The sequence below is a fragment of the Bufo bufo genome, chromosome 6 (assembly GCF_905171765.1).
Source record: "Bufo bufo chromosome 6, aBufBuf1.1, whole genome shotgun sequence".
Classification (NCBI taxonomy): Eukaryota; Metazoa; Chordata; class Amphibia; order Anura; family Bufonidae; genus Bufo; species Bufo bufo.
In genome coordinates this window covers 56,552,647-56,684,816 of record NC_053394.1, presented here as the reverse complement: position 1 = coordinate 56,684,816, position 132,170 = coordinate 56,552,647, and the positions used below count along the sequence as shown (strand labels likewise).

Sequence of the window (132,170 nt, the reverse complement as noted above, 5' to 3'; positions counted from 1 at the left end):
ACTCAGCTGACCACTTGGGATTCTTTGTTTCAGTGATCAGGGAAGGGTGTGGGGTATAGGTAGTGGGGAAAATCTCAGAATCTTGAGCCCTCCATTCAAAAGCTCTGACATGTCACTATCACACTTTGAAAGTTTTATGAAATGATAGGTAGACTTTAATGCAGTAACATATCCATTACAGGCAGATTGTGTTTACAAATGTCAAACTATAGATTTTCGAGGTTTAGATATTTATGGCCTATAGGTCATCAATCAGTGGGAGTGTAACTCATGGGACCATGTATTAGGTGACATGGTGCTATCAAGAGCCTGTGGCTGTTTCTGGTTCTGCAGCTCAGCCCATTCAGCATCTTAATAGCTACTTAAAAAGATTCCCAGTGATCACAACTATCGATATTAGAACCTGGAAACTCATTTTAAGGTCCATCAACTTGAAATGCGTTAGCATAATTAGTCAGTGGTTTTTAAACAACTGCATTTAATAACGGATCTAGTGATATGTACGTTCAGAGTGCTGGATTTTTGTTACCTATTCCAAGCAACCAATTTGTTCTCAGCTCTAAGCTTGACTGGCATTGTACTAACTTCAGGACATGAGAGAAGCAGCTTGGAAGCAGTCAAACCATTCTTCATCTCAACCTGTATCAACAACCTATTGAGACTTCCCTCCTTATCCCAGCTCTGCTCCATGACAATTTCCATTCTTCCTTCCAAATCCATCCCCCTTCTAATTCTTTTTTTCATTATGCGTGTATATTTTTCTGAGAATCCCCATACTTAGGGATATTGCAGTGGGATAACAAGTAATCCTGGAGCCCTATGCTTGGAATGGATCTCCGCCCTTGATTACTTTGGTCTCCATTCTGTCCTGTGTCTTTTCCATTGTTCCTTGGACTCTCAGCAATCTCCATTAATTTTCCTATTCTTGCCTCCTATCACTGACTTCACTGGGGCGATGGACCCCTTGGTTGCTGTGTCCCATACCACCTGGCAGGGGTGCACCAACAATGAGGCCAGGTGAGGCGATCGCCTCAGGCAGCACCAGGTAGGGGCAAGAGGGGGGCAGCGGAAGGACCATGGGCAATGAGCGCTTTCATTGTGGCAAAGGGGTTAGGTTAAGAAATTGGCATGGGGGGCGCCGTTTCAGTTTTCACCTCAGGCAGCAGAAAGGCTAGATGCACCCCTGCCAGCTGAAATATCTCATTTTGCATTAAACTTACCATAATATATGTCTCCCTGTCTCTTTTTATATAGATTATGCAAGGAATCTTCAAAATTACTGTACAGTACATTACTATATTCAGTTTAATAGAATTTTAGCTTCTATTAAATATTAAACATCCTAAAATTACCCAGAAAAAAAATAATCAGAAAGCCTTTTTCTGTTTTTACAGAAGTTGTGTTCAGTCATTAATGTAACATTTTCTGCACTTGTTCTGGCTGAATTCAGTACCAGGAGAGCAGCAGCTTCAAAGGGATCGGGAAGACATCCAGTGACAGGTACAATTTTTAGATGGAAGTGAATTATTTATTTTAAAGACTCGACACATTTTAAAGGAGATACAGATTGAGGTGTAACTATGCTACCAGAGCGTTTGAATTTGGAATGATCATACAGATAACGGAGCACTTTTGTGTCAATTCTTTTCCCAATTGATAATCCAAAGTGTGCTTTCACTTTTTTATCTGCCCATACTGAATGTGTTGTTTGCACCACATTGTGATGTAACAACCTCATTGGTACGATTTTTAGGAATTTTCTTGCTGTTTCGTCTCCTATTTGATTGCTTGGGGCAGTCATTATGCAGTAATCTCACAGATGATCGATTACTGTGGGTGAGCTGACCTCTCTGCTGCAGCTTTGCATCATTTGAAAAAGGAGCTCCTGATTGGCTTTTATTTTCTTTAAATATTTTTGACTTCTGCATTGAGTTGCTGGTTATAGCATACATTCTGTGCGTTTGAATACAATATCCTTGTTTAAAGAGGACCTTTCACTAGATTAAAAAATCTAAACTAACTATTCAGACATGTAGAGCGGCGCACAGGGATCCCCCTGCACTTACTATTATCCCTGGGCGCCGCTCCGTTCGCCCGGTATAGGCTCCGGTATCTTCACATGTTAGGCTCCACCCAGTGGAACCTGCCGGCGTCTCCTTCTCCCATGCTGTAGCGCTGGCCAATCGCAGCGCTCAGCTCATAGCCTGAGAGTTTTTTTTTCCTCTCAGGCTATGAGCTGAGCGCAGCGATTGGCCAGCGCTACAGCATGGGAGAAAGAGACGCCGGCAGGTTCCACTGGGTGGAGCCTAACATGTGAAGATACCGGAGGCTATACCGGTATCTTCACACTAACTATACTTAATTTTTTAATCTAGTGAAAGGTCCTCTTTAAGCTGTTATCTTGTTTCATGCCCAGTTTGCATTTTGTCAAGTGTGTTTTTGTAGTTATTTTAGTCCACCCTTTGTTTCTGAGTCTTGTCGTTTGTGTTTAGTTTTCTCCAGGTTTGAATCTGTCTTGTCTTGGTTCCAGTTCAGCTATGCTCTGTTTGGTTTTCTTGTCTGTGGGTCCTAGTGCCTCCTGTGCCTCCTCCGGGTAAATATTGTGGATTAGGGTTTTCCATGGGGTTATCTTTAGAGGGCAGTGAGGGTAAGTGATGTTTGGATTGAGTGTCAGTGTAAAGGGATAGTTCTACAGAAAAATGTATTGAAATCTAGAGCCAGGGAATGTTATTGTCTGTATGTTCAATCATCTGTTTATCATATTCTCATCTTCATCCATCTGTTCATCATCTGACTACTATCATCATTAGAGATGAGCGAATCAAAGTTGACAAAGTGGAATTCGATCCGAATTTCAGGAAAAATTTGATTTGCACCGATTCCGAATTTCCTCACGCTTCGTGGTAAAATGGCTGCTGCAAGTGTTAGGACATGGAGCAAGGAACTCTGGGAATGATGGATCACCCACAATGCCATGCATGCAGCCAATCAGCAGCCAGCCAGCCCTGTGATGCCACAGCCCTATAAATAGCCTCAGCCATCTTGGATTCGGCCATTTTCCAGTGTACTTAGTGAGGGGAGAGACGTCAGCAGGCGCTAGGGACAGTGGTAGAAAAGACTTTAAAACTTTTATTTTGCTATTTCACAGTATTGTCACGAGTTAGAGATCCAGCGACAGACCTCTGCGTCGTCAAGCAATAAACAAACGGAAATCAGGTACAGACACACAAGAGTTTATTGCACAAACAAAAGGCCAGGGAAGGCAGCACGGACAAAACATGAACTCTATGTACCGTCAGCACAGTGGGAGAAAACCCCCACCGCGCCACTGTCTAGTAATACTCCAGAGGGGCATGACTAAGCAACTCCTGGTATTCACTAGGGCCCCAGATGGTAGAGTTAGGCTTTGCAGCAGGAAGTTGCCAGGGTCCACTTCAGAGCGTGAACTAGACAGTGACAGCAGGAACGACCGGACAACAGGTACCATAAGGTACCGGCGGTACATAGGCAAACATATAAACACAAGGCAACTAATAACACAAGCAGGAGTACATCGCAAGGAACCAGGAGTGGCAATGAGCAGAGAAGGACTTGCTCCACCAGTAGTAAACTACATGGCCTTGCCCATGGCACTCTGCAACAAAGAAAGCTGCAGCAAGGGCTTGCTGAACAGAATAACCCCTAACGCAGAGACAGAACCCTCCATACGGAGGAACGAATATGAAATAGGGGAAGACAGGTACAAAACAAGATAGACAGGACAAATCAGGGCAGAGGAATAAAGACATAATAATACACACAGGGAAAATCAAACATAACTGGCAACCCTGATAACAGAAACACAGGAGAAAGGACGACAATGAGCAAGAAGGCGAACTCACAGAACATCGACAGACACGGATCCCATGGGTCAGCAGCATGGGAGACAAAGTACAAACCAAGAGAAGGACAAGACAACACATACTACAGTCGTGGCCAAAAGTTTTGAGAATTACATAAATATTAGTTTTCACAAAGTTTGCTGCTAAACTGCTTTTAGATCTTTGTTTCAGTTGTTTCTGTGATGTAGTGAAATATAATTACACGCACTTCATACGTTTCAAAGGCTTTTATCGACAATTACATGACATTTATGCAAAGAGTCAGTATTTGCCGTGTGTTGGCCCTTCTCTGCAATTCGACTGGGCATGCTCTCAATCAACTTCTGGGCCAATTCCTGACTGATAGCAACCCATTCTTTCATAATCACTTCTTGGAGTTTGTCAGAATTAGTGGGTTTTTGTTTGTCCACCCGCCTCTTGAGGATTGACCACAAGTTCTCAATGGGATTAAGATCTGGGGAGTTTCCAGGACATGGACCCAAAATGTCAACGTTTTGGTCCCCGAGCCACTTAGTTATCACTTTTGCCTTATGGCACGGTGCTCCATCGTGCTGGAAAATGCATTATTCTTCACCAAACTGTTGTTGGATTGTTGGAAGAAGTTGCTGTTGGAGGGTGTTTTGGTACCATTCTTTATTCATGGCTGTGTTTTTGGGCAAAATTGTGAGTGAGCCCACTCCCTTGGATGAGAAGCAACCCCACACATGAATGGTCTCAGGATGCTTTACTGTTGGCATGACACAGGACTGATGGTAGCTTTGGCGAAACCAGCCTCGCCACTGGGTTTTGGAGGGGCCTGGCTACCAGCCTCTTGCCCCAGGATTATGGGCCCTCTCATCAGCCAGGCTTCCTTTGTTCACAAAGGACTTGTACTAACTTGAACCCCTGGTCTAATTCGTGCCATTTTGGGATGTTAAATGACTATGTGTATTGAAAAGGGTGGGACATTGTATACGTTGAGTAGTGAGGTCTGTTCCATTGTCTCCTTTTAACATGTCAAGTCTGCCATTTTAACCCAATAAGCCTGACATAATGATCTCCAGCCTTGTGCTCGTCAACATTCTCACCTGAGTTAACAAGACGATTACTGAAATGATCTCAGCAGGTCCTTTAATGACAGCAATGAAATGCAGTGGAAAGTTTTTTTGGGATTAAGTTAATTTTCATGGCAAAGAAGGACTATGCAATTCATCTGATCACTCTTCATAACATTCTGGAGTATATGCAAATTGCTATTATAAAAACTTAAGCAGCAACTTTTCCAATTTCCAATATTTATTTAATTCTCAAAACTTTTGGCCACGACGAAGGGAAACTCAGCCAAATATACAGATTCCGTCAGTGCAGCAGAGAGGCCACACCCATGGAGCAGACAGAGAGGATTAACTCCTAATAGGCACACAGGGGAGTTAACCCATAAAGAACCACAAACAACACACAGGAACAGAACTGCAGCGAGAGCAAAGACAGAAGGTCACAGCCAGAGGTAATGGCTGTGACAAGTATTAAAGCAGAAGGGGAGGTTACAGCCTGGGTAATAGGAACAATACTATTACACCTTGCGGATCCAAATTGCCATTATACAGCTCTGTAATTCCAGCAAACCGTTCTTGTTATTGGGGTGCAAGTGCTGTTTGATACAGCCATTAACAGGGTTTATTACAAGGAAATATTTCTACAGTATGTCTTATTTGCCCTTGTGCAGTGCAGTTATAAAAAAGGGCTTATTATCCGTGTGGTGAATTGAGAAAATTACAGTCCTTTTTGGAGTGTATTAGTGGCAAAAAAATATACATTATTTGTCATTTGGCGGTGCAGTTATATGTTCTAAAGCCCTTTTTGGCATGTATTAGTTGCAAAAAAATATACATTATTTGCCGTTCAGCGATGCAGTTATATGTTCTAAAGCCTTTTGTGGCTTGTATAAGTTGAAAAAAAAAAGGGCCTATTTGCCATTCAGCGGTGCAGTTATATGTTCTAAAGCCCTTTTTGGCGTGTATTAGTGGCACAAAAAAAAAGGATTTGCTGTTGTGTGGTGAAGTGAGAAAATGTCAGCCCTTTTTGTCATGTATTAGTGGCAAAAAATATATATTTGCCGTTCAGTGGTGCAGTTATGTTCTAAAGCACTTTTTGGCGTGTATTAGAGGCAAAAAATATATATATTATTTGCCGTTCAGCGGTGCAGTTATATGTTCTAAAGCCCTTTTTGGTGTGTATTAGTGGCAAAAAATATATATTTGCCGTTCAGTAGTACAGTTATATGTTCTAAAGCCCTTTTTGGCATGTATTAGTGACAAAAATATATATATTTGCCATTGAGTGGTGCAGTTATATGTTCTAAAGAACTTTTTGGCATGTATAGGTGGGAAAAAATATATATTATTTTCTGTTAAGCGGTGCAGTTATATGTTCTAAAGCCCTTTTTGGCGTGTCTTTGTGGCACAAAAATATATATTATTTGCTGTTCAGCAGTGCAGTTATATGTTCCAAAGCTCTTTTTGGCATGTATTAGTGGGAAAAAAATATATTATTTGCCGTTCAGCAGTGCAGTTATATGTTCTAAAGCCCTTTTTGGTGTGTATTGGTGGCACAAAAAAAAAGGATTTGCCGTTTTGTAGTGAAATGAGAAAATTACAGCCCTTTTTGGCATGTATTAGTGGCAAAAAAATATTCGGTATATTATTTGCCGTTCAGCGGTGCAGTTTTATGTTCTAAAGCCCATTTTGGCGTGTATTAGTGGCACAAAAAAAGTATTTACCGTTGTGTGGTGAAGTGAGAAAATTACAACCCTTTTTGGCATGTATTAATGGCAAAAAATATATATATTTGCCATTCAGTGGTGCAGATATATGTTCTAAAGATTTTTCTGGCGTGTATTAGTGGCAAAAAATATATATTATTTGCCTTCAGCGGTGCAGTTATATGTTCTAAAGCCTTTTGTGGCATGTATAAGTGGAAAGAAATAAGGGCCTATTTGCCGTTCAGCGGTGCAGTTCTTTGTTCTAAAGCCCTTTTTGGTGTGTATTAGTGGAAAAAAGTAAGGGCCTATTTGCCGTTCAGCAGTGCAGTTATATTTTCTAAAGCCTTCTTTGGCGTTTATTAGAGAGAGAAAAAAAAGGGCCTATTAGCTGTTGTGAAGTGAGAAAATTACAGACTTTTTTGGGGTGTTTTAATTTCCTTTATATTTATTTATTTAATCTAACAGTATGCCAGACAGAAAAGTGCCAGGCCCTGCACAGGGGAGTGGCAGAGGCCTAAATTTTTCTGGCGCAGGCATAGGTGGCAGCAGAGTAAGGGGGCGTGGCAGCAGGAGTTGCAGCGAGAGGCCTGACCTTCTTTGCCATCAACCAAGCGGTTCTTGAATGGTTTATTTGGTCATCCACTTTGTTCCAAGTGACATCAGACACCCCCAGCCAAGAGTCGGTGGGTTCGTCAGACACAACCCTTAGTTGGCATGGCCCGGGAGCAGGCTCTGTGCCCTCACCTGTCCTCAACCTGCCTCTGTCTTTTTCTGTTCCCTCAGCCAGACAAGTATTATATGCTGTGGCCTCAGCTCCACTATACAGTGAGGACGAGCTACTAGAGGACAGTCAGAAGCTACTGGCCAGCCAAGATGTGGAGGAGACATCCGCTGCTTCCTCCAGTAGGCGGGCAAGTAGTGATGAGGAGAGTGGAGTGGGAGATGGTGTTGCAAGCGGTCAGGCTCCTGACCCAGAGACTGTTGAGGAGGACATCAGTGACAAGCAGACAGTACTCGATGATGATGATGTAGCTGATCGCACCTGGGAGCCGGGTGAATTAGGGGCTTCATCATCATCGGGAGAAGAAGGTGGCAGCTTAACCGTGAGGCAGCGGCGGAGCCAGCAAGTCGCTAGCTCGGCCGGGAGTCAGCAGGGTGGCAGCAGTGGGAGGTTGGGAGCCAAACCTGCCCGGGGCAGACCACCTGCCTTGCAGGAGCCTACCTGCCCAGAAAGTAGTGGTGCAGGGGTTCACGGAAGCAGCGGCGGTAGCAGTCAGTCAGTGCGGAATGTTGGGGCTAAAATCACCTACTCGGCGGTGAACGTGGTCATATGTAGAATCTTTGAGCAGAAGGTGAAGCATGGCCAGGGTGCCAATGATGGCACCACGGCCCTGCGTCAACATATACAGCGTCAACATAAAGTGGCCTGGGAGAACCGTGGCTCCGATGTAGTGGTCCAGACTGCTGCAGCAACCGCTGCATCACCCAGCGGCACACCCCCGTTTCAGGCAGTCAAGGCTCCACCACCTCAGCCGAATGGAGCTGTTTGTCCTTCTCATCATCTGCTGGTCCTGATGCTCCTGCTCCTCCTACTACTCCTCGTCAGTCATTCCGTCAGCAATCGATCACTGAAGCGATTGCCAAGAGACAACAGTATGCGTGCACTCATCTAATGGTGCAGAAGCTGAATGTGCTCCTGGCCAAGTTGCTGGTGCTGCAGTCCCTCCCTTTCCAAGTAATGGACTCTGCACCTTTCAGAGAACTGATGGCTTGGGCTGAGCCGAGGTGGAGAATCCCAAGCCGTAATTTATTTGCTAAAAAGGCAGTACCAGCCCTGCTGACGTATGTATAAAAGAAGGTGGGCCAGTCCTGGAGCCTGTCGGTGTCTGCATGGCAGCACCGACGTGTGGAGCTGTAACTACGGTCAGGGACAGTACATTTCCTTTACGGCCCACTGGGTGAATGTGGTTCCTGCACAGCCACACCAGCAACTTGGGCAGGTGACGCCGCTTCTGCCTCCACGTTTTAACGCCGTTGGTCCTGCGACAATGTCTGCCTCTGTCTCCTCATCCTCCACAGTGTCCTCAGCCTCCACTGCTGGGACAATTCACAGTGCCCCTCCAGCATACCACATGTGCAGGGTACGGCGGTGTCACGCTGTTCTGCACCTCGTTTGCCTGGGCGAACGGAGTCACACAGGGGAGGAAGTGCTCCGTGTCCTTCACCAAGAAATCGAATACTGGCTTTCTCCGCGACAACACAAAATCGGAACCATGGTGACCGACAACGGGAAGAATGTAGTGTTGGCACTGCGTTAAGGAGGGCTGAGCCATGCGCCCTGCATGGCACACGTGTTCAATCTGGTTGTCAAGCGGTTCCTGAAGTCTTTCACCCATCTGCAAGACATCCTAAAAATGGACAGGAAACTTTGCATGCACTTCAGCCACTCGTACACCGCAAAGCACACCCTCATTGAGCTGCAGTGGTAGAAAGGCATCCCCCAACATAGGCTGATATGCAACGTTTCCACCCGTTAGAATTCCACCCTCCATATATGTTGGACCGACTATACGAACAGAGAAAGGCCATAAATGATTTCTTGAAGATCCAAGTGGACAGGAGTACTCCCCTGTGTAACTTCGATGTCAGCCAGTGGTAGCTCAGGCCCTTTGAGAAGGCCACGTTATTTGTCAGTCGCCAGGACTACGGGATGAACAGCGTCATTCCACTGCTTCATGTCCTGGAACAGATGCTGGTAAATCTGTCTGGTCAGGGGACTGGAGACATGGCCTAGATCTCATGGCCACATGAGCCCTGTGGGGGCTGAACTGGAGGAGGAGGAGGACATTGGCGCACAAGCAATATGTAGCGAAATGAGTGGTTTGTATACACAGGTGACATGAAAGGAGGAGCAGGAGCAGCCAGAGGAGCTACAGGGAGATGAGGAAGACATGGCAGAGGACCCAGACACACCATGGCAGTATGTAGTGGAGATGGAGGCAGGGAGTCCCTCTGAGTCACTTGTGCAAATGGCCTGATGCATGCTCACTTGCTTGCATAGTGACAGCCAAATTGTGAGGATTCAGCAGAGGGATGACTTCTGGCTCTCCACCTTATTGGACCTTCACTACTGGTCCAAAATGGGGGGCCTTTTTTACACCCGCTGAAAGGGAGGACAAACTGAACTACTATAGAGACATCCTATGTAGTCAGTTGGCCGCAGCCTATCTGCGCCATCGTCCATCCTCCCGCAGGTCTGACTGGGGGAGCCCTCTGCGCTTACATTCCTCTGCCACGGCTGCTGTGGCAGGGTGGGGGGGGGGGGGGTAGGAGCTGTTCCAGCAACATCAGCAGCAACTTCAGTCTAGAGTCGCTGATGAACCGCTTTCTTCACCCGCCTAGTGAAGAAACTACTCAGCAGCGGCAGCTAGACCTGAAGCAGGACCTGAACCAGCAGGTGGTGGCATACTTGGACAGCACCCTGCCACCCCACATTGAAGATCCGCTGGACTACTGGGCAGCCAAACTGTATTTGTGGCCGCAACTGGCAGAGTTTGCCCTAGAAAAGCTGTCCTGCCCGGCCAGTATTGTGCCATCAGAGCGGGTGTTTAGTGCGGCGGGGGCCATAGTTACCCCAAGAAGAACTCACCTGTTCACCCAAAATGTGGAGAGACTGACCTCTGTCAAGATGAATCAGGCGTGGATCAGCTAGGATTTCCACCCACCAATGCCTGATGCATCAGACTAGATCAACCATGGTGCCACACCAACATTTTGACAAAAGAGACCGGTTTCTTCTGGCTACCTGCCTCAGCTATTATTCTGATGCTGCAACGCGCCTGTTGCCACACATCTGATGTCAAGTGCTGCTTCTTTCACCCACCATCTTCAGCTGTTACTGGTATTGCTACCCACCTCCCCAAAATGTCAACGGGTCACTTTGTGGTCTCCTGATGCTGCTGCCACCTCACCACTCAGGTCTCCTGATGCTTCTGCTGCCACCTCCACACTGTCATTGTGCCACTCTGTGGCCTCCTCCTGATGCTGCTGCCACCTCCACACTCTGTCATTGTGCCACTCTGTGGCCTCCTCCTAATGCTGCTGCCACCTCCACACTCTGTCATTGTCCCACTCTGTGGCCTCCTGATGCTGCTGCCACCTCCACACTGTCATTGTGCCACTCTGTGGCCTCCTCCTGATGCTGCTGCTGCCGCCACCTCGAGTGAAGGCGGATGCTCAACAGACAGGATCAATTTTTTTGGGGTTATTGTTCTGACGGATCAGAGGAAGGGCAAAATAATCAGTGACGTCAACACAAACTTACTGCTGACACCCTCTCCACTCTGTCGGGGGGCTCTACTTGTATAAGCGTTTAATAGAACAGGTTCTGTAGACATCTATGCGGAATCAGCTGATGACAGTGTAAAAGGAGTGCTCTTCTTCTTGGTGCCAACAGTGACCTGTAAGGCTGAGTTCATACTTGAGTTATTTGGTCAGTTTTGGCCCCGTGACTGCCCAAATAAGTGAAGTGTGCAGTGATTCTAAGAGCGACACCTGTCATCTGCATGTCATAATAAATCACAGTATTATTTCACTACCAGAGCAGACTCTCTATGCGTGTTACTGCAAGGCACAGTTTTCTACACCACTATGAAGGCTATCTGCAGACAGGAAATAGCTGTTTTTTAATGCGATTTGCCATGAATAAATTTGGATCGAACCAAATTTTTTCGGAAAATTCGGCGAACCAGCCAAATCGAATTTTGGAGAAATTCGCTCATCTCTAATTATCATCTGGTAGTTCCACCATCTTACTATCATCACCCACGGGTTCTATTCATTCATTGGTGAGTTCCTATTTCCTTGCTTTCTTGCTACCACTAGTGCTGTGATGCATACTTCTTATTATTAAGAAGCCCTATTGTAAGTCCTGGGTAGTATCTGAGTAGTTGGAGACACTGTTAGCATCAGGGAAAGGCAGCAGAAATTTATGTGTGGTGACCCAGTGGTCGTCTTGTGAAGTGCAGCCAGTCAATTGTTTTGCTAGCATGTTGTGATACTGTATTGAATTAATTGGAGTGCTTAACTGAATTAAAGCAAAAGTAAGCATGGACCCATCTGTATCTGTGTCACGTTGTGAAGTTTGGGATTTTATCACTAGATGGCAGTAACATCTTAACTCTCGGGTCATTTGTTGTTGACAAATACAGTTTAGTACTACTTACCCTGCTCCCCAAATGGATGAAAAAGAGATCAGATCTTTAAAGGGCATCTATCAGCAGATTTTGTAACACCCCGCTAGGAGGGCATTACTACTCTTTTCACCCCACCACTATCTTTAATGGTGCATCCTGTATCATCATGTGTATTTATTCCAGATCCTGCATAACGTGTATTTCAATTCTATTCTAATGTTATGTTAAAGTGTAATGTGTCTGGTTTACCACTAGATGGCGGCACCTATGGCAGAGCTAGTTTACATAGAGTCAAACTTGGCTTTCCATTCTAGCCCTCTCTAGAGAGGGAGGAGTGTTAGTTAGTGAAGGGAAGTCTAACCTTCCCCTTCTTGGGGAGAGGTCGTGTCTAGAGGGCCCCCTCTATGTGGTAAGCAGCAGGCCCTCTTCCCTGTTTGGATGGGTCTTGCTAAAGACAGCCAGAGTACCTTCAACTCTGCTGGAACCAGAGGAAAGATATAAAGAGCCTTAGAAGCCAGAAAGAAGTTGCCCTGTGCCTTGCTATAGAGTCAGACAAAGAGAGAAGTTGCAGCAGAAAGCCAAAGAAAAAGTTCCTATTTAATCCAGCCAGCATAGCAGAGCTAAGAGAGTACAGATGTAGCAGGGACAAATGTGTTTGCCTGCCAAAACCTGATGGTAACCAAGATAAAGTTTGGAAGATTGTTCCTTGATGAAAGTTTATTGAAGTAAAGCTGTATTCAACGTTAATACAAGTCTAGACTCAGCTTATTCCATCCTCATTCTCATCACCTACCCATCTTAATTGCACTGCTGCGGACAACAACGGGGTTCCGGGATATCCAGGTAGGAGCACCGTGACAAGTGCAAAACTGCACCTAAAGAGACACTATAGGCAACCCTTACACCACTCTGGCATTCCTACACCTGGCTCCTATCATTACCACCTACTTAGGGGGACTTGTCCTTCGTTGCTGAAATGCAACTGGTGTCACAACAAACTTTTAAACCTCTATAACATCTTAAAAGGACCCCCTGGCCGACTTCGCACTCGTGGTGCTCTACAATTTGTACCTGTAAAACTAGGCTGTTGAATGTGCGCTTGGCAGCTGAAGGCATCTGTGTTGGTCCCATGTTCATATGTGCCCGCATTGCTGAGAAAAATTATTGTTTTAATATATGCAAATGAGCCTCTGGGAGCAACGGGGGCGTTGTCATTACACCTAGAGGCTCAGCTCTCTCTGCAACTGCTGCACCCTCTGAACTTTGACAGGGCCAGACAGTGAAAACTTCATTACATCTGACCTGTCAATCAAAGTGGAGAGGTTGCAGCAGTTGCAGAGAGAGCAGAGCCTCTAGGTGTAATGGTAACGCCCCCGTTGCTCCTAGAGGCTCATTTACATATAATAAAACATCATTTTTCTCAGAACATAGGACCAACATAGATGCTTTCAGCTGCCAAGCGCACATGCAACAGGTCAGCCAGGCAAAAGGACATGCTGGACTGGTATATGTCCGTATATCTTCTTTTCAGCTGTATGGAATAGCATTGTCTGATTCGATATTCCACACAGAGGCATCAAGTAAAAATGTAAACTGCACAGTATACTTTTTTTGTCCATAATGAGGCCTACATTATATGTACTGAATATTCCAGGGAATCCTCCTGTGCATAAACTACCTCCATGGTAATTAATGTGAATTAACCCTAGAAGTGTTAGGTGGGCATAATATGAGTATATGGAAGTATAATTCAGGCAGCATTATTATAGCATTATTCCCCATTTCCTTCCTTTGAAAACAGTCCCCTACAGTTAATGTGATGCGATATATATTGTGACTGAACCTTTATTTTAGTGTAATCATACATTTTCAGGATGAAACGCATTTCCACAGTCACATGGTTTCTATATATGAACGGTGCATTGACGAGTAATTCGTATAATCCTCTTGGTGGAAGCCGTGTGGAAGAGAACTCAGGTCTTTATAATAATCAGCACATACTGAATAATATAAATATACTGTATATATATATAGAGAGTCTACATAGGATAAATTTTGTTCTCTGATGTTGGAAGCTGTGCAAATGAGTTGCAGCTGCTCTGCTGTTCTTCAGTCTTTCGGTCCGAGGTTATGTGCGCTGCTATGGCTTGCATCTCCCCACCGTGGTTAGAACGGTTTAACACTACCCGCTCTGAAGTTGGGTTATTCGACTCCTTTGTTTCTAGGTCATTGCAGTGGAACATCTGAAGCAGACACCTCCTGAACTGAAGAAAATGGCAAATTAAATTGGTCAGTATATAACACCCATTGCAAACCACATGTTTTAGCTTTAGGTGTAGTGGATGGAACTGGTTATTGCAGCGCTGCTCCCATTTGCTTCAATGGATGTAGCTTTGCAGTAACCAGTTATGTCCAACACACCATGGACGGAGCTGGGCAGTTTGGCGACTGTTTTAGCAACGAAACTACTCCCCAAAAGTAAGTGGGGCGCTGGACCCTTGCCGATTTGATTTTGGTGGTCCATCCTAGGGATAGGCCATCAATATAAAAAATACTGTACAACCCCTTCAGCACCATTTTCACACCACAGTTTCTGTATCATTTTTGGAAAAAACTGGGTCATTAAAACACCATTCCACATACGGATAGTTATAATCACAAAGGGCACAAATGAAATATCCCAGCACGGACCCAATCTTACAAAAAGCTATAGTGGGGCAGGTCACTGGTTCTCCTTTATGAACGCTGCAGATCTACAGACCGAGATGAGCGATGTGAAGGCTACTTTCGCACAAACAGGAAAAATGGCCGTCACGTTGCCATCCTCAGGACCAGCTGGAGTCAATGGGGCTATTCACATGGTTGAAATTTCTGCAACAAAATCTGCCACTTGTGAAGGCAGCCTGAAGACAATGTTGCATGAAAGGGAACCTGACATCAGGAGAATGCTGCCGGATCCATCAGCAGCATTAAGAGTTAAAAAGGAGCTATTAACAGGGAGAAGAGTCCGAGCAGAAGAAAAGTTTGCTTCTTTTAGGCATCACACTGTTTCTGGAGAAGAGCAGACATCGTTTGCTAATCCTAGTCAACCCTTTTAAGAGAGTTTTGGGGTTCACTCATGTTTTTGCTGGCGGGTTTCTGGACTTTTCCATTTTTTTGTGACACTTTTTTGCACTTTTTTTTTATTTTTTTAGCAAAAACACCAATTCCAGATGGCTTGTGCAGTACCCCAGAGCAAAGGGTATCTGCAAATGGTTTGTTATGTTATATACTGTCATGTATTATCACAGTGATGCCCACTCTGCAGCCCTCCAGCTGTTTTAAAACTACAACTCCCACCATGCCCTGCTGTAGGCTGATAGCTGTAGGCTGTCCAGGCATGCTGGGAGTTGTAGTTTTGCAACAGCTGGAGGGCCGCAGGTTGGGCCTTCCTGTATTATCATGTTATGTATTCTATCCAGCATAACTATGTATGGATGGCACAGCCGGGGTTTATAATCCTGGCTCAGCCCTTGTAGGAGGTTAGGTGTGGACTGACTCCACCATTAGCTCTAGGCAGTCTAGACGGGAAGGGAGAGGAAGCAGGGTCTTGTGCTCCCTCATCTTAGGCCCAAAAAGCTACAGACACTCACCAATCTCTGCATGATCTACAGAAGGAGAGAAGGAGTAAGACAAAGGGGAGAACTAGATAACCTAGAGTTTGCATGGCTAAGCATAAGAGTCAGTAAGATAACCTGCTACTAAAAGCTGTTAAGACTTTACTGCAGTGAGGGACACTGTTAAGACACCCTTCACACCTGGACACCTGACCAGTCATAAAATCCTATATCCCTCAGTGGAAATTACAGCCACCATTGCAAGAGTATGATTGCCCTCTATCAATTCTGCAGGAAGACACAGATGGAGAGGGAAGAGGGCCATAACTCCCATCCTTGCCTAAATCTATGCATCATTATCTGGGAAGAATTGCACTGTGTACAGTTGGAACAGTGTTTTGCTATTGTTTTTAGTTAGATCATGTGATATACATTGTTTCTAAGCACTGTATGTTTAAAATTTTTCTAAAATTGCTTATTTGTCCCCTGACAACTGACCCTTGTGTAAGCAGAAATAATTAAAGGGGTATTCCCACTGGACTTATTAAAGGGGTTATCCCATCTTAGACAATGGGGGCATATCGCTAGGATATGACCCCATTGTCTAATAGGTGCGGGTCCCCCCTCTGGGACCCGCACCTACATGGAGAACGGAGCCGGGGAGAGTTGTGGCTGGAGGACCCCGGGTTTCCCTGGGTCCATCCACCACCAGGCGCAGCTCCCCGCCTCTCCCATTGAAGTGAATAAAGGAAAAAAGACAAAAGGAGACAGGAGGCCGCGCCTCGTGTGTGTGGCTGTATTACAGTCTGAATGCACTTCATACAAGATGCGCTTACCATGTGATGTTGTGTGGAGCCACGACAACTTTATAAAGCTTGTGCCGGTATTCTCCCGTCCAGCATGCGGGTTCCTGCCAAGGTTCCTTTTCTCTGCCCCAGTTGTGGCAAGAAAGGTAAAATATTAAAGATAAAATGGAAATTTTTCTGAACCTTTTTCCGGCGCTGAACACAGGAGGCGTAGATGCTTCTTTTTTAGAAAGAAAGTTGTTTTTTTATTTTTGTCAACGCGTTTCAAGGGCGTACAGCCCTCTTCATCAGGACAATAAAAAGTATATGCTGAGAGATAACAGAACATCGTCTTTTAAACAGTATTTTGGCGCGCAGGCCAGTGGTTTTTGGGGGGGTGGGGAGCTAGTAACTATGACGCTACCCCTGATGTCAGGTCGACACACCCCCTATCTATTTGGCTGTCACCGGGAATACAGCGCTGCTTGTTGTGGGATGACTAATTGTTATATATCTAATTTGTCTATTAGCAGGGCTTTATTTGTATGTACTGGGTATCTTTGTGTTTCAGAGAGAATTGTTGTGGCTGTCCTATTTTTGGATTATTATCTCTTTCTTGTGTATTTTTCTACTGCTGCCAGCACGGTAAAGCAGTGGGGTTGGGTCAGGCTTTGGTATCACTGAAGGATGCTGCAGATAGTACGCTGTGATCTGCTGGCCGCGTTCTAGATATCGATCTTCTTGTTATTTGTGTACAGGTCAGTTACTGGCAGGGGGCGGGGGGCATCACAGGTCACAGTGCCACAAACCTTTGTGATGGTTTGTAGAAGCTACTGTTTGATTAGAGCAGCGGTTGCGGTGGTTAAATTTGGGTAGGGATTTTATTATTCTGCTCTGTAGTACAGTGTCGGCCCGTATACTTTTTCTTTTGATAGGTCCTGGCGCTGGGGGTCCCACACCATTTGTCTGGCAATGAACCCCTCTACTATTCCCCTAATTTGCAAGGGTCCGGTGATGACTGGCAGCCAGGGGAAGCGCAGCGCTGGGTATAGACGTGACGATGTCGCAGCAGCACTAGAGGACATAATATCGGAGGGATCCACGGGGGGGGGGGGGGGGGGGGGGTGGCGCGACTCTATCACCACCATTTCGGCTTGGGACCGGCAGGTAATTGGCCTGTGGTCTGAAGGCGGTGTGGTTTTGTTTTGTTTTTGCCTTATTTTGTTGCTGCTGGGCAGGAGGGCTTTACACTGTCAGTGTATACCGATGTGGCGACGGCTTTTGTAACAGCATGATTATATGTTTTGATATTAGGAGGATGGCAACTAATGTGTTACAGCATGTTTGTATATTTATGTTGAGAGAGATACCATGTTGGACCTGTTTTGATCGTGAGAATTAAAAGGTGAAGGGATCAGAGAAGAATACTGATAGTAAATATGTATATATATTATTACTAATAGAAAATGATGATTAATAATGGAGAAAAATAGTAAAAATCTGTAAAAATAATGTAAGAAATAATACATGGGGATAAAAATGTATATAGATAAAATATATGTGTAAAATGAACTGGTTTAAAAATGACAATGGATACTAATGGTAAATAGTGGTAGAATAAAAGTTTTTTTTATTTATATATCCATTTGTTCATGTTTATTCTTATATTTGGAGAGAAGTGTTGATATTAGTGAGTGTTTAAAAATACTCATCTGGAAGATTATATGTATATTGGAAGATGGTCAGATCTATATACATATGCATATATACATATAGAAAACAGGGACAGGGGGGGGGGGCACAGGCAGATCCATATATATATATATTTTTATACACATTTGTTGTGATGGACAGGGGTGGTGTGTATAATTTTATTGAAGGCAATTAGGTATAATTTTAAGCCAGAAAAAGGTTCAGAAAAATTTCCATTTTACCATTGAAGTGAATGGGAGCGCACCGCGCATGCACGGCCACCGCCCCCATTCATTTCTATGGGGCCGACGGAAATAGCCGAGCCAGCGCTCGCCTATTTTCGACGGCTCCATAGAAATGAATGGAGGATGGCTGCGCATGCGCAGTGCGCCCTCCTCAACTTTCTCCGCTCCGTTCTCCTTGTAGGTGCGGGTCCCAGAGGTGGGACCTGCACCTATCAGACAATGTGGGAATATCCTAGCGATATGCCCCCATTGTCTAAGATGGTATAACCTCTGTAATGTGGAGATTATAAGATAAGGGCCTCATGCATAATGAACACACAGAGCCTGCGTAGAGCTCAACATGTACTACAGACCCATAGGCTCTCCACATATAGCATTGCTCAGGTATTCAGTGTCTTCCTCTATGGGTGCCATATAAGGATTCCCTAATTCTTGAAGGTTGCGTGGAACTGTAGGTCTGCACACAGATACTTCCAAGGTTTTCCGGTAGGTAAAAGTTATACCCTATCCAAAGGATCGGTGGGGTCCTACCACTGTGACCCCCACCAATCCCAAGAAAAGGGGCCCAGTAACCCCTGCTTCTCCCCTGAAATTACCGCTGTGGCCAGTCACATGTGTTCAGCCGCTCCATTCATTTCTATGGGGGTTCCAGTATTTCTGGAACTCCCATAGAAGTAAATAGAGCAGCCGCGTGCATGTGCAACCAGCCACTCGGTGATTTCAGGGGAGCAGCGGGGTGCCTCTGTTCTCATGATAGGTATGGGTCCCAGCGGTAGGACCCGCACCGATCTGATAGTTAACTTTTACCTACCAGAATACCTGTTTAAGTAGCATAATCAAGTCAAACCTTTTTCTGAGGCATTTGAAAATCTTGAGTGTTATATAAACTTGAAATGGAAAGAGAACATATAAACTGTACCTGTTTGTTCATAAATACGTAAATTATGGGATTATACATGGAAGCCGTTTTTGCAAAGAATGCTGGGATTGCTGAGAGACGTGGATCCAACTTTATGGTGGGATGTGCCGTGACCAGGATAGAAAAAGCAGCATATGGTGTCCAGCAAATGAGAAAAGCCAGGATCATTATGACAACCATCCGAGTGACTTCCTTCTCTGGTTTCCTGCAAGATCCCAGCCTGTTCTGAGTGTCTGAAACCTGTGGAAAGAGGACATGACTAATAAGCACATTTTTTGCCAAGTAACCTATGTTTTTGGGTTGTAGGGAGAAACAGGATTACCTGGAGGAATCACAAGGAGAAGATACTAAACTCCATGCAGATGTTGTCCTCGCTAGACACCAGTACTAACCAATGGCAGCTAATGCTGTATATAAGATGGGCGACGGCATCCAAATATAGATGCAATCTGGGTTACTCATCTAAAGAGAGGTACTTTTATTCCAATTTCTGAGATGAAAGTACCTGAGCTAATACTTTGTGGTGTCCTTTAGTAATATGCAGCTTGCACATAAGACTCCTAATGCAATAAATTGCTGGTCATCTTTTCAATTCTCCATCAAGCATCCACTGTAATGCAGAGCTTCCACATGTCCTGACAAAGCGTTCATGTACAATGGGACCAGTGCGATTTACTGAGTTAGATCTAAGAGAAAACCAGTTAGATATTGATCCTACAGATTGTTGGCATCCTGCACCCAGGAGCTCCTATGAAACTGACCAGCACCTGCCAGGAACGTGGTGTAAGCACAAAGCTGTCATATTCAAGAATAGCAGACACATACATAAAATGAATGTGAAAATGTGGAGCAGCGGATTAAATAGATTTCATGGGGCCCTTAGTAAACTCAGGACTTGTGCAGTGACCCAGAGGACCACAGCAAAGAGTTAATTCACTTCTAAAAAAGGTTTAATATCTACCATTAAGGATTAATGTATTTTATTGGGAGGGGCCCGGCACTAAACTCCTTTTTCTCTTTCTGATGTACAATCGCTACATTTTCATGCAGCCACCACTAGGGGTAGCACAGTTCAAAGAGATTATTACAGCTTCTGTTGCAGACAATGGTAACTACAGTATATAAACTCCTATGCACTGAGCTCCCTCTAGTGGTAGCTGCAGGCAGACCGTTTTTTGTAATATGTGAAGTGAAGCAGTAGATTTATCAATGTCTTTATGCAAGTTGTCTGGTCTAAATACATTGAGAAATATGGTGGTCTGGATGAGCGCCATATTTTCAAAGCACCAAGATCCACATTTCCTGACATAGAGGTTGGATAAAGTGGGTGAGGCCAAGAGCAACTTTTTTTATTGCAATTTTTAACCTGAGATGAGTCCTGTACATGAGATGAGTCAGGGACAGAACTCATCTCAGGTTAATTTGCATATGTATAAATTCGTTTTTTATACACAATGAAAGCACACAGAGCTATGGGGACTGGGTATTGCGGATGTGCTGGCGGCCATCTAGCAACCCATGTCCTCAGCTCTATACACAAAATCCAGGTGACAGGTTCCCTTTAATGAAAAAGATTGTAGATGCATCAGAAATCTGGGGCATTGCACTTTGCAGTCTGCATTGCGTGGGAGTATTTGACACGTGTGCTGGTAAACTGGGTGGTCCAGTGAGGCCCCTACTAAGCTTTGCTATGGGACCCTGTCAGATCGTTTTCGCCCCTGGCTACTTCCTTCAAGAGCAAAAGGGAGTCCAAAATCCTTGGTGCAAACAAAAGAGACAACAAAATACCCCCTTTATGATCAATTACCCACATTATACATGTAATACATCACACATTTTTATACAGGGCAGTTAAGGGTGTGACAGTGAGCACAATGGGGGCTAAAAAAGTGATACCTTACTGATCCCACAACACTCCTGTTCCAATGCTGCCAAGGGTCACGCTGGGCTTTACTTTTTGGTCCTATCTCGACACACAGGAAATGGCAGGTCACAGCTATGGTCAGTGATTTCCTCTGACCCGGAAGTAAAAATCACAAGGACCCTGGCAGCATCTCCCCCCCCCCCCCATAGGAGCCTGCTGCCACCATTTGTTTTTCAGTTGGACAATCCCTTTAAGGGTTTTTGTTATGTGTATGATGTGAAAGTAGAGGTGTTAACAAATTCAATATCTCTTCTGATTAACTAGTGGTTGTCAAGTGCATGGTGTGAATGAGTTAATGGGTTTGTTAACGCTGAACAATCCCTTAAAAACATGAAAACCTGATCTCCATGCCATTACTTAGTTAGGACACAACACTGATCCCATTTGCCTTCTTTATTCTTATTTCATGTAGACCTGTCCACAGCAAGAGATCATAAGATCATCTTAATCATGTTCTGATGCTGCGGCCATGCCAACAATAAGCATATAGACTGATTGGAAAAACATACCCAGACAATTACTTTGTAACATGATCAAAAGTCTAGTTGACTTTGAAAAGTGGTGCTTGATGCCTGGCTGCGTTCCTGAAGTCTGAAGTAACTGTATATGCTTTCCGCACACTGAGGACCTCAAGGTGGGGCCAGGTGACTAGAAAACATCTAGCTATGTAATAAAGAGCTTAGCTTCATTGAAGACAATATCAGGATAAGATGTGTCTTTCTACCACTACTTCTCTTTGTATAATATAGGTGTATGTTGGGAACCAGCCGATGGGGAGCTTGCTCATTTGTACATGGCTATGGTGACTGTTACTTACTTGACTCTGTATGTTATCATTTTTGGATGTATATATGAGATGAGCGAACCAGTTCGGACCAAACCGAGGACCATTTTAGTGCATATGTCAGTGAGAAAAAAGCACTAGGTAGGAAGAAGAAGGGTTCTCACATGACCCTGAGATAAAGTGGCGGGGGGAGGGCTTGCCCTGATTGGCTCCCAGGCTGACAGACAACTAGGATGAGTCAATCACTGCTGCAGAAGGCAGGGAGGTGCCTTAGCAGAACAAGCAGAACGCCATTCTGTCCTGGGCTGTGAATGAGAGTGGTTGAGTTTGACAGTGTCTGCCAGGAAAACGATCTTAGGGAGAGAGAAGACAGGAGCTGTGGCTGGCTGTGCCTGCTATCAGAAGTACAGGTGCTGCAGTGCAGACCTCAAAAGCAGCTACCTGCAAGCAAATACTCTGCCCCCCTCCCCAATTTCTCACAGAAATTCTTTTTTTGTGGGGTTCTATTTAATTAAGCAGCATATACAGTATACGTGATTACTTCAGCAACACCCAGGGTGTAGCAGCAATCTACCTGTGTGTATTAACATGTAATTGAGCGTCAAGTCTCAATCATCCATTTCCATATACACAGTTTCCACACAGTTGTAATATATTTTTTTTTAGGGGGTTCAGCTTAATTAAGCAGCATATATACATGATTATTGCAGCAATACCCAAGGTATAGCAGTAATCTACCGCTGTGTTTTTAATGTGAAATTGAACATCAAGCCTCATTCATCTGTTTCCATATATTCAGTTTCCACACGGTTGCAATTTAAATATTTTTTGGGGGGGCATGGTTCAGTTTAATTAAGCAGCTTATATGCGTGATTACTGCAGCAACAACCAAGATGTAGCAGCAATCTACCTGTGTGTATTAACGTGAAATTGAGTGTCAAGCCTCAATCGTCCGTCTTCGTATACACAGTTTCCACACAGTTGCAATTTTTTTAAAAAAAAATTTGGGGGGGAGGGGTTGAATTTAATAAAGCAGCATACGCATTTACTACACCAATACACAGGGTGGTGCACAACATTATCTGAGAGGCACAAAAATGTCTAGGCTACGGAAGGGTTCCAAAACAAAAGACCCAGAGCCAGAATGTGGGTAGTAACAACACCAACTATCCAACCAGAAGTAATAGTAGTAGTAGTAGGCGGTAGTTGTCCCTGCTGGCTTCAGAAAGGCGCAACATTTAAGTTGAGGAGAAAAAGGATGAGATTGTGGATTGGATGGCTCATTTCTCCTCTCAGTCACAGCAGGATAATGTGATGGTAACTTCAGAGTCCGACACCGTGCCGTGGAGCCAGGGGTCACAATGTTCCCCCTGCTCCTCCTCCCTGAACCCCCATAGAAGGCTTTCAGTGGCGTCTTCTCAGTCTTCACTGCCCCTTCCTAGTGGGGCACCTTCCTTTTTCCTAAAAAGTGGCAAGAAAACCCTACCACGCCCTATGGCAGAGAGTCAAGACAGCCTTCCTGTGCACAACTTGTGTGAGGACCCTCACAGTTTTGACTGCCCTGAGGAGGAGGTTGGGGAGGAGGCTGTTGATTCCAGGCATACCTGTGCTGATGGTGGTGGTAATAGTGGCACCGGTTGCCACTGCATTGATGGTGGGGGCAGTGACAATGGCAATCAGGGAAAATGCAGAACAGGGAAGGGGGGCCCAGGAGCTCATTATGATATCTCACAGTCTGATAAAAGTGGCAGGGTTGTTGAGGACAGGAACTGTAAGCCAGATTGGGGTGCTGAGGGGGAGGAAACATCAGTGGAGAAGGGCGGTGACAGCAGCAATAAAGAGCAAGGCAATGTACCTCCCAAAGAACAGCCAGGGCCATGTATGCTTCGGGATCTGGTGATGCCGCTGATGCTGTCGGTGGGTTAGTCGCAAAAAGTGCTAGAGCTAAGCTCAGCTTGTATGCCTGTAGCTCTGTGCAAGCAACTTTTCTCCACAAGATGGGTACATAAAACCACAGTGGTGTGCAAGATCTGCAGGATTAAAATAAGCTGTGGCCATTCAAACACAATTATAGGTACCAGAGGTCTAGTGCAGCACATGAGGCGGCATCACTGGATCCTTTGGGAAAATACAACTGGCAAGCATTCCCATTCAGAACAAGTCTGTCTGTCTTCTCCTGGTCCTCTTTGTGCCAGCCAACCAGCTTCCCCAAGCAGTAGGGTATCATTATCACCTTCTTCTTCTCCTGCTAAGACTCCTCCGTGTCCTCGGCTCCATCATGAGATATCTATAATGGAACTTTTGGTCATGAAAAAACTTTTCTCCACCAGCAATTAACTTGTCTACAAGCTGAACCCCCACCTGGCTACGTTGCTGGTGGTGCAGTCGCTGTAGTACTATTGTCAGGGAGCCTTGTACTCTCACGTGGCAGAGAATGTGGACTACTCCTTGCAGTTCTCGCTGTGCAGCACTTTTCACTCCACGGGGGTCACCTGGATCAGCTGTTATGGGCAGAGAAAGTACATGTCTTTCACGGCACCCTGGGTCAATGTTTTTTGCGGCAGTGGAGAGGCAGCACAACAGCAACATAAAACAAAGTTAGGGGACCACGCTGCTCTCCTGGAATTCTCAAACAGGGAGGATAAGTTGGATGCCGGATCCTTCCTCCAATTCTCCTTCCTTATGCAGCCAAACACTTCTACTATGTCTCAGTGCGGTGCCGCTCCATGGTTTTTCAATGTCCGATCAACCTATAATATCAGGGAGCAAAATAGTGAAGCACTGTAGGCATTTTCAGGCTAAAAGATATGCCCCTGAAGAAGGAGGGATGAAACCTAGGCCAGGCAGACTCTGGGAAACCGGAATTTTATATCTGATATGTCTTGTTTTAATCGACTCTTGTGAGTAGAAGGAATTAATCTTTTAGCCTGAAAGTGCCTATGGTGCTTCACTATTTTGCTTCTTTGTTCCTGACATAGTAGGTTGATCGAACGTGGAAAAACCATTTAGCAGCACCGCATTAGGGCATAGTAGCAGTGTTTGGCAGCATAAGGAAAGAGAATTGGAGGAAGGATCTGGCATCCGACTTATCCTCCCTGTTTGTGGATTCCAGGAGAGCAGCGCAGTCCACTAATTTTGTTTTACTTGCCTAGTGTGAATAAAAACCACTTCACGAAGGACAAGCAGCGCTCACAGTAAGAGATACAACCCCAGTATTTCTCTATATATTTTATAACCCCAGCAACATGGCCCGGTCCTTTTAACCCCCTCCCATGATATCATAGGACTGGCTCCCACAGCAGGCACTTACTGTATCTACCTCCACCACCTCCTTCTCCATGGACAGGGTCCCCTCTCCAACAGCAGCAGGGCACAGTGCCACTCTTCTTTCCAATCACATGTGTCAAGTTAAGTGTTGCCATGCCGTGTTGGAGCTGATTGGCCTGGGAGAGAGCAGCCACACTGACGCGCAATTGCTTAAGTACATCAAGCAAACACCCCGCTGGCTGTCATCTTCTCGACTCCAACTGGGCAAGATGATCTGTGACAATGGGCATAATATCCTGGCCACCCTAAACCTAGGGGAAATGACAAATACTTCCTGCATGGCTTGGCAGTACTGGCTTGCGCAAGGTGCTGGCAATGTCCAGGAGACTGTCCCTCTTCTTTAGCCATTCTCTCGTGAAGAGGAACGCTCTCCTGGACTTGCAGCATCGAAATGGTCTGCAGCTACACTGCTTAGTCTGCGATATTCCAACTTGCTGGAATTCAACATTGCACATGTTGATCGTCTGTACGAGAAGCGGAAAGCCGTGAACGATTTGGTCATGCACCAGACCGCCTTTCATGCTGCAGTTGTATCTCATCCCCCTCATATGTATTTTTGAAGAGAGGCTAGCGCTCATGCCCTCAAGTGTTCCTGTTGGGGACCCACAATAAGAAACTCCCATGGGTAGGAGGAGGAGGTGCTGCAACTTCAGTCAGCAGCAGCAACCATTTCAGTCTCCTCAACATGATGCAGCAGTTTTTCCGCATGCCATGCCATGCCAGGCAGAGGCCAGTCAGTGAGCTGACAGCCGACAGCTCCCGTCTCAATGCCCAGGTTCAGGCTCATCTAAACTATGACCAGTCTCTGTCACATACCCTGTTTCCTGACGCCATAGATTTGTGGGAAGGCAGACTGGAACAGTGGCCCGAACTGGCACAGCACCCTTTACATAGAAACATAGAATGTGTCGGCAGATTTGGCCATTTGGCCCATCTAGTCTGCCCAGTATACTGAATACTATGAATAGCCCCTGGCCCTATCTTATATGAAGGATGGCCTTATGCCTATCCCATACATGCTTAAACTCCTTCACTGTATTTGCAGCTACCACTTCTGCAGGAAGGCTATTCCATGCATCCACTACTCTCTCAGTAAAGTAATACTTCCTGATATTACTTTTAAACCTTTGCCCCTCTAATTTAAAACAATGTCCTCTTGTAGGAGTTTTTCTTCTTTTAAATATTCTCTCCTCTTTTACCTTGTTGATTCCCTTTATGTATTTAAAAGTTTCTATCATATCCCCTCTGTCTCGTCTTTCTTCCAAGCTATACATGTTAAGGTCCTTTAACCTTTTCTGGTAAGTTTTATCCTGCAATCCATGTACCAGTTTAGTAGCTCTTCTCTGAACTCTCTCCAAAGTATCAATACCCTTCTGGAGATATGGTCTCCAGTACTGCGCACAATACTCCAAATGAGGTCTCACTAGTGCTCTGTAGAGCCGCATGAGCACCTCCCTCTTTCTACTGGTAATTCCTCTTGCTATACACCCAAGCATTCTGCTAGCATTTCCTGCTGCTCTATGACATTGTCTGCCTACCTTTAAGTCTTCTGAAATAATGACCCCTAAATCCCTTTCCTCAGATACTGAGGTTAGGACTGTATCACTGATTTTATATTCTGCTCTTGGGTTTTTACACCCCAGGTGCATTATCTTGCAATTATCAACATCAAATTTTAGTTGCCAGATTTCTGACCATTCCTCTAGTTTTCCTAAATCCTTTTCCATTTGGTGTATCCCTCCAGGAACATCAACCCTGTTACAAATCTTTGTGTCATCAGCAAAAAGACACACCTTACCATCGAGGCCTTCTGTAATTTCGCTGATAAAGATATTAAACAATATGGGTCCCAGAACAGATCCCTGAGGTACCCCACTGGTAACAAGACCATGGTCTGAAAATATACTCCATTGACTACAACCCTCTGTTGTCTGTCCCTCAGCCACTGCCTAATCCATTCAACAATATGGGAGTCCATGCCCAAAGACTGCAATTTATTGATAAGCCTTCTGTGTGGAACAGTATCAAAAGCCTTACTAAAGTCTAGATAAGCGATGTCTACTGCACCTCCGCCATCTATTATTTTAGTCACCCAATTAAAAAAATCAATAAGATTAGTTTGACATGATCTCCCTGAAGTAAACCCATGCTGTTTTTCATCTTTCAATCCATGGGATTTTAGATGTTCCACAATCCTCTCCTTTCCATTAATTTCCCCACTATTGATGTCAGGCTTACTGGCCTATAGTTGCCCGATTCCTCCCTACTACCTTTCTTGTGAATGGGCACAACATTTGCTAATTTCCAATCTTTTGGGACGACTCCTGTTACCATTGATTGGTTAAATAAATCTGTTAATGGTTTTGCTAGTTCACCGCTAAACTCTTTTTATAGCTTTGGGTGTATCCCATCAGGCCCCTGTGACTTATTTGTATTAATTTAAGACAGCTGACTTAAAACCTCTTCCTCTGTAAAGACACATGCATGTAAAGACAGTGTCATCTCGGAGAGGGTTTTCAGCACCACGTGGGGGCATGGTGACACCCAAACAGACCAATTTGTCCTCTGCCAGTGTCCAAAACATCACTTTTGCCAAAATGAACCAAGCCTGGATTCAAGAGGATTTTCACACTCCTCCGGCTGATTTCAATGAATAGATCTCGCCTTGCTGGCAGTGCCCCATCTTGCCACTGTTGCTGTCTGTTTACCATCACATTCTGTATGGCTGCTGCTGCCACCTGCATCATGCCAATACTGTCTGTCTGTGTACCTTGACTTTCTGTATGCCTGCTGCTGCGGCCTGCATCATGCCACTAATGCCACTTGCCAACCATCATGTTCTGTACGGCTGAGGCCTGCATCATGCCACTGCTGCGACCTGCCAACCACCATCTTCTATTACGCTGCTGCTGCCTTACTGATAACATGTACCATACGGCTGTTGCTGCAGCCGCCAGTCCCTCGGGTGCTGCTGGTCCTCGCTGTTAATCCCCTACTGCCACCAACGCAAAGCATCTACCGCCACTATCCCTACTACTATTACTACTACTACTACCCATAGACAGCCACGTATGTTCTATGTGTAGAGCCCTGGAGCAGGGGTACATTAAAGTCTGGACATTTGCCCCTGTTTCTCCTGTGCAAAGTCATCAATGCCTTATTTTATTTCACTTTAAAGGGTTAACTTGAATTGACTTATGCTATTTAATACTGTGTAACTTCATTTTATATGTATGTTATGATATATATCCTGTTCATTTGCACTGTGTTTGCATGGCACTTTGGAAAGGGTTAATGAATACTGAGAGACTTTTGAGACTTTCTAGCTAATATGAAGCTGGTGATTTTCCACAGCTACTACAAGGTTTAAAGAAGAGCATGTTTTGGAGGGAAAGAGCCAGACTTGTTTACCACTAAAACCAGACAGACTGACCTTTTGAATGTCCGAGTTAGCTCTGTTATTATGTCTAAAAACCTGCTTTGTGTGGAAAAAATGGATGTGTCATTGCCATTGAGTATCATTGAAGCTCTAATGCAAGTCTATGACAGATGGGAGATTGTGCTGAGTTTCTTCACTCCAGCCTTCCCACTGGAAGGTTCTAGTTTAGCCAGAAACTGTATGTAAAGAGAAAAGCAAGGAATATACCAGTGCTGCCGTTATAGAGAGAGCCACACTATCTTTATCTAATGTGGGTCCTGTTGCTGCTGGGCTACGAAGGGGTTAATTGCCTACCCCCTTTAATGTGGCTTCAGATAAACACTATATAATTGTGAGCTTGCGCGGACTTCAAATGGCCTTTAGTTAAGTAATGTGTGATATGATGCCTCATAGAAAATAGGATAATCTTGTATCAGAGTCCTAGATAAGTCACTGTCAAACATAGGCAATGTGGAATATAGTATATATGTAATAGAGAGGGTACTTGCCACTCTTGCTGTACTGTCAGTCCTGTATAGGGGGAGCTTCCTTCCACCCTTCCTCCGGTGACCTAATGTGCTGGAGAGTCTTATGCTCCTTCCAGCTCACATGTGCGGCTCCGGCCGGTAGCTCGCACACGTGGGGGGAGCTGCACTGCTGTGTCCAAGGGAGCGAGAAACACTCTGTTAGCTACAGGTGCCTCCCAGGTACACGATTCCTCCGACACGTTTCGGAATAGATGAGGAAGGAATACGTATATTCCGAAACACGTCGGAGGAATTGTGTACCTGGGAGGCACCCGTAGCTAACAGAGTTTGACGTCACATGGAAGCTTATCGCTCCCTTGGACACAGAAGTGCAGCTCCCCCCAGGTGTGCGAGCTACCGGCCAGAGCCGCACATGTGAGCTGGAAGGACATTAGGTCACCGGAGGAAGGGCGGAAGGAAGCTCCCCCTATACAGGACTTACAGTACAGCAAGAGTGGCAAGTACATTCTCTATTACATATATACTATATTACACATTGCCTATGTTTGACAGTGACTTATCTAGGGCTCTGATACAAGATTATCCTATATTCTATGAGGCATCATATTACACATTACTTTACTAAAGGCCATTTGCAGTCAGCGCAAGCACACAATTATATACTGTATGTAAAGAGAGCCGTCAAAGCCCCTATTGTTCTGCAGTTAGGGATCAGTGCTTAGAAGAATAGACTCATGCAAGTCTGCATGGGTGACCAGAAGAAGACACTGAGATGGGGATGCTGAGCCACAGTTCATGGGTCACCAGCCCTATGACCAAGGAGCCAGCCAGACTACTGAGCCACAGACTGTGGGCCACCAGCCTTTGTCCAGGGTACCAGCCTTCTGAGAGAAGGAGGGACAGTTAGCTCAGGCCTTCCCTCAGCAATGAACCCTTTTTATGCCCGTGAGGAGACTGGAGAAGCCAGCCCTATGCCTCATTAGTGTTGAGCGCGAATATTCGAATTGCGAATTTTTTTCTCGAATATCGCAATTTCGAGATTTCGCGAATATTTAGAATATCGTTCTATATATTCGCGAAATAGAATATTCGTTTTTTTTTTTTTTTTTTTTATTATATTTTTTTCTTTCCCACTTCCCTAAAATTGTTCTTACCTGTCCTTTGGATTCCTGGCTTCCTGGCTGCTCCAGTCAGTGGCGTTTTCAACTTACTGCTATATTCCATATTAGCTAAATTACAATCTAATCTATATGTGTATTTTACGAAATTTCGCAATAGTCGCAATTGCGATGCGAGTAATATAACACGAAATATTCGCATGAAGATTTCAAATTAGCACTGCTATACTCCATATTCTAGCCTAATATGGAATATAGCTGTGCTAAGTTAGCACTGCTATATTCCATATTAGGCTAGAATATGGAGTATAGCAGTGCTAAGTTGAAATCTTCATGCGAATATTTCGTGTTATATATTATATAACACGAAATTTTCGCATGAAGATTTCAACTTAGCACTGCTATACTCCATATTCTAGCCTAATATGGAATATAGCAGTGCTAACTTAGCACAGCTATATTCCATATTAGGCTAGAATATGGAGTATAGCAGTGCTAAGTTGAAATCTTCATGCGAAAATTTCGTGTTGTATAAGTCGCATCGCAATTTCGACTTTTTCAAATCTTCTTAATATTGCTCTAACTTCGTCTTTTAGAAATTTCGTAATATTGCTCTAACTTCGTCTCTTAGAATATTACGAATATTCTAAAAGACGAAGTTAGAGCAATATTAAGAAATTTCGTAAAATACACATATAGATTGTAATTTAGCTAATATAGTGCTATAATCCCTTTTTTTTCCTGTAATTTTTTTTTGCCTCTTCTGAACCTAAGTTTTGTAAAATATGTACACTATTAAAAATTATTACTATAGCAGTATATTAGCTTAAATACAATCTATGTGTATTTTACGAAATTTCGTAATATTGCTCTAACTTCGTCTTTTAGAATATTACGAATATTCTAAAAGACGAAGTTAGAGCAATATTAAGAACATTTGCAAAAGTCGAAATTGCGATGCGAGTAATATAACACGAAATAGTCGCATGAAGATTTCAACTTAGCACAGCTATATTCCATATTCTAGCCTAATATGGAATATAGCAGTGCTAACTTAGCACAGCTATATTCCATATTAGGCTAGAATATGGAATATAGCTGTGCTAAGTTGAAATCTTCATGCGACTATTTCGTGTTATATTACTCGCATCGCAATTTCGACTTTTGCAAATGTTCTTAATATTGCTCTAACTTCGTCTTTTAGAATATTCGTAATATTCTAAGAGACGAAGTTAGAGCAATATTACGAAATTTCGTAAAATACACATATTAGCCTAGCCATAGTCATTAGCATAGGAACGTTGCCTTATACTATCAAGATAAATTTTCGCAATATGCGAAAAAATTTTTTTCGCGATAATTGGAATAATTGCGAATATTCGATTTCGACGAATATAACACGAATATTCGTGCGAATATTCGCGAAATATCGCGAAATCGAATATGGCACCTCCCGCTCATCACTATGCCTCATCTGTATTGTTTTACACCTGAATTCCTCCAGTAAAGAAGTACACTGGTTAACTGCAGACCCTCACTCTCTGGACTTAATTCCCATTGAACATGCTTATACTGCTCCTGCTGCTTGCAGTATTGCGCCCCCATGCCATTATATCTGTACCATACTCTCTCCACATCCCAATTAAAAGGGATAATTATTTTAGGCTTGTTCACAACAAGCCACTTTTTCTTAGTACAGGCAGGCATTTTAACTCTGTTAAGGCATAGTTTTGGACACTTGTTCCCCCATGCCACTTTTTTTTATTTATTTATTTATTTATCTATCCCTTGTGTGTTTAAACATCATCTGCCCCTGAGAAGGGACAATTTTTGGAAGCTTTGGCATATAAAAAAGCATAACACAGGTGCCGTTGCGGTGTATTTTAAACATGCTGTATGTTAACGCCTTCAAATGTGCGTTTACCCATAGCTATGTATGTCAGAGTTACTCAGACATCATTTACTATTGCTGTCATTGCGTTCCAGAGCTTTGGGGAAGGGGGATTCATGAAAAAAAAAATGAACGAAGACAAGACGTCCTAAACAATTTGGTGAACAGGACCTGAAACAAATCTCGACTGATTTGCATATATATACTGTATATATATGTGTGTATATATATATATATATATATATATATATATATATATATACACACACATACATAAAATCTTTTATCATACTGTAGTTTACTAAACTTTCATGCACCTAAGTTGTGTTGTGTTAAGTCTACTTTTTCCGAGAATTCCAGATAATACATTTGGTGGCCAGTGGTGGGATGGTGGGATTTGGGTATTAAATACAAAGAGTCGATTTAGTTTGATCCTGACCACTAAAGATGGCAACCCGGGGCATCCATAGACTCAGAAGTGGTGACAACCTAGGATGTTGCATGAGATCTCTACAAGTGGATATTGCTGTGAGTGGAGTTACAGAGAAGAGAATATATACTATATATATATTGTAAGAAGATGTGGATGATAGGTAAGTGTCACCGAGGTTCCTGGCCTCAGTGGAGTAAGAGCCGGTTTTTATGTGTCTGCAGCAGTTGCTGTTTGACACCTTAATAGTTAGTATGGCTATATAGTAGTCAAAGTGCTGGGTGTGTGACTACTCCCCATGGTCCAGACTGGGTTTTGCCAGGCCTAAAAACCAGCTAGCACTGCCAGGTGAGGGGGATTACCTCAGTCTGACAGTGGAGCTCAGGAGGTGTGTGTGCTGGGATCTGAGGCTTGTGCAGTGCTGGAGGGCTGATACCTGTCTGTAAGGGAAATGGGCCCCCTAAAAGCCTGCTATGGACTGCGGGAGGCAGAACTGCCAACAAGGTGATTTTTTGCTATGTGAACTTTCCATTGTGTGTGAACTAACACTAAGACTGCAAAGTGACGTTTTGTTTTCGCTTTATGTGTGAATAAACACGGAAGTTTGATTTAACCCCTTCAGCCTCGGGCCTGTTTTCACCTTCCTGCCCAGGCCATTTTTTGCAAATCTGACATGTGTCACTTTATGTGGTTATAACTTTAAAACACTTTTACTTATACAGGCCATTCTGAGATTGTTTTCTCGTCACATATTGTACTTCATGACAGTGGTAAAAATAAGTAAAAAAAAACATTTTTATTCACAAAAAAATACAAAATTTACCAAAAAAATTGGAAAATTAGCAAATTTCCAAATTTCAATTTCTCTACTTTTAGAATAGATAGTAATACCTTCAAAAATAGTAATTACTTTACATTACCCATATGTCTACTTCATGTTTGGATCATTTTGAAAATTATATTTTATTTTTTGGGGACGTTAGAAGGCTTAGAAGTATGGAAGCAAATCTTGAAATGTTTTGGAGAATTTCCAAAACCCAATTTTTAAAGGCCAGTTCAGGTCTGAAGTCACTTTGTGAGGCTTACATAATAGAAACCACCCAAAAATAACCCCATTTTAGAAACTACACCCCTAAAGGTATACAAAACTGATTTTACAAACTTTGTTAACCCTTTAGGTGTTCCACAAGAATTGATGGAAAATGGAGATGAAATTTCAGAATTGCGCTTTTTTGGCAAATTTTACATTTTAATAAATTTTTTCCAGTAGCAAAGCAAGAGTTAACAACCAAATAAAGCTCAATATTTATTACCCTGATTCTGCGGTTTACAGAAACACCCCACATGTGATCGTAAACTGCTGTATGGGCACACGGCAAGGAGCAGAAGGAAAGAAACGCCATATGGTTTTTGGAAGGCAAAAAAATGGATGTTTTGGCACCGTTTTTATTTTTTATTCTTACAGCGTTTACCTGAGGGATTAGGTCATGTGACTTTTTTTATAGAGCAGATCATTACGCACGTGGCAATACCTAATATGTCTCCTTTTTCTTATTTATTTAAGTTTTACACAATAATAGCATTTTTGAAACCGAAATAATGATATTTTAGTGTCTCATAGTCTGAGAGCCATAGCTTTTTTATTTTTTGACCGATTCTCTCAGGTAGGGTCTCATTTTTTGTGGGATGAGGTGATGGTCTGATTGGTACTATTTTGGAGGGCATACGCCTTTTTGATCACTTGATGTCGCAATTTTTGTGATGTAATGTGTCAAAAATTGCATTTTTTTTTTACACTTTTTTTTTTTACGGTGTTCACCTGAGTGGTTAGGTCATGTGATATTTTTATAGAGCTGTTTGTTACGGACGTGGCGATACCTAATATGTATACTTTTTTTATTTTTTTCACTTTAGCACAATAATAGCAGTTTTGAAGCAAAAAATAATCATATTTTAGTATCTCCATAGTCAGAGAGCCATAGCTTTTTTATTTTTTGACCGATTCTCTTAGGTAGGGTCTCATTTTTTGCGAGATGAGGTGACGGTCTGATTGGTACTATTTTGGGGGGCATATGCCTTTTTTATCACTTACTGTTGCAATTTTTGTGATGTAATGTGACAAAAATAGCATTTTTTTTACACCGTTTTTTTATTTTTTTTACGGTGTTCACCTGAGTGGTTAGGTCATGTAATATTTTTATAGAGCTGGTTGTTACGGACGTGGCGATACCTAATATGTATATTTTTTTTTAATGTATTTCACTTTAGCACAATAATAGCAGTTTTGAAACAAAAAAAAAATGATGTCTTAGTGTCTCCATGTTCTGAGAGCTATAGTTTTTTTTATTTTTTGGGCGATTGTATTAGGTAGGGGCAAATTTTTTGCGGGATGAGGTGACGGTTTTATTAATACCATTTTGGGGAGCATACCCCTTTTTAATCTCTTGGTGTTGCACTTTCTGTGATGTAAGGTGACAAAAATGGCTTTTTTTTACACCGTTTTTTTTTTTTTTTTTATGGTGTTTATCGGACAGGGTGGATCATGTGATCTATTTATAGAGCCGGTCATTATGGACGCGCCGATACCCAATATGTTTTTTATTATAAAATAAGGGGAAAGGGGCGTTTTTTTTTTTTCTTTTTTACTTTATTAATTTTATTACTTTATTAATTTTATTAAAAAACACTTTTTTTCTTTACTTTTTTTTCTTTATTTATGACATTCACTTTTGGGGGTCTGATCCCCTCTGCAATTCATTACAATACATCTGTATTGTAATGCATTGCCTGTTAGTGTATGACACTGAGTCATACACTAACAGGTTGCCTAGGAGACCCAGCCTGAGGCTGGATCTCCTCGGCTCCCTTAGAAGGCAGTTCCCGATGCCGTGCAAGGCATTGGGCAGCCTTTGCACGGCATCGGACTGCCACAGCACCGCGGGGACTCGATGTGATCGTTCACCTGACACAAACCTCTTCTATGTCGCGGTCAGCACGGACCGCGGCATAGAAGGGGTTAATTCGCCGGCATCTGCTTTTACAGCGATGCCGGCGGATACAGCAGGGGCCCGGCTACCACGAACTGCCGGGCCCCTGCAGTGATCGCGCGCGCACCGCTCCGGTGCCCGCGCGATCACTATGATGTACTATTACGTCAAATTGCGGGAACTTAGTGGTTCCCATGACGTAACAGTACGTCAAACGTCGGGAAGGTGTTAAGAACTGGTAATTTGCCTCTGTACTGCGTCTGCACACCCTGTCTACCAGAGCAAATCCCCACAAAATATATATATATATATATATATATATATATAAAAACCGGACAGCACTCCAAGTAAAAAACAAGTGGTTGTTCATTCACCCATGTGGTAAGGCAACGTTTTAGCTCATAGAAAGAGCCTTTTTCAAGCCTGAAAAAGGCTCTTTGTATGAGCTGAAACGTTGCCTTACCACATGGGTGAATAAACAACCACTTGTTTTTTTACTTGGAGTGCTGTCCGGTTTTCCTATCTACTTTATGGGGTAAGCAGCTACACCCTTGGACCTAGCACCCGCTAACAATTTTTGTCCAGTGCCGCCATCGTGTTCCATTATATACATATATATATGTAGAGATCATTGAAGCAGTTGAGTAGTCTGCAGGAATTGTGGTAGTGAAAGTCTGCAGATTGTAGATAACAGAGTTCATCCACAACTGATAAGGAAGAGTGCCTAGATGTTTAGGCATGAAAAAGCATCTGTGTATTAATGTTCAGAGAGGAACCAGTTAAGCTTGTAGTGCCCTACTGTAGTGGATTTATGACTTGTTCTTGAGAAATGTGCGGAAAATGGAAATATTTGAGGAAAGATAGAACATCTCTGCTTTATTTGGCTTTCTGTGGGTTCATAATAACGTGAAGCATAAATGCAATACAGACCGAGTTCTGGGAGGCAGTGAGATAGAATAGAGCAGGCATTGTAAGCGTTAAGTTAAAGGAGTAAGGAAAAATAAGGGTTAAGGAAAAGTGTATACATCCCGTTAACTGTGGGGCCCTTTAAGCGGGGGCTTTGACTGTTCTTTAATCACATAGGTAAGTTCCCCTTTTCTTCTCCGTGCTCCGTGTTACAAGGTTGAACTCAAAAACAACCCCTCCTTGGAGATTGTGCACTGCATCAGAAAGATTAAAGGGGGCGGGTTAAGCTGGATATCATCTATAGGGATGAATTCAAAGGTTGAAATGTATGTAGATATATAGTAAGAGTAGACGTAGGTGATTAATGTAAGTGGTAATCTTATCCCTTGTTTGCTATAAATAGCTTTTAGGGTCCATTCACACGACCATAATTCCGGGGCCGCATTCGCTCCGCAATTTTGCGGAACGGGTGCGGACCCATTCATTTCAATATTTTTGCCCGCGCAAAAATATAGAGCATCTCCTATTCTTGTCCGCAGTCGAGGACAACAATAGCCATTTTCTATATAGTGCTGGTCATGTGCGGTCCGCAAATTGCGGAACGCACACGGCCGGTATTCGTGTTTTGCAGATCAGCAATTTGCGGACCGCAAAACACTTATGGTCGTATGAATGCATCCTTATAGGGAAAAAAGATGACAGAAGTGTGAAGAAATAAGAATTTTCCCTTTCAGGCACAAGAAGTTGTTCTATTGTGTATCTCATTGGAAGCATGTGTGATATGTGATAAAAGTGTGCGAAAGTCCTTAAAAACTGAAAATAAATTTTTTCTAGGGAAAGTAAAGTGCGTGTGCATAAAGGAAAAAGTGAATGTGTTAAAACTGAGTTATTGAATGTCTGGAGAGAAACCTCAGATTATAATGTTTTATGTGTTTTTATTTAATGTTTATGAAGTTCCAGGAAAAAAAAAAAATTTGTTATGAGTTCACACTGAAGACCTTTAAGTGGGGCTAGGAGGGGCCAGGAGACTAGAAGACATCTAGCTATGCAACAAAGAGCTTAGCTCCATTGAAGACATCATCAGTGTAAAATGTGTCTTGCTATCATTATATCTCTTTGTATAATATGGGCGTTGGCCTGGTGCCATGTTGGAAACTGGCCAATGGGGAGCTCGCTCATTTGTTCATGGCTTTGGTGACTGTTACCAACTTTACTCTGAATGTTATATTTTGTATATATAACTTTTATAATAGTTTAGTAAACTTTTACGCACCTAAGTCGTGTTAAGGCTACTTTCACACTTGCGGCAGGACGGATCCGACAGGCTGTTCACCATGTCGGATCCGTCCTTCCGCTATTTCGCCGTGCCGCCGCTCCGTCCCCATTGACTATAATGGGGACGGGGGCGGAGCTCCGGCGGTGCACGGCGAAAGGCCGCCGGACTAAAAGTCCTGCATGTCCGACTTTTTAGTCTGGCGGCTTTCGCCGTGCTGCGCCGGAGCTCCGCCCCCCATCCCCATTATAGTCAATGGGGACGGAGCGGTGGTCCGGCGGCACGGCAAAATAGCAGGAGGACGGATCCGACATGGTGAACAGCCTGTCGGATCTGTCCTGCCGCAAGTGTGAAAGTAGCCTAAGTCAATTTTTTCACGAATCTCAGAATTCACGATCATACCGATCAGGCCAAGAGCGGTCCGTGGTAACCCGGCTGGGATTCCTGCTGACAGCAGGAGTGCACGGCGTCATTGGTTGCTATGACGCCGTGCACCTCATGCCGCCGCTGCTGTACAGTAATACCACGGGTTACCACGGCCGTTTGCATGAGGCCTAAATCTGAGAGGGCCTTGTGATAGTCTCTCACAACTCAGAATGTTTCCTGTAGCTTTGTTGCAGCCCCTGGGATCACAGAGCCCAATGATAATAATATTTTACGGTTTGCCTGCTTTCCATTGACGGGATCCAATCTTGTCTTTGGGGCAGGCTACAGTATATGTCTTGTAAGTGTGAATAAAGGCTTCTAGTAACTTCTCTATGACCACAATGACTTACCTTCCTCAACTTTCTCATCAACTTTCCGTAAGACACAAATATGAGCAGCAGAGGTAGAACGAAGCATGTGGTAAGGAATGTGATAATGTAGGTATGGTCTTCCGTTTCTCCTGAATACCTGTGTCAAAAAGGATAAAACATGAAGGATAAGCCATTGACTAATAGAAGACTTCTAAAGAAGAGCAAAATTAAAATGGCACACCTCCAGCCCATTGTTTGATTGTGCTTCCTGCTTCCTTTTCCTCCTATTTACAACACTGTCAATTTCAAGGCAGGCAAGATGAGGCTTGAAGGGGTTTTCAGAGATTTTTATATTGGATGGGATAGGCCATCAACATGCGATCGGTGGGGGTCCGACACCTCAGCTGTTTGAGGAGGCTGTGGCGCTCCTGTGCAAGGCCTAACATATATAGAAAATATACTGGCTCCATACAGATGTTACCCAGATGAGATCCAGGACCCCGGCGTGCACCATTAGTGTCAATATGGTTGGCGACAGTTTGTTTTCCATAATCGGTAACCACCATGGATACTTTTGCTTACAATGAAAACTACTATTAGACATTAATATTCTGCAAACATCACCGGTTAATTAAAAGTGTGTTCTTCGTGTAACTCATATGTTGCAGCACAGTGATGAGATAACGCCAGCGACAGCAGTCAGCCTGCAGTGAACAATTATAAGGCAATATATTGCACTCCGTATGTGATTAGAGATATTTTCATGTGGGATATATTATTTCAGCTGGCAAATAGCCGCCTGATTGTGTGCCCTTTAGGATTCTGAGGAACATCATGAAATTTAATGCTTGTGCTATTTATCGTTGGCAGGTCGGCAAACAAACAACTGGCAAGTTCCATTCCACTTGGATCTTTCTCTGCATCGCTCTTCTGTAGTGAAATCGTATTTGACTATACAGACAGTGTAGAATGCAAAAGTTTAGTTTTACGCAACTTTAGGAGAAGGAGCAATAAATAATATGTACAAAAAAAAAGGACATGCTGCTCTGCCTCTAGCAACAGGTCACTGCCACCTGCAAGATCTGCTCACTCGTCTGCTGCAGTTGTGACCATTTCCACTCTCGCATCGAGATTTTTTATTTTTATGGGATTCATTATATATGGGATGGATCTGATTTTCATAAATTTGTAATGTTTTCTAATTTGTCCTAAATGATCCCATTTATAATAGGTCTGTGAGGTTTTTACTCGTTTATCAGACCAGAATATTGCACCGAAGTATACTCTTTGGTAAGAAACATCATGCAGTGGTACCATGATGTCAGTGTGGACACAGCATTAATGGTCATTATGTGTAGCTTTTATTCCGTCCTATTAACCCTAACTATATCATTTTGTTGCAAATGGTCACTGCCTCCTGCAAGGTCAGCTCACTCAACCCCTGCTGCTATGACCATTTCCTTAAAGGGTTTTTTGGTGGTTTATAAACAGTTTTATCAGCTCACAGGTTATAAAATCATATAACTGACAGATTTTTTTGGTTTGCCCACTAAGTGCCTGTGTCACGTAATCACAAGTTACATGTATCTGAGCATCTCATGCACAGTATACACCTAATGTAAGAATACCGCACTGCTGCAGAACATCTTCAGACACACAAGGTAAGTATTGCACCCACCTAGTTACATCTATGCTGGCGTAATGTTCAAAAGCCACGTATCGGCAGATGTACTTTACACGTATAGATGAAAACCACATTGCAGTCACTCCAAATATAGTAATAGGGTGCGACATTTCATAAATTTGCTGCAGACACACAAAGCAAAACAAAAACAACTGCAAAGCAGGGCTCCAGACTAAAAAAAATATGTACCTGAAAAATTTAGTCGCCAAATTTAAAATACATAAAATTACAGTATAATAAAAAAAAACTACATGTCTTACCTAGGGTTGTCACGATACCAAAATTTTGACCTCGATTTCGATACCATAAAAAAGTATTGCGATACTCGATACCACGTGAAAAAAGAAAAGACCCAAAAAAGCCTGTGCATTCCACATTTTATGGAACGTCTGGACCATAATAGATTTTGTCCCGCCTAATTTTTGGTGGGACAAGGTGACAAAAAAATGGCAAATTGCACGTTTTTTTTTTTTTTCTGTTACGGCGTTCACCGCATAGGAGATATTTTTAAATATTTTAATAGTTCGCACTTTTTTGTGTGTGTCGATATGTAATATTTATTTATTGTTTATATATTTTATATGTAAAATTGGGAAAGACGCAGGCTGCTGGTGCCCGCCATATACCTAACCCGCCCTCTATGACTGCGCATTGCGATCCGCCGCAATTAACCCCTTAGGTGCCGCACCTGATGGGTTAATAGTGGCGGATCGCAGCGCGCAGTCATAGAGGCTGGGTGACGGGTATGGGATATGGCCGACACCCACAGACTGCATTTGTATTCACGCATAAACTATATTCATTGGTGGCACAGTGGCCACAGCCCCTCCCCTTCTCCTCCCTGCTATCAGTCCATTGGTGGCAGCGGCAGCAGCGGCACAGGGGGGAGGGACTGCCTCCGTCTCCCCTGTGCTTTTGAGAAGAACATGGCACGCGCTGACATAAGCCCGTGCCATGTCAGTTTAACTTGCGTGTGAAAGCGGCAGAGCAGCGCAGGGTCTAGGCGCAAATGGCGACAAGACTACAAAGTCTTGTCGCCATTTTGCAATTCTAAGTCGCATTGGCGACCATTTTGGTCGCCATCTGGAGCCCTGCAGGGGATAAATGTCCCCCATGTCTTTATTAAAATAAATATCTAGCATTGATAGAATAAAATACTGCAGCACACCTAGTTACTTTGCTTTTTATAATAAAAAAAAAAAAGAATCCCAATTTCTTTTTATAAAATTGAAGTCAATTACAGATAAACTGAAAACTGTGCAAAATATAAAACTCTACAAAATCCTCAAACTCTAGCAAATCCACATAATACGGGCTATTTCCATGAAGTTGCCATTGTGCAGCGCTGTGTAATTCCAAATATGACTATATCTGCCTCCCCTAATCTGTTCATTTTCTCTTTGGATTAAGCTGTTATATTCAGGACGGCATCACTCTTATACCATGCGCTTGCCATACACCTGAGAATCGGAGTGGTTTCATGAAGCGGCACTATAGCCCATTGCCCCGGAGACTTTCACCCCCAGCTTCGGAGCATGACCTCTTGTTCTAACACTTCTCTTCCTCTCATATAACCTTCCCTCCCAGATGCGCTGAATTCCTAGAGGATTCGTTTACTCTTGATCAACATTCATCTTACACATGGATTCAGCATCGCTTGGTAATAATATTCTACCCCTGCAACCGTCTCCTGACCTGGAAATATAAATATTTAGTATTGGCTCAACGGTATTCAGATTTCCATCTCTGAAATAGCAATTAGTTAGCTGACGCATTTCACACCTGTAGCAGTTAGAGAATGTCACTCATTTCAGACGGCTGACAATCTTATTATTTATTTATGTTACGCACTCATATAGCGCTACTATATTCCGCAGCGCTTTACAGACATTATCATCCAACTGTCCCCAGTGGGGCTCACAATCTAAGGCCCCTATCAGTATGTCTTCTGGACGTCCGAAAGGCACCATGGCTCTTGGGCCCTAATACAAAATTCCCCACTAACATGTGCCATTTATAGTAGTGGTCTCTTCATATTCAATAGACTTTTTGTGTTTCTTTTACGTCTCCAGGGCCTGGGTCCGACTGTAAACGCTGCACACTATAGAGTTATATTCAGGCTCGGACTGGCCCACAGGGGTACAGGTGAATCCCCCGGCGGGCCCCTAGTCCCCCATTCCCTGCTCCAGTGGTACATGGCACAGTAGACTGACTGTACTACATACAGCATCTCAACCAGCCTATGCGTCCTTTCAAAGAGTGATTATTTAACAAACTACCCAGTTTATTATGTTACTGTAGATCATTTGGCTGAGATGACCTCTAGATGTAGAGTTTCCACTTGCAGGGACCCCCATAATCAATCATCTTGTAGTGTCTAGCTGCTGTATAAGTAGGTAATATTTGCATGTATCTGTGCAGTGGGCCCCTGGAATAAATTTTACTGGTGGGCCCTAGGTATCCCAGCCAGACGCTGGTTGTATACAATAATTATGCACCTATAGGGTTGTGTTAGGAGCAGTATGGGCAGGAGACAGGTGGGCAATTCTGTAACATGGACTAGAGGACATTAACATATAGATCAGTGTTAACCACCCAGAATAATGCAATGTTTCGAGATCACTTAGGGAAGACATCATAGTTTTAGATTATACTGTCTGTGGCGCTGGAGGACGCTAGCCATGTAACACTACAATGATGTGTTTAATGCAATAACTGGGATGTGTATGTCTATACAGTGCCATATTTTGGAACGTTCCATCAGGGAGTATACCTCAGAGAATACCCCAGAGCTATTTCTCTGACCGAACATTCAAATGTGAGATGAACAGAGCCTTATATGTGCAGCGAGCCCCTGAGGAGCCAGTGCAGAGGATGGGAGTGGTAGTGGCCCTGATGAGTTGTTGTGTCATGGTATACTCCCTCAGGCCATTTCTGCCTGGGCAATGGTGCAGTGGCAAGGTAATTTGAAGAATCAGGCCTGAAGTAAAAATCTAAAAGTCTCTCTTTACTTGTAAAACATCCAGCAGTATTAAGTACAAGGTGCAGCTTTGAGGAAGTAAGGTGGCTGGTTGTATGGCAATTTAATGACACTTGCAGTCACTTGTGGATACAGGTGTCCACTGTGTGAGACAGACTTGAAGTTAGTATGGCCTGGTGGTTATTGTAGGAGATGGGTGTCGGACCTGTTTTCCCTCACCAGGAGCAGGGTCTGTAAAGCGATGGTTTCACTGATCACTCTGCTATCTAAGCGCACTGAGGCTTCTTGAAAGTAGTGTTCTTGATTCTAGCATCTCCTGGAGTGAAGGTATCACAGAAAAACAGATACGGTCCATTGGAGTAGGAGCTACGACATGTGCTTCCTACCTCCTTGCTGTCTGGACTGGAAATACCCCTCTTGGCAGAACTGGGCTGGTACTACTTCTTGTGGTTAGCCCTATTCCTGCCAACCATTGCCAAACTTTGCTGGAATGAATGGCATAACACATAAAACACAACATACTGTAATTTCAAGTCTGGGGTAGTGCATATGCATTACATACGTAGGTCAATCTGACCGCATGAATTGCCAAACAGGTACATACTGCACAATCATATACTGCATATTGGCTGTATATTTAATAGTTCTTTACATGATCTGCTGCAGCTTATTCTACATTTCCCTTGACTTGTATATAGGCCACCAAGAAAAGAAAGATCATTAAGGTGTAGGTCAGCTTCATCTTTATAAGATCTTCAAACCAATGTGCTAAGAGAACTGGAACCCTGGAAAACTATTATTGAGCACTATTAGTTCTATACTCCTGGAATGCAGTGGATATCTCCTCTTCTATGGCATCTGTTGAGTTCTGCCCCCTATTGTCCACTCTATGGGGTGGGAAGAATATACTAACATGCATGTTTCATGCCACTTAGGACTCACATAGCGGATCCTGAGGGCTAATGTCTACCAACTACATACGCCAAAACCTCTGCCTATCTTCACATTCAGCAAAGTTATATTCATAGGTGACTTCAGGTTCCCATTCACTCAGAGGCCTATAACACAGGTAGTTGCTGCAAAAACTGCTATAAAAACCGCAATGTACAATAATTTTTACCAAATGTAATCACTAGTGATGAACGAATCTAATTCCATCATGAATGAATGCGGCATCTGTGGGGTACAATGACGGGGGCGGCGCTATCGCAGCTCCCTGTCATTGCACTCACTACTTACAAAAAAATGTGTATCGTGACGAAGTAATTCGTCACGAAGCAAATTTTTTGTGAAATTTGGCGAATCAGTCGAATCGAACTTTTAAGAAATTCGCTCAACTCTAGTAATCATCCAGGACTTGGAAATTATTACAAAAGTATCTTTATTCCATATTGGTTAGAGGAGTTGTCTAACTTCAGCAAGTGGCATTTAGGCCTCATGCACACGACCGTTGTTGTGTTCCGTGTCCGTTGTTCCGTTTTCCGTGATTTTCTGCAGACCCATTGACTTTCAATGGGTCCGTTGAAAACTCGGATAATGCACCGTTTGTCATCCGCGTCCGTGATTCGTGTTTCCAGTCAGTCAAAAAAATATGACCTGTCCTATTTTTTTCACGGACAACGGTTCGCGGACCCATTCAAGTCAATGGGTCCGTGAAAAAACACGGAGGCACACAAGATTGTCATCCGCATCCGTTTTTTTCCTATCATTTGCAAGGCAAACTTGACTTAGATTTTTTTTTCACTTTTCATGTCTGGTGATCCTCCAAAAATCAAGGAAGACACACGGAAACAAAAACGGAAACGGATCACGAAACAACGGAACAGCTTTTTGCGGACCGCAAAAAAATACTGTCGTGTGCATGAGGCCTTATCATGTAGACAAAGTTAATACAAGGCACTTACGAATGTATTGTGGTTGTCCATATTGCCTTCTTTGCTTGCTGGATTCATTTTTCCATCACATTATACACGACTCGTATCCAGGGGTTACGACCACCCTGCAATCCACCACTGGTGGCCATGCTTACACACTACAGGAAAAAGTGTCAGCCTCTCCAGTGGACGGGACCATGAGAGTGTTGGAGATACAACAACTTACAGCTTAGTCTATTGCTGGATTGACTGCAGTTCACAGTTATAACACTAGATGTCACTGTTACTAATTCTCACTTGTAGTCTCTGTATTCATTTCTATGATGTGTTTTATTTCCTGTACATTGAGGTAAACTCACTGATTTCTTTTTCCTGTCTGTGCCAGTCACCATGTAAGGTGACCTTCTGTTATTGCACGCATGTTCCAATAAACCCAGTTTCTGTTACTTTACAACGTCTGATCTGTATTGACTCTGCTGCACCCAGCAATAATACTCTGCAACAGGGAGCTCACATAGGCATGCATGCGCAGCAGCTCCCATCCTGGCCACCTCGTATCTGTCCTGCAGTGGTGACCGCAACCCCAGGGAACCATCAATATAACATATAATAACATATAATGTAATGGAAACATTAAATCAAGCCAGCACAGGAGGTAATATGGACAATCACAATACATTAGTGCCTTGTATTAACTGTGCCTACATGATAAATGCAATTTGCTTACAACAAACCCCTTCAAAACAACTCCAGCGGCATTTTGCAAAGTCAGTGTGTTTCGATCACCAGCCTCTTAATCATGTTATGATTGAGATCAGGTGATCAAAACGTGTTGACCTTGCAAAATGCTGCTGGAGTTATTTTAACCAACATGGAATAAAGATACTATGGGGGAGAAAGATTTATCAATCCTCTTACACCCGAAAAGTGGAGTTAAAAAGTCACCAGTGTGACTTTTTAACTTCAACTTTTAAAAAAATTGTCCCCCTTTTTTGCCATCCTCACTACTTTTCTAAAAGTGGGCGTGGCCAGCTGCAGCAGCAAATTTATCTTAATTTACACCAATTTTCTGGCGTAAATGAATCCAGAAATCTACTGCAGCTTTGAGCTCTCGTAGATTTATGTCATAAATGTGGTTCATCCTCTGGCAGTGCAGAGTATATCAAGACAGAAGCAGAAAGCGCCAGTCTTGATAAATCTCCCCCCTATGGTTTTAATTTTCCAAGTGCTGGATGATTACATTTGGGATTATTTTTGTTGTTGTATAAGTGTCTGCGAATCGATCTGCTGCCTCTTCTTATGTTTGTGCAGGAAGAATTCAGGACCTGAGCGACCGAAAAGACTCCACTGACTGACTGAAGAGAGAATGGAGAAGCAGAAGCAGCCAGAGTATAAAGATGTGTGAGTGTATTTGTGTGAGTCACTGCTCCTTTTCTGTATATACCAGCACTGCACAGGACCACATGTCCTGTATAAAGATTAGCAAACTTGTGGAAGTTCGGGTTCAACGGGTTCGGCCAAACTTCAGGTCAAAGTTCAGGTTCGGGACCAAAACTTGACCCGAATTGTACTCCAAAACCGAACAGCATTGAAGTCAATGGGGACCCAAGCTTCACTTTATTATTTTCCATTATAACATGGTTATATTGGAAAATAATAGCATTCTTAAGACAGAATGCAAAACAATATGGCCATTTAGGGGTTAAAGAAAACAAAAAGCAACAAACCTCATCCATTTAATTGAGCTGCAGGAGCTAGTTCTATCTTCACTGAACAGGACCTGCCAAAGGACCAGCAATATGCGTGATGACGTCACCACGTGGGAGAGTGTGGTGACATCATGAAATCGCAGGGCTCTGGTTGGTTACCATGACAGCCTGTGCGTTTCTGAAGCTTCCCAGGCCTGCCATGATAAGCTTCCTGCTAAGCTGTGCACGAGGTGCATCTCAGCAGGGAAAGTGTCAAAATCCCGTTCACCCTAATAGAATCTCTATTAGGGCTTAGGCTGAGTTCACACTTCAGTTCTTTGGTCAGTTATTTACATCAGTTATTGTGAACCAAAACAATGTTTGGGTCAAAAGCACAGACAGGTGCAGATCTTTACATTATACTTCATCTCTGAGGAGGCTTCACTACTGGTTTTGGCTAATTTTATTTAAATTGTTTTGAATCAAATAGATGACAACGAAAAGGAGAATCTTTCCTCTTCAGGTATACCAAATGTCTCAGTACCAGAAAAAGTGCCAAACTGCGTTTGGAACCCATATGCAACAAAAAACAGCGACTTATCAGTGGACTCCTGTCTACAGTTATTTATGGCAAACTCGGCCAACGACAAAAATGAAGACCACTCCTCTTGATTCTCAGAAACAAAACATCTCAAATAAGTCTCCAGATTCTGGTTAGTGCACTCAGTCTGCCCGTTCGTCTGAGGATGAAAGGCCGAAGAGAAGGACAATTGCACCCCCAGACGAGTACAGAACACTTTCCAGAATCTGGAAACAAATTGAGTCCCTCTATCAGACACCACATCAGAGGGAATGCAATATAGTTTCACGATGTTATCGACAAACACTTGAGCAAGAGTTTTAGCATTAGGTAAACCTGATAATGGTATAAAGTGCACCATCTTGCTGAAGCGGTCAACCACCACAAGGATCACAGTCTTCCCAGATGAATTAGGCAAATCTGTGATAAAGTCCATGGACAAATGAGTCCAGGGTCGGGATGGAATAGACAAGGGAAGTAGAGATCCTGAAGGCCGAGTATGAGCCACCTTAGCACGTGCACAAGTCTCACAAGCTGCCACATAGCCCTCAACACATTTACGTAACCCTGGCCACCAGAATCTTTGAGAAATGAGATCCACAGTGGATCTGCTCCCAGGGTGTCCCGTAAGAACAGTATTGTGATATTCCTTAAACACCTTGAGTCGTAGTTCCGAAGGGACAAACAACTTCCCTGGAGGACAGGAATCAGGTGTCTCTACCTGGGCCTCCAACACCTCTGCCTCAAGTGCAGGATAAAGGGCGGATACAACCACCCCATCAGCCAATATTGGAACAGGATCCCCCGAATCACCCCCCCCCGGAAAAGCTACGCAACAAGGCATCCGCCTTGACGTTTTTAATCCCAGGACGATAAGTGACAATGAAATTAAATCTAGTAAAAAACAACGACCATCTGGCCTGCCTTGGGTTCAGACGTTTAGCCTACTGCAGGTAAGCCAGATTTTTGTGATCAGTAATTACCGTAATGGGATGAATCGCTCCTTCCAACCAATGACGCCACTCTTCAAAAGTCAATTTAATGGCCAACAACTCTCTATTAGGCTACTTTCACACTTGCGTTCAGAGCGGGTCCGTATGGTGTCTGCACAGACGGATCCGCTCCTATAATGCAGACGTTTGGATCCGTTCAGAACGGATCCGTCTGCATTATAGTTTAGAAAAAATTCTAAGTGTGAAAGTTGTTCAGACGGATCCGTCCAGACTTTACATTCAAAGTCAATGGGGGACGGATCCATTTGAAAATTGAGCCATATTGTGTCATCTTCAAACGGATCCGTCCCCATTGACTTACATTGTAAGTCTGGACGGATCCGTTTGCCTCCACACGGCCAGACGGACACCCGAACGCTGCAAGCAGCGTTCAGGTCTCCGCTTGCTGAGCGGAGCGGAGGCTGAACGCTGCCAGACTGATGCATTCTGAGCGGATCCGCGTCCACTCAGAATGCATTGGGGCAGTACGGATGCGTTTGGGGCCGCTTGTGAGAGCCTTCAAACGGAGCTCACAAGCGGAGCCCTGAACGCTAGTGTGAAAGTAGCCTTACCTACATCATAATTTCTTTCGGCAGAAGAGAGTTTTTTTAGAGAAAAAAGCACAAGGGCGCCATTTGCTAGGAGAAGAACCCTGCGACAAGACTGCTCCAACCCCTACCTCTGAAGCGTCAACTTCCACAATTATTGGTTGTGACACATTAGGTTGCACCAGAATAGGAGCAGAAGCAAAACATTCCTTTACTGCTGAAAAAGCATGCAAAGCTTCTTCAGACCAGACTGAGAAATCTGCCCCTTTCTTAGTCATATCAGTTAAAAGTTTAACAACAGTTGAGTAATTCAAGATAGATTTACTGTAGTAGTTGGCGTACCCCAAAAATCGCCTAAGTGCCTTCAGATCTTCGGATCAATCCCAGTCCAACACAGCACAGACTTTTTCCGGATCCATACGAAAACCCGAAGATGAGAGTTAGTACCCTAGGAATTGCACTTCAGGGACCGCAAATACACACTTCTCCATTTTGGCATACAATTTATTCTCTCTCAGGATCTGTAAGACCTGTCTCACGTGATCCTTTTGCATCTCCATATAAGGGGAATAAATTAAAATATCATCCAGATAAACCACCACAAACCTTCCCACCAAATGATGAAAAGATGTCATTGATGAAGTGTTGAAAAACTGCAGGAGCATTGGACAAACCAAAAGGCATGACTAGATTCTCAAAATGACCTTCAGGGGTATTAAAGGCCGTTTTCTATTCGTCCCCTTCCTTGACTCCTATCAGATTATATGCCCCCCTCAAATCCAATTTAGAGAACACCTTGCCACCGACAATCTGACTAAATAAATCTGGGATCAAAGGAAGGGGGCAGGGATCACGGATAGTGATGCGATTAAGCTCACAGAAGTCCAAACATGGCCTAAGAGTTCCATCCTTTTTTTTAACAAAGAACCCTGCCGCCATTGGTGACTTGGATGGTCTAATATAACCTTTAGCCAAACTCTCGGTGATATACTCTGGTTCAGAAAGATTATACAACCGAGACTTTGGTAATCTAGCTCCGTGAATAAGGTTAACGGGGCAATCATACTCCCGATGAGGAGGCAACTTCTGGTGTCCACCTTTAGAGAATACATCAGAAAAATCTGAAAGGAAAGGGGGTAACATTTTAGGAGTTACAACAGAAAGCGACGTGCTAAGACAGTTGTCAAGGCAGAAATCACTCCAATCGAGAATCAGTCTCGCTTTCCAATCAATAGTAGGGTTATGTTTGGTGAACCATGGTAACCCCAACACCAGAGGAGCAGGCAAACCCTCCATAACAAAACATGAAATGGATTCAGTATGAGAATCACCCACCTTTAGGCGAATGTCCTGCACCATTTGAGACAGACACTTTTGAGAGAGAGGGGCGGAATTAATCGCAAACACAGAAATATTTTTGTCTAATGTGCTTGTTGTCAAACCATGCATACGGACAAACAGGCCATCCACTAAATTAACCCCTGCCCCACTGTCAATAAATACTTCCATTTCCACACCTTGGCAGGCAGGAGAAATCGGGTACTACCGGTAAAAGACAAAAGTACATTCTCAACTTCCCTATCCACACTACCAAGAGTGAGAAGAGGACTAGACACATTAGGATTTTTTCCCCCCTTTTTTACCTTGATATTTAACAAAAGGACATACGTTAACAAAATGTCCTGCTTTACCACAGAAAAAGCAAAGCCAATTGCATTCTCTGAACCGAACAAAGTTGTCACTTCCCCCGAAAAACCTATCCGGGAGAGCAACCTTCGATTCAGGGCAGGCCTGGTTCCCTCTGCCGGAAACCGCCACCTGTTGTCTCTGAAACTATGCAACAGCCGTACGGAGGTCAGCCCCTGCATACGATCGACCAGTGCAGAAACAGTATCCATAACTGCACTGACAAAACAAAGCATAAAGGTTTTTTAAGCGGTTGATAATGTCACAGGTAACGGGGAGGCGAAAACACCAAATACACACAACAACGAAAGGACAACAATCTAGGCCTCTAAACCTAAGAAAGAGGAATGGTGACCTCCTAGTAATCCCTAGGCCTTTCCCTAACTCCTGCCAGTATGAGCAGATCCTGAAGGTGGAAATACTTATACGTCGGATACCTAAAGCCCTGCTCAAACTGACAAGCCCTAGAATAGGGAGCAGGAGACGAGACAGCTGCTTCCTCCCCAGATGGACGAACCTGCGTCTCCTTGAGGCCTAGGAAAATACACACTCCAGAGAAAGACAAACTGTGAAGGCAACAAGTACTTAGCTTTAGAGAAGTATGGAGAAGCAGGAGATCCAATGCAACCAAGTTCTAGCAACTCCTAGCAGAAAGTATCAACCGCATGGTTATCTGTGTGAGGCGGACCTAAATAGAGGCTCATCACTGATAACGAGCGGCACCTGAGGAGAGGTGAGATCCTGCCAAACAACATACGAGAGGAAAACAGAGAGACCTGTCAGATAGCCTCACGTGCAGCAAGTCTATCCGATCTTCTCACCTCTCTCACAGGAGGGACCGTGACACTTTCCCAATGCTACATTACATAAATGTCTGAACTATTAAAATATATATTTTAAGTTTTTTAGTCACCTTTTTCCGGCAGAAAATGAATAACAGAACAGTGAACATCAATAAAAGTTGTATGTACCACAAAAATGATATCAATAAAATCTACAGTTTGTCCCGCAAAAAACAAGCCCTCATACAGCTCTGTAGACTCAATATAAAAAAGTTATGGCTTTCAGAAAATGGTGATGCAAACAAAATTTAGATTTTAAAACAAATCAAAAAAACTATACAAGTTTGGTATCACCGTATTCATATTGAGCCACAGAATAAGGACATCATGTCATTTTTAGCACACAGTGCTGTGATGTCAAAACCCCCAAAAAATCTTTGCAGAATTTTTTTTCTATTTAACTCTCAAAATAATTCCCATTTTCCAATAACAGACGAGGTAAATTAAATAGTGTCCTTAAAAAATACAAGTTATCCCACCAAAAATACCCCCCATCCCCCATATGGCTATATGAATGGAAAATTTGAAAAGTTATGGCTATTGGAACATGAGGAAAAAATGAAGATGCAAAACCACTTAAGGGGTTAAGATAGAGAATCCAGCTGAGGAGTTTCTGCCTAAAGTCCAGTTTATATGTAGCAATTCTGACTATGATTAACTTGTTTCCGAGTTATCAGATTTATAATTGCACAATGTATATACTAAGAGGGTCATTTATTATTGGAAGTGCGCCACTTTTTGGCATACTTTTGTCGCAGATTTGGTCACAAATAGGATTTGCAGCGGAATCTGCGAATTGTCCCGCTCACGCCACTTTTCCCAGGTGGTGGAAAAAAGGGGGATATCGTGTGGGAGGGGAAGGGGACGGGCCAGCGATCCCATCTGATCCGTGCCTCTCTGTGATCTCTTTACTACGAAATCACAATGACAACTTTATCTCACTGTGATTTCGTAGTAGAGATCATGTTAATGCTCCGTGCTTCTGCAGTCTGCATCGGGTCTTGGCTGTCATTCATGGAGCGGATGTCACGCACGGCATCCGCTCGTGTGAAATAGCCCTAAGGACCAGGCCATTTTTTGCAAATCTGACCAGTGCTGATAACTTTAAAACACTTTGACTTATCCAGGCCTTTCTGAGATTGTTTTTTCGTCACATATTGTACTTCATGACACTGGTAAAATGAAGTAAAAAAAATTCATTTTTATTTATAAAAAAATACCAAATTTACCAAAATTTTTTAAAAAATTGCAAATTTCCAAGTTTCAATTTCTCTACTTCTATAATACATACATGTCTACTTCAAGTTTGGATCATTTTGGGAATGATATTTTATTTTTTGGGGATGTTACAAGGCTTAAAAGTTTAGAAGCAAATCTTGAAATTTTTCAGAAATTTTCAAAAACCCAATTTATAGGGACCAGTTCAGGTCTGAAGTCACTTTGCGAGGCTTACATAATAGAAACCACCCAAAAATTACCCCATTCTATAAACTTACACACCTCAAGGTATTCAAAACTGATTTTTACAAACTTTGTTAACCCTTTAGGTGTTCCACAAGAATTAATGGAAAATAGAGATACAATTTCAAAATTTCAAGATTTTCCATTTTAATAATTTTTTTCCAGTTACAAAGCAAGGGTTAACAGCCAAACCAAACTCAATATTTATGGCCCTGATTCTGTAGTTTACAGAAACACCCCATATGTGGTCATAAACCGCTGTACGGGCACACGGCAGGGCGCAGAAGGAAAGGAATGCCATACAGTTTTTGGAAGGCAGATTTTGCTGGACTGTTTTTTTTTACACCATGTCCCATTTGAAGCACCCCTGATGCATCCCTAGAGTAGAAACTCCATAAAAGTGACCCCATCTAAGAAACTACACCCCTCAAGGTATTCAAAACAGATTTTACAAACATTGTTAACTCTTTAGGTGTTCCATAAGAGTTATTGGCAAATGGAGATGAAATTTCAGAATTTCAATTTTTTGGCAAATTTTCAATTTTAATCCATTTATCCCAGTAACAAATCAAGGGTTAACAGCCAAACAAAACTCAATATTTATGGCCCTGATTCTGTAGTTTACAGAAACACCCCATATGTGGTTGTAAACTGCTGTACAGGCACACGAAGGAAAGGAATGCCATACGGTTTTTGGAAGGCAAATTTTGCTTGACTGTTTTTTTTGACACCATGTCCCATTTGAAGCCCCCCTGATGCACCCCTAGAGTAGAAACTCCAAAAAAGTTACCCCATTTTAGAAACTAAGGGATAGGGTGGCAGTATTGTTCGTACTAGTTTAGGGTACATATGATTTTTGGTTGCTCTATATTACACTTTTTGTGAGGCAGGTAAGGTAACAAGAAATAGCTGTTTTGGCACCGTTTTTATTTTTTGTTATTTACAACATTCATCTGACAGGTTAGATCATGTGATATTATTATAGACCAGGTTTTCACGGATGCGGTGATACCTAATATGTATACATTTTTTAAATTTATGTAAGTTTTACACAATGATTTCTTTTTTTAAACAAAAAAAATCATGTTTTAGTGTTTCCATAGTCTGAGAGCCATAATTTTTTCAGTTTTTGGGCGATTACCTTGGGTAGGGTATGATTTTTGCGGGATGAGATGACGGTTTTATTCCATGCCATCGGGTCCCCCCTACAGCCACATGGGGACCCGATGGCACCGCCGATCGCCGCCGCAAACCACAGGTAAAGCCGCAAACCGCAGGTCTGAATTGACCTGCGGTTTGCGGTTATCGCCAACACGGGGGGTCACAGGACCACCCCGCGCATTTAGCCGAGATGCCTGCTCAATGATTTGAGCAGGCACCAGGTTCCGATCACCGCCCGCCGGGCGGTGGTGATCGGAAATACACAGGATGTACCCGTACGCCCTGTGTCCTTAAGTACCAGGACATCAGGGCGTACCGGTACGCCCTGTGTTCTGAAGAGGTTAAAGGAGTTGTACAAGAATGGGGGTGGTTTGGCCTCCAACTTGGCAAGACCTGTAAAGGGAAGATTACTTACCTGCTTCCCGCTGCTGGCTCCCCGCTCCTTCTCTTGCAGGCCTGAATGCTCCGCTGGGCTCACTCACTTTCAACATCCTGTTTGACATTGCCACAGCCAATCACTGGCCGTGGTGGATCCCCTTGCATTCACAGCCAGCGCCGAGAAGCAATTAAGTAATCTTCCCTTTAACTGTCCTACCAAGTGGGGTGCTTACCACCCCACCCCCATTTTTGCACAACTATTTAATGTCTTTTACTATCCATGTAAATCTCTTATTTCCAATAACCTCTCCACTTTAAACTCTTCTGTTTGTTTACAGAAGATCTTTGTTTACAGAATTGCCGATTACCTTATCATTGGCATTGGAACCAGTCAACATGCTTGTTGTCAGACACACCCCTAATATTTTGATGGAAGTCTTATAATGCAGTGGGAAGAGTTAGATTTTCTTATACTGTACAGTGGCAGGTTTTCATCTATTGCATTTCCCAAAATGCAAATCATCAGAACAAGCTCTGCTCAGCAAGAAATGCTGGGAGATTTCAGCTTTGAAGCCTTCAGAATTGTGAATGCAGCCTTGGATTATAATAATGGCTGTAACTCAAGATCGGTATAAGTTAAATTATGGAATACCGTATACCCTATTTTTGGATTATAAAATGCACTGGACCATATAACACTCCTATGATATTGTGTTGTAGTAGCTTATCTCCATGCTATACAGTGGTTTGCCGGTGGCAGATGGCTATTAAAAGAATGTTTTCTACAAAAGAACAGAGCTCCACTGAGAACATCATCCAGGTAGGATGTTGTAGGTCATTGTCTCTCTCTCTTGTATTACCATAGGGCATTGGCCATGTGCTAGGTGGGTAGCGTGGCAGCAGGAGTTCCCGCTATATTGTGTTGCAGGCCAAGTGATGGATTATAATTTATTCTGTATGTTCTTTGTCTGTTTTATTTTTAATCCCACTTAGATTTTATTTTTTTACTTAGCCTGTTTAAGCCTATTTATTCTGAAATCTTTGAATTCATGTTAAAACAGACGTAGAGGAGGGAATATATATATATACAGTGGGATGCGAAAGTTTGGGCAACCTTGTTAATCGTCATGATTTTCCTGTATAAATCGTTGGTTGTTATGATAAAAAATGTCAGTTAAATATATCATATAGGAGACACACACAGTGATATTTGAGAAGTGAAATGAAGTTTATTGGATTTACAGAAAGTGTGCTATAATTGTTTAAATAAAATTAGGCAGGTGCATAAATTTGGGCACCACAAAAAAGAAATGAAATCAATATTTAGTAGATCCTCCTTTTGAAGAAATTACAGCCTCTAAACGCTTCCTGCAGGTTCCAATGAGAGTCTAGATTCTGATTGAAGGTATTTTGGACCATTCCTCTTTACAAAACATCTTTAGTTCATTCAGGTTTGATGGCTTCCGAGCATGGACAGCTCTCTTTAAGTCACACCACAGATTTTTAATTATATTCAGGTCTGGGGACTGAGATGGCCATTCCAGAACGATGTACTTGTTCCTCTGCATAAATGCCTTAGCAGTGTTTAGGGTCGTTGTCTTGTTGAAAGATCTAGCCCCGACGCAGCTTCAGCTTTGTCACTGATTCCTGGACATTGGTCTCCAGAATCTGCTGATACTGAGTGGAATCCATGCGTCCCTCAACTTTCACAAGATTCCCACTCCCTGCACTGGCCACACAGCCCCACAGCATGATGGAACCACCACCATATTTTACTGTAGGTAGCAGGTGTTTTTCTTGGAATGCTGTGTTCTTTTTCCTCCACGCATAACGCCCCTTGTTATGGCCAAATAACTAAATTTTAGTTTCATCAGTCCACAGCACCTTATTCCAAAATGAAGCTGGCTTGTCCAAATGTTTTTTAGCCCACCTCAAGAAGCACTTTTTGTGCTGTGGGCAGAGAAAAGGCTTCCTCTGCATCACTCTCGCATACAGCATCAGTGCGCCGAATGGTTGAACGATACACAGTGACTCCATCTGCAGCAAGATGATGTTGTAGGTCTTTGGTGCTGGTCTGTGGGTTGACTCTGACTGTTCTCACCATTCGTCGCTTCTGTCTATCCGAGATTTTTCTTGGTCTGCCACTTCGAGCCTTAACTTGAACTGAGCCTGTGGTCTTCCATTTCCTCAATATGTTCCTAACTGTGGAAACAGACAGCTGAAATCTCTGAGACAGCTTTCTGTATCCTTCCCCTAAACCACGATGGTGAACAATCTTTGTCTTCAGGTCATTTGAGAGTTGATTTGAGACCCCCATGTTGCTACTCTTCAGAGAAAATTAAAAGAGGAGGGAAACTTATAATTGACCCCCTTAAATACTCTTTCTCATAATTGGATTCACCTGTGTATGTAGGTCAGGGGTCACTGAGCTTACCAAGCCAATTTGAGTTCCAATAATTAGTTCTAAAGGTTTTGGAATCAATAAAATGACAACAGTGCCCAAATTAATGCACCTGCCGAATTTTGTTTAAACAATTATAGCACACTTTCTGTAAATCCAATAAACTTTATTTCACTTCTCAAATATCACTGTGTGTGTCTCCTATATGATATATTTAACTGACATTTTTTATTGTAACAACCAACGATTTATACAGGAAAATCATGACGATTAACAAGGTTGCACAAACTTTCGCATCCCACTGTATATATATATATATATATAAAAAAAAGGGAAATGATGGCCGCACTGGAGAAACAGATGCTAGCGGGTGGTAGGTCCAGGGATATAGCTGCTTACCCCGTGGAGATAAAGACGAAAAACGGACAGCACTCCAGGGAAAGGCTCTTGTATGAGCTGAAAAGTTGCCTTCCACATGGTTGAATAAACACCAATTGCTTTTTATCTGGAGTGCTGTTCGTTTTTCGTCTTTATCTCCACGGGGTAAGCAGCTATATCCCTGGACCTAGCACCCGCTAGCATCTGTTTCTCCAGTGCGGCCATCATTTCCCTTTTTTTTATATATATATATATACAGTGGGATGCGAAAGTTTGTGCAACCTTGTTAATCGTCATGATTTTCCTGTATAAATCGTTGGTTGTTACAATAAAAAATGTCAGTATATATATATATATATATATATATATATATATATACATATACACATTGCTGCCCAAAATTATTCATACCCCTGGCAAATTTTGACTTAAAGTTACTTTTATTCAACCAGCAAGTAATTTTTTGACGGGAAATGAAATAGGTGTCTCCCAAAAGATAATAAGACGATGTACAAGAGGCATTATTGTGGAAAAAAAACATTTATCAGCTTTTATTTACATTTGAGCAAAAAGTGTCCAGTCCAAAATTATTCATACCCTTCACAAACTGTCACAGTCTGTGGGAAAATCAAAAGTTCTATACCATTCCATATAGTCCAAGCTGTTCTAAAGCATCCTAATTACCCTGATTAATTGGAAACAGCTGTTTTAATCAACTCAACAGGTGAAAAACAGCAGCTCTCTGCAGTTGGTTTGTGGACAGTCATGGCTAAGACAAAGGAACTCAGTGAGGACCTGCGGCTGCGCATTGTGGCTGCTCACAAGTCAGGAAAGGGCTACAAGGCCATTTCTAAATGTTTTCAAGTTCCAGTGGCTACAGTGCAAAGTATTATTAAAAAATACAAGATGTTCCGCACCGTGGAAAATCTCAGAGGACGTGGTCGGAAGCCAAAAGTGACACCTGTGCTGGCCAGGAGGTTAGTTAGAGAGGTGAAAAAGAATCCAAGGATCACCACCAAGGCCATCCTGGTGAATCTGGGCTCTGCTGGTGGCAATGTCTCAAGGCAGACAATCCAATGGACACTGCACACTGCTGGGTTCCACGGATGCAGACCAAGGAGGTCGCCACTTCTCCAGATAAGGCACACAAAAGCTTGCTTGGCCTTTGCAAAAGCTCATCTAGACAAAGAAGAAGACTTCTGGTCTTCTGTGTTATGGTCAGATGAAACAAAAATTTTATTGTTTGGTCACAATGATGTTTCCTTCATTTGGCGTAAAAAAAGGACAAGTCTTCAACCCAAAGAACACCATCTCCACTGTCAAACATGGTGGTGGGAACCTTATGCTTTGGGGGTGTTTTTCAGCCAATGGACCAGGGAACCTAATCACAGTAAATGGCACCATGAAAAAAGAGCAATACGTGAGGATTCTCAACGACAACATCATGCAATCTGCAGAGAAACTTGTCCTTGGGCACCAGTGGACATTTCAGCATGACAGTGACCCAAAACACACAGTAAAAGTGGTGAAGAAATGGTTAGCAGACAACAGCATTAATGTTTTGGAGTGGCCCGGCCAGAGTCCAGACTTGAATCCAATTGAGAATCTGTGGAGGGAGCTAAAGATCAGGGTGATGGCAAGAAGACCCTCCAACCTGAAAAATTTGGAGCTAATTGCTAAAGATGAATGGGCAAAAATACCTGTGGAGACATGCAAAAAGCTGGTCTGCAATTATAGGAAGCGTTTGATTGCTGTAATAGCCAATAAAGGCTTTTCTATTGATTATTGAGAAGGGTGTGAATGATTTTGGACTGGACACTTTTTGCTCAAATGTAAATAAAAGCTGAAAAATGATTTTTTTCCCACAATAATGCCTCTTGTACATCGTCTTATTATCTTTTGGGAGACACCTATGTCATTTCCCATCAAAACATTACTTGCTGGTTGAATAAAAGTAACTTTAAGTCAAAATGTGCCTGGGGTATGAAGAATTATGGGCAGCACTGTATATATATATATATATATATATATATATAATTTTTTTTCCCCCATCATACCTAAGACATCTATAAAACAACATAGCTCCATCAGACCTCAGATCATACTCCAAGCTCCATTAGACCTCAAATAAGACCCCTATCAGACCACTATTCATCCTCAGACCTCAGATCAGACCCCCGTCATACCCTCATTCCTCCTCGGACATCAGATCCCCAAGCTCCATTAGACCTCAGATAAGACCCCCGTCATACCCTCATTCCTCCTCGGACATCAGATCCCCAAGCTCCATTAGACCTCAGATAAGACCCCCATCAAAACCTGTATTAGACCCCTATTTCTCCTCAGACCTCAGAGGAGACTCCCATGACACCCCCATTCCTCCTCAGATCAGACCCTAAGCTCCATTAACCAAAAAATAACTAAATAAATGTACTTACCTCTCCTGCTCCAGACCGTTGCACAGCGTCAGGTTATAGTGCGTGCCTATGTGCACTATGTCCTGTTGCTGTACAAAGTCAGAACACGTGCAGTGAAGCACCCGGAAAAAGACCAGGGGGCTGTGAGTACAACAAGCTCAGAGCTTCCCTCACCTCTCCCCATGCTTCCTGCATGCCGATCTATAATGGATGTGGTCATTAAAGGGAACCGGTCTTCAACTTTATGCTGACCTTACTGAGGGCAGCATAAAATAGTGACAGAAATGCGGATTTAAGAGGTGTCACTTATGAGCTAAAAGTAAGTGGTTGCCGAGAACCAGCTTTATAATCATTGCAGCCCAGGCCTTGAAAAGAGTCAAATCTACCTGAGAAGAGTCATGGTTATTCATAATCTCCTGCTCTCTCACCCATCTGCTGATGGTTGGCAGTTCTCTCCTAGAGAGAATGGGAGAAATCTAGGTAGAAGACGGTCAGTCATCAGCAGGTGGGCAGGAGAGCAGGAATTCATGAATAACCAGGACTCTTCTCAGGTGGCCATGACTCTTTTCCAGGCCCAGTCTGCAAGGATTATGATGTTGGTTCTCGGCAACCACTTACTTTTAACTTTTAAATGACAGATCGCTGAAATCAACTCACCTGTCTCTACTTTATGCTGCCGTTAGAATGGGCAACATAAAGTTGATGACAGGTTCCCTTTAACATTTACAGATGCATTTCCATTTTCCTTCCACTTTTCAGGGAAAAAAAGTGCATAGTATAGTAAGCACTGAAGGGTATTCTGGCCACAACTGGAAAAGTAGTAAATGTTCAATTGGTGGGGAGCACCCCTCAGTTTGGTGTGGGCTCACCTAATTTAATTGTTATTATCATTTAACCACCTGCCATCTGGGCCATTTGCCCCCTTCCTGACCAGGCCAAATTTTGCAAAACTGACATATCTCACTTTATGTGGTAATAACTTTGGAACGCCTTTATTTATCCAAGTCATTCAGAGATTGTTTTCTCGTGACACATTGTACTTCATGATAGTCATAAATTTGAGTCAAAATATTTCACCTTTATTAATGAAAAAATCCCAAATTTACCCAAAAATTTGAAAAATTCGCAATTTTCTAAATTTCAATTTCTTTGCTTTTAAAACAGAAAGTGATACCTCATAAAATATTTATTATTTAACATTCCCCATATGTCTATTTTATGTTGGCATCATTTTGGAAATGTCATTTTATTTTTTTAGGACGTTAGAAGGCTTAGAAGTTTAGAAGCAATTCTTCAAATTTTTAAGAAAATTGCCAAAACCCACTTTTTAAGGACCAGTTCAGGTCTGAAGTCACTTTGTGGGGCCTACATAGTGGATACCCCCATAAATGACCCCATTGTAGAAACTACACCCCTCAAGGTATTCAAAACCGATTTTACAAACTTTGTTAACCCTTTAGGCGTTCCACAAGAATTAAAGGAAAATGGAGATCAAATTTTTAAATTTCACTTTTTTGGCAGATTTTCCATTTTAATCAATTTTTTTCTTTAACACATCGATGGTTAACAGCTAAACAAAACTCAATATTTATTACCCATATTCTGCGGTTTACAGAAACACCCCACATGTGGTCATAAACTGCTGTATGGGCACACGGCAGGGCGCAGAAGAAAAGGAACTCCACATGGTTTTTAGATGCCATGTCCCATTTGAAGCCCCCTGATGCACCCTTACAGTAGAAACTCCCAAGAAGTGACCCCATTTTGGAAACTAGGGGATAAGGTGCCAGTTTTATTAGTACTATTTTTGGGTACATATGATTTTTTGATCATTCATTATAACACTTTATGGGGCAAGGTGACCAAAAAATTGGTTGTTTTAGCACAGTTTCTATTTATTTATTTTTACAGCGTTCACCTGAGGGGTTCAGTCAAGTGACATTTTTATAGAGCAGATTGTTACGGACGTGGCGATACCTAATATGTATACTTTTTCTCATTTATTAAAGTTTTACACAATAATAGCATTTTTGAAACCAAAAAATTATGTTTTAATGTGTCCATGTTCTGAGAGCTATAGTTTTTTTATTTTTTGAGAGATTTTCTTATGTAGGGGCTCATTTTTTGCGGGATGAGGTGACGGTTTTATTGGTACTATTTTGTGGGACATACGCCTTTTAGATCACTTGGTGTTGCACCTCTTGTGATGCAAGGTGACAAAAATTGCTTGTTTTGACACAGTTTTTTTTTTTTTTTTTTACGGTGTTCACCCGAGGGGTTAGGTCATGTGATATTTTTATAGAGCTGGTTTTTACGGACGCGGCAATACCTAATATGTATACTTTTTTTTAAATTTGTTTCACTTTAACACAATAATAGCATTTTTGAAACCCAAAAAATGATGTTTTAGTGTCTCCATGTTCTAAGAGCTATAGTTTTTTTTATTTTTTAAGAGATTTTCTTATGTAGGGGCTCATTTTTTGCGGGATGAGGTGACGGTTTTATTGGTACTATTCTGTGGGACATACGCGTTTTTGATCACTTGGTGTTGCACCTTTTGTGATGCAAGGTGACAAAAATTGCTTGTTTTGACACAGTTTTTTTTTTTTTTTTTTTACGGTGTTCACCCGAGGGGTTAGGTCATGTGATATTTTTATAGAGCTGGTTTTTACGGACGCGGCAATACCTAATATGTATACTTTTTTTTTTTTTTTTTCTATTTTTAACTTTTTTTTTTCATTCCTTACTTGGGGCCTTTTTTTTTTTACATGTGAAACTTTTTGTGATTTTTTTATTTTCAACCTTTTATTTTTATTTTTTTTATTTTACACTTTTCGTCCCCCATAAGGTCATACAAGACCTCTGGGGGACATTTACTTTTTTTTTTTTTTCACTGTTGATTTCTCCTGTAACTGGGGCTGACATAGTAGCCCCAGTTACAGGACAAATACACCCCTAGAGAGGCTGTACAGCAGCAATCCAGCGCTGTACAGCCTCAGAGCAGGGCTGATCGAGGTCTCTGAGAGACCTCACACAGCTCCTGCACACTCCGGTCACGGCGGTCACATCACCGCCTGGCCGGAACAGGAAGCGCACAGCGCTTCCTTCTCTGCAGACACAGCGCTCGGTGAGCGCTGTGTCTGCAGCGATCCGGAAGGCAGGGACACCTGGGAACTGTCCCTGCCTTGTCTTAGGGTTGCCCTGCTGTCACTGACAGCGGGCAACCCGATCAGCAGCTGCACGATTAGCGTTCTAAAACGTGCTTTCAGAAATAGACGTCCACCCATAGGACGTTTATATCCTATGGGCGGACGTAAAGCGGTTAAGGTGACTCTTCAGAAAAAGTTGTCATATGTCATGAGGAATATTATTTGACCTGTATTTTTCACCAGTTTTCCTCTCTTCAGCCTCCATCTTTAGGTGGAGGCTGAAGACAACAGTAAGTTCAGACAACAGTAAGTGCTTTGCGGTCCTCAAATTGCAGATCCACAAAACATGGATACCTGCCGTGTGCGTTACAGCCCTATATAGAAATGCTTATTCTTTTCCGCGATCACAGTCAAGATTTAGACATGCTCTATATTTTTTGCGGGGCTGCGGAACGGAAGAATGGATGAGGACAGCACACCTTGTGTTGTACGCACCTTTAGTGGCCCCATTGAAATGAATGGGTCCGCACCCGTTACGCAAAATTGCGGAACGGATGCGGATCCAGAAATATGGTCGTCCTTAATTGTCAGCTTTCCCTGAGCTCATGGGCATTGCTTAGCTGCTGTAATGTCTCCCATACACTGCGCATAGAGAAGAGTATATTCTGCACAGCTACCTCTCTGTGGGACACTCCTAGAAGCAACAGGAGCACAGAGGACATTATACAGCAATACTGAGTAGTGTACCTGTGAATCCAACAATGGGATAAGATACAAAATGTACTAGAGACAGCAGCATCTCCATGTGTACCAGTGTCTCTGTGTCAGTACAGCAGCTCACCCCCCCTCCCTTTCCATAGACTTCTATGGGCAGCATTTAGCCTCAGTAAATTGAAAATCTGTCTTTGTGAAGTGAGGGTGATTGATCAATAAGGGGAAGGAGAACTGTCTCATACATGGCGAAATTATGATTTTTCCCTAATAAGATGTATTACTGAGTTTCTTGCATTTGTCTGTACTGTTGATTTATGCAAATTCTGATGACTGTACAATGACTATTTAACATTGAATATAACAATAGTGGACAGAATAAATAGTGCACTGTATATTTCCATCCTGCATAAATGCATTGTGGGTCTCTCAATGTATATAAGATGCTTACTGACATGTGCAACGGACGTGGTACTACCGGGGGTCCCTTAAAGTGAAAGTATTTTGTCGTTACGCCAGTTGCAGTTCAGCAACAGGGAACGGAGTCCCCTTAAGTTGATGGTGTTGGTGATAAGTGGTACCCAGATGTAGGAATGCCAGAGTGGGGCAAGGGTAGCCTATAATGTCCCTTTAGGTGTTGTGGCTGTGCCCGTGTCACGGTGCTCCTACCTGGATATGCTGGAACCCCAGGCGTTGTCGTCCGAAGCAGTGCAAACAGGGGGAATAGTTGAGGGATTTGTAGAAATGATTAAGTCCAGACTTTGTATTAACGTTGCAGACAGCTTTACTTGAATAAACTTGCATCAGAAAACAATCGTCCAACTTTGTCTTGGTCACCAGCAAGCTTTGGCATAAGTTTTGGCAGGCAAACACATTCGGCCCTGCTACATCTGAACCTCTTTAGTTCTGCTATGCTGTGAGATTAAATAGAAACTTTTCCTTTCTGCTGTACTTAGCTTTCTGTAGTCTGACTCTGTCTTTATCTTTATCTGTATCTTTATCTTTATTCAATGGATCTTTACTCCTGGGTTGTGAGGCTTACAGCTTGGGCCTCTATATCCAGCAGAGCTGAAGGTGTGCTCTGCTGGCTTGCACACGATCTTCCCCTTGCAGGGTGTACTCTAGTCTGACCTTCACTAACTAGAACTCCTCCCTCTCTAGAGAGGGCTAGGATGGAAAGACAAGTTCCATTCTATGTAAACTAGTTCTGCCATAGGTGCCGCCATCTGCTGGTGAACCAGGCGCATTATATGTCAACATAACATTTCCATAGAATTGAAATACACATTGTGCAGGATCTGAAATAAATACACATGATGACACAGGGTTAACCATAGGTGATAGTAGGTGGTGTAAAAGGTGGTAATGCCACTCTGGGGCATTACACATGTAGTTATCCCTCATTGCCCCTAGCAACCAATTAGATTGCATCTTTCATTTTCAGAAGAGCCTATGAAAATAACATCTGGAATCTGATTGGTTGCTCATATTTTACTTTTCACCTGTTTTGAACCTCTCTTACCAATCAGAGCACGGCTTTCAATTTTATATAGCTGTTTAGGCAATGAAAGCTGACTTCTGATTGGGTGCTATGGGCAGCTGAGTCTGATAGGCAGGTTTGCCAAATGAGGCCCATTAATGAGCTTCATTTATCAATACTGTTGGACAGGAACACTGGACTCGTTGCCCATAGCAACCAATTACAGTACAGCTTTCATTTCACTAAGTGTTTAGGTAAAAGTTGTGCTGTGATTGGTTGCTGGGGGACAACAAGGCCAGTTTTCCTATCAGATAATTATGATAAATGAGGCCCAGTGTGTCTCAATTCCTCCCCATTTTCAAGATCTCTACTTGCTGTCAGTGAATTAAACATTCACATTTATAACCAGAGCCTGAAATGCTTCAGGTCTGATATGTGTTAACTAAACATAAAAAATGCTAGAAAACTAAACTAAATCCCCAAAAACGTTGTACAAAAGAATTAATACAGATGTAACACACTCCCTCTGTACGAACGGCACAAAACGGGACAATTGTAGTTTCGTGCTGCGCAGGGTTATTTGCCCAGGGATTAATTGTAATTGTAACAATGCTACATTAGTCCGCTAGAACAATGTGCCATGATTCCTACAGATACCACTTGTTACAGCGCTGCATTTTAACCTGGGATCATTTGAATCCTGTCACTGTGGGGAGTGGTGGAAACCCCTCACCGTGCGGTGTCAAAAAGGGTAAAAGGGGATCAGCCTGGCCAAAAGGAGTAATAAGGGAGCAGGTCACCTCCTACAGCGTCCCCTAATCCTCTCCCTGACTCCTCACCGTATGAGCGGACCCCGATGGTAGAAGACATACTCAGGATTCCTAGAGACCCTAAGTCGCCCTGGTAATCCCTCACCAAAGAGCAGGGAAGAGACGACCTGTTCATTCCAGTAATGGAGGAACAGGAGTCTCTATCTGAGGCCAGGCTGCAAGGAGAGGGGAACACATACAGCATAAGGAGATGGCAGGTAAGTGAAACCAATAACACACTTACCTGCCACAGACACACTGACTGACTCACAAGTGCTGCTGTCCATACCAACATTAGAGGACACAGCACACACCACAAACCACACAGGAACCCAGGACACCCATAGCTGCAATAAACATAAGACAGGGAAATGTCTAGTAAACATGCTGGGCACCAAACACCATCAGACATGTAACACCAAACTAGACATACAAACACCCTGAACATAACCCACTCCATACAAATAGGGACAGGAAGAGAATGAGACACCGGGATAACATTGATGACCACAAGGGCAAACACGTTACCACCGGCAACAGCATGCGTGGCAACCAAGTCACGGCAATCACCAGGAGGCTGAGACACTGCCACCGCATGCTCTCACAGCAACATGTTGCCGCGGGCAACCGCAAGTGTGGCAAAAGTGTCACAGCGTACACCATAGGCCGTGACAAATCCATTGTGGTCCAAAAATTACAAAAGAAAAGGGGGGGAGGGCAGTGGCACGGTTCATGTACTCACGGGCACAGAGCATTGTATGGATCTATCAGATGCCTTATGTATAGGATGATCTCTCGCTAAACCTCAAACAGAAGGACATCCTAGACCATGTAATGGTGCCTGGCAAGGGGTAAAAAAAAAAAGAGAGGGAGATCTTAAAGGCTATGTAGACCTTTGGGGCAATTTTATATTACTGTATTTTACTCATTTTTAACTAAAAATCTTTTTTTCAATTCATCTTAACATTTTTGAGCCCCTTTCTCTGTGCAGCCTTGAGATTCTCTAGTAGCAGGATCTATCTTTTTACTGTGTTCCATCAGGCAGATCCTTATCTCTGATCTCTGACCTCCTAAACACTAGCTCAATTCTTATCTTACTTCTTATCTGACCTTTTGGTAATTTAGAGAGAAGTTTATTAGATGGCCACCACAAAGTGAAGGTTAAAGTACGATTCACACAGCTAGACAGTTAACCCTTTGTGACAGAACGGCTGAATATTTTTAATAAAGACCAATTTAAACAATGATTTTTAGCCCAAAATGAGTAAAATGCAATCATAAAAAGAATGACCTCGTCTTTAAGGTGCATTGTGCGCATGCCCTGAGTGCTTCCTGCACCCTCAGTCAGAGATTGACACGTTGGCCGGCTCTAGGAATCGACTGGGGGTGAGAGAAGCCTCAGTCCATCTGTAGCTGTAGCGTACGCTTTCTGAGCGTGGAGCCACTGACAAGGAGGACACCCAAGCATTTGTTAAGGCCTTGCGCCGGATGTTGGACAGGAAGCCAGAAAACTAAAGCCAGATGACTGGCCGCCCTACTTATGTATGGAGCTATTCTCCCCCAAAAACAATACAGATGAAGTCTGATGAAGCATGTCATGATTTCAGAAGTAATCTCCATTTTTCTCTGTCTAAAATCAGAACTATATGGGGACCTCATGTGCCTCAAGGGAAACCCTATTTTTGTCTAGTTCCATAATACAGCCGGTGCCGTTCCAATGCATCCCAGGCCGTGGCCAGTCTCTGCTTTCTGCTCCCTCTCAACATGCAGACATACTGAGGCGGCCACTGATTCCCTCAGCCATCATTTCCTGTGTGTTGAGAGGGATCAGGAAGAGGCTGACTTTTCAGAAATGTTGTTGCCAATGATTGGTAAAGGTGACGATCACTTATTTTATCATTTTACATAAAAATGTTTGCGTAGCGTTTTATGTAAAAAAAGACTGGACAATTCCAAACTGCTGTATTTTGCCTTGAGTTTTTGATAATCATTGAGGAAAAAAACATGAATCGACTACATCATGTGAATATACCCTATCTGAAACCATGGGAAAGATCATTTGAAGCACTTTGGAAGTAAGAAATCAGGTGCACTATCAGGCATAAAAAAAGGAAAAAACTTTTTTTTATAAGACCAAGCCACCTCTCCTGGTCTAGTGCTGATGTTCTTGAGTCCATTGCAGGCACTTGTGGTGGACAGAGGTCAGCATGGGCACTCTGACCAGATTGTAGCTGTGCATCCTCATGTGTGGCACTTCTGGTATTTACTAGCTACCAAGAATATCCCATAAGACCTGCCATTTTGGAGATAATCTGACCCAATTGTCCACCCATTACAATTTGACCTTTGTCAGCATCTGATTTTTACACCTGCCAACTTTTTATGCTTTCAACACATCAGCTTCAAGAACTACCTGTTCACTTGCTGTTACAATTGCCCCTTCAAAGGGGCATTTGTAACAAGAAAATCAGTCTTATTCCGCTCATCTGTCAGTGGGTTTAGGCTGAGTCTACATGCTGTGCCTAACTATCTTATATACCTATCCATATCCATCCATCCAATATCTGTCTGTTTATCTACTGTATCTATCTAATATCAATCTATCTATGTAATATCTATCCAGCTCATAATAATCTATCATGTTACAGGTGATTTGGATAATTGCTCTCATATTTATTTATCATCCATCTATCATCTATCTATCTATCTATCTATCTATCTATCTATCTATCTATCTATCTATCTATCTATCTATCTCACATCTATCTTTCTCATTATCTATCTACGTAATATCTATCAAGCTCATATCAATCTATCATGTTACACAACTGTGGATTTTAGTTATTCTTTGAGAGAAGTTGAAGGTGAATTGGATAGTGAATCTCATATTTCTCCATCTATCTCATACAGTTGCAAGAAAAAAGTATGTGAACCCTTTGGAATGATATGGATTTCTGCACAAATTGGTCATAAAATGTGATCTGATCTTCATCTAAGTCACAACAATAGACAATCACAGTCTGCTTAAACTAATAACACACAAAGAATTAAATGTTACCATGTTTTTATTGAACACTGCTGCTCCTGAGGAAGGGGTGTTTAATAGACCCCGAAATGCGTCGAGCTCATCTATTGCCTGTATTTTAAATAAAGGAAGTTACAAGAAGATCCCAGTGTGGACCTGCTGCTTCATCCTACCATTCTACTTGCGATCCAGGCGAGGGGGGAATATCCAATAGGTGTCTTGAGCTTTATCCTATTGGATTCCTCCCTGGTGAAGTAAGTTTGATTATACTGCTGAGCTTATTGCTATCTGAAACAATTTTACGGAGGAATCATTATAAGGCCCTCCATCTAGGGTGTGTATCCTGCACATTTATGTTCATTTACTTTTTTGTATACATCTTTACCTGCATGGTTGTTCTCTATTTTATTTACTACTAGCGAGTTCCATTTATAATATAACAGCCTCCATCAGCTATTACTATACATTTAGGGGTGCGTGGCGCCGGACACCTTCTTCCTTTTTTTCCGGTGGTTAAGGTTGCATTTTTTCCTGCTCTCTATCTTACCTATTGTGATAGTGCCTATACTTCACACCAACCTACCCTGGCAGCCTGCTTTATCCCTCTCTCCTACACCCTTTTGCTTAATCTTTCATAGCACAAAATATATATAAAAACTTTTTTTCCCTCCAATCTCCGTCCGACCTCTGGCGCGCTTCTGTGCCCTTCATTCATGATCCTCTTATTGATAAATTTTCAGAAGAGGTAATCTGTTTGATTGACACACTCTAATTTGTTTTTCTCATCTGTACTACATTTATTGAACACACCATGTAAACATTCACAGTGCAGGTGGAAAAAGTATGTGAACCCCTAGACTAATGACATCTCCAAGAGCTAATTGGAGGTGTTGGTTACAGCTGCCCTATAAAAAACACACACCAGTTCTGGGTTTGCTTTTCACAAGAAGCATTGCCTGATGTGAATGATGCCTCACACAAAAGAGCTCTCAGAAGACCTACGATTAAGAATTGTTGACTTGCATAAAGCTGGAAAGGGTTATAAAAGTGTCACCAAAAGCCTTGCTGTTCATCAGTCCACGGTAAGACAAATTGTCTATAAATGGAGAAAGTTCAGCACTGCTGCTACTCTCCCTAGGAGTGGCCGTCCTGTAAAGATGACTGCAAGATCACAGCGCAGACTGCTCAATGAGGTGAAGAAGAATTCTAGAGTGTCAGCTAAAGACTTGCAAAAGTCTCTGGTATATGCTAACATCCCTGTTAGCGAATCTACGATACGTAAAACACTAAACAAGAATGAATTTCATGGGAGGATACCACAGAGGAAGCCACTGCTGTCCAAAAAAAACATTGCTGCACGTTTACAGTTTGCACAAGAGCACCTGGATGTTCCACAGAAGTACTGGCAAAATATTCTGTGGACAGATGAAACTAAAGTCGAGTTGTTTGGAAGAAACACACAACACTATGTGTGGAGAAAAAGAGGCACAGCACACCAACATCAAAACCTCATCCCAACTGTGAAGTATGGTGGTGGGGGCATCATGGTTTGGGGCTGCTTTGCTGCGTCAGGGCCTGGACGGATTGCTATCATCGAAGGAAAAATGAATTCCCAAGTTTATCAAGACATTTTGCAGGAGAACTTAAGGCCATCTGTCCACCAGTTGAAGCTCAACAGAAGATGGGTGTTGCAACAGGACAACGACCCAAAGCATAGAAGTAAATCAACAACAGAATGGCTTAAACAGAAGAAAATACGCCTTCTGGAGTGGCCCAGTCAGAGTCCTGACCTCAACCCGATTGAGATGCTGTGGCATGACCTCAAGAAAGCGATTCACACCAGACATCCCAAGAATATTGCTGAACAGAAACAGTTCTGTAAAGAGGAATGGTCAAGAATTACTCCTGACCGTTGTGCACGTCTGATCTGCAACTACAGGAAACGTTTGGTTGAAGTTATTGCTGCCAAAGGAGGTTCAACCAGTTATAAAATCCAAGGGTTCACATACTTTTTCCACCTGCACTGTGAATGTTTACATGGTGTGTTCAATAAAAACATGGTAACATTTAATTCTTTGTGTTTTATTAGTTTAAGCAGACTGTGATTGTCTATTGTTGTGACTTAGATCCAGATCAGATCACATTTTATGACCAATTTGTGCAGAAATCCATATCATTCCAAAGGGTTCACATACTTTTTCTTGCAACTGTAGCTATCTATCTATCTATATTTCCTTATCGTCCTTTAGGCAGCACTCACAAAGGGTTAATGTCTTGCTCCTCCTGTCTATGACAGGGATCAATCATTAGTAAATCAGACTAATTAACCGCCCTATAAAGGAGTGCGCACCCACTAGGTAGATGTTTTTAGTTTTTTTTTTCCTTCTGTCTAGGACAATGCAGCTCACACATACAGAGGCTCCTGCTGCTGTGAAGGCTAGTATGGTTGCTAAGCCTGATATTATATAGCTGGAAGTAATTTCCAGAGTATCATGTATGATATGAGGTTCTGGAAGTGGTTTCCACATGTTATAGAACTGGAGGTGTGATACAGAATTAACTGCATGACATGACTGAACTGGAGGTGGTTTCCATCCAGATTTTATTTCCCCATCGGGTGTTCCATGGGATGATTGAGCTAAGATTTAGGGTCCATTCACACATCTGTATGTGTTTTACGGATCCACGGATCCGCAAAACACGGACATCGGCAATGTGCGTTCCGCATTTTACAGACCGCACATCGCCGGCATATAATATAATATAATAGAAAATGCCTAATCTTGTCCGCAATTGCGGACAAGAATAGGACATGTTCTATTTTTTTCGGGAACGGAATTGCGGACCCGGAAGTGTGCATTTCCGGATCCGGGCTGCACATCGTGCGGCCCCATAGAAATAAATGGGTCCACACGTGCGGACGTGTGAAAGAACCCTTATTCTGGAGTGGTCCGAGGTTAACTGACTCTTTCAACATATTTCAATAGTTTGTCACAAAATGGTATGAGATAACTCTGTGCCATGTGTTATCAGTCGTTTTTAGCTCAGCTACATCTGTGGCTCTGCACAGTGCGAGATCTTACTGCAGCAGCGGAATCACAGCAACTTTAAGGATCCTGTGTCCTGGAATGGCTCATATGTAGCTGGTATGTATGTGTGAGCTAATTAATATGGTAAAATAACAGAACTCTGCAAAGAATCTCATAAAGCCATAAATGTTAGCATGTGCACCAACTGTGGACAATGCAGGAGATGTCTGCACCATCTGTGGACAATGCAGGAGATGTCTGCACCATCTGTGGACAATGCAGGAGATGTCTGCACCATCTGTGGACAATGCAGGAGATGTCTGCACCATCTGTGGACAATGCAGGAGATGTCTGCACCATCTGTGGACAATGCAGGAGATGTCTGCACCATCTGTGGACAATGCAGGAGATGTCTGCACCATCTGTGGACAATGCAGGAGATGTCTGCACCATCTGTGGACAATGCAGGAGATGTCTGCACCATCTGTGGACAATGCAGGAGATGTCTGCACCATCTGTGGACAATGCAGGAGATGTCTGCACCAACTGTGGACAATGCAGGAGATGTCTGCACCATCTGTGGACAATGCAGGAGATGTCTGCACCATCTGTGGACAATGCAGGAGATGTCTGCACCATCTGTGGACAATGCAGGAGATGTCTGCACCAACTGTGGACAATGCAGGAGATGTCTGCACCATCTGTGGACAATGCAGGAGATGTCTGCACCATCTGTGGACAATGCAGGAGATGTCTGCACCATCTGTGGACAATGCAGGAGATGTCTGCACCATCTGTGGACAATGCAGGAGATGTCTGCACCAACTGTGGACAATGCAGGAGATGTCTGCACCATCTGTGGACAATGCAGGAGATGTCTGCACCAACTGTGGACAATGCAGGAGATGTCTGCACCATCTGTGGACAATGCAGGAGATGTCTGCACCATCTGTGGACAATGCAGGAGATGTCTGCACCATCTGTGGACAATGCAGGAGATGTCTGCACCAACTGTGGACAATGCAGGAGATGTCTGCACCAACTGTGGACAATGCAGGAGATGTCTGCACCAACTGTGGACAATGTAGGAGATGTGGAATGGTTTACTTCTCAGCAGTCAGAAACTTTCACTCTGGTCCTTTCTGCACATATACCTCACTTATCTAAAACTCCTTTTACCTTATCTTCTACCTCATCTCATCGGGATTTGGACTCTGTTATCAGGAGGATTCTGAAGACCTTTGTTTCATGATGTCGTATCTTCATTTACCTTCATTATTAAAAGCTCTGCTAGCTCACCTTGAAATGGTTGCACCTAGAGGGGATAAACCCAAAATGGATAAAAAAATAAATAAATAAATCAAACTCTAGGGTATTTCCTGATGATCCTATATTAAAAGGGATGTATGGCAGGAGTGTGGTCCCAGCCAGACAGGTAACATTATGTGGGAGCTAGAATATAGCAGTTGTTACAGATCCTGCAGCCTCAGTGGCCAGTCTGGCTAGGAAGACTTTTTTTTTTCTTTTTCTGGCATCGGTTATTTCCTGTCAGAAAGATGGTTTCACTGCTGAAACATAGTAATTCCTTATCTATGGCAGTGTGCAAAAAGGTCTTTGCCTTCAGTTTCCTAGTTACATAGGGATTGCTTCCCGATGAAGTCTCGCTTAGTCACTAAGATTGGGGGTCCATTCACAGAGCCATATCCGATTTTTGCGGACCACAAGTTGCAGATCCATAGGACACGGATGCTGCCGTGTGCATTCTGCATTTGCAGTCCAGAACATCCTGCCTTATAATGGTAATGCACATTCTTGTCCGCAATATGGACAAGGGTGGGACACTTTCTATCTCTTTCTGCGGCCGTGGGATGGATGTGTGGCTGTGGATGGCACACTGTGTGCTGTCCATGTCTCTCAATCACATTGTAATAATTGGTCCACATGAGATCTGAAAATTGCGGGACGTGTCGGAAAGAAAAAATACTTTTGTGTGAATAGGCCCTGAATGTGCCTCTGAGTTCATGTGATCCCAATAAACCATTTTGTTCCTCACCAAATTAATTCTATTTAGAATCAATCAGAGTTGTCTCCTTTCCACAATATACACTGCATGTCCAAAAAAAGAGTCGCCACCCAAAAAAGAGGTCACACGATCTAATATTTCATTGGACCGCCTTTAGCTTTGATTAAGGCACGCATTCGCTGTGGCATTGTTTTGATAAGCTTTTGCAATGTCACAAGATTTATTTCCATCCAGTGTTGCATACATTTTTCACCAAGATCTTGCATTGATGATGGTAGAGTCTGACTGCTGTGCAAAGCCTTCTCCAGCACATCCCAAAGATTCTCAATGGGGTTAAGGTCTGGACTCTTGTGGTGGCCAATCCATGTGTGAAAATGATGTCTCATGCTCCCTGAACCACTCTTTCACAATTTGAGCCCGATGAATCCTGGCATTGTCATCTTGGAATATGCCCGTGCCATCAGGGAAGAAAAAATCCATTGATGGAATATCCTGGTCATTCAGTATGTTCAGGTAGTCATCTGACCTCATTCTTGGAGCACATACTGTTGCTGAACCTAGACCTGACCAACTGCAGCAACCCCAGATCATGGCACTGCCCCCACAGGCTTGTACAGTAGGCACTAGGCATGATGGGTGCATCACTTCATCTGCCTCTCTTCTTACCCTGATGCGCCCATCACTCTGGAACAGGGTAAATCTGGACTCATCAGACTACACGACCTTCTTCCATTGCTCCAGAGTCCAATCTTTATGCCCCCTGGCAAATTGAAGCCTTTTTTTCTGGCTTGCCTCACTGATTAGTGGTTTTCTTACGGCTACACAGCTGTTCAGTCCCAATTCCTTGAGTTCCCTTCGCATTGTGCGTGTGGAAATGCTCTTACTTTCACTATTAAACATAGCCCTGAGTTCTACTGTTGTTTTTCTTCGATTTGATTTCACCAAACGTTTAAGTGATCGCCGATCACGATCATTCAGGATTTTTTTCCCGCCACATTTCTTCCTCGAATACGATGGGTCCCCACTATCCTTCCAGTTTTTAATAATGCGTTGGACAGTTCTTAACACAATTTTAGTCGTTTCTGCAATCTCCTTTGATGTTTTCTCTGCTTGATGCATGCCAATGATTTGACCCTTCTCAAACAGACTAACATCTTTTCCACGACCACGAAATGTGTCTTTCGACATGGTTGTTTAAGAGATGAGAAGCAACTCATTGCACCAGTTGGGGTTAAATAACTTATTGCCAGCTGAAAGATAATCACCCATGCAGTAATTATACAATAGGAGGCTCATAATTATTTGCTTAGTTAAATCCAGGTGGCGACTTTTTTTTTGGACAGGCAGTGTAACTCTAGGTCTACTTTCATTCTCGACATTTTTATTCCAAAGATCACCTAAGAGGGGTTCAGAGGGGACAGTTAGAGAAGAGTAAGTTCTAAGTGTTCAGGCTCTCCAAGTTCTAGAAACTAGAAATTTGGAACAGGGAAACATCAAATGTATGATGCCAGGCTTCCAGTAGGAGCAAAATTACAAAACCTTTTCTCAAATTGTGCAAGGATTACGTTAGACACCTGGATAGAATCTTGCACCCAGGTTACTCCCTTAGTTTAAAGAAACTGTCCCCCAAGGGAAAAAAGTCAACCCTTCACAAAGCCTCATATGGTGGTTGTTTCGGGACTTCACAGGAAATTCTTGACCTCATTCCTAGAAAATTCCTGGGGTCTTTTCAAGAGTGGCTGCAGTGCCAAAGCCACAGGTAAGATGGGGGCTAGATCTGATGTGTCTAAACTAATACCTTTTTGGAAGAAATTCATAATGTGAATTTCTGTTTTGTTATCAACATTCACCAGCAGGACGATTTTATGGCCATCACTCACCAGGGTTTCTCATCTTCAATTCACTGGCCTTTGGTTTCTCTTCATCGCCTGGTGTTTTTACTAAGTTAGTTGTGGCACTAACTCAGCCCTTAGCTTCCAGTTAGACTCCAGAAACTGGTTTCTTAAGCTCTCACAGGTGAATGTGAAATCTAAGGTCTTGTCACCAAGTGCCAGTCAGGACCCAGTGGAGTAACTAGAAGTAACTGGGACCCACAGCAAATATTTGAACAGGGCTTCCCCAGCAACTTCTGTGCAAGCCCCCCCCTCTCTTGTGCAACCGCCACTCCTGTTGCTAGTCAAGATCGCTCTCAGATCAGGCCAGGCAGCTGCTCTGTCTACAAATATATACTTTCCTGACCTCTTCGATAGAAGCCGTAACATGGGCATTAGTGTACATTGCAAACCACCATTGTTTCAGGAAGAAACCAATGTTTATCAAGTCTGGTTCGTCTTGTGGTGATCAAGCCAGAAACTCGGGAAGACCTGTCTTGATGACTTTGTCTGAGAAATACTGAACAAGGTAGATTTTTCTCGCCATTCCAATAACTCTGGTTAGGAAGTACACTTCCACATTCTTTGAGTTCAGGGGAGATTGTCTCCTCAAGAGATGTATCTGTGATTCAATATCAGAGACCTGGGAGCAATATATCTAGCTCTTCATTTAGGGCATGCTCAAGAATCAGTCAGTGGTGGAGCAAACAGATAATATCTCCATCATGTGCTATATCAACAATTGGCACAGGACTCGCTCTGATCCACGGAACAGTCAATACAGTCAAATTATGACTTGGGCAGTGGAATGTCAAACCGTAGACAGCCATCCAGATTCAAGGTATTCTGAAGGTTCAGGTTAAACAGGTCACAGTTGAAGTCTCAGCGACTGTATTTTTAACAGATTGTGTGAAGATGGGGTACCCCCATTTAGATGAAATGGGGACAGCCTCAATACAAAGCTCAAGAGGTTCTGCTACCTGAATCCAGCAGATCCACTAGAAAGAATAGATGGCCTGTCTTTCAGTTAGGAAGGAATTTCCCCGTGCATACTTCGTGGGGTCTGATATGAGGCTGGGGGCGGCTGATCGGAGTTCTTTATTCAATTTAAATTAATCGGTTAAGCCTCCTATTCCAGCCTGGGACCGGGCTGTTCTCCTCAATACCCTGGTTGAATCTCTATTTCAGCCTCTTACATAAGCACCACTAAGGTTTGTATCTTGGAAGGTTTTATTTCTGTTGACAATTGCATCAGCCAAGAAGGTGTCAGACTTTGTAAGCGCTATCATGTAAAGGGGTTTATTGAAAAATACATCAATTGATTTTAAGGTTGATGTCCTATATCCTACCAAAGCTCTCATCTGACATGAATGTAAGTTAAGGGGGTTAATTAGTCTGATTTACTAATGATTTATCTTCTGTCCTAAATGGGAGGAGCAAGACATTAACCCTTTGTGTGTGCTGCCTTTGGACTCAAGGAAAGATACATTTCAGTAAGCAAATTTACACTATTCTATCTATCTATCTATCTATCTATCTATCTATCTATCTATCTATCTATCTATCTATCTATCTCTTATGTCTAATATGCAATGGATTTTGTTATTCTTTTAGAGCAGAGGTGGGGAACCTGCCAGAAAATGCTAATGACTGCTTCTATTATGGGAGCTAGCATTGCTAGCTGTACTCACCTTCCCTGGTCTTCTTCCGGCCCCACGCTGTGTTCTGACACGTACAGTGTGAGGACGTAGTGCACATAGACGCGCACTATGACCTGACGCTGTGCAGTCACAGTACAGCGAGGCAGGAAGAAGACCAAGGAGGGTAAGTGAATTTGCCAAGAGGCAGCGCCATCCGGAGCTGGAGAGGTAAGTTTATTATTATTATTATTTTTTTAAATGTCTGATCTGAGGGTGAGGAGGGTCTGAGGGGGGTTGATCTGAGGCTGGGAGGCCTATGGAGGGTCTGATCTGAGGCTGGGGGGTCTGAGGGGGGTTGATCTGAGGCTGGGGGTCTGAGGGGGGTTGATCTAAGGCTGGAGGGCCTATTGGGGGTCTGATCTGAGGCTGAGGGGTCTGATCTGAGGCGGGAGGTCTGATCTGAGGCTGGCGGTCTGATGGGGGTCTGATCTGAGGCTGGCGGTCTGATGGGGGTCTGATCTGAGGTCAGGGAGGGTCTGATGGGGTCTGATCTGAGGTTGGGCGGTCTGATGGGGGTGTGATCTGAGGCTGGGGGGTCTGATGGGGGCTGATCTGAGGCTAGGGAGGGTCTGATGGGGCCTAATCTGAGGCTAGGGAGGGTCTGATGGGGGCTGATCTGAGGCTAGGGAGGTTCTAATGGGGACTGATCTGAGGCTAGGGAGGGTCTTATGGGGGTCTGATTTGAAGTTGGGAGATCTGAAGGGGGTGTGAGCTGAGGCTGGGGGTCTGATCTAAGGCTGGGGAGGGTCTGATGAGGGTCTGACCTGAGGCTGATGTAGGCTGGGGGGTCTGATAGGAGGTTGATTTGAGGCTAATGGAGGTGGGGGAAGATCTGAGGCTGAGAAAGGGACTGATGGGGGCTGATCTGAGGCTAGGGAGGCTCTGATGGGGACTGATCTGAGGCTAGGGAGGGTCTTATGGGGGTCTGATTTGAAGTTGGGAGATCTGAAGGGGGTGTGAGCTGAGGCTGGGGGTCTGATCTAAGGCTGGGGAGGGTCTAATGAGGGTCTGACCTGATGCTGATGTAGGCTGGGGGGTCTGATAGGAGGTTGATTTGAGGCTGATGGAGGTGGGGGAAGATCTGAGGCTGAGAAAGGGACTGATGGGGGCTGATCTGAGGCTAGGAAGGCTCTGATGGGGACTGATCTGAGGCTCGGGAGGGTCTTATGGGGGTCTGATTTGAAGTTGGGAGGTCTGAAGGGGGTGTGAACTGAGGCTGGGGGTCTGATCTAAAGCTGGGGAGGGTCTGATGAGGGTCTGACCTGAGGCTGATGTAGGCTGGGGGGTCTGATAGGAGGTTGATTTGAGGCTGATGGAGGTGGGGGCAGATCTGAGGCTGAGAAAGGGACAAAGGTTGGGACAGTTGCGAAGAAAAAGGCAGAGACAGTGGCAGGGGGAGTGAAAGCTGGGTGAACCCCTCTCTGGACCCCTCTGGCATGAGCTTGGCTGCCATTAATGCCAAATAAAGAACTAAATATATAACATTCTCAACTTAAAGGGGCTGTCCGGGTTCAGAGCTGAACCCGGACATCCCTCCATTTTCATCCCGGCAGCCCCCCTGACATGAGCATCGGAGCAGTTCATGCTCCGATGCTCTCCTTTGCCCTGCGCTAAATTGCGCAGGGCAAAGGCATTTTTAGGAGATCCGGTGACGTACCAGGGCTCTCCATGGGGCTGACAGGAACCCCGGTGACGTCACCGGCACTGATAAGCGGGACTTAGCGCTTCCCTAGCCAGTAAAACGGCTAGGGCAGCGCTAAAGCCCGCCCCTCAGAGCCGGTGACGTCACCGAACACACTGCCGGGCGGAAGTTACCGCCCGGCAGTGTTAATGAAAACAAAAAAGCCTGTGCCCTGCGCGATTTAGCGCAGGGCACAGGAGCGCAGCAGAGCATGAGATGCTCCGATGCTAGCCTCATCGGAGCATGAGATGCTCCGATGCTAGCCGTTTTACTGGCTAGGGCAGCGCTAAGTCCCGCCCATCAGTGCCGGTGACGTCACCGGGGTTCCTGTCAGCCCCATGGAGAGCCCCGATACGTCACCGGATCTTCTAAAAATGCCTGTGCCCTGTGCGATTTAGCGCAGGGCACAGGAGCGCATCAGAGCATGAGATGCTCCGATGCTAGCCTCAGGGGGGCTGTCTGGGTGAAAAAAAAAGGGTATATCCAGGTTCAGCTCTGAATTTGGACAACCCCTTTAAATATTAGACAGCTATGTGTGGTAAAAATGGCGCCTGTACTATTTGTAATATATAGTGCAGGTGCTGCTTTGTGCTGCAAAAATAGAGCGCTCTCGATTTTTTTAATTGAAGCACAATTTCTGTAACTTACCCCTAAGTCACTTATATGTTTGACCAAATATAGCCGTCAAATTTTTAAGTTGAGAATTTTGTATGGCCCCTGAACGATGTTACAAATATCCATATGGCCCTGAGCAGCAAAAAGGTTCCCCACCCCTGTTTTAGAGGAATTGAAGGTGCTTCGGATATTACAATATTTTCTCACTAGTCTATGGCTCTTTTACCTTTTCCCAGATTATGGCGGCCCTGCTTCTTAATTATTCATTATTCTTCTCTTCCGTACCTGTAGTGAAGGTATTTTAATAAGCCTCGGTTTTGCATATTGATGACTACACATGGCTGCGACCGGTCTCCTGCCACCAGGTCTCTCCCCTGATGATACAAGATGTCACATATGTTCTAGGAGACAAATCCAGTATAATCAGCAGTTCACACGAGTTCACTTTTATGACAAGATAATCTCTACAGCTGTGATTCTTTACACTTATTTCACTAATTAGTGTCAATCTATGGTGCACGGCAGGTGTGTGCAATGCATTGAGGGATGAATAATGCAAAGTGACTGACAACATATGTATTAATTTACAGGGTCACCTTGAATGTAAACACCTAAAGCCAGACAGAGGCGCTGGATGACTGTCATAGACACAATAGATGACGTCCCATAGCCATCGGCCTCAATGTCCCCAGTAATATACATGTTAAACAGAATGTGGGGAGATGAGCAGCTGCCAAATAATTATAATGCTGCTTATCTCCAGGGTAAAATTCAATCGGTTCAGTATAGTATGTCTCCCCAGGCATCAAATATAAATGATCTGTTGGCAGGGTCAGAAATAACTTTAAGCTGGGAATATCATTTATATTAATATCCTTCATTATATGCTCCATTCCCAACAAGCCTTCCGATCTGAAAAACATATCAGGAAACTTTTGCTGGGGACTTTGTTCCAAATTTCAGGATAAATTGGATTCACCGCGAAGCCGAATTTCCTTGTGCTTCATGGTAGCAAAAAAGAAAAAAGAAAAATCAGTTTGCTTGAGATGGCCGCCGTCATCTTGCTTGAAGATCTTGCACGAAATCCAATGTGACGTATGCTGTCATCACGCCGACAGGGGTGATGACGTCATCCCGGGCCAAGCAAGATTTAACGCCAGATCTTCAATCAAGATGCCAACGGCTGGTAGAGATCAAATAGATGAATTAGGTATGATTTGTTTTCTTTAAAAAAAATGTACACACTCTATTTCATGTATGAACGCAGCATCTGAGGGGTTCAATGACTGGGATTGTGCCGCTCGCTGTCATTGCACCCTCTACTTAAAAAGAAATGTGATTTTGACCAAATAATTAGTCAAGAAGCAATTTTTTTTTTTTTTTATTTGCCGAAGCAGCCGAATCAAATTTTTTAATAGTTCGCTCATCACTATTGTAACGGTCGCGTACACACACACACAGGGGGGAGGGAAGTGACCACTGCGCTCCACCCTTACCCCTGGCCCTGCCTACTTGCCTCGCGAGTCCTAATGACAGGGGACAACTGGACGGCAATCCCTAGCTTGGACTAAGTGCAGGGATGACAGACAGACAAACAACAGGACGTGAACGGACCGAGTCAATACCAGGAAAGCTTTAAAGTACAAATGGAGCAAGCAGAGAATTGTCAGGAGAAGCCGGGGTCATAAATAACAGGAGAGTCGTGTAGTACCAAAGGAGTCAGTAGAGGATCGTCAGGAGGAGGCCGGGGTCAGAATACCAGGAGAGCAGCAAAGTACACAAGGAGCAGGCAGAGGATCGTCAGGAATTCAGCAGGAGGTAAGTACGCCAGGAAAGACAAAACCACAGGTGGAACCTAAATTAACAGGCAACCTGTGGCCAGCAGGCTGCCTGTATTTATAGTGGGGAGTGAGGGTCATGTGACGTGGCCAGCGTCACATGACCGACAGACCAACCAGTCGAGCACCGAGTGATCAGCTCGGCGCTCAAGGCAGACTTAGGAGCAGTAAAGCTGCCCTGGGAACGAGGTCAAACACAGATCCTCGCTCCCGAAGCTAAGCAGCAGGTCTGCGGCTAATGGGGGACCGAGTGCACCTTCGGAACCCTGTTACAACTATCTTTAAATAAAGGTGTTGCCCAGGACTGGAAATAGATGGCTGCCTCCTGCCTAAATTAGCGCCGCGCCTGTCCGTATGTTGAGTGCGGTATTGAAGTTTAGCCCCAGTGGTGCTGACTCAACCCATGGACAGGTGTGGGGCTGTTTCTGAAAGAAAGAGGCCATGTTCTTCCAGTCATAGAAACATAGTTTGTAAGACTGAAAAAAGCCCTCCATCCATCCAGTTTGGCCTGTTATCCTGCAAGTGGATCCAGAGGAAGGCAAAAAAAAAAAAACTGAGATAGAAGCCAATTTCTCTCATTTTAGGGGACAAATTCCTTCCCGACTCCAATCAGGCAATCAGATTTATTCCCTGGATCAACGACCCCTCTCTAGTAGCCATAGCCTGTAATATTATTACACTCCAGAAATACATCCAGGCCCCTCTTGAATTCCTTTATTGTACTCACCATCACCACCTCCTCAGGCAGAGAGTTCCATAGTCTCACTGCTCTTACCGTAAAGAATCCTCTTCTATGTTTGTGTACAAACCTTCTTTCCTCCAGCTTTAATCCTGTCCAACCCCTTGAACGCCTCTCAAAGTCTATCATCCATGATAAAGAGCTGCAGAACCTCACAGCCCCACACTCCCTCTCATGAAATGGTTACTCTGACTTCTGAACCCACGGACACTTGGCGACAAGGGTGATTGATGAATAAGTAATAAGGGACTCTGGATTACACAAATCCTCATGAAGGTAGAGTAAATTCTCCCAAGAAGGGTTTGTTGAAACCCTGGAATGTCTTGAAACCTAGTTAAGGGTTCCTCAGAAACCAGTAACAGTAGGATATGTTACTATACCTTTACAGTTCATGGTAAAATGTGATGGAATTGGTTACAGAGGTTCTGAATGGAGTCGCCCTCACAGGTGTGAACAGGGTCTTACCTATTGATCATGATTCTTGACAGAAGATACACTTAAAGGCTATGTATACCTTTGGGTGCATTTTTTATGATTGCCTTTTAATCATTTTGGGCTAAAACGGTTTTTTCAATAGGTCTTTAAAAAGTCTGTTTTCTTTGAATCCTGTCCTCTCTCGGCTCACGTGACTTATTTAAGCCATATTCTTATTAGTTTTATATGAATTGAGCTATAATGAGTGTTTCTGAGGCCAGGAGATCAAAAATAAGAGCTACACATGAGCTGTCAGGTGACAAGATTCAAATAGACTGATTTTTAACAATGTATATCAGAACTGGCAGAACATTTTAAATAAAGACCTATTGAAAAAAATGATTTTTGGCCCAAAATAAGTAAAATGTAATCATAAAAAAAATGCCCCAAAAGGTGTCAATAGCCTTTAAAGGGCTTTTCCCATCTTAGACAATGGGGGCATATCGCTAGGATATGCCCCCATTGTCTGATAGGTGCGGGTCCAACCTCTGGGACCCGCACCTACAAGGAGAACAGAGCCGGGGAGAGTTGTGGCTGGAGTTTCCCGGGGTCCATCCACCACCAGACGCAGCTCCCCGCCTCTCCCATTGAAGTGAATGGGAGTGCCTTGCACATGCGCGGCCACCGCTCCCATTCATTTCTACGGGGCCGACGGAAATAGCCGAGCCAGCACTCGGCTATTTTCGGCGGCTCCATAGAAATGAATGGAGGGCGGCTCCGCATACGCAGTGCGCCCTCCTCAACTTTTCCCGCTCCGTTCTCCTTGTAGGTGCGGGTCCCAGAGGTGGGACCCGCACCTATCAGACAATGGGGGCATTTCCTAGCGATATGCCCCCCATTGTCTAAGATGGGATAACCTCTGTAATGATAAAAGTTCTTGAAAATACTTGCCAACCTGCAAATTAATATAGATTATAGGTTAAAACAATAAAGGAGAAGAACCTCTCACCAGTTGGGTTCACACGTGGTTCCAATCTTACTCGTTGTGTAACTACTCCATCCCATGGTCGGAGGAATTGTCCAAATGAAAGAGAAGACCCACACAAACAGAATACCAATGGCTGAATGTTTCCCGCGAAGACGGAGATTTCTAAGTGGCCGACAAATCACGATGTACCGCTCAAAGGCCAAGATTGACAGGGACCACAAAGCTACGATTCCTGAGGAGCAAGAAGAAAGAGTCCTAAACTGTTTGAGAACCTCACAAGTAATAATTAATGAATGGCTTATTAAAGTATTGATCGTCAATATAGTATATACCAACATGGTGGTTCCATGTGGACATGGGAAGGAGTACCTGCGTATATTAAAGAGGACTTGTCACCTCTCCTGTTGAGGCAATTTTTAGTAGACACTTGTATCCCCCATGAAGTTACAACTGTGGATCGTATGTTTCATATGCATTGTACTGTTCCTCTGTTATTCCTACTAAATAGATATTTAAAAATATATATATATTGATAACTGTGTGTTACCAATTGTCCATTCTCTGACATTGCCCAATCAGTGCTGATAGAGACAGATTTTGTAGGGACTCCTCTGCACACTTTTACAAGGGGAATGGAACCACCCAGTTGTCAATTTATACGTACATTTTTACTAGGAATACCAAAGAAATGCCATAATGCAGAGTTGCAAGAAAAGATACTCTAGGGCTGTCATATCATAAGCTGTGTAGAAATGACAGGCCTCCTTTAAGTCTGCCACTATATGCCGGAGCCTGCATTGATGAGACGTGGAACAGAAACTACCCCCAAACTTCACCCCTTACATCACGGGTTTCCACCATTTAAAGGGATATTACAGATACAGCAATGGAAATTTTATGCATTTTTTATAAGGAACTGTTATACAGTTTTCCCATGTATGTTCTGAATCAGTTCCTCACTGGTTTTAAGATCTCTGCTTGCAGTCATTGAATAGTAACTGTCATTGTTTCCTGGTTTACTGTCCTGGTCATGGGCTGAGGACTAATTTCTGATGACTGGAATGAACCATGCTCGTCGTCGTGTGTCCATCTCATGACCAGGACAGATAATTATTCACTGCAAGTAAATAATGAAGGTCACTATTCAGTGATTACAAGACAAGATCTTCAAAGCCGTAAAAAAAAAAAAAAAAAACTGAGACTAACAAACTGGATAACTTTTAATTAGGGCTCATGCACACGACCGTATGTATTTTTAGGTCCTCAAAAAACGGATCCGCAAAAAATACGGGTGATATCCGCGTGCATTCCGTATTTTGTGGAACAGAACAGCTGGCCCCTAATACTATCCTTGTCCATAATGCGGACAATAATAGGACATGTTCCACTTATTTTGCGGGACGGAAATATGGACATATGGAAACGGAATACACGTGGAGTAACTTCCCTTTTTTTTGCAGACTCATTGAAGTGAATGGTTCCGCATATGGTCTGCAAAAAAACAAAAAACGGAACGGGCATGAAAAGAAAATACGTTCCTGTGCATGAGCCCTTATGGAAAGAATAACCTTAGCTGTCACCATAAGGGACACTGCCTGGATGTGATAGCACTCGACATTAGTGTGAGAAGCTGTAAAAAAAACTATTAACAAGTGAACGTCTGTCTGCGATTTGTAAGATTATAGATCAGGGCTTCGTACAATTTCTCTAACAAGAAAGCCGCAGGACTGGAAATATCTCCTCTCTGTATTTACTACAATTACTGCACAGTCTTGAAAACTCACTTTCTGAACATTTTGCATTAGAGAGTCAGAAAAGGGGATGTATATTCCAACATTTGAGCCTTCAGTGGCTTATACGGGGGAAATACTGTGCATCTCTGGAATAAAAATCGGACTTTTCAAAGGTAAGTTCTTCTACCCTGGGAAGCCTTCAGCAGCATATTAACTATTATGGTGAAGATGCTCTCCAGTTCACAAAGCAAAGTTTTTTTTTACCAATATCCCCTATTCATTGGATAGGGGGATGAAAGTCTTATTGGTGGGGATCCAGAGGATCCGTAGGACAGGGGATAAGAGTGTAACTGGTGGGGATGCGACTTGTGGCAACTTTGAGAATAGCGACCATATGAATGGCGCGGAGGTCAAGCATGTGCGCTGCTGCTTCATTCATCTCCATGGGAAGCTGGAGATTGCCATGTGCTATAATTCAATGGTCCTGTAGAGCCAAATTGAGCCGCAAATCGCATGCTTGACCATTGCCCATTCAGACAGGGGGACACAGGACCCCCATTCTTGGGATAGATGGTGGTCTATCAGTCACACCCCTGTGGTTAGGAGATGAGATTACATTTTTATATAGTGTCTAGTAAAAAACACACAGAGCACATAGAGCAGTACCTTTAAGTAGATCGGGGGGGGGGGGGGGGGGGGGGGGGTTGTTACCACTTACCTTGGGGTGTTGTGCTAAGGGCACAATAACCCGACAACCTGAAATATAAAGTAAAGACAGCCGCTGCCTAGTTGGCCTGCCAGAAACTTGATCAAGATGAACTTTGTCTCAAAAGTAAAAATAAAAAAAAGAAACGGGAAAAAGGGACTATCACATCAAGTCCATTTACTAAATGTGTAGCAACAACGCGTTTCGGGACTGGACTAGTTCCTTCATTCCTTCATTAGGTCAATACACAACCTGATGAAGGGACTAGTCCAGTCCCGAAATGCATACCTTCAACTTTTTGAAAGGTCAAAGAAGGACACTTATGGTTAATTGTGTGAAAGATCCATTTTTCCTACATATCTTTACACTTCAAAAGTTTTCTCTTACGAAATAGCGCAAAAATAATCTGAATATAGAAATTTCTAAAATCCCAATTGCATCAAATAATGAAATAGTATACAAGACGTGCTCTAATATACAGAGAGGAACCAGACAGATACTCTCTGGGTCAATATTGTGAATGTTTAATAATGCAAATCTATACATCAGATCAAAAAGAGGGACATGGGTCAAAAAGAGGGACTGTCCCTCCAAAGGAGGGACACTTGGGAGGTCTGCCGAAATGCAAATTCCCACACAATCAGTAAATGGCCTTCATGATAACTGTTCCACTGAACGTCTGTTCAGAAAGCTGCGCCCCTTACGAGTCCCTTTTTTCCAGGTTTTGGAGACAAAGATTCAAATTTGGCACAACCCCTTTAAAGGCTGAGCCGGAAGTGATGTCACTTTTCAACCTTACTATGTTACTATGCCAAGCCGTCTTCCAGTTTCATGAACATATATACAGTAACTGGAAAATCCTACAGATTTCTAATATACTTTATGTTTCTGTTCCTCAATGTTATTAAGATAGTAGTTGGCTGTCAATGAATGGAGCACCCTTGTTTCCATTCAGAGGCAATAAACTGGCACATTCCTAGTTGCTCCTTGCTTGGAAATGGATACAATTTAGCCTGGACTGCAGAATGAAACATTGTAGCAAACTACCAGAGAGAGTGCAGCAAGCAGAGCATTTCCTAGACTTAGGACTAGCTGTGCATAGTGGTTTCTATTCACTGACTGCAAACTAATCATTTAAAAATGGTGATGAATTGAAATATAACATCTATTGGAAATTTGCAGAACATCACATTTTTAGTGCTTAAAGGGACACTGACAGGCCAAAACAGCATATATAGTTAGATATATCACATTACAGGTCTTATAGAGTCTTTTAAAAGCATATAAGTATCCCCCCTGTCCACCTTATAAAGAGCGAAATATAAAGTTTTATAACCTGCTTCTCCGGTCACTAATCTGCCCAAGGGGCGGCGTTTCATGTGAAAATGCGCCCAGCTAGCCTTCCCAACTGCCGTTCTTAAGCCCCGCCCAGCTCATCAATATTCACTTCGCTGGGCGGCGGCTAGAACTCTCCCCAGTCCCGACCCTGCGCCTGCGCAATTCAATCCTCCGGGCATCGTTCATGCCCAATCTTCTGCGCCTGCGCCCCGGCGTGCCGTTAGATCGCGCCTGCGTACACACACCAGCCTGCGTCTTCGAGGCAGCTGCAGCTGCGTGTACGCAGGCGCGATCTAACAGCACGGCGGGGCGCAGGCGCAGAAGATTGGGCATGAACGATGCCCGGAGGATTGAATTGCGCAGGCGCAGGATCGGGACTGGGGAGAGTTCTAGCTGCCGCCCAGCGAAGTGAATATTGATGAGCTGGGCGGGGCTTCAAACGGCAGTTGGGAAGGCTGGCTGGGCGCATTTTCACATGAAACGCCGCCCCTTGGGCAGATTAGTGACCGGAGAAGCAGGTTATAAAACTTTATATTTCGCTCTTTATAAGGTGGACAGGGGGGATACTTATATGCTTTTAAAAGACTGTATAAGACCTGTAATGTGATATATCTAACTATATATGCTGTTTTGGCCTGTCAGTGTCCCTTTAAGCCTTAAAGGAGTTGTCTCATCTTGGACATTGCTAGGATATGCCCCTAATGTCTGATAGGTGCGGGTCCCACCATTGGGAGTGGACCCACATCTATCCTTAGAACGGAGCCTGTAAAGTGACAACCTGAGTGCCGGCTCAGCTATTTCTGTAAGCCCCATAGAAGTGAATGAAGCGGCGCCTGCGCTTCCCATTAATTTTAATTGAACTTCCGAAAATAGCCGACCGCACCTATCAGACATTGGGGGCATATCCTAGCAATATGTGAGCATTCATGTACATGCTGTAGCTGGCACATATAACATATATCCGTAACGCTGACACATGCCCATAATATGTGACTGTCATGGATAAAAGCTAATTTGAAATCTCTAGAAATGGAGCCGACCGCCAATCAGCAAACAGTATAAGAACATGTGACCCTGTCAAGGGCAGCCTGCATTAGGTATCTAAACTCTAAAAACAGTCTACAACAGGGATCAGCAGCACCCTCAGTCACTCCAGCTCCTGTGACACTACAACTCCCAGCATGCAAACATGCTCATCTGTCTTCTAAAACTCATTGGAAGTGAATGGAGCATTCTGGGCATTGTAGTTTCAGAACATCTGGCATGCTGGAGGTTGGCGATTGATTTACTACCCCCCTCCCATCCCAAACGTTAGAATCTATCACTGCTCTCTGTCTATCATGTACAATCAATATAAGGAGCAAACAGAAAAAATAACCCAAAAAGTTCAGATTTCTGTCTGTTTTGCTGTGTGTCATTAGAACTATGAAGGGTTAATACAGAATGACAGATTTGCACATCTTTGTATCACAGACAGAGACCTATTCAGGCAAATAAGAATCTGAGAGAAGTTCTGTAATCTCCATCTGAGAATGATGGGAAGCGACGCCGGCTCAGTAGGTAAGTGCCTCACTACGTTACACGCCTCTTTTTATGTTAGAATAAGAACGCTTTTCCTTTAACATGGAGAAAATGCTTATTATTTACTATGACCTGGATATTTTCGAGGCTCTCAGGTGCTCGTCTGTATGCAGACCTGAGCATAGCCCCTCTCAAAAACCAACCATAGAGAACATACTAAATTAATTATATCATTTTAGTTCAGGCTCGAGGAGAACATTCGGCTGAGCCGCTTGAAATTCAGCTAACACCTGTTGAGGAGAAAACGTGGTTAAACGACGACGAGATGTAGCAGAGGTGAGTTTGTCAGAGGAAGCTAGGCTGAGTTTGTTAACTAGCGCAACTACTGTACATCAGGGTTCACCTTTGCATTGTCTCAGAGTTGATGAAACAAGGTATCCTTAGGCTCCATTCACACGTCCGCAAATGGGTCCGCATTTGTTCCGCAATTTTGCGGAACGGGTGCGGACCCATTAATTTTCTATGGGGACAGAATGGATGCGGACAGCACACAGTGGGCTGTTAGCATCCGCATTTGCGTAGCGCGGCCCCGATCTTCAGGTCCGCAGCTCCGCAAAAGATAGAACATGTCCTATTCTTGTCTGCAGCTTGCGGACAAGAATAGGCATTTCTATAGGGGTGCCGGGCGGGTGTGTTGCGGATCCGCAACACACCACGGATGTGTGAATGGAGTCTAAAAGGGCTAAATGACAAATTCAGCTCTGCTGCATCCATGGGCTGCAAAAATAAAGCGAGGGACAGCAATCTCATCATCAGCGTCCACTTCTTACCAAAAAAAGTTACTGCAAACCCTTCCAACACGCAAGCCCAGTGTCCCAGGTAAAAATATCCTTTACTGTTGGTGGCAATACTGATACCGCCGCCCACAATGGACACCAAGAAGTCCGCCACCGACAGGTTCACTATGATGTAATTTAGCGGCTGCCTCAGCTGCTTGAACTTCAAGGTGACGATGATGACGATAAAGTTCTCGAGAACTGAAAAAGTCGTGATCAGAACCATGAGGGCCGTCAAGACTTGGAAGTTCCATGGCTCGATAGACTTCAGAGGTCCCCGAAACGGACTCCACTGGGTGGACGTCTCTGGGCTTGCCGGTGGAGAATCGTTTGTCGGCATGTCGACGGTGTGAACTTCTTGGTTGAGGAAGAAGGAAGGGTAAAGAAGGCAACAAGCAAGTTCAGCTGCAAGTCTTCCAACATGAAGAAGTAACCTGCTGTCTTGGAGAAGATGGTGACCACCTGACGGTCATTTTTAAAAAATAAAACGTTAAGGGTGTCCGTCAAAAAATGCAATGAGAGCACCTAAGAGTATAGTCACTAAGAGAATCAATGAACTCCGGGCAATGTTGTATCTTGGGTGCTCCTCCTTATATACAAGTACACGTGCCATTGATTAGTGCGTGTCTGTGCGCTCAATACCCCCCTAGTGTGCAGCCACCTTTCAGCTGGCAGCAGTGCTGACAACCACATCAGGCATTCCTGTTTAGTAGTAAAACATAACACTGGGATCCCTCCCTGACAGACTGAAGAAAAAGAGTTAATCCCCTCCCTTCTCAGAAGAAGGCAGGGTTCCTGGACACAGCCTCGCACCAGTTTCATAGCCTCCACTGCAAAAATGACAAAAACAAAACAAAAAAAACAACAAAAGTGCTAGGAGATGATGACGGGGGTGGTAGTAGCCTCCTAGAATGGAGCAATGCAAGTGACCAGGAGAAGGTTGATCCTGTCAGGGTCTGAGGATGATAGTGCAACATGCTGCAAGGAGTGCGGGCTGAGGGACAAGACGGATACAAGCTTCCTCAGCGAAACAAGGGCTGTTTATGAAGTCTGATTTGATGTGTGAATGCTGCTTTCTCAAGGGCTGTTTGCTTTCTTAGGCAAACAGATGCTGAAAAAGCCGCTACTGGCGAAACAGATCGGGCAGAGGGATCTGCGTTTTTATCATGATATGCTTTTTGAAAGATTCAATTTTGTGAGTATAACCAAATAAAACATACTCTTTTACTGTTACGTCTCCATTTCTTCTCCTGAGTTGCCACTTTTGCACGAGGGTCTGCAAAATAGCCATAAGTGACGTCATCTTAAAGTTTCCTTTCCCGACGAGGGTGGATTACCATACCGAATGCCAGGAGGCACTAAGCTTTAAAGACCACTGGAGCGGTGAAGTGACGAGTGGAACTTGGCCAGCACTGCAGACCGGCTTATCAGGAGGAGAGACTGAGCATCACGCGTGTCGTGTGAGATTTATCTGTCAAAACTATTCTAAATAGACTTTATTTAAAAAAAAAAAAAAATAATACTTTACTCTTATTTACTTTATTTTACTTTACTTGTTTAACTTTATTTTATCTGAAGTCGTCGTGCCCTACTGCTTATCAATCAAAGCCGGACTGCGTGAATTTCTGTGCCAGGAGTGGCATAAAGTTACCCAAAAGCAATATGAAAGACTGGTTGAAAGCAAGCCAAGATGTATGAAACCTGGGATTAAAATTCAGGGTTAGGGCTCATGCACCCGAACGTATTTTCTTTCTGTGTCTGTTCCGTTTTTTTTGCGGACCGTATATGGAACCATTCATTTCAATGGGTCTGCCAAAAAAACGGAAGGTGTGCATTCCGTTTCCGTATGTCCGTATTTCAGTTCCGCAAAAAAATTATGCATTACGGACAAGGATAGTACTGTTCTATGAAGGGCCAGCTGGTCCGTTCTGCAAAATACGGAATGCACACGGATGTCATCCCTATTTTTTGCGGATTCGTTTTTTGCGGACCGCAAAATACATACGGACGTGTGCATGAGCCCTTATTCTACGAAATATTGACTCCACCTAAATTGAATTATTAGATTATGTGAACTTGTTTTCTAAGCCTTATTTGAGGTCTGATATTACTGGACCTGTTTTGTTATTTTGACCAGCTCTAAAACACAATAGGGCAGATATATCATAGCCCGGCTATGATGACCAGACGCGCTGCTGGATGCTGTGCCTGATAAATAACAAGGTGTGCTCCTCGTCATAAATTAGTTGCAGTCTTGAGCAGTCCATGCGCCTGAACCGAAATCTATGCCAGTCTTCTTCCGCACCAGGACACTGGCATAGAAGATGATAAAAGTGTCAGGGTCATCGGTCTCGCCCCCTCCCTGCTCTCACCACTCATCCTTCTCGGGAAAGTGGCGAGGCCAGCAGAGTTAGCACAAGTGCCGTTAACAAAGTTGCAAACAAACAGTCTGTGACTTTTCCACGCCACTTGGCATATCTGTATGATAAATGTGGCCCAATATTTTTTATCTGGAATGTCACTAGTTTATAGAATAAAACAAAACTGCTCATTGTAGTCAAACACATACCCATAAATTGTAAAACTAGAGAAAGTGATAATTTTGTAGTGGACTCTTAAAGTGGTTGTCCGGGTTCAGAGTTGAACCCGGACATACCCTTATTTTCACCCCGGCAGCCCCCCTGAGGCTAGCATCAGATCATCTCATGCTCCGATGCGCTCTCTTGCCCTGCGCTAAATCGCGCAGGGCACGGGCTCTTTTGTTTAGCATAACACACTGTCGGGCAGTGTGTTCGGTGACGTCACCGGCTCTTATGGGCGGGCCTTAGCGCTGCCCTAGCCGTTTTACTGTGGTGGTAACATCACCGGGCTTCCTGGCAGCCCCATGGAGAGCCCCGTTACGTCACCGGATCTCCAAAAAAATGCCTTTGCCCTGCGCAATTTAGCGCAGAGCAAAGGAGAGCTTAAGTCAGGGGGACTGCCGGGGTGAAAATGGATGTATGTTCGGGTTCAGCTCTGAACCCGGACAACCCATTTAATGTTTTTCAGTGCTATATATACAGGTATATATATATATATATACAGTACAGACCAAAAGTTTGGACACACCTTCTCATTCAAAGAGTTTTCTTTATTTTCATGACTATGAAGGCATCAAAACTATGAATTAACACATGTGGAATTATATACATAACAAACAAGTGTGAAACAACTGAAAATATGTCATATTCTAGGTTCTTCAAAGTAGCCACCTTTTGCTTTGATTACTGCTTTGCACACTCTTGGCATTCTCTTTATGAGCTTCAAAAGGTAGTCCCCTGAAATGGTCTTCCAACAGTCTTGAAGGAGTTCCCAGAGATGCTTAGCACTTGTTGGCCCTTTTGTCTTCACTTTGCGGTCCAGCTCACCCCAAACCATCTCGATTGGGTTCAGGTCCGGTGACTGTGGAGGCCAGGTCATCTGGCGCAGCACCCCATCACTCTCCTTCATGGTCAAATAGCCCTTACTTTCAAAGTTTTCCCAATTTTTCGGCTGACTGACTGACCTTAATTTCTTAAAGTAATGATGGCCACTCGTTTTTCTTTACTTAGCTGCTTTTTTCTTGCCATAATACAAATTCTAACAGTCTATTCAGTAGGACTATCAGCTGTGTATCCACCTGACTTCTCCTCAACGCCACTGATTGTCCCAACCCCATTTATAAGGCAAGAAATCCCACTTATTAAACCTGACAGGGCACACCTGTGAAGTGAAAACCATTTCAGGGGACTACCTCTTGAAGCTCATCAAGAGAATGCCAAGAGTGTGCAAAGCAGTAATCAAAGCAAAAGGTGGCTACTTTGAAGAACCTAGAATATGACATATTTTCAGTTGTTCCACACTTGTTTGTTATGTATATAATTCCACATGTGTTAATTCATAGTTTTGATGCCGTCAGTGTGAATCTACAATTTTCATAGTCATGAAAATAAAGAAAACTCTTTGAATGAGAAGGTGTGTCCAAACTTTTGGTCTGTACTATATATATATATATATATATATATCTATATATATAGATATAGATATATATGCAAATATATACATACTAGACATTAAAGAGGACCTTTCACTAGAATAGAAAATCTAAACTAAGTATACAGACATGTAGAGCGGCGCCCAGGGATCTCCCTGCACTTACTGTTATACCTGGGCGCCGCTCCTTTCTTCCGGTATAGACTCCGGTATCTTCATATGTTAGGCTCCACCCAGTGGAACCTGCCGGCGTCTCTTTCTCCCATGCTGTAGCGCTGGCCAATCGCAGCGCTCAGCTCATAGCCTGAGAGGTTTTTTTTTCTCTCAGGCTATGAGCTGAGCGCTGCGATTGGCCAGCGCTACAGCATAGGAGAAAGAGACGCCGGCAGGTTCCACTGGGTGGAGCCTAACATATGAAGATACCGGAGCCTATTCCGGAAGAACGGAGTGGTGCCCAGGGATAATAGTAAGTGCAGGGAGATCCCTGGGCGCCGCTCTACATGTCTGTATACTTAGTTTAGATTTTCTATTCTAGTGAAAGGTCCTCTTTAAGCTCGTTACAATAATGGGCACTAGAACAGTAGTGCATAAACATTAGTAGGGACAGTCTATATTAAGTAGCAAGTTAATTTGACCACATTGTATTTCTTGCTTTATTTTTTATTTTTTGTCAAAAATATTTTGACAAGAAGTCAAAAGTAAAATAATAATAAAATTTAAATGGAAACGTATATATCACAATACAGTAAGTATAATTATTATAGCCTTAGTGTAAAACTTTGTAACAATCTGCAATATATATCTGAAGCAGATATTCAGAAAAAATGTTTGTTTGTTTTTTACCTCATAATTTTTCTAAAAATTTCTTTATAGACAACATTTTTTGTAAATATTCTGTCTGAATCTGGCAACAGTTGCTGGCACTGACTGCTGGCTGTAGCTGAGATTGCTGTCACTGACTGCTGGCTGAGACTGCTGGCTGTGGCTGAGACTGCTGGCACTACTGCTGGCTGTAGCTGAGATTGCTGTCACTGACTGGTGGCTGAGACTGGTGGCTGTGACTGGCAGCCGAGAATGGTGACTGTGGCTGAGACTGCTAGCACTGACTGGTTGTTAACACTGGTGGCAGTGACTGCTGGCTGAGATTGCTGACTGCGGCTGGTGACTGAGATTGCTGACTGCAGCTGGTGGCTGAGATTGCTGGTACTGACTGTTGGCTGTGGCTGAGATTGCTGGCTGTGGCTTGTGGCTGAAACTGCTGGCACTAAGTGATTGCTGTGGCTGAGACTGCTGACTGTGGCTGGTGGCTCAGACTGCTGACACTGACTGGTGGCTGAGACTGCTAGCACTTAGTGCTGACTGTGAGTAAGACTGCGGCTGCTCACTGAGAGTGATGGCACTGAATGCTGGCTGTGCCTGAGACTACTTGCTGCGGATGGTGGCTGAGACTGCTTGCACTGACTGATGGCTGAGACTGGTGGCTGTGGCTGGTGGCCAAGACTGTTGGCTGTGGCTGAGACTGCTTTCACTGACTGATGGCTGTAGCTGAGACTGCTGGCTGCAGCTGGTGTTTGAGACTGTTTGCGCTGGCTGGTGGCAGAGACTGGTGGCTGTGGCTGAGACTGCTGTCACTGACTGGTGGTTAAGACTGATGGCAATGACTGCTGGCTGTTGCTGAGACTGCTGGCTGTGGCTTGTGGCTGAGACTTCTGGCACTGAGTGCTGGCTGTGGCTGAGACTGCTGGCTGTGGCTGATGGCTGAGACTTCTTGCACTGACTGGTGGCTGTGACTGAGACTGCTGGCTGTGGCTTGTGGCTGAGACTGCTTGCACTGACTGATGGCTGTGGCTCTGACTGCTGTGTGTGGCTGGTGGCCGAGACTGGTGGGTACTGGCTGCGGCTTGTGGCTGAGACTTCTGGCACTGAGTGCTGGCTATAGTTAAGAATTCTGGCACTGACTGGTGGCTGTGGCTAGTGGCCGAGATGGGTGGCTGTGGATCAGACTGCTGGCACTGACCGGTGGCTGTGGCTGAGAGTGCTTGCACTGACTGATGGCTGTGGTTCTGACTGTTGCCTGTGGCTGTTGGCCGAGACTGGTGGCTGTGGCTGAGACTGCTGGCACTGACTGATGGCTGTGGTTCTGACTGGTGCCTGTGGCTGTTGGCCGAGACTGGTGGCTGTGGCTGAGACTGCTGGCACTGACTGCTGGTGCTGAGACTGCTGGTAGCGACTGGTAGGTCAGACTGCTGACAGGGGCTCCTCTCTATATGGCTGATAGTGCTGTGACTGACTGAAATGGCGGCACTCTTCCTCTCTATATAGCTCATAGTGATGTGACTGACTGAAATGGCGGCGCTCCGACGTGTTTGCCGGTGGGATGTGGTTGATACTGCTGTGAATTACTGAAATGGCTGCCCTCCGACTTGCTTGCTGGCGCGCTGGTGTGTGCGGTGCGGGGGCGTGTGTAGCGCCGTTTGCTCATTGGTCGGTGCTAGGGCTGCAGCAAATGATTATTTTGGCAATCAAGTATTCTACTGATTATTTTTACGATTAATCGAATACTCTAATAAGAAAAAAATTATTAATAGACTGTTTTCCTTTATAAAAACTCATCAGACCCCCTACCATCAGTCCCCAACACCGTTCGTTCCCCCCTGTGCGATCAGCCCAAGTGCATCAGTTCCCCCCACTGCCATCAGCTCCTCTACCCCCCACTGCCATCAGTTCCTCTATCCCCCAGTGCCATCAGCCCCCTCCCCAGTGCCATCAGCTCCGTTCCCCCAGTGCCTTCAGCTCCACTCCCCCAGTGCTATTAGCAGGGCCGTTTGAAGGAATTTGGGGGCCCCAAGCAAAATAGACATGGAGGCCCCCCCTCCACACCTTACGCACGCAAAGCCTACAGGAACCACAGTATAGCCATACAGTTTAAGTTCACCCACACTTTATATAAAATAAAAAAGGAGGTTTACAGTGCAAATACTGCTGTTGCATTTAATGTGCATGAAATTTGAACAGTGCCATCCACAGATCTCCCCCCTAAACAGTGCCATCCACAGATCTCCCCCCTAAACAGTGCCATCCACAGATCTCCCCCCTAAACAGTGCCATCCACAGATCTCCCCCTAAACAGTGCCATCCACAGATCTCCCCCCTAAACAGTGAAATCCACAGATCTCCCCCCCTAAACAGTGCCATCCACAGATCTCCCCCCTAAACAGTGCCATCCACAGATCCCCCTCCCCTAAACAGTGCCATGATGGCACTGTTTAGGGGGGAGATCTGTGGATGGCACTGTTTAGGGGGGAGATCTGTGGATGGCACTGTTTAGGGGGGAGATCTGTGTGGATGGCACTGTTTAGGGGAGGGGGATCTGTGGATGGCACTGTAGGGGGATCTGTGGATGGCGCTGTTTAGGGGGGAGATCTGTGTGGATGGCACTGTTTAGGGGAGGGGGGATCTGTGGATGGCACTGTAGGGGGATCTGTGGATGGCACTGCCATCCACAGATCCCCCCTAAACAGTGCCATCCACAGATCCCCCATAAACAGTGCCATCCACAGATCCTCCTCCCCTAAACAGTGCCATGATGGCACTGTTTAGGGGAGGGGGGGGGGGTCTGTGGATGGCACTGTTTAGGGGGGAGATCTGTGGATGGCACTGTTTAGGGGAGATCTGTGGATGGCACTGTTTAGGGGAGGGGGGAATCTGTGGATGGCACTGTAGGGGGATCTGTGGATGGCCCTGTTTAGGGGGGAGATCTGTGGGGATGGCACTGTTTAGGGGAGGGGGGATCTGTGGATGGCACTGTAGGGGGATCTGTGGATGGCACTGCCATACACATATCCCCCCTAAACAGTGCCATCCACAGATCCCCCCTAAACAGTGCCATCCACAGATCCCCCCTCCCCTAAACAGTGCCATGATCATCATGATGGCACTGTTTAGGGGAGGGGGGATCTGTGGATGGCACTGTAGGGGGATCTGTGGATGGCGCTGTTTAGGGGGGAGACCTGTGTGGATGGCACTGTTTTGGGGAGGGGGGATCTGTGGATGGCACTGTAGGGGGATCTGTGGATGGCACTGCCATCCACAGATCCCCCTACAGTGCCATCCACAGATCCCCCTCCCCGACGCTCACAGCACAGTATATTAATAAACGAATCAGTAACTACTTTAATCATTGCTCAAGTCATTACTGAGCTCTTTACTAGGATTGTTTGGATATCTCTGACTCTTACTTTGTCTTAGCTCCGGTAACAACAGCAGGCAGTGCAGGCGGCGCTCACTCACTGACGTCACGCGCCTGCGCCGCCTAGTGGGAGGAGCAGGCGCGTGACGTCAGTGACAGTGAATGAGCGCCGCACTGCCTGCTATTACCGGAGTCCGGAGCTAAGACAAAGTAAGAGATATCCGAAATAATCCAAGTAAACAGCTCACTCAGCAATGCCAATGAGCAATGATTAAAGTTAAAGTAGTCGGGGCCCTGTATATTCTAACCCCCAGGCAAGCGTCCTTGTCACCATGGGAACGCTTGGGGGTTAGAATATACCATCGGATTTGTGTTTTTTACGATCTCACTGAAAAAACTCAGATCCGATGGTATATTCTAACCAGGCAAGCGTCCCCGTCACCATGGGAACGCCTGGGGGTTAGAATATTTTATACCATTGGATCTTCTGAGTTACTCTGCTTGGCCAGCTCGGGGCCCCAACCAGCTCGGGGCCCCAAGCAATTGTTTGTTTTGCCTGTCTGTTAGCGACGGGCCTGGCTATTAGCCTCTCCATGCCATCCATTGCCATGTCCCCCACTCCCCCAGTGCCTACATGCCATCCATTGCCATGTGATGTCCCCTACTGCCATCAGATCAGCCCCTCCATGCCATGTCCCCCACTCCCCCAGTGCCACCAGATCAGCCCCTCCATGCCATGTCCCCACTCCCCCAGTGCCATCTGCACCTTTATGCCACCCATTGCCATGTCCCCCTCCCCCAGTGCCTCCATGCCATCACAACAGTGAAACAGCGCCTTGAACAGTGGCCTTCACACAGAGTCCCTTATTGTTTCATGGGACAATATGCTCCTCTTGCTTGCTATCAGCCCAGCTCTGTGAATGAGAGCGCACCCTATCTCTGTACATTCCCATGCAGTGCGCTCCAGGGTACAGTAGTGATGCTTCTGTTTACTAGAGCGCAAATGCTGTGCTCTCAAAGTTCCAGGCAGTGAAAGGGTGGCCAGGAATAAGATAACCTGCACTTAGGCCTCTTTCACACGGGTGAGTTTTCTGCGCGGGTGCAATGCGTGAGGTGAACGCATTGCACCTGCACTGAATCCGGACCCATTCATTTCTCTGGGGCTGTGCACATGAGCGGTGATTTTCACGCATCACTTGTGCGTTGCGTGAAAATCACAGCATGCTCTATATTGTGGCTATTGAGGCTCTATATTGTGGCTATTGTATATTGAGGCTGCGTGAAAATCGCAAGCAAGTGCGGATGCGGTGCGATTTTCACGCATGGTTGCTAAGTGATAATCGGGATGGGGACCCGATCATTATTATTTTCCCTTATAACATGGTTATAAGGGAAAATAAGAGCATTCTTAATACAGAATGCTAAGTAAATTAGGGATGGAGGGGTTAAAAAAATAAAATAATTAAACTCACCTCATCCACTTGTTCGCGCTGCCCGGCTCGTCTTCTGTCTTCTTCTTTGATGACCTAGAAGGAAAAGGACCTTTGGTGACGTCACTGCGCTCCTCACATGGTCCATCACCATGTGATGGACCATGTGACGGATCATGTGATGAGCGCAGTGACATCACCAAAGGTCCTTTCCTTCCAGGTCATCATAGAAGAAGAAAGAAGACGAGCCGGGCAGCACGAACAAGTGGATAAGGTGAATTTAATTATTTTTTTATTTTTTTTTACTCCTCCATCCCTAATTTACTTAGCATTCTGTATTAAGAATGCTATTATTTTCCCTTATAACCATGTTATAAGGGAAAATAATAAAATCTACACAACACCTAACCCAAACCTGAACTTCTGTGAAGAAGTCCGGGTTCGGGTCTGGGTACCAAACATGCCGATTTTTCTCACGCGCGTGCAAAACGCATTAAAACGCTTTGCACTCGCGACGCACCCGCATCCTATCCGGCCGTCACACGCGACGCCCGTGTAAAAGAGGCCTTAGTCCATCAGCAGGGAATACTCTCCCTCCTCCTCCCCCCCTACAGGGAGCTCCTCCTGCCTGCTATCTGTGAATGGTATCGCACGGCATCTCTGTACACACTGATGCGGTGCGCTCCCATTCACAGATAGCAGGCAAAAGGAGCTCCCTGTAGTGGGGAGGTATTGTCTTCCACTGGGTGAAGTGCAGGTTATCTTACTGCTGGACACCCTTTCAGTGCTGGTGCCCTGGAGCGCACAGCATCAGTGTGTACAGAGATGCCGTGCGCTCCCATTCACAGATAGCAGGCAAAAGGAGCGCGCGCTGCTGTGGGCGGTCCGGGTGGCGTGTGGTGCGCCGTGTTTTTATTGGCTGGCGCGCCGCACATGCGCACTTCACTAATCGGCACACACGCACAGACACACAGGGCTTTTATTAGGTAGGATACACAAACACCATATGGATACAAAGTTACTACTAGGGTTGAGCGAACCCGAACTGTAAAGTTCAGGTTCGTACCGAACTTTAGGATTTTTGGACCCCGGACCCGAACACTTCCGTAAAAGTTCGGGTTCGGTGTTCGGCGCTTTCTTGGCGCTTTTTGAAAGGCTGCACAGAAGCCAATCAACAAGCGGTTAACTGTCTGACCTTAGAAGCCATCACAGCCATGCCTACTAATGTCATGGCTGTGATTGGCCAGAGCAGTATGTGACCCAGGCTCTATATAAGCTTGGGTCACGTAGCGCTGCACGTCACTCTGCTGTTACTAGTGTAGGGAGAGGATGCTGCTGGACTTGTGATTTCAGGGAGAGAATAGGAGAGAATCTAACTCAGCGATCTACAGACAAATAGTTGTGTGGGTGCAGGACACAATCGTTTTACCCTGCCCTGAGGCTATTGACCAAAAAAAAAAAACTTTTATAATTCTGTTAGTTAGGTGGGTGGCGGCGGCGGCCATTTTATGCATGCTCAGCGCACCAGCACTGCATCTGAGCTTTTGGGACATTGCAAATCACCATTTTTTTGGGCAAACTACAACATCTGGATTAGTCAGTGTGCAATTTAAGGTAGGAATACACCCATCATTTTCTGGGGTTTTAAAAACACACTTTTTTGCCAAAAAACAGTATTTTCCTGATCTACAAGTGTTAAATTCAAGTTTAAGGCCTCATGCACACGACCGTTGTTTTGGTCCGCATCCGAGCCGCAGTTCACTCCGGATGCGGACCCATTCACTCCGTGTGCTGTCTGCATCCGTTGCTCCGTTCCGTGGTCCGCAAAATATAACCTGTCCTATTCTTGTCCGCAAAACGGACAATAGGCAGTTATATCAATGGCTGTCCATGCCGTTCCGCAAATTGCGGAACACACACGGACGCCATCCGTGTTTTGCGGATCCGCAATTTGCGGACCGCAAAACACACAATGGTCGTGTGCATGTAGCCTAATATATACAGCATTTATATTCTGTTACCAAAAAAAAACTTTTTGGGCAATCTACAACATCTTGATTAGTCAGTGTGCAATTTAAGCTGGAAATACACCCATCATTTTCTGTGGTTTGAAAAACACACATTTTTTTTCAAAAAATGGTATTTTCCAGATCTGCAAGTGTTAAATTCAAGTTTAATATATACAGCTTTCATATTCTGTTACCAAAAAAACACTTTTTTGCAAATCTACAACATCTTGATTAGTCAGTGTGCAATTTAAGCTGGAAATACACCCATCATTTTCTGTGGTTTGAAAAACACACTTTTTTTTTCCAAAAAACTGTATTTTCCAGATCTGCAAGTGTTAAATTCAAGTTTAATATATACAGCTTTCATATTCTGTTACCAAAAAAACACTTTTTTGCAAATCTACAACATCTTGATTAGTCATTGTGCAATTTAGCTAGAAATACACCCATCATTTTCTGGGGTTTGAAAAACATATTTTCAGGCCTTGCAGCATCAGCACGTGTGAAATTACAGGCTTATATACTGCTGTCAAATTCAGTTGTAAAACAAACACTCGTTTAGGCACAAAGAATTTAGTTGGCAGCCTTTGATGCAGATGTCATTGTGAGATACACCCTTAATACATTTGGGTTAACATTCAGAGATTTTAAATACCGCCATTTGGTGCACCAATACTGAATTCAGGCCTACACTGGTTCAGGCCCTGTGAGATCCCACCTATACATACAGGGGTTTGATTCAGGGATTTGAAATAAATTTTGTGCAAAGAAATATTTACTTCAGGCCTACACTGGTTCAGGCCCTGTGAGATACTCCCTCTACATACAGGGGTTTGATTCAGGGATTTCAAATACAGCCATTTGAAATACAGCCATTTTGGGCAAAGAAATATTTACTTCAGGCTTACACTGGTTCAGACCGTGTGAGATACCCCCTCTACATACAGGGATTTTGTGGTGAAACCAACCTCGCCACTGGGTGGTGGAGAAGCCTGGTTACCAGCCTCTTGCCCCAGGATTATGGGCCCTCTCATCAGCCATGCTTCCTTTGTTCACAAAGGACTTTTACTAACTTTTGAACCCCTGGTCTAATTCGTGCCATTTTGGGATATATAAAATATCTATGTGTACTGTAAAGGGTGGGACATTGTATATTTGAGTAGGGATGTCTATCCTATTGTCTCCACATGTGTATTGGCTTTTTCCCTTTGTCCTGAGAGATAATTTACTTACTCCTCGGTTGTCTCCAGGACAGAAGACACTGTGTATTCTCCTGTCTGTGATAATTACATCAACCCATTGTGTAAGGTAATTGTATCACAGGCAGAGGGGAGGGTTTTGTGTGGGAGGGTTTTACTGTATTGTACGTGTTTATTGGTCGTTTTTACAAAACCCTGTGGGTGGTAACCTTGTTGGAAAATGTGTATAAGTCAATGCGTGTGTGTTCAATAAAGAGTTCCTGTTTTACCCTTCATCATGTTGAGGCTGGTGTTTGGGTAACTGATCGACACTGGGGATTGCTATACGCTGAAGATTTGCTATACTCTCCTGGCTATACTATTAGCTCTTGTAAGAGCTGTTCCTGGTTCCTGTGGTGGTTTTGGTGAAGAGCAGAGTGCTTGGAGTCCTCGGGAAGCACTAGGAGCATCATTAGACGGAGGTACCCGGTCTGGGTGCCAGGAGATCCGTTACAGGTTTGAATCAGGCATTTGAAATACAGCCATTTGAAATACATCCATTTTGTGCAAAGATATATTTACTTCAGGCCTACACTGGTTCAGACCGTGTGAGATACCCCCTGTACATACAGGGGTTTGAATCAGGCATTTGAAAAACAGATGTGTCATCGCTACCGCTCCCTTATTTCGCAATTTGTTACTAACTAAATACGATTTTATCTCCTCCAGTCTATCAATACACACCAATGCCAGTAGATGGCGGTGTTGAGTTAAAGTTAATATCGCTATCCGGCTCCTGATACAGCCCGTAGTCATCCCGACACTATACAGGAGCCGGGCGATGGCACCTCAACATTATATCATAAAAAAAAATAATGGTCCTGTGCCCCACTGCACCCGACTGTACTGTCCTGTGCCCCACTGCACCCGACTGTACTGTCCTGTGCCCCACTGCACCCGACTGTACTGTCCTGTACTCCTGTAAAAAATATGTTCAGTACATATAAGGCTACTTTCACACCTGCGCTAGGTGCGGATCCGTCTGGTATCTGCACAGATGGATCGCACCTATAAATGCAAACAATGGTATCCGTTCAGTGCGGATCCGTCTGCATAACAGCTTTTTCAGATCTTAGTTTTCAGAAAACTCAGATCCGACACTATATTCTAACACAGAGGTGTTCCCACGGTGATGGGGACGCTTCAAGTTCGAATATACTAAGAACTGTGTACATAACTGCCCCCTGCTGACTGGCAGCACCCGATCTCTTACAGGGGGCAGTGATCCGCACAATTAACCCCTCAGGTTCCGCACCTGAGGGGTTAATTGTGCGGATCTCAGCCCCCTGATCGGGTGCTGCCAGGCAGCAGGGGCCAGACCCCCCTCCTTCCCCAGTATTAAAAGCATTGGTGGCCAGTGCGGCCCCCCTCCCTCCCTCCCCAGTATTAAAAGCATTGGTGGCCAGTGAGGCCCCCCTCCCTCCCTCCTCAGTATTAAAAGCATTGGTGGCCAGTGCGGCCCCCCTCCCTCCCTCCCCAGTATTAAAAGCATTGGTAGCCAGTGCGGCCCCCTCTCCATCCCTCCCTAGTGTTAAAAGCATTGGTGGCCAGTGCGGCCCCCCCCTCCCTCCCTCCCCAGTATTAAAAGCATTGGTGGCAGTGGCCACGGGCTAACAACCCCCTCCCCCATCATTGGTCATTTCCGATCGGAGTCCCAGTTTAATCGCTGGGGCTCCGATCGGTTACCATGGCAGCCAGGACGCTACTGCAGTCCTGGCTGCCATGGTTACTTAGCTTATACTTACATGCGCTGTCTGTGGCCGGCCGGCGCTCCACCTACTGGTAAGTGACAGGTCTGTGCGGCCACCAATGCTTTTAATACTGGGGAGGGAGGGGGGTCCGCACTGGCCACCAATGCTTTTAATACTGGGGAGGGAGGGGTGTCTGGCCCCTGCTGCGTGGCAGCACCTGATCAGGGGGCTGAGATCCGCACAATTAACCCCTCAGGTGCGGCACCTGAGGGGTTAATTGTGCTGATCACAGCCCACTGTAAGAGATCAGGTGCTGCCAGGTAGCAAGGGGCAGTTATGTACACAGTTCTTAGTATATTCTAACTTGAAGCGTCCCCATCACTATGGGAACGCCTCTGTGTTAGAATATACTGTCGGATCTGAGTTTTCACGATCTAACTCAAATCCGATGGTATATTCTAACATAGAGGCGTTCCCATGGTGATGGCGACGCTTCAAGTTAAAATATACCATTGGATTGGAGAAAACTGTTAAAATTACACAGGCAGTAATATAACTCAGCTAAAGCGCTAATTAATATCATACTGGTGCAATCCAAACCGAGTATGATATTATTAAGCTATCTATCAATTTATCGATCTAAAAGTAAATCTTTTTGGTGTGCACACCTTTTGCTGGTCTTGCCTCTAAGTTTATTTAACAAATAGCACTGTGAGATAACATACACCTAATGATTAAAAAATAAAATAAAAAAATAAGCATAGAAAGATAGCATACAGTACAAATATATATTACTGTATATGGTGTTACTTTACACCCTACCCCACCCTATGGCTACATTAGGATCTAAGGCCCCTTTCACACGGGCGAGGAGGGGCTGGAGGGGTTAAAAATAGGGCTGGAGGGGTTAAAAATAAATAAAAATAATAAACTACTGTACAATGGACTAACTGTACATTCATATATTTATGTATCGATCACAATTATGATTCAGTACATCGAGAATATTACGCTATATATTTGCATATGCAGCTCTATAATATATCTGTATACACCGCTCCATTATGTCTTTAGATTTGTGATACAAGTGGATTAGATTTGGATAACACCTGGTGATACATTGTACCGGATTTTTTGCTGTCTACTGCATACAGATATATAATAGAGCGGTGTGTACAGATATATAATGAAGTGTAGTATACAGATATGAAATGGAGCAGTGTACAGTATACAGATATATAATGTAGTGGATACAGAGTGTATTTATTAGCTATGTTACTATAGTGGCTGAACGTTAATACAGTATCGAAAAACAACATGTACAGTATGGATACATTTGTATTTAGCAAAGCCTTTTGATCATTTCCTCCTTGACGGCACCCCCCACCGACCCCCCCCCCTTCTGCCAGGACAATTCCCACACCTATTCTTGCTATTCTTAATGTTGGATCTCTTTCTCCACAATTGCGCAATGGAAACCTAATATGAATTATGATGTTAACACTGACACCATTAAAACAAATAATATTGTTACATGAAAAAAATAAATCAATACAGCTGCAGCGCTGGGTAAGTTTTAAAATACACCAAAAGTTTACAGGCAAAAATAGACCAATATATACAGCGTTGCTGCTATATTGAGTTATTATATATAAATATATTTCATATATTTATATTATATATAAATTTACATATAGTATAATTAGTGTAATATTGTATAATTATTTTTTAATACAGAGGTTATCTATCTTTCTATCTATATCTATATATATATGTCCATTATACTGTACAATACACTACAGGGTGGGCCATTTATATGGATACACCTTAATAAAATGGGAATGGTTGGTGATATTAACTTCCTGTTTGTGGCACATTAGTATATGTGAGGGGGGAAACTTTTCAAGATGGGTGGTGACCATGGCGGCCATTTTGAAGTCGGCCATTTTGAATCCAACTTTTGTTTTTTCAATAGGAAGAGGGTCATGTGACACATCAAACTCATTGGGAATTTCACAAGAAAAACAATGGTGTGCTTGGTTTTAACGTAACTTTATTCTTTCATGAGTTATTTACAAGTTTCTGACCACTTATAAAATGTGTTCAATGTGCTGCCCATTTTGTTGGATTGTCAATGCAACCCTCTTCTCCCACTCTTCACACACTGATAGCAACACCGCAGGAAAAATGCTAGCACAGGCTTCCAGTATCCGTAGTTTCAGGTGCTGCACATCTCGTATCTTCACAGCATAGACAATTGCCTTCAGATGACCCCAAAGATAAAAGTCTAAGGGGGTCATATCAGGAGACCTTGGGGGCCATTCAACTGGCCCATGACGACCAATCCACTTTACAGGAAACTGTTCATCTAGGAATGCTCGGACCTGACACCCATAATGTGGTTACAGAGTGTATTTATTAGCTAAGTTCCTATAGTGTCTAAATGTTAATACAGTATTTATATTATATATAAATTTACACATAGTATAATTAGTGTAATATTGTATAATTATTTATTCCATGATCCATATGAGGTATGCTGATTTAGATATAGTGTATTGTACAGTATAATGGACATATATAGATATAGATAGATAGAAAGATAGATAACCTCTGTATTAAATAATAATTATACAATATTACACTAATTATACTATATGTAAATTTATATATAATATAAATATATAAAATATATTTATATATAATAAATCAATATAGCAGCAACGCTGTATATATTGGTCTTTTTTTGCCTGTAAACTTTTGGTGTATTTTAAAACTTACCCAGCGCTGCAGCTGTATTGATTTATTTATTTTTGTTTTTCATGTAACAATATTATTTGTTTAATGGTGTCAGTGTTAAAGGGCTTCTGTCACCCCACTAAAGTGATTTTTTTTTTGGGGGCTAGTTAAATTAGTTATATAGCTATATATGAAAATATAATTGTGTTCCTTACTTTGATCCAGCAGTTTATTCAAAAAACGAAGTTTTATCATATGCAAATTCGGTCTCTACCAGCAAGTAGGGCGGCTACTTGCTGGTAGCTGCTGCAGAAATCCGCCCCCTCCTCTTGTTGATTGACAGGGCCAGCCGAGATCTCCTCCTCCGGCCAGCCCTGTCGGCGTTTCAAAAATCGCGCTCCTGTGTTGAATCGGCGCAGGTGCTCTGAGATGAGGAGGCTCGTCTCCTCAGAACTCCCTCAGTGCACCTTCGCCGATGACGTCTTCTATTTCGGTGATGTCATCGGCGCAGGCGCACTGAGGGAGTTCTGAGGAGACGAGCCTCCTCATCTCAGAGCGCCTGCGCCGATTCAACACAGGAGCGCGATTTTTGAAACGCCGACAGGGCTGGCCGGAGGAGGAGATCTCGGCTGGCCCTGTCAATCAACAAGAGGAGGGGGCGGATTTCTGCAGCAGCTACTAGCAAGTAGCCGCCCTACTTGCTGGTAGAGACCGAATTTGCATATGATAAAACTTCGTTTTTTGAATAAACTGCTGGATCAAAGTAAGGAACACAATTATATTTTCATATATCGCTATATAAGTAATTTAACTAGCCCCAAAAAAAAAAATCACTTTAGTGGGGTGACAGAAGCCCTTTAACATCATAATTCATATTAGGTTTCCATTGCACAATTGTGGAGAAAGAGATCCAACATTAAGAATAGCAAGAATAGGTGTGGGAATTGTCCTGGCAGAAGGGGGGGGGGGGTCGGTGGGGGGTGCCGTCAAGGAGGAGATGATCAAAAGGCTTTGCTAAATACAAATGTATCCATACTGTACATGTTGTTTTTCGATACTGTATTAACGTTCAGCCATTATAGTAACATGGCTAATAAATACACTCTGTATCCACTACATTATATATCTGTATACTGTACACTGCTCCATTTCATATCTGTATACTACACTTCATTATATATCTGTACACACCGCTCTATTATATATCTGTATGCAGTAGACAGCAAAAAATCCGGTACAATGTATCACCAGGTGTTATCCAAATCTAATCCACTTGTATCACAGATCTAAAGACATAATGGAGCGGTGTATACAGATATATTATAGAGCTGCATATGCAAATATATAGTCTAATATTCTCGATGTACTGAATCATAATTGTGATCGATTCATAAATATATGAATGTACAGTTAGTCCATTGTACAGTAGTTTGATTTTTTATTTATTTTTAACCCCTCCAGCCCTATTTTTAACCCCTCCAGCCCCTCCTCGCCCATGTGAAAGGGGCCTTAGATCCTAATGTAGCCATACTGAGAGTGGGGGGTAGGGTGTAAAGTAACACCATATACAGTAATATATTTGTACTGTATGTATTTTTTTAAATTTAATTAGGTGATTAGGCTATCTTTCTATGATTATTTTTTATTTTATTTTTAAATTTTTAATCATTAGGAGTATGTTATCTCACAGTGCTATTTGTTAAATAAACTTAGATGCAAGACCAGCAGAAGGTGTGCACACCAAAAAGTTTTACTTTTAGATCGATAAATTGATTGATCGCTTAATAATATCATACTTGGTTTGTATTGCACCAGTATGATATTAATTAGCGCTTTAGCTGGGTTATATTACTGCCTGTGTAATTTTAACATATTCTTATATGTACTGAACATATTTTTTACAGGACAGGGGTAGTTAAATTTTTTATTTTTTATTTTTAACCCCTCCAGCTCTATTGTACTATGCATTCTGTATTAAGAATGCTATTATTTTCCCTTATAACCATGTTATAAGGGAAAATAATAATGATCGGGTCTCCATCCCGATCGTCTCCTAGACACCGTGCGTGAAAATCGAACCACATCCGCACTTGCTTGCGGATGCTTGCGATTTTCACGCAACCCCATTCACTTCTATGGGGCCTGCGTTGCTTGGAAAACGCTCAAAGAGGAGCATGCTGGGATTTTCACGCAACGCACAAGTGATGCGTGAAAATCACTGCTTATCTGCACAGCCCCATAGAAATGAATAGGTCCGGATTCAGTGCGGGTGCAATTCGTTCACCTCACGCATTGCAGCCGCGTGGAAATCTCGCCCTTGTGAAAGGGGCCTTACAAGTGGAGTACGTGTTTATTAAATAAAATCAGGAAAATAGCTAAAATAATGACCAACAATAAAAAATAGCAATGAATAAAAAATAGCAATAAATTTAAAATAGTGATAGATCCAGGAGCATACGCAAGCAAATAAATTAATATCCCATAAATATCATAGTTTATGTAGCAGCACCTGAGTTAGATAGTGTTCCAATTCACAGAGGGGAATAAGACAAGTTCCGTTCACTTCCATATTCTAATATAATTGTAGCAGCATAGAATAGGAGAATAGAGAATATATATATATGTATCCAAGTTCACAGCAATTTGTTGCAGTATAGACAAGGTGGCAGTAGTTGGTAAGTAACTATCAATGACAGCTCTTCGATCTTTTTATGGAATTTGCCATATAACAGAGACAGCAGGCAGTTAGTGAAGGACCTATTTATGGGATATAAATTTATTTGTTTGTGTATGCTCCTGGATCTATCACTATTTTATATGTATTGCTATTTTTTATTCATTGCTATTTTTTATTGCTGGTCATTATTTTAGCTATTTTCCTGATTTTAGATAATAAACACGTAGTCCACTTGTAAGTGTTGCCTGCTACTATTTATTTATTTATTTACAACTAGATTGGGTGAGTCTTTTAGCAGTGCACCTATCCATTATTACTCCTGGTTGAGCAACACAATATTTTTATATGTGAAAAACTTGCATTCATTTTTAAATTATTATCTTTGCATTTTTCCTATTTACATACATTTACATATATTTTATTGATTTATTTATATAAGGACCAGTCAGAAAAGAAAATGGCAGTCTACATTTTTTGATGCATAATAAAATATATATATATACAGTACAGACCAAAAGTTTGGACACACCTTCTTATTCAAAGAGTTTTCTTTATTTTCATGACTATGAAAATTGTAGATTCACACTGAAGGCATCAAAACTATGAATTAACACATGTGGAATTATATACATAACAAACAAGTGTGAAACAAATGAAAATATGTCATATTTTAGGTTCTTCAAAGTAGCCACCTTTTGCTATGATTACTGCTTTGCACACTCTTGGCATTTTCTTGATGAGCTTCAAGAGGTAGTCCCCTGAAATGGTTTTCACTTCACAGGTGTGCCCTGTCAGGTTTAATAATTCAGATTTTTTGCCTTATAAATGGGGTTGGGACCATCAGCTGCGTTGAGGAGAAGTCAGGTGGATACACAGCTGATAGTCCTACTGAATAGACTGTTAGAATTAGTATTATGGCAAGAAAAAAGCAGCTAAGTAACGAAAAACGAGTGGCCATCATTACTTTAAGAAATGAAGGTCAGTCAGTCAGCCGAAAAATTGGGAAAACTTTGAAAGTAAGGGCTATTTGACCATGAAGGAGAGTGATGGGGTGCTGCGCCAGATGACCTGGCCTCCACAGTCACCGGACCTGAACCCAATCGAGATGGTTTGGGGTGAGCTGGACCGCAGAGTGAAGGCAAAAGGGCCAACAAGTGCTAAGCATCTCTGGGAACTCCTTCAAGACTGTTGGAAGACCATTTCAGGTCACTACCTCTTGAAGCTCATCAAGAGAATGCCAAGAGTGTGCAAAGCAGTAATCAAAGCAAAAGGTGGCTACTTTGAAGAACCTAGAATATGACATATTTTCAGTTGTTTCACACTTGTTTGTTATGTATATAATTCCACATGTGTTAATTCATAGTTTTGATGCCTTCATAGCCATGAAAATAAAGAAAACTCTTTGAATGAGAACGTGTGTCCAAACTTTTGGTCTGTACTGTATATAAATATATATATATTTATATACACGCACAAACATATATATACATACATGCATGTATACACAGACACACACACATAGACACATATATGCACACATGTATATACACACATATATATATATACACTGCTCAAAAAAATAAAGGGAACACAAAAATAACACATCCTAGATCTGAATTAATTAAATATTCTTCTGAAATACTTTGTTCTTTACATAGTTGAATGTGCTGACAACAAAATCACACAAAAAAAAAAAATGGAAATCAAATTTTTTAACCCATGGAGGTCTGGATTTGGAGTCACCCTCAAAATGAAAGTGGAAAAACACACTACAGGCTGATCCAACTTTGATGTAATGTCCTTAAAACAAGTCAAAATGAGGCTCAGTAGTGTGTGTGGCCTCCACGTGCCTGTATGACCTCCCTACAACACCTGTGCATGCTCCTGATGAGGTGGCGGATGGTCTCCTGAGGGATCTCCTCCCAGACCTGGACTAAAGCTTCTGCCAACTCCTGGACAGTCTGTGGTGCAACGTGACGTTGGTGGATAGAGCGAGACGTGATGTCCCAGATGTGCTCAATTGGATTCAGGTCTTGGGAACGGGCGGGCCAGTCCATAGCATCACTGCCTTCGTCTTGCAGGAACTGCTGACACACTCCAGCCACATGAGGTCTAGCATTGTCTTGCATTAGGAGGAACCCAGGGCCAACCGCACCAGCATATGGTCTCACAAGGGGTCTGAGGATCTCATCTCGGTACCTAATGGCAGTCAGGCTACCTCTGGCGAGCACATGGAGGTCTGTGCGGCCCTCCAAAGAAATGCCACCCCACACCATTACTGACCTAATGCCAAACCGGTCATGCTGGAGGATGTTGCAGGCAGCAGAACGTTCTCCACGGCGTCTCCAGACTCTGTCACGTCTGTCACATGTGCTAAGTATGAACCTGCTTTCATCTGTGAAGAGCACAGGGCGCCAGTGGCGAATTTGCCAATCTTGGTGTTTTCTGGCAAATGCCAAATGTCCTGCACGGTGTTGGGCTGTAAGCACAACCCCCACCTGTGGACGTTGGGCCCTCATATCACCCTCATGGAGTCTGTTTCTGACCGTTTGAGCAGACACATGCACATTTGTGACCTGCTGGAGGTCATTTTGCAGGGCTCTGGCAGTGCTCCTCCTGTTCCTCCTTGCACAAAGGCGGAGGTAGCGGTCCTGCTGCTGGGTTGTTGCCCTCCTACGGCCTCCTCCACGTCTCCTGATGTACTGGCCTGTCTCCTGGTAGCGCCTCCATGCTCTGGACACTACGCTGACAGACACAGCAAACCTTCTTGCCACAGCTTGCATTGATGTGCCATCCTGGATAAGCTGCACTACCTGAGCCACTTGTGTGGGTTGTAGACTCCGTCTCATGCTACCACTAGAGTGAAAGCACCGGCAGCATTCAAAAGTGACCAAAACATCAGCCAGGAAGCATAGGAACTGAGAAGTGGTCAGGTCACCACCTGCAGAACCACTCCTTTATTGGGGGTGTCTTGCTAATTGCCTATAATTTCCACCTGTTGTCTATCCCATTTGCACAACAGCATGTGAAATTGATTGTCACTCAGTGTTGCTTCCTAAGTGGACAGTTTGATTTCACAGAAGTGTGATTGACTTGGAGTTACATTGTGTTGTTTAAGTGTTCCCTTTATTTTTTTGAGCAGTGTATATATATATATATATATATATATATATATATATATATATATATATATATTAAATTTTACTACTGAAAAATGTACTTTACTGAGGCTCTGAAATAAACTGTAAATAACCGATCTCACCACTTCATCCCCATAGCAAATAATTGAATGCTAGTAGAAAGGGGATTAAAAGGTTAAATCGACAGGAGGCCAGTGGGGCGCTGCTCAACACCTAATGTCATTGTATTTAATTAATATAAAAAAAAAATGGCAGCATCTCTGTATCCTAATAACAGTAATCTGCCATTTTCTTCACTGCCAGGTCTTCTTATAGCTGGAGCGCTCAATACAGAATATTCAGTGAAAAGGCACCAGCAGTGAAAGGGTCTCCAGCAGGAAAATAACCTGCACTTTCAGCCATCTGCAGACAATACCCCCTTCCCCCAAACAGGGAGTTCCTTTTGTCTACGGGCTTTAAGTGAATGGGAGGGGAGGGCATCAGTGTGTAGAGAGATAGCGTGCGATCGAATTCACAGACAGCAAGATCCCTGTAGGGGGATAACTGGCAAATGGCAATGCATTTTTTGCAAATATAAAAATATATTACAAGTTATATTATAATATAAATAATAATAATATAATTATAATATATATATATATATATATATATATATATATATATATATATATATATAGAGAGAGAGAGAGATATTTATATACACACACAAACATATATATACATACATGCATGTATACACAGACACACACACATATATACACATATATACACTGCTCAAAAAAATAAAGGGAACACAAAAATAACACATCGTAGATCTGAATTAATTAAATATTCTTCTGAAATACTTTGTTCTTTACATAGTTGAATGTGCTGACAACAAAATCATACAAAAGAAAAAAATGGAAATCAAATTTTTTAACCCATGGAGGTCTGGATTTGGAGTCACCCTCAAAATGAAAGTGGAAAAACACACTAAAGGCTGATCCAACTTTGATGTAATGTCCTTAAAACAAGTCAAAATGAGGCTCAGTAGTGTGTGTGGCCTCCACGTGCCTGTATGACCTCCCTACAACGCCTGTGCATGCTCCTGATGAGGTGGCGGACGGTCTCCTGAGGGATCTCCTCCCAGACCTGGACTAAAGCATCTGCCAACTCCTGGACAGTCTGTGGTGCAACGTGACGTTGGTGGATAGAGCGAGACGTGATGTCCCAGATGTGCTCAATTGGATTCAGGTCTGGGGAACGGGCGGGCCAGTCCATAGCATCAATGCCTTCGTCTTGCAGGAACTGCTAACACACTCCAGCCACATGAGGTCTAGCATTGTCTTGCATTAGGAGGAACCCAGAGCCAACCGCACCAGCATATGGTCTCACAAGGGGTCTGAGGATCTCATATCGGTACCTAATGGCAGTCAGGCTAACTCTGGCGAGCACATGGAGGGCTGTGCGGCCCTCCAAAGAAATGCCACCCCACACCATTACTGACCTAATGCCAAACCGGTCATGCTGGAGGATGTTGCAGGCAGCAGAACGTTCTCCACGGCGTCTCCAGACTCTGTCACGTCTGTCACATGTGCTCAGTGTGAACCTGCTTTCATCTGTGAAGAGCACAGGGCGCCAGTGGCGAATTTGCCAATCTTGGTGTTTTCTGGCAAATGCCAAACGTCCTGCACGGTGTTGGGCTGTAAGCACAACCCCCACCTGTGGATGTCGGGCCCTCATATCACCCTCATGGAGTCTGTTTCTGACCGTTTGAGCAGACACATGCACATTTGTGGCCTGCTGGAGATAATTTTGCAGGGCTCTGGCAGTGCTCCTCCTGTTCCTCCTTGCACAAAGGCGGAGGTAGCGGTCCTGCTGCTGGGTTGTTGTCCTCCTACGGCCTCCTCCACGTCTCCTGATGTACTGGCCTGTCTCCTGGTAGCGCCTCCATGCTCTGGACACTACGCTGACAGACACAGCAAACCTTCTTGCCACAGCTCGCATTGATGTGCCATCCTGGATAAGCTGCACTACCTGAGCCACTTGTGTGGGTTGTAGACCCGTCTCAGGCCTGTCTCCTGGTAGCGCCTCCATGCTCTGCACATTACGCTGACAGACACAGCAAACCTTCTTGCCACAGCTCGCATTGATGTGCCCTCCTGGATAAGCTGCACTACCTGAGCCACTTGTGTGGGTTGTAGACTCCGTCTCATGCTACCACTAGAGTGAAAGCACCGCCAGCATTCAAAAGTGACCAAAACATCAGCCAGGAAGCATAGGAACTGAGAAGTGGTCAGGTCACCACCTGCAGAACCACTCCTTTATTGGGGGTGTCTTGCTAATTGCCTATAATTTCCACCTATTGTCTATCCCATTTGCACAACAGCATGTGAAATTGATTGTCACTCAGTGTTGCTTCCTAAGTGGACAGTTTGATTTCACAGAAGTGTGATTGACTTGGAGTTACATTGTGTTGTTTAAGTGTTCCCTTTATTTTTTTGAGCAGTGTATATTACATTTTACTACTGAAAATGTAGAAAGGGGATTAAAAGGTTAATCGACAGGAGGCCAGTGGGGCGCTGCTCAACACCTAATGTCTTTTTATAGCACTGTATAGCGCACGGGAACTAACTAACTGACTGTAGTTCCATGCGCCATCTGGTGTTCACAAACCAACATTGTACCCTGAATTTTCTCAATGGCTATTTACGCGTTTCGGGTTTGCTAATTGAATTGGAAATCGCTTTGCGCTGCCGCAATTCTGAAGGGAGCGCTAGCGATGCTATATCTGTACAGCAATTTGAAATACAGCCATTTTGGGCAAAGAAATATTTACTTCAGGCCTCCACTGGTTCAGACCATGTGAGATACTCCCTCTACATACAGGGGTTTGATTTAGGGATTTGAAATACAGCAATTTGAAATACAGCCATTTTGGGCAAAGAAATATTTACTTCAGGCCTACACTGGTTCAGACCGTGTGAGATACTCCCTCTACATACAGGGGTTTGAATCAGGCATTTGAAATACAGCCATTTTCTGCAAAGATATATTTACTTTAGGCCTACACTGGTTCAGACCGTGTGAGATACCCCCTCTACATACAGAGGTTTGAATCAGGCATTTGAAATACAGCCATTTTCTGCAAAGATATATTTACTTCAGGCCTACACTGGTTCAGACCGTGTGAGATACTCCCTCTACATACAGGGGTTTGATTCAGGGATTTGAAATACAGCCATTTGAAATACAGCCATTTTGTGCAAAGATATATTTACTTCAGGCCTACACTGGTTCAGGCCGTGTGAGATACCCCCTCTACATACAGAGGTTTGAATCAGGCATTTGAAATACAGCCATTTTGTGCAAAGATATATTTACTTCAGGCCTACACTGGTTGAGACTGTGTGAGATACTCCCTCTACATACAGGGGTTTGATTCAGGGATTTGAAATACAGCCTTTTTGGGCAAAAAAATCTTTTATTGAGGCCCAGTCTGGTTCAGGCCGTGTGAGATACACCCTTTACATACTGTCATTCTATTCTACTATTAAACACCCATTTAGGGCAAGATCCTAAATTCGAAAAATATGTTGAGAGCGTCAAATAAGGGACGTGGCCCAGGTCGTGGTGCTGCTGGTGGAGCTCCTGTTGCAGGGAGAAGACGTGTTCGATCTGTGCCAGCTACACGCACAAGTGAAACCCCTTCCTCAGGTGCGAGTAGGCAACAAAACCTGCAGCGGTATTTGGTTGGGCCTAACGCTGCTCTATGAATGGTGAGGCCTGAACAAGTACAGGCGATAGTAGATTGGGTTGCTGACAGTGGATCCAGTTCCTTCACATTGTCTCCCACCCAGTCTCCTGCTGAAAGACCACAGTTGGCACCTGCAGCCGATGTCCATCAGTCTTTCACCTCACCCCCTTGCAAATCAGCCAAGCAGTCTGAGCCCCAAGTCATGCAGCAGTCTCTTCTGCTTTTTGATGACTCTGTTAGCAGGGTTTCCCAGAGCCATCCACCTAGCTCTGCCCCAGAAGTGGAAGAGATTGAGTGCACCGACGCCCAACCACTTATCTTTCAAGATGAGCACATGGGAGGAACATCGCAGCACGTCTCGGATGATGATGAAACACAGGTGCCAACTGCTGGGGCATTCGAAAGTGTGCAGACCGACAAGGAAGGCAGGGGTGAAGACTAAGTGGAAGATGATGTGGAGGACGATGAGGTCCTCGACCCCACATGGAATCAAGGTCATGCGAGTGACCTATGTAGTTCGGAGGAAGAGGCGGTGGTCGCACAGAGCCACCAGCACAGCAGAGGAGGGAGCACGATGCAAAAGCGGAGCGGCCGTCCTCTAGACAGTACGCCTCCTACTGCCCACCGCAGCAAGGGACTGAGCACATCAAAGCCAGCTCCAAGGAGTTCCCTGGCATGGCAGTTCTTCAGACAACAAGACACGAGTGGTTTGCACGCTGTGCAATAAGAGCCTGAAGCGAGGCATAAACATTCTCAACCTGAGCACAACCTGCATGACCAGGCATTTAAGTGCAAAGCACGAGCTGCAGTGGAGTAGACACCTCAAAAACCAAGAAAGGTCTCTGGCTCCTCCTGCTTCCTCTTCTGCTGCAGTCTCGGCCTCTTCATCCACCTCTGGAGTGACAGTGCCACCTGGCACCCCGCAAATAGAGGATCTGCCAGCAACACCAACACCTGGGTCACCAAGCATCTCCACAATGTCCCACAGAAGCGTTCAGCTCTTCATATCCCAAACGCTGGAGAGGAAGAGGAAGTACCCCCCTACCCACTCGCGATCCCTAGCCCTGAATGCCAGCATTTCTAAATTACTGGCCTTTGAAATGCTGTCATTCCGTCTGGTGGAGACGGATAGTTTTAAACGCCTTATGGCGGTGGTTGTCCCACAGTACGTCGTGCCCAGCCGCCACTACTTTTCAAGGCGAGCCATCCCTTCCCTTCACAACCAAGTAGGGGACAAAATCAGGTGTGCACTGCGCAACGCCATCTGTGGCAAGGTGCACCTGACTAAGAATACATGGAACAGTAAGCACGGTCAGGGCCGTTATATATCCATAACAGCACACTGGGCAAATGCAGAGGCGGCTGGGCCTGAGGCGGATAGCAGTTTGGCGCATGTCCTTTCACCACCGAGGATTGCAGGGCACTTCAGTTTGCCTACTGTTGCTTCCTCCTCCTACTCTGCTTCCTCATCCTCTACCGGCTCCTCATCCGGTCAGCGTAACACCTTCACCACCAACTTCAGCACAGCCAGGGGTAAATGACAACAGGCAGTTTTAAAACTTATCTCTTTGGGGGACAAACCCCACATCGCGCAGGAGCTGTGGACGGGCCTTGAACAACAGACCGATGAGTGGTTTGTGCCAGTCAGCCTCAAGCCCGGCCTGGTGGTGTGCGATAATGGGCGAAATCTCGTAGCAGCTCTGGAACTAGCGGGTTTGACGCACATCACTTGCCTGGTGCATGTGCTGAATTTGGTGGTGCAGAGATTCCTTAAAAATTACCCCGATATGTCAGAGCTGCTGCATAAAGTGCAGGCCGTCTGTGCGCGCTTTCGGCGTTCTCACCCTGCTGCTGCTCGCCTGTCAGCGCTGCAGCGTAACTTCGGCCTTCCCGCTCACCGCCTCATATGCGACGTGCCCACAAGGTGGAACTCCACCTTGCACATGCTGGCCAGACTGTGCGAGCAGCAGCAGGCGATAGTGGAGTTTCAGCTGCAGCTTGGGTGAGCATGGGTGAGTCGCTTGGCGGAACAGCACTACTTCACCACCAATGACTGGGCCTCCGTGCGAGACCTGTGTTCCTTGTTGCGCTGTTTCGAGTACTCCACCAACATGGCCAGTGCCGATAACACCGTTCTCAGCGTTACTATCCCACTTCTATACCTCCTTGAAAAAACGCTCCTGGCGATGATGGAAGAGTATGTGGCACAGGAGGAGGAGGAGGAGGAGGAGGAGGAAGATGGATCATTTCGTAGGGTTTCCAGCCAGTCATTCCCAAGTGGCTCCGAGGGTGGGTTCCTGCACCCACAAACCCAAGGTACACAATTGTCCAGCCAGGGCACAGTTCTGGAGGATGACGAGGTGGAGGATGAGGAGATGGAGGAGGAGGAACCATGTTCACAGCGGGGTGGCACCCAGAACAGCTCATGGCCATGACTGGTGCGTGGATGGGGGGATACAGAGGACAAAGACGATACACCTCCCACAGAGGACAGCTTTTCGTTGCCTCTGGGCAGCCTGGCACACATGAGCGATTACATGCTTCAGTGTCTCCTCAACGACCGCCGAGTTGCCCACATTCTAACTTGTGCTGATTACTGGTTGGCCGCGTTGCTGGATCCCCGTCACAAGAACAATGTACCGTCCTTAATTCCGTCACTGGAGCGTGATCGTAAGATGCACGAGTACAAGCGCACGCTGGTAGACGCGCTGCTGGTGGCATTCCCACCTGACAGCGGGGGCACAGTGGAAGCACAAGGCGAAGGCAGAGGACGAGGAAGAGGTCGCCAATGCAGCTGGGGCACTGCCAGCAACTCAGAAGGCAGGGTTAGCATGGCCGAAATGTGGAAAAGCTTTGTCAGCACGCCACAACGAGAAGAAATGTGGGACAAATTACAGAAGCCAAAATGTGGGCCAAAAGGGTCAAGCGGAATTGTGGGAAAAGCTATTGAGGCCCAAATGTTGGCCAAGAGTATAGCGGAAATGTGGGACAAAGTATTGAAGCTTAAATGTGGTACAACTTGTTTAGGTTTAAGCATTGAATCAAAGGAGGTGGCGCGCATCAATTAAAGAAGCATTTCAGAAATTGTATTCCCTGTTACCTATACAGAGCAGGGGTTTATTCACGTCTAAAATTGTATAATGTCAACCCAAGAATGTAACAGAAAAATTAGAGAAATTGTTTAACCTGTCTACTTGGTAGAGCAGGGATCTATGACAGAAAACAATTGTTTATTGTCACCCGAAAATGTAAAATAAAAATTATTGAAATTTATTAAACTGTCAACTAGGTAGAGGAGGGGTATATTATACCCAAAAATTGGTGAATTTGACCCTAAAATGTAACTGTTTTTTTTTTTTTACCGGTCTAATAGTTATAGCAGTGGTACATCACACCAAAAAATTGCTGAATTTCACCAGAAAATGTTAATGACAATTTTTTTTTAAAACGGCCTACTAGGTATAGCAGTGGTACTATACACTCAAAAATTGGTTCATTTCACCAGAAAATGTTAAAGACATTTTATTTTATTTTTTTAGCCTGTCTACTAGGTATAGCAGTGGTACTATACACCCAAAAATTGGTTAATTTCACCAGAAAATGTTAATGACAATTTTATTTTTATTTTTAACCGGCATACTAGGTATAGCAGTGGTACTATACACCCAAAAATTGGTGAATCTCACCCGAAAATGTTTATGACAATTTTTTATTTTTTTTAACCGGCATACTAGGTATAGTGACATCTAGGAATAGAATCATCCAGTTCTATTTTCTCATTTAGTTCTGAATTAAGGGAGCCCTCTTCTTTCCGTTAGCGATAGAAGGTAAGTTCCCACACCTTCTTCCTAACACTGGACTAGGTCTCTCTTTGTCTTTCTGAGCAGGGATGGAAGGATAATGACTTATTTCTTCACTAAGTGCTGGAGATTTCCCTCCATTCTGCTGGGTGTATGGAGGAAAATAGGAGTCCGTTTCTTCACTTAGTACAGATTTGAACCTAAGACTACTCTGATTCATCTCCTCTTCGTGTACTCGAAGTCTGGCTTCTATGATCTTAACTTCTTTTTGCCTTTCCAGACTTTTCATCTGTTGGCGCTGTGCCTCAATTTCAGCTTCCTTTTCAGCCACCAGTTGGCGTTGCACCTCGATGGCAGCTTCCATCTCAATTTCTGCTCTCTTGACAGAAAGTTGTTCAGCTAATTCCTTTATTTTTGCTTAAGTACTTGAGGACACTGATACGGGGGTGGCACTTATGCTAGCGAAGGAAGTCCCACTTGTAATTGTGGTTCCACCTAAGGACCTAGCATAGTCTCTCATAAAGAGCTCATTCATTCTCCTTCTTGCTTTAACTTCCTCATAGTTTTCTGCAGATGAAAGTTCTCTCATAAGCTTTACTAAATCTTTAGTGACCGCAGTACATGTGTCCATGTTCCTTACAATGTCCTGGGAGGGTGTCGTAAGCGACCGCAGGTTGACATATGCTGCCATAAGCTCTGATTTAGATTCTTCTACCGTCTCTACCATATCACTCAAGTTCCCTTTTATAATTTCTTGTTTTAACTTTCCACGAATGCCTTTAATGTATAATTTCTACCTCTCATACATTCTGGCAAACTTTTTTCCTTTTAATGCTGCTTCTTGCTTCAAATTTTCCAGTATCTTTGTGATCAGTTTTCTGGCACGTGATGAACGTCTTAGTTCATCTGTTTGGGCTATATTTGTTTGAGGCAAGACTAATGCTGCATCAGACTCTTAACTCAGACAGGTTCTCTTGCTCTTCCCCCTCTACTCTATCTATCTTTGCATCCTCTAACAGTGGCATAGTAATATCAGGTTCAGACATTTTACTTTAAAATCTATAACAATCAATAAGAATATTAAAGAACCTTTCACTTTAAATGCAATACTGACAAATGCATAAATAAATGACGTTCACTTTAAATGCAATAGCAATAGATGCAGGCAATAAATTACTTTCACTTTAAATACTCAGTGTACTACAAACTGTCCTTTGTTTTACTTTATTCCTAAACACGAAAATGTCTCTTTATACCAAAGCCTATATGCAATAATAAGTAATAAAGGAAAGCTCTGACCTTATTCTGAAGAGCAGAATACTGTGATCTGTAGGTTGCTGGAACAAATGTTAGTCTTAAAGGAGACTCTTTTCTTGATGCGATGCTCTGTGCTGACTTGTGATGCACCGTACTGAGTTGCGATGCTCTGTACAGACTTGCGATGCTCTGTGCAGACTTGCGATGCTCTGCAATGACTAGTTCCACTGTGGCAGACGCAGCACTATGAAGTGCCTTTTGCGCTGTGGCATTAGAAGAATTTTGATATCTCTGACTTTTAGTCTAACCAGACTGTCTATTACTCTGTAATTCCTGTAGTGCTGTTCTATGGCAACAGTAGGTTTAAAGAGCACAGCAAATGCTTGAAATAAATTCTTTATTAACTTCAACTTTTCTTCATATATATAACACTGCCGCCTCCGCAGCAGATAGTCTATATACATAACACATGTTGAAAAGATATTACAAAATGGTGGTATGCATAAGATGGTGGTTCAACTTAACAGTTCAATCTTGTCATTCAACATAAAATGGTGGATATATTTCTCTCTTGAGTATCTGTACTCTCACTTTAAGTTATTTAAGCACTTTATGATCTCTCTGAGAGGTATATCTGAGGTCTAACTATTAGTTTACTTGCTGAATTTTGTCACAATTATTAGTATGCAGGGAAGAAAAACAAATGAACCAGCACCTCCATAATAAGTAAATATGAGAACGCAGGTGCACGCTATCTTGGCTGAAACGCAATTGGATTAGTAGAACTACAGGTAACAGCACTCTGCTAGTCAATTGCACAAAGATATAAGCAAACACTGAAAAAATAACTGCTTGGTGGCCATACTTACTGCAAATGCAGCTAGAAGCTCTTTGCGCATATAATTGATCAAAAATATTTCGGGCCCATCTACCAGACGACAAGGTGGCTTCTAATCAGATGGGGCCTACTCTAACATGCCTCTCCTGGGCTTACAGCCTACAATCTGGGCAAAGTAGCACCCAGCTATATCCTACACATGCCTCTCTCAGGCTGTCAGCCTGCAATATGGGCAAAGTAGAATACAGCTGTACAATCTATCTAATTAAAAGCACACCGCCCATTTACCATGTGCGTTTAATTAGATATATTGTACAGCTGTATTCTACTTTGCCCATATTGCAGGCTGACAGCCTGAGAGGGGCATGTGTAGGATATAGCTGGGTGCTACTTTGCCCAGATTGTAGGCTGTAAGCCCAGGAGAGGCATGTTAGAGTAGGCCCCATCTGATTAGAAGCCACCTTGTCGTCTGGTAGATGGGCCCGAAATATTTTTGATCAATTATATGCGCAAAGAGCTTCTAGCTGCATTTGCAGTAAGTATGGCCACCAAGCAGTAATTTTTTCAGTGTTTGCTTATATCTTTGTGCAATTGACTAGCAGAGTGCTGTTACCTGTAGTTCTACTAATCCAATTTGCAGTATGCAGTCAGTAGTAACTATTTGCAGATTGGTTGAGTATGATCTGGTATGGTTGTATGCAATTTGGATTGCAATATGGAATTTGAATTTGGATTGTGAACTTTGTCGTTTGCACACATATAACTGGTTCACTATACAGTTCTAATCACTATATTAACAGTAGTAACATTATATAACTGTTTTTAAATACCTATTTTGGCCTCTCTGCTTCCATAAAACACAGCTCTTAGTGGAGTGAATGTCTGTTTAGCTTCTCTCTCTGGTGAATAATAATTTCTAGCAGCAACTTCTAGGGAATTTCCCACACAGGCTGTGTGTGAGACTGGCTGTGATTGGTCTAGACTTCTGCCCAGCAACAACAGTTTAACTCTATGTTTTCTGTTGTTTCTGCTGTGTCATTGAGCTTACCTCACATCAATATAATGAATCTTAAAGGCATATTATCTTTTCTGCTTCTGTGAACACAATATACACTGCTCAAAAAAATAAAGGGAACACACAAATAACACATCCTAGATCTGAATTAATTAAATATTCTTCTGAAATACTTTGTTCTTTACATGGTTGAATGTGCTGACAACAAAATCACACAAAAAAAAAAATGGAAATCCAATTTTTTAACCCATGGAGGTCTGGATTTGGAGTCACCCTCAAAATTAAAGTGGAAAAACACACTACAGGCTGATCCAACTTTGATGTAATGTCCTTAAAACAAGTCAAAATGAGGCTCAGTAGTGTGTGTGGCCTCCACGTGCCTGTATGACCTCCCTACAACGCCTGTGCATGCTCCTGATGAGGTGGCGGACGGTCTCCTGAGGGATCTCCTTCCAGACCTAGACTAAAGCATCTGCCAACTCCTGGACAGTCTGTGGTGCAATGTGACGTTGGTGGATAGAGCGAGACGTGATGTCCCAGATGTGCTCAATTGGATTCAGGTCTGGGGAACGGGCGGGCCAGTCCATAGCATCAATGCCTTCGTCTTGCAGGAACTGCTGACACACTCCAGCCACATGAGGTCTAGCATTGTCTTGCATTAGGAGGAACCCACGGCCAACCGCACCAGCATATGGTCTCACAAGGGGTCTGAGGATCTCATCTCGGTACCTAATGGCAGTCAGGCTACCTCTGGCGAGCACATGGAGGGCTGTGCGGCCCTCCAAAGAAATGCCACCCCACACCATTACTGACCCAATGCCAAACCGGTCATGCTGGAGGATGTTGCAGGCAGCAGAACGTTCTCCACGGCGTCTCCAGACTCTGTCACGTCTGTCACATGTGCTCAGTGTGAACCTGCTTTCATCTGTGAAGAGCACAGGGCACCAGTGGAAAATTTGCCAATCTTGGTGTTTTCTGGCAAATGCCAAACGTCCTGCACGGTGTTGGTCTGTAAGCACAACCCCCACCTGTGGACGTCGGGCCCTCATATCACCCTCATAGAGTCTGTTTCTGACCGTTTGAGCAGACACATGCACATTTGTGGCCTGCTGGAGGTCATTTTGCAGGGCTCTGGCAGTTCTCCTCCTGTTCCTCCTTGCACAAAGGCGGAGGTAGCGGTCCTGCTGCTGGGTTGTTGCCCTCCTACGGCCTCCTCCACGTCTCCTGATGTACTGGCCTGTCTCCTGGTAGCGCCTCCATGCTCTGGACACTACGCTGACAGACACAGAAAACCTTCTTGCCACAGCTTGCATTGATGTGCCATCCTGGATAAGCTGCACTACCTGAGCCACTTGTGTGGGTTGTAGACTCCGTCTCATGCTACCACTAGAGTGAAAGCACTGGCAGCATTCAAAAGTGACCAAAACATCAGCCAGGAAGCATAGGAACTGAGAAGTGGTCTGTGATCACCACCTGCAGAACCACTCCTTTATTGGGGGTGTCTTGCTAATTGCCTATAATTTCCACCTGTTGTCTATCCCATTTGCACAACAGCATGTGAAATTGATTGTCACTCAGTGTTGCTTCCTAAGTGGACAGTTTGATTTCACAGAAATGTGATTGACTTGGAGTTACATTGTGTTGTTTAAGTGTTCCCTTTATTTTTTTGAGCAGTGTATATATCAGTTATATGACATCCAAACATGAAGTCACTGTAAATTACTCTGGTTTTGTCTTTGACACACAAACATAGGAACTATATTAAGGTTATTGGCAGGTCTACCTGTATAAACATATAAGCTATGTTAGCAACCTAGGACAGGTCTTAGCTGGCCAGCTACACTGAGAGAGACAGCAGTGTTATTGCTGTGCTCTCTGCTTTCCTGTGTCATTACATTAGATAGTTAGTTAGCTTTTTTATATATATATATATATCTATATATATATATATATATATATATATATTACAGATAGTTAGTGGGAGATAGTCAGTGTAAGTTAGATAGTGATATAGTGTAGCTGATAGGTTCTGCTGTCCATACATACATGCTACATACATAGTGCTATATGTATGTATGTATGCTACATATATACATGCATACATAGTGCTGTGATGTCACAAGTTCACAACAATACTTAGTGCACCAATCACTAATAAGTAGTCAGTACAATTACAACGATACCATATATGTATAGGTTTTGTATAGTGTAAAATGACATTTAAACTTTGGAAAAAAATTTTTTTTTACATTACCATATTCTGACCCCCATAACTTTTTTATACTTTATTTCTGTGAATTGCTCATTTCTTATGTTGGCCTGCCATCTGGTGGCCAAAATAAGAACTGCAGCATGAATACTATCAGCCTCGTCAGCGAGGCTGTTAGCATTCAGAACAACAACCGATGCCCCCATTGGCCACAGGGGGTGTCAGTACGAAGCCCAGAAGCGCGAACTTCAGGGTTTTTGCGCATTTAGATGCCGTGATCTCACTTGATCACGGTATCTAAAGCCTTTAATTGCCGCGGTCAGCATTATTGCTGGTTACGGTAATTAGCCACAGGTCTCTGCTGTTTGAAATAGCAGAGAATTGCCGGCCATAACTCCCGCGGGCGCCATGATCGCACATCGCTCCAGCGCCTTACATGTATGAAAGCTCCTTACTGGTACTGAAAGGGTTAAAGGGGTTGTCCATTCCTTTTATATTGATAGCCTATCTTATGGATAGGCTATCCATATCTGATATCTGATGTTAATAGCTTATTTTATAGTTATATATATATATATATATATATATATATATACTAGCAGAAGGACCTGGCTTTGCACGGGTATATTTCATCTATATCATTTAATGTTTGTGTGTGTCGTTAAAAGATATTAACAGTATCCCCCATAACAGTGACCTCTACAGCACTCTGCCCCTTTAACAGTGAACTCCACAGTCCCCTACCCCTTAACACTGACCCCCCACAGTGCCCCACCACTTTAAAATGGGATCTCCACAGCAGTCCATCCCCTTAACTTTGACCTTCACAGCAGCCCGCCCCTTTAACAGTGAGTTTCACAGCACCCCACTCCCTTGACAATGACCTCCTCAGGGCCCGCCCCCTTAACAGTGAACTCCACAGTGTCTGCCTCTTTAACAGTGACCTTCACAGCGGCCTGCCCCCTTAACAGTAACATCCACAGTCAACGCCTCTTTAACAGTGACCTGCAAGGTGCCCGTCCCTTTAACAGTGACCTCCACAGTGCCCTGCCCCTTTAATGCTAGGGCTACACGACGAAATGTGTCGTGCGACATTTTGTCTCAACAATTTTTATAATGATAGGCTATGGTGTCGCACTGCGACATGTGACATGCTGCGACTGCGACGCAACATTCGCAAAAAATCCATCCAAGATGGATTTTTCTGCGACTGTCGCGTCACAGTCGCAGCATGTCACATGTCGCAGTGCAACACCATAGACTATCATTATAAAAATTGTCGCACGACATTGGCGCAACATCAATGTCGCGCGACACATGCAGCAGTGTAGTTGTGCCCTATGTGTCGTGCAACTTATTGTCGCCATGTACCCCTAGCCTAAAGCTGACCTACAGCAGTGAAGAAAAATGGCTGGGTTGTTATAGAAACCTGGAGTAAAACTGTGTATGTGGAGACTAAGGGCCTGTGAGCTTCTATTGACTGATAAGGGACATGTGACCGTGTGTATGGCAGTTGGGACATAAAGAGAAAGACTTGCAGGCTTGTATTGGCTAATGCAGTTCATTATTTGGGAATATCTCAGGAACGGTACGTCCTAGAGAGCTGAGACCCGGTCTAAAACCTTCCCGGACACCTCATGTATGTGTGTTTCAAATTTGTTGAAGATCGGTCCAGTCGTTTGGCTGCGCATAAATAACAGAAAGACAGACAGACCTCGGGACAGACAGAAACTCATTGTGTACCGGCATGTTACCTCCACAGTATTCTTTCCCAGATAGTAAGTGATATGTGGACCAAGTTTAGTAGAAATTTATGGATGAGTTCTTGAGTTATAGAGCAATATGCTGTGAAGGTCAAAGTTAAGGGGATGGGCTGCTGTGGAGGTCCCATTTTAAAGTGGTGGGGCACTGTGGGGGGATCAGTGTTAAGGGGTGGGGAACTGTTGAGTTCACTGTTATGGGGGATACTGTCGATATCTTTTAACGACACACAGAAAAATTTAATGAAATAGATGAAATATATCCGTGCGAAGCCGAGTCCTTCTGCTAGTACAAATGTAACTCAGACAACGGTTTGTAGTGACAGTCAGTGAGAGAAAGTGTCTGTTCCTACAGAAACCATCTCAATCTATCAGAAATCTATCAGATCTTCTTCTCTAGTGATAGTCATTATTAATCAAGCGTGTAAAGCTGAGTTCACATCACATTTTTTGTCAAATGAAGTATATGATAAACAGCTGCTTCAGATGGATGTCATACAATGGCATGCAGTGAAGATGCTAGAAAAATGAACTTTTGTCAGGTGCTGCTGGAGATAAAAAGAGTCTGGATGTGTGGGCTTTTAAAAAAAGAAAAAGGAGAGGAATACAATTATCCGCATATTTAAAGGAGTTATCCAAGTTCTTTAATGCCCCCCCATATGCCCAGGCCCCTCACAGAGGTTGTACTTACCTCGCTCCCTGGCACGGCCGCTGCTGAATCTCCCCGTCGCACGGATGAAAAAATGCGGCATTGGGGGGCAGGGCAGCCAAAAGCAGGCCGCGACGGGAAGGAGCCTCCCTAGCATCTGCGTGACGGGGAGATGTGTAGTGTCCCACTAGATAGGCGTGGGCACTACACAAGGGTCAATTGGTGTGCGTGTTACTCCTACTCACAAGGGACAGAAATGTTATATTTTATTATGCATTTAATGTATTTTCTAATGTGTTTTTATATGCAATGTTCCCCTGTGTAATGTGTAAGCAGGCCTAGTTGGGTGTAGTTAGACATCCCAGACACTAGAGGGAGATAGGGAGCCCCTAGTATAAAGGTTCAGGACCAGACAGGGAGAGTGAGTTCGGAGTCAGGAGTCTGCAGAGACAGAAGTTAGAAGGCACCAGCCAGGGACAAGCTGAGGGCCTCCTCCTGACATGCAGCTAGACAGCCCAGGCTACTAGTTGTTACCAGGAGGCTAGTAGAGGGATCCTAGCCTACCTGCGGATCAAGAGAGCCTTAGTTAGCTCTGAAGACACCCCAGTTGCAGGACAGAATCTCCTGGGAGAAACCCACAGTCAGGATCTTACCAGCAAAGATAAGTAACACGGATGGGCAGATGCTATATAGGAAGCAGAGCAAGGATTTAATACGAGAGGAAGATATATATATACCAAGGATTTAAGCCACCATTTAGGCATCCGGGCCTTGGGATTGAAACCAGACAGGAGTTCTAGAAAGGACAGTGTACGCTATTTCTGAGGAAAGGTACAACCTGATTCTGAGTGCATTGTGGATTTACCCTCTGAGTATCTTGCATAATTAATACCTGCATCTTGTGGAATAAAGCCTGCTTGTAAAGCTGTGATCTAAAGGACTGTGTTACCATCTGTATGTACAAAGTTGGACTATTAAGTAAAGCAACGTTTGGTTCACTATACCACCTGTGTACCTCAATTATTCCAACTATAAATCGGTGTGCCACCGTTACAGGCACTGGCGTCACGAATCCAACAGGGACCTTGCCCCAGGCACTTAAAATACCTGTAACATCCAGGGCACCTCATCCACCATCAGGCCTGGTCCCTACATACCGAGTGTGCCCCAGAGGAACTGTGTCTACCTCTCCTTCACTGCCGCATGCCTGCCCAGGGTTCTCCAATACAGTGAGCAACCCTCGATTGCCCTTAACCGTGACCTCGCTTCGCTATACCCTGCAGGTCTGGCGTGCTGCATAAATTGGCGTCACGAACAGGATTTACGGAACATTCCTGCGCCATTGCGGATATAAAACTGTGTGCTGAAAAACTGCCTTAAAGGGACCAAGCCCTATTGTTTTATTCAAAATTGCTGGGCCAAAGAACTGAAAAGAATTAACGGTGTGAATATAACGTTTTCTGGACTGTTTGCTGCTTATTTGAGCCACCGCTTGCTGTCAGTGAATAGACAGCGTTTTGCTAAAGATGGCCGCTGAGCTTGCTTGAATTTACTGCTGCGTCATCTTCATCCTGAATTGGCGGTAAAAGTTGGCGCCTTTTGCTGAAAAGAGCGGGAAAGGCTCAAAGTCGGCGCCACCGCCCTGTCTGGACATTTGCATGTCTGCAGAAATGGACTCCGCCTCCCCATACTGGAGTACCTGGGGGGCGGCCTCCCAGTGCAATGGGAAGATCTGTCTGAACTTATTGGCGCCACCCTGTCGCTCTCTAGAGAAGGATCAAGCATGTTGAAGAGTGAAGACTGCTCTGTTGGGATGTCCGCGCCTGAATTGGTAAAGATGGATGGTATTGGTGTAGAGCCAGAGGACGCTCCACCGGCCTACTCTCCGGGACCGGAGAGACCCGCCTGCCCGCCACCGAGGACGCAACCGGAGACCTACTATGGCTCCTGGAGAGACTTCTTCCAGCCCTCGTTCAAGTGGTCAGCGTTGATGGCAGAGATCCGGGAGGCCGCCATAAAGAAAAATACCAAGACCAAGATATACTACGAGGAACTGGCAAAGACCGTTCATGAGCGCCACACTGACACCCAACTCCGCCTGGAAAGGAGAAAGGGGTTGGTTGTGGCCTTCGATAAGAACCGTGGCTACGGTTTCATACAGGACTATACCACCGGCAGAGACTTATATGTGAATCGGAGATCCGTCAAGCGGAGTTACCTCTCCGAATATATGCATAACCTCCGCGAGGGAGAGGAAGTGGAATTCACCCCTGCCGAGGGCCTGCGAGGCCCATATGCCACTGCCGTGACCCGTCCCAAGAAAGAACCGGAGGACTGGGAAGCAGATGAGGACTACTCTGGCTGCGAGCGCGAACCAGAACCGGCCCATCATGCGTTTCAAGAGCGGGGCTCTTTCATTGGCCCGAATGTTTTCTGGCAGCCCACAGTATTGGAGAAATGGGTGAGCCCCTATCCATCCCCCGAGCTGCCTCGCCGGGAGAAAACGATGCAAGAGATGGATAATTTGAAAAGACTCCACGTTACCCTGGACAATATCCGGAAGTGTAAAAGACCTGATGCGCCACCTGAGCCTGCAGCGGCTGCGCAGGATGCACCCTCTATGGTACAAGTGCCGGCGGCGACAGCGAAGGACAGCGATCCTGAGACCGAGAGCCTGGATGACCAGATCGTCCGTCTGGAGGAAAAGTTGCGGGAGTTACGCAGAATTGCCACCGCCAGGATCCAGACGCCACCGAGGAAGGAAGAGGTAAGGGTACCTGTCCCTACCAGCCGGCTACCACGGCTGCGTTGAGGCCCCCAAGAAGGCCCTCTCACACTGTGACTTGCTGCGCAGAGCCAGTTGTTCCAGAGCCCACCGGACCGCTTGCGGCGGCGGTACCTAGGCCAGCACAACCTACGATTGTTATCCCTGCACCGGTGCGGTCAGCAACTGTCATTACCCCTAGGCCTATAGGGCCAATACCTATTAGGGGTCCCTTTATGCTGCAGTTGCCCCCCAATACCGTGTTGTGGGCACATCCGCCTGTGGAGGCTTATTACCGGCCTCATCTACAAGCAGAGCCAGGGAGCACCACTGAAATGCGAAGTGATTATGATATGCCCCTGTGAATTGGCCTGCTAGGCCGTTGATTTATTTGCTTTCATCAAGGGACCTCATTGCTGAGAATTTAACCCTTTCAGGACAGGAGTCCTTTGTTTTGGTCCTTTGTTGCTGCTGCCAGTTACCCACGGCTCAGTGGTGGTGGTCACCCACTGAAAACACCAATGTCAGCAAAGCCATCTTGTTTACAGGACCTCCTGCCTGCTTCTTCAAAATTGTGCCAAGTTGTGCCTGTTTCTATGTTGCACCTTTAACCCTTTAACCCCCTTTTCAGGTTGATTAAGGGTATTACAGCACCTCTTTTATATATATATATGCCAATGGAATAATGTGGGCTATTTTTATGTGCTGTCTTTTTATTGTGCAACATCAAATTTTAAAGAAATGTGCCCGGAGATAGACTCAAAAGTACCTGAGCCTCTGTGATCATCTACCTTGCTTGTATCCTGACTTGTCTGATAATGACGCTTGTTCTAAATAAGAAAGAAACCTGGGTACGGACTCATATTTGTTCCTTGAGCCTCCAAGAACTTTTAATTGTTTTATATTTGTTTTTCTACTGTTCTATTTTGGACAATTTGCACTTATGGACTATCCTGGTATCACTGATACGCTGCACCAGGTCAGCGCCCCTGTTCCCTCACACTATCCTGAGAGAAGAGAACGACGCCCCTTTTCACCGTCACTTGTTCCTAAGCCAGTGGAACTGCCTGATTTATGCATATAATGTATTTTTGCAAATGTAGATGTATTTTCCTGCTTTGCCTTATCTCTCTTTTTCAGGTGCAGTATCCAGCTGAGCAGGGCCCCTCCATGTTGCGCCGAGGACGGGCAACGTTATAGCGTGGTGGTATGTAGTGTCCCACTAGATAGGCGTGGGCACTACACAAGGGTCAATTGGTGTGCGTGTTACTCCTACTCACAAGGGACAGAAATGTTATATTTTATTATGCATTTAATGTATTTTCTAATGTGTTTTTATATGCAATGTTCCCCTGTGTAATGTGTAAGCAGGCCTAGTTGGGTGTAGTTAGACATCCCAGACACTA

The 132,170-nt window shown here is 43.9% G+C and overlaps 1 protein-coding gene across 1 annotated transcript; it reads right to left on the bottom strand.

Moving 5' to 3' along the window:
* Window positions 1–13,667: 13,667 nt before the first annotated feature.
* Window positions 13,668–90,044, bottom strand: LOC121004165 (opsin-VA-like). The gene is made up of 5 exons (XM_040436304.1): window positions 89,607–90,044; window positions 83,500–83,710; window positions 38,376–38,493; window positions 19,054–19,293; window positions 13,668–14,080 (listed from the first exon to the last, which is right to left on the bottom strand). The coding sequence occupies exons 1-5, from the start codon at window positions 89,950–89,952 to the stop codon at window positions 13,856–13,858; spliced, it is 1,140 nt and encodes a 379-aa protein (XP_040292238.1). The 5' UTR covers window positions 89,953–90,044; the 3' UTR covers window positions 13,668–13,855.
* Between the last annotated feature and the right edge of the window lie 42,126 nt (window positions 90,045–132,170).

What these genes read in the sequence shown, in the direction of transcription:
- LOC121004165 (XM_040436304.1), bottom strand. Translation starts at nt 89,952, where the DNA reads ATGCCGACAAACGATTCTCCACCGGCAAGCCCAGAGACGTCCACCCAG. An exon ending in TGATGAGAAAGTTGAGGAAG is followed by an intron (nt 19,294 to 38,375) that starts GTAAGTCATTGT and finishes CTCTTTCCACAG; the next exon opens with GTTTCAGACACTCAGAACAG. An exon ending in ACGTATTTATGAACAAACAG is followed by an intron (nt 14,081 to 19,053) that starts GTACAGTTTATA and finishes CATTTTCTTCAG; the next exon opens with TTCAGGAGGTGTCTGCTTCA.